Raw genomic sequence first — 144,179 nt, forward strand, 5'->3', positions numbered from 1 at the left:
CTAAATAAAATTGCTTCATTAGGGCAAAGCTAAAGCAGAAGTGGCTGATTGATCTCTGCATTTCAAGTCAACAGGCTAAGGGCAAGATGTGTTTCATCCTTCAAAATCAGATGTCCCCTATTTCTGAAGTTTTTGGCTCTATCAAAAGGAGAATATAATTTTTCAATAATTAAGGCTAATTCACTTTAAGCTGGGGGAGGAGATCAGAAAAACAATGCTTTTTGAAATCAGGGTGAACTTGGTTCCTATCCAAAGCTACCCCATAGTACTGAAAGCTTATGGGAGAGTTTGGCACTCCATCTGCAGAAGAAATAAGTGTTACACCAAAGCACTAAAACTTTCTGGGAAGTTTATGTACAGGACTCATTTTAAAGAGTAAGTTAAAAGACAACTCACAGAACCTTATATATTGGGCTAAGCTGCATCTTAATTTTACAGCATGACAGTCTTCAATCAGATTCTACTCAAGCCTTAGGTCATTTTAAGCCAAAGAGTGGGTTTTGGCTCTTTTCAAGTACTGAACTTCGTTTTATACTGTTTAAATAGAAAAAAAAAATTGTATCATGTACAACACATTTTCCATTCACTTGTGTTATATTTGTGTTTAACACTCTTCGGACTGCTGCCCCTCATCTAAAAGTCCCTGAACTTAACTCTAACAGTCCAACATATTACAATCATCTGTCATCAGGCAACTGCTAAACAACTATCTTGACCTAGCTTTCCCCCAGCTGACACCTCAGATATCTTCCTTCAGCCATATGGAAGCCAAAAGGTGGGAGCACCCTGAATAGTCCACCTAGACCGTACAAGGAACTTGTAACTAGCTTGTTCTTTCTAAAATCTGGGATTTTAGAATCATAGAATCACCAAGGTTGGACAAAAACTTCAAGAACATCTACTTCAACTGTTCACCTACGACCAATCTTTCCTCACTTAACCCATGTCCCTTACTACAATGTCTAAACGTTTCCTGAACACCTTCAGTGACTGTGATTCAACCACCTCTCTAAGCAACCTGTTCCAGTGCCTGATAATTCTTTTGGAGAAGTTGTTTTTCCTGTTATCCAACCTCAACCTCTCCTGGTACAACTTGAGGCCATGTGCAGGCCATAGCAGAAGAAGTTGACACCCACCGTAACACAACTTCCTTTCAGGGAGTTGTAGACAGCTATAAGGCTGTAGACAGCTATAAGCTATAACCCTGAGACTCCTCCAAATTAAACAATCCCACTTCCCTCTGCTGCTCCTCATAAGACATGTGTGCCAGATCCCTTATTAGCTTCACTTTCATCCAGGAGATACATTCCAGGACCTTAATATCTGTCTTGTGGAGATAGGCCCAAAACTGAACTCCAGCTGAGGGGGATGAACACCACCCTGCTTCTGCTGGCAACGCTACTTATAATACAAGACAGGATGCCATTGGTTTTCTTGTCCAGCTTGGCAAACTGCTGGCTCATGTTCACCTGAGTGCTGACCAACACTCCTGGATCCATTTCACAGAATCACAGAATCACCCGGGTTGGAAGGGACCTCAAGGATCATGTAGTTCCAACCCCCCTGCCTAGCAGGGCCACCAAACGTACACATTCAGATCAGGTTGCCCAGGACCCCGTCCAACCTGGCCTTGAACACGTCCAAGGACGGGGCATCCACAACCTCCCTGGGCAGCCCGTTCCAGGGCCTAACCACTCTCCTTGTAAAGAACTTCCTCCTAACATCCAACCTAAATCTTCCCTCCTTCAACTTGGCTCCATTTCCCCTAGTCCTGCTATTGTCAGCCCTTTTGAAGAGTTTACTCCCCTCCTGGGTGTAGGTTCCCTTCAGGTATTGATAGGCTGCAATGAGGATTTCTTCCACACAGTCTTTCAGTCCTCTGCCCCAAGCCTTTAGCATTGCCTGGGGTTGTTGTGGCCAAAGTCCAGTATCTGACACTTGATCTTGTTGAACTTCCTACCCTCATAGAGATTGACAGTTCCTCCCAGCTGGGTATCATCTGCAAACTTACTGAGGGTGCACTCAATCCCCTCATCCAGGTCATCAATAAGGACATTAAATAAGATGGGCCCCAGTACCAACCCCTGGGGAATATCACTCCTTCGTGACCACCAGCTGGATTTAACTCCACTCTGACACCATTCTCTGAGTCCAGCCCTCCAGCAAATTCTTTACCTGTGTTGAAAATTTCCAAATAATTTTTTTAGGATGGTATCTCTGATAAAAGCAGATTTTATTCACGATTGCAATGGCAGGCGTCCAGCAAGCCAGAGAGCACGCTTATGGACACAATGACAGCTTTTTGTACCTTGTTTCCTCCCCTTACCTCTCTCCCTCCCATTTCCCTATTGGCTGGGAACTCCAGGTTCACAATCTTATTCAAGGTTTACATCTGTTAATTACTTGTTAATCCGTGTGTTATCTGGTGTCAGTCAGTAACACTCTTCTTGTTTCCAAGACGTCTCAGTGCTCTTCTTGTTGTACTGATAGGGTGATTTTCTTTGAAGACTTTGTTAAACAAAGAGCACCGAGGGGAGAAGGGGGGGTGCCAGGCCTTCCTCAATACCTTCATCAGGCACTCCCTAAGGCGTGTCATGTCTTGTCCTTTTAATTTCTGCAGGACATTCTTGCACTGTGTGTAATATATACTTTCATGCTGGATATACATTAGTTGTTGCTAGCTTATATATGTATGTTGTTAATTAACTTCTCAAATTCTTTATTACTAGGGTCTTGTCTGTCCAGCACCAAATATTAGTATGGCTCAGAGGCATTTCAGAAAGCTGGACAGACAGGAGCTTCAGTTTTGGTGCCTGTAAACCTACTCCGTCTATCTAACCCCAATGATTATATATTACTTCTCCTATATATTGAGCACGCATTCCTGGGGAAGGTTCATCTAGAGGAGAAGTGATGAAAATTATTGAACACTCTTGAAAAGAACTATGGTAGCAGAGACCATAAAATAAAAATTCTTATCTTGTTCTAATGCAGAAACAACATTCGATTCCCACTCCTGTACCTTTTCAGGTAACAAGCTGCCAGCTTCCTCAGGAGAATACAATGCCAAAGACTTTGCTAAAGTCTAGGTAGGCTACATCAACAACCTTTTCCTCATCTACCGTTGTGTGGCAGATCACTTGATCACAGAAAGAGATCAGGCTTGTCAAGTACTGTCGCTCACATGCAGACACACAACTCTTTCTTGTTTGTTTCACTGTTCCATGGATAACAAGAACAATCTTGAAAGGAATCCTATTTGAAACTACCCTATTACAGTTACATATTACACTGCTTCTCCTCCAACAGGAAGTCAGCTAGCACAAAATGTAGTCCTCTATTTTGTCTTTCTGATATCACTCTACTGTCAAAACAAAAATATGACGCTATTTCCCGAATTTCTTCTGAGTTGGCCTCTATTACTATTACTACACACCTTGTCTAGACACGTGATATGCAAGGAGCCTGCCCCAACTTGGTCTTCGCTGTACAAGCACAACTACTCATCATTTCTCAGAAACTGAAACATCATTTGGAGTATAACACAGGGCTCCAACCTTGTACACAGACAGTGCTAAATCACTGTCTGTATCTGGTTGAACTGAAGCAGAAAGTCACACCCAAAACTTCAAGGGTTAAAGAGAAAGCTTTCACCTTGCCTAAAAGTAAGACAAGAGCTGTTTGCAATACAGAAGAATGAGTAAATGACCTTGATGGGCAGTCTGTCTCCAATTTTCTCACTGGACTGGACATTCTTTCCAGCCGGCTCAGGGATCTGCCATTGCTGATGAGTCTAGGATGGGAAAGCATGATGTAATTCTCTTTCTGTGCGATGTAACAGCATTCTTTGGTGGACAATGCCTACCACTCAGGGATCAAAAGCATGTTCTGCTAGCTCTGGATGAGCCTGATCTGGATGGATTTCCAAAGTAATGCCTTCAAGGCATCTCTCTTTTGTTCCTGGAAGTCAACCATTAAGAATTGTCTTGACTCAGCCCAGGATCAGAAGCAATCTTTTATTCTCTCCCTCATCTACTCCAACCACTTTTTAAGCTAAGGGCTCTTTATCTTGGTACATGAAAATATTAAAAGATTGCAGGTTTTGCATGTAAGTATAGGGTCTGTATATAGCAAGAGATAAACACAACATGAAAGAAAAGTGTAAAGATCCAGACCAGATACTTGGACAACAAAACTTCTCCTTACTGTGGGTTTGTTTTTTTTTTTTGCATGTATGTGTGTGTTGTTGCTTTTTTTGTTTGTTTTGTATAATTCTTCTTACTGTGTTTTTTCTTTCATACATACTTTGTCCTAATGCTCTTGCAAAATTCTTTAGTCACCTTTGCAGAAAAAATATCCTTAAATTGTAGCCTGCATCCCAGGGTCTGCTCAGAGACCCCCTAAGAAACTTCAAGAGATACAGCCAGTATTTGACAAAATTATGAACTGTGAAATTAATACAGACATGACTAAAGTTATGAATGCTTCTTTCTTGTTTTCCCATTTTCAAGCAAGATGTACATGCTTTCACATTCATATTGCAGTATTTTCTCTCAAATGACAATGGTTGGGAATTCGGACCTCATCCATCACACTTACCAATGCCAAACTTAGAGAACCCAAACGTGTACTTGAAATAATTTTTACAGATCGATTTTAGTTTTTGTACACTACCTATACCTGTATCTCCCAGTCATGTTCTACACATGTTAATTTTTAGTAGCTCTGGTCATTCATTAAACTTTGTCTTACAAAACAAAAACGTTACAGACGGCTAGGGCCTACGCATGCGCACTACGAACGGCAGCCCTAGCGGGCGGGAGCGCACTTCCTGCGTTGCTGTCGCAGTTCAGGCACCACAGTGCGCCTGTGCGACAGCGTGGAGGGAGCGGGGGAGGGCACGGCGGCGGAGGGCGGAGCTAGGCCCTGTGTTTTGAACGACTCTATGCGGTTGGCTCACTATTTGGCAGGAAGGTGAGGAGGCCTCTTTACTGGCGGCTGAGCTTGCGTAGGGAGAGGGGGGATCCAAATGTGGCAGAGGCGAGCAGGAGGCAGCGGTGGCGACGGTGGAGGGGTGCAAACAAGACAAGGGGAGCGGCCGTCCACGCTGCCGCCGCGGAGGAGCTGAGCGGCCCGGCGAAGCAGGGAGCGCTGCGGCGGTAGCGCTGGCATCCCTGGGCCGCCCGCCTGGCACCCCGGGCGCCCGTCCCGGCGGCAGGTGAGCGAGCGGGAGGGAAGGGGGGTGGGGGGGAACGCGGCCCGTCGCGCCGCCCTTGGCCGGGCCCGGCCCAGTACCGGGCAGCGCCGGAGGGAGTCGCTGTGGGGGGACCGCCGCCACCGCTTCCAGCCTTGCATTGCCTTCCTACCCTCCCTCCCCCGGGCCAGCGCTATGTGCGCGCCCGGGGCACCCACACCCTGCCCCCAACGCGCGCCCGGCACCCCTTCCGCTCCGCCTGCCCGGAAGCCAAGGGGAGTGGGCGGCTGCTTGCCCTGGGCTATAGCCCTGTAGCGCCCTGCCGGCTCCCGGCGGCCCCCACCCTTCCTGGCTCCGGGGAAAAGCCGTTTTCCCCGCCGCGGTTTCGGTACCCCCTTCCCTCTGTGGCTGTTGTATCGCGGGCTGGGGCCCGCTCTGGGGCACCCAGCGGCTAGCGGGGGCGGGGAGCAGCGCCGCCGGGGCGAGGGGTGTGCGCTCGTTGGGGCCGGACTGGCAGCGGCGGACTGGAGGCTGTGGTTGCGGGAGGCGGCGCGCCGGCGCTTTGGTGTGCTCTGGGCTGGCGGCCACCGTGAGACACCCGGACGTGTGCGTGAGCGCAAGGGTGTGCACTGCGCCCGGCGGTGCGCGGTCCTTTGTCTCTTGCCGCTGCTGCCGCTTCCCCCTCCTCCCACCCACTCTTCTCTCGCTCTCCTGTGCGCTTCTCCCCTTCCTCCACCCCTCTCTCTTCATCCCTGCTTTGCCCCCTTTCCCAGACTCCAAGCGCTGCCGCAGCTGCAGGTTTGTAAATACTCGACCAACACACACACATACAACATGGCTGACGTTCGCCCTGCTCCTCCGCCGGGCTCTCCGCCTTCTCCCTCTGCCTCCGCCGCTTAAGCCTCTCCTCCATGTAGGCTTTGTTTCTTCCCCCTCCCTCCTCAGCACCCTTCAAAAAAAAAAAAAAAAAAAAAAAAAAAAGGAAAAACAGTTCACCCTCCTTGGTTACACGCATGGTGGGATTTCAAGGGTAAGGATCCTTGCTTTGGGTGCTTTCTCCGTTCGTTTTGCAGTTTACAACAAAATGAAACCTAAAATCAGAGCGGGTTTGGGAACCTGGCAACGCTGGGGGAGGGCAGGAGGAAAGGGGAAAGCTGGATGAGTCCTGCAGAGAGGCTTGTTTGGAATGTGCGTATCGTTTTCTCTTTTTTTTGGGTGGGGGGAGGCTGATGCACCACATTGCTGGCAGAGATGGAATACTGTGTTACTCTTGTAGAATGATCAGGGGCTCTTAATTTCAGGGTGTAGTTCAGTTTAATGAACAACTTGGCACAGTCACGTTTGAAAGACCTGAACTAGTTGAGTCAGAACAGGCACTGTGTAGGTAAAAGCAGTACCACAAGCTTTTTGTGGTATTGCATTCTGTGTTTCATCTTGTCAGTTTCTCAAACAGCTGGCAAATCTTGGAATACAAACAAGAATTAACACTTACCAGGCCTTTGTGTTGGTAATTTTATGTCACAGATTAATTTTCCCTTCTGAGGAAGATGGCAAACTGAAGTACTTTGTCCTTGTTGAAAGGAACACTGCTTTCCAGCTTCCTTTTTTGTTGAAAAGGTGTGGCTTAAGGAGCTCCTCAAATAAAACGAGACAGCATATTTCTGACCTCTTCTACCACCAGAGGAGCGTTCAGTTTAGTACCCCTGACCTGAGTTATTGAGAGCACCTCCTTCTGGCTTCGTTGAAAATTGCTTATTTTATTGCTTTCTTGCAGGCTGAAACAAAAATAAAGTTATTTGTTGGACTTGTCCAAAATGACCTGCTGCAGAACCGATTTATATGTCAATTTTAATTGTAGGTGTGAATGCTGAAGGTGCAGGGATACTTGCCTCTGCTTTGAAGGTGTGTTACTGTAACTCACAGTAAATATTTAATTCTTTAAATATAATATTTAAAGACATGGGCTTTATTCCAAGCCTACAGGCATGGATAGCCACAGCTTCTCTTAATACATGAGCTTGCTTTAAGTAACAAATGCCATAGGTCTGTAATCTTTGTCTACTTTGCTTTGGAAGTTTCTAGTAGATGAGCACTGGGACAGCATAGTCATATGATACGTAAGTAGTTACTTAATTTTAGTACTGAAGTGTAGTATCACCTATAAATTCTTCCTAATTTTGTAACATTTTTTTCATTTTTTTTTTTTTTTTCCTGTGCTCATGAACAAGTGTTAACTGGGCACAAGGAGAAAATAAATGATGGTAGTGAGTTTACAGCAATGTAAAACTTGGCTGGAGTCATCCAGGTTAGAAGACAATTTCAGAATGTGTGTCTACTTCATGGCTCCTGAGCCAACTGTGCTACTCAGATGGAGAAGCCCCAGCAAAACCTTGTAACATTGTATATCACTAGGTTCCGCAGCAATTACAATTTGTTTACATTCAGCAACCTGTCCAAGAAGGCAATGCTGGTAATGCCACTAGAATAGTTTACTTGTAGGTAATATGTCGTTCTTTATTATAGCCACTAAATTTTGCAGTCACGCTGTTCTGCTAATGTGTGAAATGTTTCTAAAACATTTGAGATATGCAGCTCCTGCCCCTAGAATAGGTTTTTGCCTACTTAAGCTGGTCCTTAGGGGACTGAATAAAATGGTCAAAATGTGCACAATAAAAATACACTGCATACAACGCATCTGTTAAGACAATGGTTAGTCTGAAAAGTGTGTATTACTCTGTGATGTTTTAGTTTTGTTTCTAGAAATTATTCCGTGAACTTCATTTCCACTTTGTTGAAATTGGTTGTTTGACACATAGATGCTAAATCTTAGTAAAATCTTCTTTTCTGAAACTGTTCTCTTTCTCATATTAGGAAATAAGCCTGAGAGAGAAGCCTTTGTGATCAGTTTGTTGGTTATGTTGGAAATAAATTGATTTATTTTTGCAAAGTAGCATTTCTCAGTGAATTGTTTTAAGTCATGACTCAAGGTAGTTCTGAATATCTGAAATTACCAGTTAAATTTCAGTTTCTGAAGGTAACACATACCTTTAGTTTATCTCATGCTTCAATATTTTCAGTGTATTATTTTGATTTATGTAGCATTCTTATGTTGACTTCTTGTCCTTTACCTTCATTGCTTACAGTTGCCAAACTGTGCTCTGAAGAAAAGACCAGTCTTTGTGACATGCCTTCATTTTGTTTTGCCCAACTTACTTTCAGGTCAGACTTGACTTGCTAATCATATGGATCATATGGGCATATGAATATGTTTTTATAAGTTACTCCAGAACTGATGTGACAAATAGTTTGTTGGGTTTTTTTTTGTTTTTTTGTTTTTTAAGTGTTTGTTAACTGAAGTTAACTAAAGGATAGAATCATTGTAATGGAAAGTTATTTTCTATAATCAGACAGCTTCTTTTTTGTAAGAGATATGAGAGGTTTTTATTAGTTTTTCTCTTTTTCCTTGTGTGGCTACTCTTCAGAATTTCATAGTTTTATTATGGGGGGCAGATGCTGATCTTTATTGTTTTTTTCTGATGTATAATCAATGAGTGTATGGATGTTATAATTAAGAAATATACAAGAAAGGATAAACAGGTTATCACGCTAAAGAAGAGCAGATGGAAAGCTTACCCTTGTCCTGAGCTTGCCAAGAAAACTCCAAGAGAAGTGACCTCCCAAAAGAGATCGTTCTCTAGTTGCCAGTTAACTCTTAAATGGGGTCTGGGAGAGGTGGAGCAAGGCTCCAGCCCCTTCGGGTAGTACAGGTGAAGGCAATTCCTTCACCTCCCAGGGCTGACTCTTTGCTCACCTCAGATGGTCAATCAGAGGTTCAAGCCATGATTCAGCAGTTCTCATACACCGGGCAAATACTTTGTGCATGGCAGGATGCTTGCTATGCAGATGCTATTTATGTATTGGCATACTGCATGACTTAAAAAAGTGGGAAATCTGACTTTACTTCCACCAGGCTTTACACTACTTCCCATTCCCCCTCATCCACATCTTTATAACATGGATAAGTGTTTAGTTCCTTGAAGCAGTGTAGTCAACTAATTTGTATGTATGTGTGTACCGTTGATTCTATTGGCAAAGAGGCCTCATATAATTAGAATACTTTTCAAATGAGGGTAAAGTTATTTAATTCAAACAATTCTTTCATGATATGGTAGTAATTAACTTCCCCTTATACTGTAAAATGTGAATTTGCTGAAGGATCTAGGAGGTGAATATGTTGAATTGCTGTGTATGCATCTGCAGATGCACTAACATCTTTTTTGCTTTGATTTTGTAGAACTGCTAAATCCAAGTTATGTGAGGTCTTGTTTGACCTACATATTTGCAAACTGTATTATAATTCCACAAGATGTTGTTATAAATTATAGTCATTAACTATGGTGAATAAATACTACTTGCTTATATATTCTAATATTTGCAATTATTGAAAAGTATTGGAGATGATGTTGAGGTATATTATGTATGTTATGTATACATTTAATTTTTGAGATCTGTCTTCAATATAAGAGTTACTGAAAGTACTGTAAACAATTACAGGCATATATTTATGGCTTTTTGGTAAAGGTTAGTTCCTGGGATTTTCCTAACCATTTGGTTATTGTGATTTTTGTTGTTGTTCCCATTATTTTTGAATGCTCTGAGCTTATTCAAGTTACACATTTACAAATTCTGGTGAGAGTAGTGTGCGTTTTAGAAGTAGTTGTATGGATTTCAGTGATTTAGAATGACAATTGAGCTTTAAATCTTTAATTTTATATGGTGGTTTGAACAACAAATTTGTGTCATTTCACTTGTTCCTGTGTTGTGTTTTCAATTCTGCATTTGGTGTTATGTAGCTGGCTTATGGTAACTTTTTTTTTTTGTCACTATATTGATTAATACCTCATGATTATTGATTTGGTTAAATCCCTTGCCATCTTTGATGGCATGTGGTAACAAAGCCAAAAAAAAAAAAAAAAGGTACTAACATGCTTACTTCCCAGATTTTTTTGTTTGGCTTTGTGCCATACCATTGGGGAACTAGTTTAGTAAATCTAAGACTGCTTGTATCTGTAAATTTGAAAATGATTGCAGATTAAAGTGCTCTGATAAAATGTTTTGCTAAAATATATAAAATGTATGTAAAGGTGAACAGTGAATTTTTCTTTTGTTTAACGGTCTTCCTAGTGCTTCAGAGCTGGTCTTTGCATCCTAAGTTTCCAACTTAGACAAAGTGACAGTTCCCCTCTGAATGTGTACCTGACTTGGTTTCAGCTGGGACAGAGTAAATCTTCATAGTGTCTGGTATTGTGCTGATTTTTGGCTTTTGGAGGAAAACAGTGTTGATACACTGAAGTTTTACTTGTTGCTGAGCAGGGCTGTGCAGAGTCAAGTACATGCTAATTTCTGAGCTTCTTGTACTCCTCTTCCAAGCTAGGGGCCTAGGGGGCACAAGGAGCAGCAAGGGGACAGAACTCTATATGTAGATGCAGACATTTTTGTATTTTTATATATGAATGTACACATACACGTAGGCACATATAAATAATGACAATAATTTATATATGTATGTCTTCCTTAACTTTCTTAACTTTTTCTCTAAATCTACAAATTCTACTTCATTTTATTTTCCCAATTCTTGATCCCACTGAGATGGAGGAAAGTGAGCAAAAGGCTGTGTGGTGTTAAGCTGCTTGTTGGGTTGAATCGTAACAGTACCTTTCAACAGGGCTTTTAATTGTTTTTTGTTTTTTTTTTTTTTTATTTTTCAATCCTTTACATTGCTTGTCTTTTTTTTTTTTTTTTTTTTTCCTTCTCCTAATTTCCTGTTAGAACAATGAATGAATACAGGGAATATTTGTAATTTAAATCTGTTTTAAGATCACTCTGCTAATTGGTTTGTAAAGTATAACATTGACAATTTCACATCTAACACTGGTGCTAAATTGATGCTGCTCTGTTCAGGTGTGGTTGATTATTGTGGAAAGTAGTAATGTAGGGCCTTTTTTGTAGCATTCACTGACTTGTTCTGAAGCATAGGAAACTGTTCTAGCTGATCTAACAGTGCTGAAGTCTACAAAATTTGACCCTCATACCAAATTCTACAAGTGCACCGTTGAACTGTGTATTTAAGTGCTACATTCATACTTTTCTTTAATACCTCTGGTACTGGCAACTCCATTACATTCCTGGGCAGCGTGTTTGATGCCTGGTTGATAACCAACCATTCAGTGAAGTATTCTTAATGATATCCAAACAAGATACATATAGAAACATTTCTTTAGAGGAGCTCTGACCAACCATCATATTATGTTCTGGGTGGGAGCTTTTTGTGTTGATCTGGAACACTGCAGTGTTCTTCCCAAAGGGAAATTTCACTTAAACAATGCATTCTTAAAAGCTACTGTCAGGAATTATTCACAAAAAAGCTTTCTGTAAAGTGATTAGGAATGTACTTTTGGGATGGGAGTGGAATTTACGGTCTGAGTGTGTCCTCTCTAGTAGTGTCTAAAATCCATAAAATTACTTCATATGCCGTGTTTTGCTCATAAGTGATAACTATCAGGTTAAGATATGATTTCACAATTCACAAGCTTGGAAAAGACCGCTGAAATAATCTAATCCAATTTTCAACACGTCACCACCATGCCCACTAAACCTTTATTAAAACCCTCCAGGAACAGTGACTGTACGACACTGACTGGGCAGCTTGTTACAATGCCTCACCACTGGTTCTGAAGTTTGACCTAATATCCAGTCAAGTTAGCTCAGTTGTTCTCAATCTGTAATCCAGGAATTACTAGAAATGATGATGCAATCTAGGGAATATACCTATTTACATTTAATTTGACGTGCTTAAAAAAAAAAATCAAATTACTTTTTTCTTCTTGAACTTTTTGTACTAATTTACATGTAAAAATAGATTTGATTAGGTCATGATCTCATACCCTCACTGGGTAAAATCTGAAAGATGTATCAGATTTGTCTGGTATTTCAAATTATTTATTTCTGTTTCAGAACTTATTCTGCTAACTTTGTGTATGTTTCCCCCATACAAAATTCTTCCCTAATAGCACTGAAGAAAGTTAGCTGAATTATATTTGCAGTTGAAACAATTAAATATGGAAGTTTCTAGCTTTCTAGACTTGAATGTTGTGAGCTGAGGTAGAAGAGAGAATGTTCTGGAATACTTCCGTGGTGATGTTTCCCTGAGTTTGAGATAAGCATTGTCAAATACCTTGACAAACATAGCACCTGCTTTAATTGCTTTGGTCTCCAATATTCAACAGTATGCACTTTTCAGCTACCACTGATGAGTACTGTATCTGTTCCTGTATCTTACGGTCATTGGTCTTCAGCTTATATGTGCTGGTCTTCGGAAAAGTGTTTAAGAGTATGTGATCTTTTTTTTTCTTCTCTTTCTTTTTCTTCCTATGAATGGTACTAACAAACTACAGAGCTGTATCTAGGAGGGTGTAGCTCATTCTCAGGAGACAGTTCAGTCTGGATGACTCTGGATGTTTACTTGCCCATCATGTTCCTGTATTTTTTTATGTTTTGAGCAATGATGTGAATTGCAAAGTGGAATAAGAGTTGGGGCAAATACAGAGATAAATTTACTACTCTTCCTTTTCAAAACCTTTTTGACTGCAGAAGGCTTTATTAATGGACTTTGCAATTTTTTGTTCTGTAACTGCTTTTGGAAGGTTTTTGTCTTCCTCTTGAAAGATGACCCAAAATTTTGTTAATGATCAGTTCCATCAGTGGAACTGCAGTTTTGAGAGATCTGATCAGTTAAAAGACATTACTATGACAAAAGTATTTATAAAAAAATAGCAGAAAATTCTGTCTGTCATGTGTCTTGATTACTTCGTAAGAATCTGACTTTTGAGTGCTTTTAGAGTTAAAGTATACATCAGTACCTGATATAACAAGAACCAATGTTAGATGCTCCTGCTTGATACCATTAAGTGTAGCATTCACAAATGTGGGTGTCTGAGTCATTGTCTTTCCTGCTGAAGGGAGGAGGAAAAAGCTTCACTTGGAGAAATCTCTTGGTCTCTTGACTGTTGGACACCTGGACTCCATCTTCTATACCTTCATTTTAAACTTTTTTTTACTTCTAAAAATAAAAGCATATTATTTGGGATGCTAGCCATAAAGGAGTGAAAAAAACTTCTGTTTTATATGCTGTCCTTATAGCTCAAGTCCTGACTTAAGTGATTATTGGCTTGCATGGAAAGGATGGTGAGACAGTTTTGTTTCATGCAGCTGAGACGTGTGGTTATGTCAACAAATAATACATGCATTGCTGAATGTATGTGGATTAATTTGAAGGGTTTTTTAATGTTTTATTTTTCCCCTTATGGATAAAACTTAGTTGAAGGAGGGAAAGTAGGGAGAGAGACTGCTGCATGTAAACATAGTTTTCAGTCATAATTAGGCCTCTGAACACATGTCAGGATATTTGGGTGGAGCTTGCACAAGGTTAGATACAGAGCATCAACATGAAAGGCAGGAGTGATCTTGTGTGCACTCTGTTTATAGATTGGACAAATAGAAATCTATTGATAGAAGATTAGCATGCTTTTATGGGAATGGATACTCTGCCTTCTGAGGTGCTATTTTCATTGTAAGATGCGTATCTTTTTCCCTTTCCGAATTTCTTTTTCCCTGTATGTGAGAGATGGTTTGTGAACCCCCTCCCCTCCCTTTTTTTTTTTTCTTGGCACAAAACTTGCTTTGTGAGGCCTTTTGATGATAAGGCTTGAACTAGCAGCTGAGACTTATCTAGGAGGTGAGTGGTGAGCGTCAGTGTGCCACAATACTTCTGCTTATGATTGTAAAGATAAGCAGAAGGGAGACAAACGGTCTTTTGGGGGGCGCTGCTTGAAGGAGCTGACCACTGCAAAAGGCAGTAATGCTTGAGCTCTGGTAAATGGAGAACCACTCCCTGCTCACTTATCTGGATGGCCAGGAGTGTACAGCTAACAAGAAGGAAAACCAAACCAACAACAACAAAAAAACCCACTGAGATTGGAGGGATAAGAGGCCCCAGCTAAATTAAGTAGTTGGGGAAATTCCCTTAGGGGGGAAAAAAAAAAAAAAAAAAAACCTCCTGGGAAGGAATCCCCCAGGGCCTGCTTGCTACTGTGCTGTGAAGCTTTTGGGCTTTCTCCCATTCCCTGTGGTGACTGGACCAATGGATGCACTATGAGCAGTGCTGGATCCACGGTGGTGACTCTCTCTTGCATCCTGCAAAGACACCTTGCTTTTATTTCCTATCTGTTTCAGCCTATCTTCCCTTCTCATGTTTCCCTAAGCAACTAGGATTTGCAGTAAACTGATTGGGCCAATGTTTGACCTGTAGTGTCTTAATCTCACCGTCAGATATACAGATATCAAAGAATCTCCTCTCCCTCCACTAATTGGAACGAGATACCTTCTCTATGAGTAGACTCAACCTTGATTAAATACTAAAAAAAAATAGTTTCTCTCTCTGCATCTGTACTTCCAAAAGAAAGAAGAGTGTGCTTTTTGTTGTCGTTGTTATCATTAACTGTAGTGATTAAAAATCCCAAGAAATAAGTCTTAGTTAAATGTTTGCTAGTTGATCTTTCTATCTGACCTGGAACAGCTTTCTGCAGAGATAGCAAAACTAGAAGGGAGAGAAAACCTTTATCTAACTGTTGTTGTTGCTAAAAGTTCTTACCCTGGAGTCCTGTCTTGTTGAATGCACTTTCTTACTTCTTTTTCATTTTTGCAATACATTATTTTCATGTGTAATAAAATAATTTGAACACAAGATTTTTGACCAGAGCTTACTATCTTAGTCCAATGAATACATGTTATCTGTGAGAAAACACCACTGATTTCAAAGTAGCTTTCATCCTTAGAGGCTTGACTTTTTGCCCTCATTTTTTTTCTCTTTTCCCTCTCAACTTCTACATGTGGAGGGTGTGTTTTCATTTTCCACCAAAAAATCAGAAAGACCTGTATGTAAGCAAAATACCATATAATGCTGAGATCTCAGGGTGCTCCTCTTTTACTTAAACAAAGCAGTATAACCTGCAGGTGAATTAAGTTCTTACCATTCCCTTTCACATTAATCCAGTGTTGATGGAGTATGTAAACAGTATTTTTTTCTCTACAGCCTTGCAGCTCTCCTATAAGTAGAATCATAGAATTGCTCAGGTTGGAAAAGAACTTAAAGAGCATCAAGTCCAACAGCAACCTAACCATACTACCCTAACTCTTAACAACTGTCTGCTAAATCATGTCCCTAAGCACCACATCCAAAAGGTTTTTAAACACATCCAGGGATGGTGACTCAACCATCTCTGTGGGGAGCCTATTCCAGTGTTTAACAGCCCTTTCTGTAAAGTTTTTCTGGATATCCAACCTGAACTTACCTGGGCGCAACTTGAGGCCATTTCCCCTTGTCCTGTCATCACTGGGAAGAGAACCAACCCTGCTCTCCAGGAAAAAAACATCTTGAGAGCTCTGCTGAGAAGGACTGGTTGGATGGGAATGTGGGCAGCCTGATATGGTGCTTGATCCCAGTGTTTGGCAGCTAGGTAATTTTTAAGGTCCCTCTCAAATGAAAGCATTCTGTGATTCTCTATGATGTATAATTACTTGGCTTATTATACTTCGTGATGTTGTTGGGTTGTTCTGGCATTGAATTCCATAGACTGATAATGTGCCACTGCTTATCTTAGGCAAAGAGTGATTTCTTTGTGAGTTAAATGAAAGTTTTTTTAGTTCTTTGTGAACTGCAGAAGTTGAATGTGAATTCGTAGTAATCAACAATTCCTGAAGACTGTTGTGTCTGAGGGCTGGAAACAAAGTATGTTCTTGATTGTGGAAGTTCATGAATAAAGTTGTTGAAGCCTTAGGAAATAGTGTTCCAAGTATGTCATGAAAATAATTACTCCAGGTGACTAATGTAAAAAATTCTGAAGATTTGCTCAGAAAAATTAGGTTTACTTTCAACTTGGTGTCGTAGTGGCTTTTCTTAGTCAAGTACTTCTTTGAGAATTCAGGCATACTGGATTTGTAAGCTCTGAATTCTTTGCTCAAGAAAATTCTTTTCACTTATAGTCTACAGAGTACTGATGAAAATGGTCTGTGAAATGCAAGTCTATTATTTTTTTCCTTCCTCTTTCTGTAAAAATATTGAACTTGCATTTCTTCAATAGCAGCTATATGTAGCAGCATCTGCTAGTTTGATGTGTAGAGAGCACTGGCTGCTGGACCCTGAAAAACGTCATTGAAAGATCAAACAGCATCCTGAAGAGATGTCAACTCAAGAATTTGATTTACATACTTTGCTACCCTTAATTCAGTTTTACTTCTCGGTTACCTCCTAACAGCCGGATTGATGTGCCTTGGTCTTGCTCTTCAGAATTTTTGGGCGTCCTTGTGCCTTCATTTCTCACACAACAGCAATTAAAACTTACGTCAGCAGCCTTTGTTTTGTGCCTCCTCATCACCTAAAAGGAGGCAGTTAAGCAGAAAACAGAGAAGTTTCTCACTTATTTGGTTGATGTTTCCTTGCCTAATTTCCAGAGGTCTGTCTTTGTAATTATTAATAAAGCATTAAACTGTCTTACGAATATATTAACTGAGCTATGTTGATTACATCTTTAAAAGAATGAGTAAAAACAAAACACTTGCAGTAGTACTTAAAGCTGCATTTACCTCAGAATGGTAGCAAACACAATGATTCACAGCACTATGTTATGACAAAGTATCCCAAGCAGTGGTTGTTTTATGTGTGTGCTGGTTTCAGGGAGGAGAAGAATGGCTGCCTATTAGAGATGGGAATCTAAGACAATTCATATTTGCTACAGTGCAGAAGTTTGCAACTGCAGGCAATTACAATGACCTGTAACAACTTGTAACCCTGATGTCTGTACATGTTCTTTCCCTATGGTTGAACACAAGACAATTTGAAGTAGGCTGAACGCTTATGAGTTATTTAAGATTACCACTGGATTTTGGATTCAGGATTTGCCTTTGAATAAAGTTATGCAGGGAAGATACTCTGGAATTTTAATAAATACTACCTCCTTTCAAAATATTTGTAAAAGAATGATCTTCTAGGACTTTGCATTTATTAAATCATCAGTCACTGGAACATATATGTGAGGTTCTGTCAGCAAGTAGGTTCACGTTGCTGTTTAGAGGACTTTCTGGTCTGATGACTCTGTTGTGCTTCAGAGGCATGTTGTGTAAAGCTTCAGGAAAAATCGTAGCAGTGGGATGCACAGAGAAGACGTATCTTAGTATTACTGGGAGATATACGAGGGAGGGATATATTTTGCTATTCTTAAAGCAAGGTGACTGAACTAGCAGTTTTTGGAGTAGAAGAGTGCTGAAATCGAGCTGTTGAATTTCTGTCCTCATAATTCTACTTTTGTTAGTAAATGATACTATTCCAGAACAACAGAAGTTTTTCTGAGTCAAACTGCTTGAGGAAAGAGTGAAGAGCTCTAAAATAACTCTTTAAAAATGGTGTTCTATACTTATATCTTCAGAGTCTATACTTATATCTTCAGAGTATTGCAAGTGTGCATAGTATTGCAGTAATGAGCAAAATGATTTTTTGGAAAATTAGTTTAGTTGTGCCAAAAAATGCATATAAGTAAATGTTATGATTTTTCTTCCCACCTGTTGAGGGGGAAATAGATTAATAGTAAGGTTTTTTTTAAATTTAAAAATCTGTGCATGGATTCACATGGAAATTAAAAGTTTATGTTAATGAATACATTTTTTATTTATGCTGTTGCAAGCTCATTTGACTTTAGCCTCTTCTTTCTGATACATTTAGAGATATATCAGGTATTGTGTATCTGTACTTCCATTGCAACTGCAAAATTTTAGTGTACATGAATAAATATATCCGTATTTGACAGAGTCTGCATACCATGCAAATTCTCTTGAGTTCAGAGAAATTATTTTTCTTAAGCTGTTTGAACAGAATTTGACAAGATGTAAATTTGACTTGCTTAGAAGGCTGCAATTATTGTATTCTGTCAGGACTGGACTTTTTACATATTAGTAGAATTAATCATTAAGACTTATAGCGGAAGTGTATGGGAACTGCTGAGTCACGGCCTGAACCTCTGATTGATCACCTGAGGTGAGCCATGAGTCAGCCAGAGGAGCACAGGTGAAGGCAATTCACCTGTGCTGCCGGAAGGGGTGCAGCCAGGCTCCACCTCTCCTAGACCTATTTAAGAGCTGCCTACCAGAGGGGAAGGATCTCTTCTGGAGATCACCCCTCTTAGTGTCTTCTAGTGAGCTCAGCCGAAGGTAAGCTCTTCCACTAATTCTCTTTTGTGATCGTTGTTTACTTTGCCTAATTCTCTTGATTATATTGTAATTATAACATCTTGATATCTATTGATTATACAATTATATTGTAATTATAACATCTTGATTATACAGGAAGCAATAAAATTCACAAACTTGTTAGTTAAGTCATAATTTCTTGTGTGCTGGGAAATTAAAGGAATAAGAAAGATAATTGTTTTCTAAGTGGTTTGGTTTTTTTTTTTCTTTTTTTCTTTTTTTTTAAGTTACTAAAGCAGAAACATTTGCTCCAACACTACTAGCAGAAAGAATAATTAAGTACTTATTTAATACTTCTTGCAGAAATAAAGTGATATTGAATTGCAGTTTGCCTTTTGTACCGCATTAGGAGTGTTCCTCAGCATTATGGTCTTGGGTTGTTGGACAAGGACAATCACCTTCCTCTCCCTGCTGGCTCCCCTGGCTGCAAGCAGACACTGCTGGCTCATGTTACAACTTTAATCTACCAGAATCCTTAAGTCCTTTTCAGCAGAGCTGCTCTCAAGACTGGGAGAAGAGCTCTCTCAAAAGACTGAGAGTTCTTCTCCAGGTCTGTGTACATATGTGGGATTCCTGCTCTCTGAGGTGGTAACAGGAATGGATTTTCTGTCTGCTGTTGGCAGTCTTAATTAGTTCACTAATTTTTAATTGTAAAATAACTTTTAACTCTTACACTGAGAATGTTGATGTTCTCATTCTGTATACCTGAAGACTGTCATTAGCTTAGTGTATGCAAACTGTCTATCTGCCCTACGGGATAGTAAAATTTTAACTTTCTCTGTTTTGTTAAAGGCTTTCATGGTTGTAAAGCTGTTCCACCTTTCAAACCTGTGAGGTAGTGATGTCAACTAAGTCACTAGTATAGTTTTTTCTCATGAACAGTTACATATGCATGAGTGCATATACTTAAAATGCCAGTTCTTGTTTTCACTAGCTCCCATCCTGAGTGCAGTTAATAATGAGGAAAATGAAAGCTTTTCAGTTCATATTCATAAAAGAAAAAGGCTATTGTGGTTAGGGCTAATGAAGTGTTACCTGAAAGAATTCTGCCTCGTAACAAAATTACTTTTTTGAAGAATTTGGTAAAACTATTCAAACAACAGGGAATTCTGAAAAATGCTTCCTAAACCTTTTCTTTTGTTTTTAAAGTTGTGACTAGTGGCTTTCACTGAATTTTATGTATTGTAACGAAACATTTGCTGGGATGACTGAACATTTTTTCTTACAAATAATATTTTGAAACCATTGTCTTAGATATATGAAACTATTTTTGCATGTCCTATGTTGTGCATGGCTTAAACCAATTAAATACTTAACTGAAAGTGATTTGTAACTTGACCTGTCAAACATCAGGTTAAGTTTTTGGACAAATATGGTTCCTTAATTAAGAGTCAGTACTGGACTCTTACAGTGTGTGTGGATTAAGACCTGCTAGAGAATTTTCATTAAAGAAGTAGCTGGCTTATCTAATTTTGCTTATAGACTGTTTAAGAATGTAGATAACCTTGTGAGTTATAAATGTTACTTGATTGGTTGGAAGGTGTAAGTAGACTCATTTCAAAAGTTTGAATCGATTTGTGGAATCAAACTCTCTAACCCATGTAAGGTTATAAGAGCAGATACGTTTTTATTTCAGTGCTGCGCCACACGCTGGGTACAAGGGGGATGGCTCCTCCTAGCTGGCACACCAGAGGATGGGCTCTCTATACATTTATAAGCCAAGCCCATACATATTCTGCAGTATTTCTCAAGACCTACTGACACATTCATTACTTTTCCAGGAATTCATTTACATACTGTCCCTCCCCCTAGTGCATGCGCAGTAGCTTCCTCTGGTGGTCATTGGATGAAGGCTCGACGTCTTCCTCCCTACCTGGCGGTTGTCCCTGGATGAAGTCGGTAGTCTTCCTCGTCATGTCCTTCGGACCTTTGTTTGAGTTTTGAGCTCTTCTCCCACCCTGTGTGCCTCTGCAATTTCTTATCCTGTTTTCTCCCCTTTCCATTGTTCTCTCATTAGCCCCTTTCTGCTGACTTCCTTTTGGGAATTTGTTTGGGCTAGCATATGTTAAACTAAGCAACTCCTGAGTTAGCAAAAGTTAAACTAAGCGATGCTATTTGCGAATTCCTTTTGAGTTAGCAATACCAAGCGGTGCTGTGGACCCCGTACATCTTGTATTCTTCAGCTTGCTATCTCAGAACAAATTGCTTTCTCTAGTAAATGATGGAAACACCAGTATATTGGTGCCCAGTTAGGAATTAACAATTGTTTCTTTTTATTGCATTTTAGGGTTAATGTGGCTTGTGGGATGATACCATGGTTGGGAAATGCTAAATAAGCTGTTCAATAATTTAGTAGTGCTAGGGGTAGTATGGTGCTGTCTGTCCACGATTCTGTGTATGCTGGAAACGACTTTGTATTTAAATCTGGATGACATTGTTTGCAATTGCTCTTCTCTATCCAAGATGGACTGTTAAAATTTGTCTTTTGTTCTGGATGTGTTCTTTAAGCTAATTAAACTTATAAGAAAATTTCAATCAAAATTGTTTGTCTTCATGATCATGATATAACAAGAGAAAATGAGAGAAGGGTGTTGGTTATTTTTCTTAAAAACCTGTAGACTGCTTTTTAACTTTTGAAACAAGTATACATGAGTGTATTTAATGTACAAAGTTTGATAAAGATGTGTGTTTTTTACTAGTGGAAAAATTAGTGAACTGCTAATGAAAAACGTTAACTCTGAGCAATTAGGTACTGAGTAATTCCTGTTCATGCATATTTAGCAGTTGACCTGCTAGGGTTTATCAGAGGACTTTCTAAGTCCTTGTGTATGTTCTCTTTCTATCCAGCACTGTGTGGGGTGAGTATGATTGCAACCATAATCTGGGAGTGTGGTATTTGTTTTACTTCTGAAGACCAGAGAGACTTTGTCTGTTCTGTTCTCTGCTTTATGCTTTTTTTTTTTTCTTTCTTTCTTTTTTTAACTTATGGTTTTATTACTGACTGAAATTGTGAGTTTCTTAGTGGTGATGGCTAAGGTATTTGTGACAAGTAGCCCTCAGGAAACAGAAACCACAGGGAAGCATATGTTGCAGCTAGTTTTGCAAGTTGTCTTAGAGAAAGGACTGCTGTAATTTCAATAGGTTATTGGTACAGGGAATGATGTAAAAAAAAAATATATATATATAGTCAGTGAGAACTTGAGTAAATGTAAGGAAGACTGGAAGCTATGAGGGGAAGAGTAATGGATGAATCTAAGGCAGTTGCTAGTGCACTGACATTTCTAAAACCACATTTGGAAAGGAGTGGAAAACTTGTTTTACTTGCATCCAGTATGCTGGGAGTGACAGCTTTAGAAACTGATAAAAAAAAAAAAATTGTTTTGACCAGTAAAGAGTCCAATGCAGTCTAGAAGTGTAACTGATGTGTACTGAAACATGTGCAAAGCCAGATAAACTAGGTGGTGACAATGGCAGAGATTACTTAACTCATATCTCGATAAAAGTGCTTTAATTTATGTATACAGTATTAACAGTGTCATGGTTTATGGGCTTGTCTGCCCGGTTCTGTGACTAGTCGGGCGGAAGGATTCCTGAAGTGCACCCTTAAGGTTTATTTCACATTTAACACAGTCATTAGGTGTTAATGTGGGTGGAACGAGGAGTGTCGGCGGCAATCTTAAAAGTGCCTGTAGACGCCATTTCAGAGCAAACCCTGAGCAGATCATTCTTATAGCAGAGCCTCGTGATGAGGGACCGTTCGTAGAAGGTCCAAATCGCAGCAGAAAAAAACGCGTCTAAGCTCCAAGAAGCTGAGGGAGAGCGAGGCACCCTCCACCCTCGGCAGCGCGGCGGCTCTGACGTATGTGGGCGGGGTGAGGAGTGTTGGTGGCAATTCCTCCCTGTGCGAGTAAAGGCGGTGCCTAGCGAGCTCAGCGAGCTGGGTACGTGGCGAACAGGGCGGGCAAATACGGCACGGCAGGGCAGTTTGCACAGGCAGGGCAGGGTACCTTGCCATGGTAGAGGGATCTTAACATTTAGCACTTAGCACGTAACAGGTCTCTTAACAGGTCACTGGACACACCGAGGTGCAACCATGGTCACCGCACGGCGGTGAGCTGCTGCTAAAGGGGACGTGGAGACCCAGACTGAAAGCATGAACAGCCATGCCGCAGTTCAGGTCTCAGGCTGCAGAGAATGCCTGACCTGTCACTGCTACAGGAGGGCAGCCGAGATACCAGCTGAGTGCGGTGTGAGCAGGTGGATGATCTGCTCAGCCTGGTGGTAGAGCTAAAGAAGGAAGTAGAAAGCCTGAGGAGCATCCGGGATCATGGGAAGGGGATTATTGGTGGAAATGGCTGAAAGGATCAGGAGCACAAGTTGTGTTTTGCTCTGACCTCTCAGTTGGTGACTGGGATCTGCACAAAAGAAGGTGGGAGGCCATGCTAAATAAATGGCTTTGTGAATGGTGTCACAGTCAGGGCTTTGGGTACTATGGCTTTGGACGCAGGCTTGAGAAAGGGACGATGGTGACGGCAGACAGGAACCAACTAACTAAAAGGGCCTCAAATATTCTTGGGAGCAAGCTGGCTAGGTTGGTTAGAAGGGCTTTAAACTAGATATGATGGGGCAAGGCGATGTACTGGAGGACAAACAAGCGCCTGGGAATGCTATCACCTTGGGAGGCAGTAGGGAAAAACCCCAGACTTGTCCTGGAAGTAGTAAGGAGGGCTCCAAGAAGCCTCAAGAAATGCCTCTTTACCAATGCGCACAGCATGGGAAATAAACAGAAACTGTGGCATAATTGGGAAAGTATGACCTAATTGCTTGCTGTCACAGAAACATGGTGGGATGAATCTCATGATTGGAATACCTCAATTGAGGACTGCAGGCTTCTCAGAAGGGATAGATAGGTATCCTCCATGTGGATAGATTGCGAAGAGCTGTGTCTGAGGAATGGCCATGATCAGGTCGAGAGCTTGTGGGTAAAAATCAAAGATCAATCCAGTAAGGGGCAGCTAGTGATTGGAACCTGCTACAGGCCACCTGATCAGGAGGAGGCTGTTGACGATGCCTTCTTGCTTCAGCTGGAGGAGGTGTTGTGCTCACAGGCTCTTGTCCTGATGGAGGATTTCAACCACCTGGATATCTGCTGGGATAGCAGAATAGCAGGTGGCAGACAATCCAGGAGATTCCTAGAATCTGTCGAGGACAACTTCCTGGTCCAGGTAATAGATGGACCAACCTGAGGTGAAACCTTACTGGACCAGGTGCTCACCAATGCAGAGGAGAGCATTAGAGAGGTTAAGATTGGAGGCAGCCTGGGCTGTAGTGACCATGCCCTGGTGGAGTTTGTGATCTTGAAGAATGAGGGCATGAGAACAAGCAGAGCTAGGACCCCATGCTTTAGTAGAGCAAACTTCTGGCTGCTCAAGGAACTGCTGAGTGGGATCCCCTGGGAAACTGTCCTTAAGGGCATGGGCACAGAACAAAGTTGGCAGCTCTTTAAGGACAGCCTTCTGAGAGTGCAATGGCTCCCCATCTCCCAGCAGAAAAAGCCAAACAGGGGAGGCAGGCAACCATCATGGCTGTGCAAGGACCCGCAGCTTAAACTGAGAGAAAAGAGGCAAATGTACAGAAAATGGAAGCAGGGTTATGTATCCCGAGAGGAATACAGGGCTGTCGTCCATGTGTGTAGAGATAGGATTAGGAAAGCCAAGGCGCAGATGGAGCTGAACTTGGTGAGGGATGTGAAAGATAACAAGAAGGGGTTCTACAGGTGCGTAGGCAGGAGGAGACAGGCCAAGGAGAGTGTTCACCCTCTGATGAAAGGTAATGGGGAGCTGGCTTCCTCAGACATAGAGAAAGCAGAGGTGCTGGATGAGTACTTTGCCTCAGTCTTCACGGGTGGCCAGGCTTCCCATTTCTGCCAGGGCCCTGAGCCTTTACGTGAGGGTGCGGGGAATGGTTTCTGTCCCACTGTAATGGGGGAAAAGTCCGAGTCCTCCTCTTGAAATTGAATGTGTATAAGTCCATGGGGCAGGATGATATCCATCCTAGGGTTCTGAAAGAGGTGGCTGATGTGGTTGCCGAACCGCTCTCTGTCATATTTGAAAAATCATAGCTGTCTGGTGAAGTCCCCAGTGACTGGAAAAAGGGAGACATTACTCCTCTTTTTAAGAAAGGGAGAAAGGAAGACCTGGGGAACTACAGGCCTGTGAGCCTCACCTCTGTGTCCGGGGACATCATGGAGCAGATCCTCCTAGAAGCTATGTTAAGGCACATACGAGACAAACAGGTGATTCGAGACAGCCAGCATGGCTTCATTAAGGACAGATTGTGCCTGACCAATCAGGTGGCCTTCTATGATGGAGTGATGGCTTTGGTGGATGGCGGAAGGATGGTGGAAGTCATCTACCATTATCTGCCTGGACTTCTGCAAAGCCTTTGGCATGGTTCCTTATCACATCCTTCTCTCTAAATTGGAGAGTCATGGATTTGAAGGATGGACTGTTTGATGGGAATTGGCTGGCTGGATGCATCCAAAGGGTTGTGATCAATGGTTCTGCGTTAGGGTGGAGGCTCGTCACAAGCTGTGTCCTATGGGGTCGGTCTGCACCTTCGAGTGCACCCTCAGCAAGTTCACAGATGATGCCAAGCTGCGTGGTGCAGTCGATACATTTGAGGGAAAGGAAGCCATCCAGAGGGACCTGGACAGGCTGGAGAAGTGGATCCATGAGAACCTAATGAGGTACAACAAGGCCAAGTGCAAGGTATTGCATTTGAGTCAGGGCAATCCCAGGTTTTATACGAACTGGGGGAAGATCTCCTTGAGAGCAGCACTGAGGAGGAGGACTTGGGGGTCCTGGTGGATTAGTAGCTGGACATGAGCCGGCAGTGTGCATTTGCAGCCCAGAAGACCATCTTTGTTCTGGGCTGCATTAAAAAAGGACTGGCTGGCAGGGAGAGGGATGTGATTGTCCCCTTCTACTCAGCTCTTGTGACACCCCACCTGGAGTACTGCATCCAGGCCTGGGGACCCCAGTACAGGAGGGACACAGAGCTCTTGGACTGGGTCCAGAGGAGGGCCACTAAGATGATTAGAGGGCTGGAGCATCTGTCACATGAGGAAAGGTTGAGAGAACTGTGATTGTTTAGCTTGTCGAAGAGAAGGCTCTGGGTAGACTTCATTGCAGCCTTCCGATACTTGAAGGAAGTGTATAAATAGGAGGAACAGCTGTTTACCAGGGTGGATAGTGATAGGACGAGGGGGAATGGTTTTAAATTGAGACGACAGATTTTTGTTAGATATTAGGAGGAAGTTTTTCACACAGAAGTTGGTGATGCACTGGAACAGGTTGCCTAAGGAGGTTGTGGATGCCCCATCCCTGGAGGCATTCAAAGCCAGGCTGGATGTGGCTCTGGGCAGCCTGGTCTGGTGGTTGATGACCCTGTGCATAGAAGGAGGGTTGAAACTCGATGGTCACTATGGTCCTTTCTAACCCAGGCCATTCTGTTGTTGTCCATGTACTGAAAATTGTGGGAACTGAGAAGAGCAGAGCTCTAGAGAACATGGCAAGTCTTAGTGTTTGTTTGTTTGTTTGTTTTATATTGGACTGGAGTTTGTAATTACCTGGCAAGTTGGGCTTAGTGTGTTACAGGAGTTTTATTAGGCAGATGTAACTAGTCACTGGTGGGGTTCTGCAGGCTCCATTTTAGGGCCTGTCTCCTTTTATATTTTTATAAATGATTTGAATGTAAGACTTGAATGCTCAAATACTACTGAAAGTGTACAGTAGTGTATTTGGAGGAGCTTTTCACTCACTTTAGGGCATGGAGGCCTTAGAGAAAACTGAACAAATCAGAGGGCCACATTAACATCTACAGGAGTGTCAGATTCTGTGTCCTTTTGGCAGAGCTGGTTATGTGTACACATTGAGGGTGAGAGGCCAGAGAGCAGCTACAGAAAGGAATCTGGAGGTTTTCTTTTCTTGATAGCAAGTTGAATCTGAATCAGCATTGTGCCTTGGCAGCCAAAATGTCCAAGCATACCCTGAGGTGCATCAGGTCCAACAGTGCCCCTTAGCAAGGAAAATGGTTGTCTTGCTCTGCTCTGTGCTTTGTGATCTCACCTTGAGTGCTGAGTTCAGATGGTGGTCTCACAGTATCAGAACATGAAACTATTAGAGAGGGCAGTAAAGATGGCAATAGATCTGGAGAGCAAGAGATATGAAAAGCAGCTGAAGTTTCTTGGTTTATTCATTACAGAGGAGTGGAGGCCTTGCAGCAACCTGGAGCTTCTTGTGGAATGATTGCTAGAGGTGACTTGGAATTTAAACTTAAGTTGAAGGTATAGCTATATTCATTCATCAAGGAAAGGTACAAAAACATAGTGCAGCTGGTATGCAAGGAATCCATTCCTTGCAGAAGTTCCCTAGGCAACCTTAGATGTTGGCAGCATCATAGAGCTTGATGTGCTAACTGTAAGAGAAACAGCAGGAGGGTGGAGTGAAGGCATTGCAGCCAGGCTCTGTGACACCACCTTGTCACTTTGTACTGATAGACTGTTATTTTTTGACAGAATACCATCTTTTGGGTGAACTCTGTTCACTACAATCTCATACAGCTAAAACACACCTCCATCCCAAAAAGCTACCTGTTCATACGGTTTCACCACTTCTCATTTAAGTTGCGCCCTGAGGTCTTCTGTCTATACCTTTGAAGCAAAGCAAGAAAATTTTGCAGTAGTCGTAACAAAGGTGTGTATCAGTACAGTCGCTCAAGCTCCACCTGAAATATTAGAAATAGTAAAAAAAAAAATTGCTTGAGAGAGTAGATGGCAGGGAAATACCATTGGATGTCAGGCACAGTCTACTTTAACTTATGAGATCAGTTGACAGGCTGATCCTCTTTCACCCCTATAGGAACACCTTGGGTTAAGATTCAAACACTTGGTTATATCGAGAGTTTCCCTGGAAAACTTGGAAATCTCTGTATTGTTCTATAACTTCATGTGCTTGTGTCCAGGATGTGTTTTTCTCATGTCTTTGCATGTGCTTTGCAGACAGTGAACTGGTAAGCCAACAAATCTGTAGTTTATTTAAGCAACAGATAGATACTATTCATTAATCTAGGCATGACAGTTTTTATTGAATGTGACCAAATTCCTTAAGTATGTCTGTGGGAGTTCAGTGAATGCTAGTAATCTGAAAATGTATTGTTAGTACACCTGTAGTTGTCGTAGCCAATATATTGAATACAACCAGACTGTTAACTCTGAATTGGGCATCATTCAGAATGAAAGTCTAGAACCCCTAGCCCTTCCTGTACCTAAGGACAAGCTGGAATGCAAAGGCATTTGTTTTCTGCCAAATTACCTTGTACTTGAACTCACTCAGGAGCAGAGGGACAGGAGCTCTCTGCTCTCTGGTGACAGTGACAGGACAGTGACATAGAATGGCATGAGAGAGCCAGAACTGTTTAGTCTGGGGAAGAGGAAGCTCAGGAGAGACCTTACTGCCCTCTACAATTGCCTGAAAGGAGATTGTGGTGAGGTGGGAGTAGGCCTCTTCTTCTAGCAATAGGACAAGAGGGAATGGTTTCAAGTTGTGCCTGGGAGATTCAGGCTGAGTATTAGGAAAAACTTCTCAGAGTGGTCAGGTGCTGCCCAGCCGGTGGAGTCCTCATCCCTGGTGGTGTTCAAGAAATGTGCAGGTGCAGTATCAAGGAATAGACAGCATTGATGGTAGGTGGACAGCTGAGCAAGATGATCTCAGTGATCTTTTCCAACCTTGCTGATTCTATGTTTCTATGATTATGGCTAATCTTTATCCAGTTGCTTATGCTAGAATGTTTTAAAAGAATTAATAAATAGAAACTATATTGTGCTGTCTCCTGCATTCTGCATTCTCCACAAACTTGAAGTGCAGAACTTTGCTGAAAGGTAAAAACACCTGTACTTAGCTCCAGAATAATTACAGATTTTTTGTCTGTGTTGATAGTAGAGCGTATTTTATTATGTTAGCTTTTAAGAAAGTTGTCTTTGTACAGTACATTGCTTTCTTGAAGCATCTTTCCTAAAGCAAAGAAAAAAGCAGTGTTTCTTTCCCTTTGTACAGAAAGTGCAGTATTTACAGCCCTGTTCTTAACAAAAGCCATTCTTATTGGCAAGAAGTGGTTGTTTACATTTCATGTTCTTTCAGTCTTCTATTGAATCATCAGCTACGTCAGTATAGCATTATAGACAGAAAATTTATTTTTTAAATATGTATTTTGTTTTTATATATGTGAATGTGCAGATGTATGCCAGTATTATTTGTTTCTGTACAATTCTAGACAAATAACAATGCACATACGAATATAGGAAAAACTGTAGACGCTGCTGTCAAAAAGTAATACTTGATTTAGTTTGTGAACTGATTAAAAAAAAAATCCATTATTGAAATGTATTGCTCTTCATGACTGTAAGCTGAAAATCACCTTTGTGTTCACCAGGTTTATGTACCTATTATCTTTCCTGTTAGATGTTATCACTCCTCCAGAATCCTGGTGATAAGGGAGTAAAGTTCCTAACAAAAGAGAAGCTGATGAGCCTGCAGATTACTTCAAGAAAGCCTTAGAATTTGCATGGCTGAATTCTCACAACACAGAAAAGTTAAGATGATGTTATTAGTTTTTGTGTTTTTGAAAGTAACATAAACTAGAAGTAGGCGTGTTTTTATCCCCCCAATTATACAGGGGATATTTTAACATTAATATCCTCTTTTGGAGAGGAAAGATTGCATGGGATTAATCATTCCTGCTCCAATGCTAGAGTTCAAGTCTAAGTAAGATACCTGCCTCATCCAACTAATTAGTGCTGAAGTCGTGTTTAGTTCACATGTGGTATATACTAGCAGCTCAGATTTGAATTACAGAGATTAAAATGTTGTGGAACCAAGAAATTCCTTCAACCAGCATGTGCCATTTTAGAGTGAGTCCTTGTCCCTGCATGTCTTCTGACATGTTGCTGCCACTGCTGAGCAGACTATCAGTGCAAACCAATTGGGAGCTGCAAGCAAGAGGAATGTTTTCAGTGCTGAACTGAAATGTTAAGAGTCCACTAGGTGGTACCAGAAGGCCTTCTCCCTTACAGCTCTTAGAACTGGAACAGACTCTGGAAGCCGGAAGACTTTAGGTGATATGAGAGATGTATGTTCTGAATCTACAATTGTGTATCCTGAGTTAAAGAAGGATCATGTTGTATCGCGCTCTCTGTCTCTTTTTAAGCATTTCCCCTTTGACTGAATAGGTGCATCAGCAAATTTACTGATGCTGTTTCCTTCTGTGTCATGGTGATTAAAGGTTAGGTAATACTGCTCAGGGCTGAAGCTTTCAAAGTTGCATTTATTAGCATTAATTATCACTGCAATATTTTGGTGCTGCATAGTACCCCTCTTCTGTGGTGGTAGCATAGTCTTGCTTTCACAAGAATGCAATAAACAGGTTTTGTGCTGTGTATTGCAGTGAAGTGTGTATCATTTGGTGGAAAAGCTAAGATGAACATCAACTGAAAGTTAGCTAGAAAATTATTTAAAGTATTTATTTTTACAGAGCTGAAAACTTGTAATGTTTTCATTTCTATAAGTAAGTAAGTATTTATAGAGGGCTGTTAAATGCCTGCAAGCATAGTCTAAGTGCATCCTGTTTTTTCCTCCTTTCACTTTTTTGCTGGAAAAGTACTTCTTTTAACATAACTCTGTTTTTAAAGTTGATTCATCTTCTTCCCCACTCTGATAGGATGATTTTACTGTCCTTTTAAAACTGCGTGACTTGTATAGTTTGTGCGGCTTCCTGGTTTTAATCCTAACGCTTAACATTTCTTGTGTGAAACATACTGCAATAACTAAAGCAGTATCAGACAACGTGTCTAATTTCCATATTGTTTTTTACAGGTGTGCTCTTATCTAGGAAAGTCAGGAGTGGATGGGATCAGAGGGAAGCAAAAAATGAGTTGCAGCTGATTACAAGTCAGAAGAATGCTATTTTTTTTTTTTAATCTGCAGCTGAATTGTTGGTGACCTTTACTGTCAGGTGTTTGGGGAAAGCAGTATTTAATAGGTAGGCAGTGACACTTCTCTAATAAAAGTTACCAGCAATGTGTAAAAGTGTAGTATAGTTTGTTTTAGATGTTGAAGTCTGCATTCAGTAGAGCTATTTGTCTTTCCTTGCTATGTGGTTGTAATAAAGGGCTTTTCATTTTATGAAATTTTTCTTCTCCTTGATTTTTCCATATTAATGGCCTTAAATATTTAGATGATGGTATTAACTATGTTTTGCCATTCATCATATTAACAATCTAAAAATGCATTGTTTTTTTTTAAATCAGATGAGACTGAGAAGTTTCATATGCTTTAGAATTCAAGATGTTCTCAAAGTGCATTTGTTTGTCCTAAGAAAGCCTGACTTTATCCCTCCTTCCCTGTGGTGAAGACATTGAAACTGAAATGTAAATTGAATTCAGAATAGTAACTCTAGAAAAACTTGTTTCTGTGTTTTCCAAGCAGAAATCTTATATAAGTCTAAGTGAAAGTTACTCTGATTTTAGAAAACTTCTTGTACTGCTGAATCAGCTCTTCACTACTCAGTACTTCAGTAGTCTTGAGCCTTTAGTTTAGCAGAGCGGACTGAAATAATGCTAATAAATGGATTTTGACTATAAGAGGATTAGGAATTCCTTTTCTTTTCAAAAGAAAATTAATATGTATGATGTGGTAGTGACTGGGGCTAAGTCTTTTCATTAACATGTCAAAGGTTTTCTGGTGCTTTAGTTACCTTTGTAAATATAGCCTCTTAACAACTGATTAAATTAAAATATGTTGTACATAATATTTTTGCCATTGACTAAGAATCTGAGGGAAAAATAAGCACAATATGTAATACATTTTAGTGGAATAGTAGATTGATTCTGTATGTACGGTATGTAAAAACGTGTTTACATGTAAAAGTTTACATGCAGTGCTTGTGATGTCAGTTTGGTAATATATCTGAGCATGTCTGTGAATTCAGAATTTGTTTTCATGATCAAGAATGCTTCTGTTCTAAAATATTTTAATCTCCAATACAGTGGTTTTTTAGTGTAGTAAGGAAAAATTATACTGCATTTTAGAAAAGTGATTAAAAAAATTGCTTTGTATTCTTTGGCATTGTTGTGTATACAGTGGTAGATTACAGAAGAGATGAAATGTGGAAAAAAGACAGTCCTTTAAAGAATTTTGAGTTTTAACTTCAGAAATTTGTACAGGTTCACGACTGAATGTCTGCTGTAGATCTTTTCTTCCAAACGCAGATTTTTCCAAAAACTGCGAGTTGACAAACTAAGAACACCAAAAATGAGCATGTAGTCTTATCTCTGTCTTGTTCATTATTCCAGGGAGCACCCCCTGTATTGTTCTAATATGCCTAGAATTTAAGGAATGTTAGTCATGGAAGAACTGGCAAATGCTGTTAGATACAGGTGGATCTTTCTGCGTAACACTTGCATCATACCTCGAGGCATGTCTGTTCTCTTGTTTTTCAGTAAGACATAAACAAGATACACATTGCCTCTTAGGTCACTGGTTTTCTGGTCACTGGTACTCTGTTTTTAACCAGTGTGTCAGAATTCATAGCAAATTCCAAAATTGAAGTAAAAGGGAAAAGGCCAGCTTCTGATGAACAGATTATAGAGAGTGTTACAGAAATGATGTTTCTTAAGAAAATAGGGCTAAAAGGATGGGTATTGGGTAAGGACCCAGAAAGAAACCAGAGGATCTTGTCTTTAAATACCTGGCTTCTTGGCTGGTGCCATCACCAGAATTTGGGTTTCTTTTGACAACCAGTTAGTCTACATGGTACCAGGTTTGTAGGCAGCAGATTGGGTTTGCCTTTCTCAGAGAAGAAGAAGGAACCTAAGGGGAAAGGTAGTGAGACTCATTAGGAGGGCTTTAAACTAGGTGTGAAGGAGATGGGAAAGGATAGTGAGCCTTCCCATTATAAGGTGTGGGAGAGAGTGCTGGCAGGGGCCTTGGACGACCTGCTGCCATAAGAGGTGCTGGCACATACAAAACTCTGTCATGATGAGGCAGTGACTGCTGGGACAACAGGAGAAGACACTGGGAAAAATCAAAGGGAAATGCCTAAAAGGAGTTATGGAGTTATCCTCTTGGGAAGTGGCAAGACCAGCTGCCCACCTGGAGTGCCTCTATACCAATGCATGCAGCTTGGGAAGCTAACAGGAGAAACTGGAAGCTACCGTGCTACCAGAAAACCACAATATATTTGTCATCACCAAAACCTGGTGGAGTGGTTCCCGTGACTGGAGTGTGGCTGTCAAAGGCTACAAGCTTTTAGAATGGATGGATGGGGAAGGAGAAGAGGGGGTGTTGCTATCTACATCAGGAAGGGAATAGTATGTGAAGGGCTGTCCCTAAAGAACAATTGAAAGCAAGTCAAAAGCCTAAGAGTGAGAGTCCAAGACAGCAAAGGGAGCCTTGTGATCAGCAGGGCCTATTGATAAGACCTTCTACCTCCAACTGCAGGAGGCACCTCCAGGAAAGGGGAAACAGGGGACTCCAAAATACTTGAAAACAACAGCAATAATCTGAGGTGGAACAAATCAATACAGTATTAGCAAAAAAAAATACAATGAGAGAGAGAGTCTGTCTGAATGGTAGATAGACCTCACCACAGTGCTGAGGTGAGAAGTGCAGTCCAGTGGAGTGACTGAAGAAAAGCAGGCGGCAAAGCGAGTCAGGTGACCTTGCACAAAGTTATATCTCCTTGCTGACCTCAAAGCCTCCTGTGGAAATGTAGTTCTTCTCCATCGGACAAACATTTGGCAGATACCAAACCCCACCCCCAGTGCATTACATGATGTTATGGTGTGGAATACTGATAGCCAAAAATCATAAAACCATGACAATAGCTATCATTTAAAAGGGTGAAAAATTACTCCGGGAACTACCCAGAACTGTCAGTCTCACATTTGTGTCAGGGAAAATTACGGAACAGATCATTTTGGAAACTATGCTAAGGCATGTGGAAGGCAGGGAAATGATGCATGAGAACCAGCATGGCCTCACTAAGAGCTGTTTGACCAACCTACTGGCCTTCTATGATGGTGTTGCTGCATTAGTGAACAAGGGAACAGTCCTTGTCTACTAATGCAGTGATGCACTAATGCACTGATGTCATCTATCTCAATTTCAGTAAGGTCTTTGACACTGTACCCCACAACATCCTTCTCTCCAAATAGGAGCAGTATGGATTTGATGGGTGGTCTGTTCAATGGATGAACAACTGGTTGCAGGATTGAGTCCAGAGAATGGTGATCAATGGCTCAATGTCTGGGTGGAGATCAGTGATGAGTGTGTCCCCCAGGGACACCTTGATGCTGGGGCCAATACACTCTAATATATTCATCAGTGACATGTGCAGTGGGGTCAGGTGCAGCCTGAGCAAATTTGCTGATGACCCCAAGCTGTGGGATGTGGTTGAAACACTAGAGGAATTGGATGTCATCCAGAGGGACCTAGACAGGCTTGAGCAGTCCAGGCCCAGGTCAATCTCATGAGGTTCAACAAATCTAAGCGTAAAGTCTTGCACCAGGTTTAAGGCAACCCCAATTACCAATACAAGCTGGGAGATGAAAGGATTGAGTGCAGCCTTGAAAGACTTTGGAGTACTGGTGGATGAAAGCTAACCATGAGTCAGCAGTGTGCCTTTGCAGCCCAGAAAGCCAAGTGTATCCTGGCTACATCAAAAGAAGCATGGCCAACAGGCCAGAGGAGATGATCTTGCCTCTCTGCTATGTGCTGGTTAGAAATCAGCTGTAGTTCTACATCCAAATGTGAAGTTCTCGGTGTGGGAGGGACATAGAGTTGTTGAAACACGTGCAGTGAAGAGCTGCAAAAATGGGCCATGGAATGGAACACTTCTATGAGAATAGACTGAGAAAGCTGCAATGTGCAAGGTGGTAGCAGCCTTTCAGTGCTGAGCGAGGAGCTACAGAAAGAAAGGAACAGACTCTTGAGCAGTATCTGTAGTGATAGAACAAGGGGAAATGGTTTCAAATTCAAGGACTGTAGGTTTAGGTTAGATTTTTTAAAGGAAAAAATATTTTACAATGAGGTGGTGAGGCATTGGAATAGGTTGCCCAGTGGTGATCTTGGTGCCTTTCCCTGAAGATTTTCATGGTGAGGGTGTATTAGGCCCTGGGCAACCTGATCTCACTGTGGTGTCCGTGTCTATTGCAGGGGAGTTGGACGAGATGACCCTCAGAAGTCCCTTCCAACTCTAAGGATTCTGTGATGGTTCATCCTAACCTAAGTGTTAACCAGGTGCCTCCTAAACACCAACACAAGGAGTCAACAACCTTAGGAATCTCGTTCCAGTGTTTCATCACACTTACACAGAAAAATAGTTTTTAAAACCCCAAGTTTTTCCTGATTTCTAGTCTGAACCTGGTAGAACTTTATGCCATTACCGCATCCTGCCATCAATGACAAGTAGAAGAGATGATTGCTTCCCTCTAGGCTTCCCTTCCTTACAAAGGACAAGGAGGATGCCTCTGAGCCTCCCCTTTCCAGATTGGGTAACCCAAGTGTCCTCAGAATCTCCCTGTAGGATGTGCCTTCCAGCCCTTTTATCAACCCTTCTCTGGAAACTTATAAGTACTTTATCATCCTTGTTATTTTATAGAGTTCAGAACTGCACGCACAGTATTCAAGGTGAGGCTGCACTAATGCTGACTGTAGTGGGAAACTCACCTCTTTTGACTAATGGCTGTGCTGTGTTTAATGTATCCCAAAATGTGGTTTGTCCTTTGGCTGCCTGGGCACACTCCTGGCTCATGGTGAGCCTGCCTGTCACCAGCACCCACAGGTCCCTTTCTGTTGAGCTGCTCTTCCTACCACTCATTTCAGTCTGTTTTTGGCATAATCCCATCCTAGGTGCAGAACTCAGCATTTTCCTGCATTGAACTTCATTTTGTTGCTGATTTATCAGTGTTCCCATCTACTTAGATCCCTCTTCAGAGCCTCTTGTTATTCCAGGAAGTCAATACTGCCTGCCAATATAGTATTGTCAGGCAATTTGTCATAAGGCTGTCTTCAACTTTTCTTTTTGGATAACTGATAGGAGTGTTGAAAATAGCTCCAAAGTTGTGCATGGGGGAACGATGCTAGCAACTGTTTGTCAGCCACTTGTAGCCCCATTGACAGCAAGCCTTACAGGCAATTCATCACATTTTGTCCAAAAGGATACTGTGGAAAACAGTGTTGAAAGCCTAGTCTAAGATAAAGTCGAGGAAAACTGCATCTACCACCTTGCTTTCACCTACTAACTGGGTTATCTTATTGTTTGTTTAACTCAGCAAATAGCTAAGCACCCTCTCAGCTGTTTGCTCAGTCTTGTGGGATGGTTGAATGAACCAGGGCAGTGGTGGGGAAGTAGGGCTCGTCGGTTGAAATAAAACTATTTACTAGGAAAAGAGAAATAATAGCAATGATAATATGTGCAGAAGTAATACATATACAAGTAATATTTATGTATATTTGCAGAACAAATGATGCAAGGTATAGTTGCTCACCACCTGCCCAGCCATTCCAAGCAGCAGCTGCCCCTCTTTGCAAAAGCCTCCACAGTTTTATAGTTTTTCCACATGATGCCATATGGTATGGAATATACTTTTGGCCTGCTAAGGTCAGTTATCCTGGTTCCGACCCCTCCAATCTTTCTGTGCCCTGTCAGCCCCCTCACTGATATGTGTATATAATCAATGAATATATAGATGTTATAATTATGAAATAAACAAGAGAGTTTCACTAAGCAGTTATTATAGCAAAAAAGAGAATAAATAAGAGTGCTTACCCTTGTCCTAGGCTCACTGTAAAACTCCAAAGGACAAATCTCCAGAAGGAGATCCTTTCCTACAGTCGTCATCTCTTAAATGGGTCTAGGAGAGGTAGAGCCAGGCTCCACCCCTTCCTGCAGCACAGGTGAATTGCCTTCATCTCTGCTCCCAGGGCTGAATCATTGCTTGCCTCAGGTGATCAATTAGAGGTTCAGGCCGTGATTCAGCAGTTCCCTTATACATGTGACAGTATGTGAAGATGAAATGTCCTTGGGTCTGTGTAGCATTACTCAGTAACAATTAAAAAATTGTAAAATATCTGTGTATTATCAATATTGTTTTACTTCTGAAGCCAGAGTACAGCATTATACTATGCTCTGTCGTAGTTGAAACTAGGACAGTCATCAAATTAGCGAGACAGGCTTTTCCTTTCAAGAACCCGTGTCTGGTGATTGCTGTATCCTTTAAGTGCAGTTTTTTTCAGGCAGTGAATTTATAGTAACAGGCCAGTAATTTCAAGGCTTTTTGCTGTGCCCTTCTTCTAAATTGGAATAATGTTGCCTTTTTGACCAACAGTTCTTCAAATTTCTAGGTAATAAAAAGGTTTCTTTAACTTCTAAATGGAACTTCTAGAAGTCCTTAGTTATCTCCTTGATTATCTAGATGAATGTGATGACTAAATACTTTAGGAATCAGATGAATTTAGGTATAGAAAATCACCAAGAACTTCTGCAGGTCTTTACAAACCAGTGACTCATTCAGCCATGAATGCTTATTTCAAGTTAAGTTTCAAATCAAACAACTTAGTGCTTTGCCTATTTTGTTTTTTAGAGTGTGTCTTCTGCTTTTGAAGAAGAACAAATTCATGATTGAATAGTGGATTAAGTAGCAATTTCTCTTTGAAGAGTGAGATCTCCTGAAAGCTGAGAAGAACTGGATTTTCACCCTAGTCCAGCAGCTTTGCTGCTCACTTAAACACAGATGAATGAAGACCCCATTTGGAAAATCACCAGGTCAGCGATCCAGAGCTGATGCGGGTAAGCCTCCTTTTCAGTTTTATGGATTTAGTTTGCTTGTTTGCTTTCAGTAGGTAAAAAATATTCTTGCTTTTATAAATAGTTTTTATGTTTCAGTGTCTTTATACAGGCGTTACTACTTGTATCTTAAAAGAGTGTTTACTCATGTTACAGAAGCTGACAAAAAGACTCAAGCAGATTTAATTTAACAATACAGACGTGCATATAAGTTTATAATGTAAAAAATATTAATGGAGCTGTAAATTAAACACCTCCTTAAAAGGAGGAAAAAAATGAGTTTGTTGTAGACCTTCACTGACATTTTCACAGGAGACTTTTTCTTCTGTTTATCCCTGAAGTGCTGAAACAAATAGAAAGAAATGTATACCCCTTGTATTTATAGTTTGATGTACCTTCATCAGAAATTGTAGAAGAGCATCTGTTAAGCGCTACAAAAAAGTTTGTCTATAGACTGCTGCTACTGTCTTATCTAAACTGAAAATTAGTCATAAGTATTTTATAATCACGTAAGTGCAAAATGTGAGTAAGCATGCTTTATGACCATTTGGGCTTATTTGAAGTTTTGCAGTTTGATAGACTGCAATCAATTGCAGTCTAGCGTACTCTGAAGTGAGGATTATCAGCAATGGTGCAGTAAAAGCATGAAGTGGTGAAGAGTTGTTCTGTGTTTTTCTATGTGGCCCTTTAGAATCAAAACCAGTTCAGTCTTTTTTTTTTTTTTTTAACTGTTGAAGTAATGCAAATCATTCTATATAATTAGACCTTTTTTTTTTTTTTTTTCCGTGAAATTACTTAATGTTTTCAGAGAGAAGTAGAATTGCCATTTTTATTGTGTAGTGAAATTAAACTCATGACTGGCCAGCACAGTAAAAGACTTTGTAGATGCATGATGTGGGACATTACCTAAAATCAACCATTCTGAATCACTGCTTTTCTGAAAATGTCAATAAATCAAATGAATACAATTGGGTAAAATTGGGAAAGGGAGTCATCTTTAAAAATACCCATTTTGCTGCTTTCAAGTACTTGCCGAATTCATTCAGAACTGAAGCACCCAATGAAGGAAAATTCCTTTGAAACCTTTTGGTAACTTATTGTTTTTACATGTCACTAGCTTCCACTAATGTTAATTTGCTGTCTGTCATTTGAAACATATACTAATTTCAAATGTGACTTCTGCAAGTAGTTTTAATAAATCATCTCAAAGGAATGTTGCTTTTCATAGGAATGATCAATTGCAAAGGCAATATATATTGTATATATATATATGTTTGTGTATATAAAGTACTCCTTATTTGCATCAGCATTTTAAGTTTAAAGACATACTGTCATCCAAAATCCAGGAAGAAAACTCTCCAACTCCAGTGCAGTGTTAGAAAGTGGCATTCCGTTATTTATTATGATACGCAAGCACAACTTCTCAAGCTCTGCATTTGAACAGTTGAGACATACATATGCAGTACACTGGCATACATTTTCATTCTTTTTCAAGGACTCATAATATGCTAATGTCCCTTAGAGTATGCTCAGTGGTATCTCAAGTGGTCAAATGCTCACCCACTTCTTCCCATTTTTCACTTTATCACTAAATCTTTGACTTACTTTCGTCCACTTTTCCCCACTTCGGAAGATTTCCATTGCTTATTAGGCCATGATGAGCCGCTTTTTAAAAGCAATACATGTGGAGCCTGAGGAAAATGTCCTTGCCTTGTTTTGAGACAGATGATATCAAGTATACTATTGTGACTCCATTGCTTCATGCAAGGCAAAATCATTAAGGCAAAAGATGAAATTATTCTATTATTTTCTTACTGCAGAGTTATTGATGAAAACAAGACTATTCATCATGAAAGCTGAAATGGAAAATTTTAGAACTATCACTTATGGATTCCTTTCACTAATACATTGGTTCTTAAATTAGTGTACTAATTCCTATTGCTAATCAAACCAACCTATATTGGTAGCAATATGATATATATATAGATGTAAGTATAGATGTAATCAAAATCACATTCATTTACAAAAGAGAAACTGTACTTACAACAAAACTTGTCAGGCTTTTTGCAGTTTTGAATAGGAAATAAGAATCATGTTTCTTGCCACTGAAGTTTTCTCTGTCTTACTTTACAATAGTTTTATGTAGTTTAATTTTTTCCTTTGATCTTGGGGAGAAAGTGAAATGCACAGAACTTAGTATGTAAAAAAAACAGAAGGATTTTAGTAGTTTGAATTAATTTTTTAAATTCCTCTAGGGAAAAGAAAACTGGAACAGCATTTCAAAATGTAATTTGTTCTAATGGATTTTACCGCTTCAAAGGAGTAATGTTTGTAACCCTTCAAAGACTCTCTCATTTTAGTTTCTTGAAAAAGTTTTATCTTGACAAGGGTGTGATGGTATTTTTTGAGTAAGGGATGGGCGGGCAACACAGTGTCACAGAGTTATCCCTAGATCTGTGTCCATGATGGCACAAGCCTGGAAGGAGACAAAAGAGAGAGGAAAAAAAAAAGTATTAACTTTTTGGGGTGGGACGAGGCCCTGTGACTAATGAGGCAAGGCATCTGAGGGCTGTGCACTCTGGGAGAGGAGGAGAGGGGGGAGGGTAGGAACATAGCAGATAAGTCTAAAAAAAAAAAGCAACAGCAACAATCTGAGGAGGAACAGTAATTTACTAAGTCCAACAAAATCAAAGGAAATGAGAGAGAAAAGAGTGTCCAAATACGAGGTCTTATGCTAGCAGACTGCAGGGGAAGCACGTGCTTTTCTTCCCAGCAAGCTGAGTGAGCAAGAGGTGGCTGGTGTACTGCCAGGAGTTCCACCTTCCTTCCTCTGTGTGAGAAGTCTTCCAAGAATGCCACGCTGCTCCTCCTTTCCCTTGCGAGAACCAAAAATGCCCCCAAAAAGGGCCACAGAATCAAAACAATTAACTCTGTAACTCTCATTGTTTTACATGATGTTATGATGTGATATACCAACAACAAAAATAGAAAGAACACAACATACAGGCACTTGTTGGTGCATCACCAATCTTGTGTGTGACAGGAGTTGTTCAGTGTATATTTTCCTATTTTTATTAATGGTGCTTGTTTCACATAATCACAGAATGGTCCAGGTTGGAAGGGACCTCAAGGATCATGATTCTGCAGCCTTCCTTGCCACAGGCAAGGCCATCAACCTCCCCATTTAATACTAGACCAGGCTGCCCCAGCTCCATCCAGTCTGGCCTTTAATGTCTCCAGGGACGGAGCATCCACAGCCTTTCTGGGCAGACTCACCACTCTCTGTAAAGAACTTCCTCCTGACATCCAACCTAAATCTTCCCTCCCTCGACTTAAAACCATTTCCCTTGTCCTGCTGATACGCACCCTTTCAAAGAGTTGACTCCCCTCCTATTTGTTGACTCCCTTTAGGTACTAAAAGGCTGCAATGAGGTCAGCCCGCAGCCTTCTTTTCTCCAGGCTAAACAAGCCCACCTCCCTCAGTCTGTCTTCGCAGGGGGGTTTCTCCAATCCTCTGATTATCTTATCTTTGTGGCCCTCCTCTGGACCCTCTCCAACAGCTCTCTGTCTTTCTTGTACTATGGGCTCTAGACCTGGACACAGTACTCCAGATGGGGCCTCACAAGAGCAGAGTAGAGAGGACAATCACCTCCCTGTCTCTGCTGGCCACCCCTCTTCTGATGGAGCCCAGGATAACATTTGCTTTCTGAGCTGCACACTGCTGGCTTATGTTTTGTTTTTCATCCATCAGGACCCCCATGTCCTTCTCTGCAGGACCTCTCTCAAGGACTGCTCCTTCCAGTCTGTATGGATGCCTAGGATTCCTCTGGCCCAGGTGCAAAACCTTTCACTTTGCTGTGTTGAACCTCATCAGGTTCACCCAGGCCCACCTTTCAAGCCTTCTGAATGGCCACCACATTCCTTCCACCATATCAACTGCACCACTCAGCTTGGTGTCATCAGAAAGGTTGTTGAGAGTGCTCTCAATTCCATCATCGATGTCATTGATAAAGATGTTAAAGAGCACTGGTCCCAAGACAGACGCCCTGGGGAATGCTGGCCTTCACCTGGACATAGAACCATTGATGACCTCCCTGTGTCTGCAGCCTTTCAACTGATTTCTTATCCATCGAGTGTCCACCCATGAAATCCATGTCCCTCCAATTTGGAGATAAGAATGTGGTGGGGACTATGTCGAAGGACTTGCTCAAGTCCAAGTAAATGACATCAGTCTCCTTTCCATCATAGAAGGCCACTAGATTGGTTAAGCATGGTCTTCCCCTGGTGAAGCCGTGCTGGCTGTCTCAGATCATACGCTCATTCCTCATGTGATCAAGCATGTCATCCAGGAGGATCTGTTCCATAATCTTCCCAGGCTCAGAGGTGAGACTGATCAGCCTGTAGTTCTCTGGGTCCTCCTTGCTCCTTTTCTTGTTAATAAGAGTGATGTGACCCTTCCTCCAGTCATCCAGGGCCTTACCTGACAGCCACGACCTTCCAAATAATGATGGAGAGCAGCTTGGCAATCACCTCAGCCAGCTCCTTCAGATCCCTGGGATGCACGCCATCTGGCCTCATAGATTTGTACACATTCAGGCTCATGAGGCAGTCTCGGAACTTGCTCTGCCCTTACAGTGGGAGGGGATTTACCACCCCAGTCCCACCTAGAGTTTTAGGAATGCAGGGTTGATAGACGTGAGAAATACTAGAATCCTGGCTGCCAGTGAAGACTGAGGCAGAGCTCATTCAGTACCTCAGCCTTCTCTTTGTCCATTGAAGCCAGTTCTCCTTTTACAATTACCAAAGGAGGTACACTTGTTTTGACCTGTCTCTTCTGGCCAGTGTGCCTGTAGAATGTCTTCCTATTGTTTTTCACATCACTCACCGAGTTCAGTTCCACCTGCACCTTGGCTTTCCTGATCCCACTTCTGCAAGTCCAGACGGCATCCCTGTATTCTTCCCAGGTGACAAACCCTTGTTTGCAGAGCTTTCTTTGCCCTCAGCGTGCCCAGCAGGGCCTTGCTGAGCCATAGCAGTTTCCTACCTCCTCTGCCCGCTTTCTTATTCAGAGGGATGGAGAGCTCTTGTGCTCTCAGAAGGCATCCTTGAAGAGTAGCCAGCTCTCCTCAACATCTTTGTCTCTAAGGACGGCATCCCAGGGAATCTTGGCCAACAATTCCTTGAACAACTTATTGTTTGCTCTTCCAAAGTTCAGGGTCCTGACGCCACACTTTGCCAGGCCCGCATTCATCAAGATCACGAATTCACTGCAGCCCAGGCTGCCTCCAACCTTAATGCCTTTAATGGTCTCCTCTGCATTGGTGAGCACCAAGTCCAGCAACACTGCACCTCTGGGTCAGTTTGTCCAATACTTGGACCCGAAAGTTATCATTAATGCATTCCAGGAGCCTGCTGGATGTCTTGTAGCTCGTCATGTGGTCTTTCCAGGAGATATATGGATGGTTGAAGTACTCCACCAGGACAAGAGCCTGTGGGCATGATGCCTCCTGCATCTGAAGGAAGAAAGCCTCGTCAGCAGTTTCTCCTTGATTGGGTGGCCTGTAGTATACTCCTATCACCAGCTGGCATTTATTAGTCCTGTCTCTAATTCTAATCTGGAGGCTAAGAACCTGTTCCTGACTTTCTCAGAGGGAGCTCCTCACAGTCTATCCACTCTTTGATATGGAGGGCAACTCCCCGACCCTTCCTACCTTGTCTATCCCTTCTAAAGAGCCGATATCCCTCAGTGGTGACATTCCAGTTACAGGAGGCATCTCACCATGTTTCTGTGATAGCAATAAGGTCATAACTTTCCAAACGCATCATGGTTTCCAACTTGTCCTGCTTATTTTCCAGGCTGTGTGTGTTAGTATAAAGGTACTTCAGTTAGGCTTTCCATCTAACGTCTTTATAGTGGATCCAGGATCTCCTAGAACAACAGCATCCCCAGCATCCCTCTGCCCTCATCCATCCCTTTGCACTCCACCCTCTTTTCCCATCAAGTTTGGTATGAGCCCTTGAACTACCCGTTTAAACCCAGTGGCCCTCGTTTTGTCCCCTTCCCCCTTCATACGTAGTTTAAAGACCTTTCAATGAGTTCTGCCATTTCCTCAGCGAGGATCCTCTTACCTCTCAGAGACAGGCCACTTCCATCTGCAGCCATCATGCCAGGTGCTAAGAAAATTGCCTCATGGTCAAAAAAGAACCAAAATTCTTGTGTTTGCATCAACTTCTAAGCCATTTATTCATGAGGTGGGTTTTTTGGATCCTCTCATTATCCTTCAGTGCTACTGAAGGTATAGAAGAAAAAGCCACCTGCACACCTGTTCCTTTAGCTACCCACCCCAGTCCCATGAAGTCTCGCTTGAGAGTTTTCAGGCTTTTCTCGGTGACTTCTTCACTGCCAGCCTGAACTATCAATAAAGGGTAATAATCAGAAAGGTGAATCAGTTCAGGAAGTTTCATAGAAATCTCCCTGACCCCAGGGAGACAGCACGTCTCCCTGTGGATAGGATCAGGCCGACATATAGGGCCTTCCTCTCAGCAGGAAGTCGCCTACAACAACCACCCTTCTGTCCTTCCGAGTGGAGGCAGTCTTGAGGTGTGGGGTCAGCCACTTCATGCACGGCAACCTCATGGGTGGACCTCCCTCCACACCCTCACTCACTTCTCCCTCAAGTTCCAGGGCCTCAAACCTATTGCGCAGTGACACATGGGGAGCCAAGAATGGGTGATGTCCACTTCGCTGAGCCAGTATCTGTTTCCACCCCTCCTCCTCATAAATTGCCTTGATGGCAGGGCAGCAGATCCACCTGTCTGGTGAATATCACCCTGGTGTCTTTTTGGGAGAGAGTTATGCTGCTTTTGCCTGTGCCCCACACCCTCCAGTTCTTCACTAGGGGGGAAGGACAGGGGGCTAGGTGGAGAGGACCGGGGGTTCGCTGCAGCAGGAACACCATCTGCCTGCCAGTTCTCCTCTACCACATGTTTGCAAGGTGGCATGGGGTGACGTGCTCCATGCGGAACCTCAGCTGTGTGCCGAGATCTCAGAGCTGATAGGTACTGGCACCAGCAATTGTTTGTGGAACATACTGGCTTTTTGTGCCATCTCTGACCTTTTGTACAAGTACCAAATAAAGAAATATTCTTCCACACGATGCTGTTACGCAGATAGGAATGTGTATATCTTGTTCAAGCAGTGTTAATGGTTGTATGGTCTAGTGTAGTGTACATAGTCTTTAGCTGAGTAACTTATTTTTGAAGGTTACAAACTTCATTTACTTCATTAAATAGCATCTATTTATTTTAGCTATTATTTTTTAAAAGTAAGTAGCTTTAAAAACCTTTCTTAACAGGAAAAACAGCAGTCTGAGAATTTTTCATAGAATCATTGAATGGCCTAGGTTGAAAAGGACCTTAATAATCATCTAGTTTCAACCCCCCTGTCGTGGGCAGGATCACCAGCCACCAGACCAGGCTGCCCAGAGCCACATCCAGCCTGGTATTGAATGCCTCCAGGGATGGGGCATCCACAACATCCTTGAGCAACCTGTTCCAGTGCGCCACCACAATCTGTGTGAAAAACTTCCTCCTAATGCTTAACCTATGCCTCCCCTATCTTAGTGTAAAATTACTTCTTCTTGTCCTATTGCTATCAACTCATGTAAGCAGTAGTTCCCCCTCCTGTTTATATGCTCCCTTCAAGTACTGGAAGGCCACAATGAGGTCTTCCCAGAGCTAAACAAGCCCAGTTCCCTCAACCTTTCTTCATAGGAGAGGTGTTCCAGCCCTCTGATCATCTTAGCAGCCCTCCTCTGGACCCATTCCAAAAACTTTTCGTCTTTCTTGGGCTGGGGGGGTCCAGGCCTGGATACAGTATCCAGATGGGGCCTTACAAGAGCCCAGTAGAGAGGGACAATCACATCCCTCTCCCTTCTGGGCACCCCTTTTCTAATGCAGCCTGGAATACTGCTGACCTTCTGGGCTGCAAATGCACACTGCTGGCTCATGTCCAGTTTCTTATCCACCAGGACCCCCAAGTGCTTCTCTACAGAGCTATTCTCAAGGAGTTCTTCTATGTAAATAACTGAGATGGCACAGCTCAAGCACAACACCTTACACTTGGCCTTGTTGAACCTCATTAGGTTTTCATGGACCCACTTCTCCAGCCTGTCCACGTCCCTCTGGATGGCTTTCCTTCCCTACAGTGTATTGACCACACCACTCAGCTTGGTGTTGTCTGCAGATTTGCTGAGAGTGCGCTCAATTCCATCACCTTATGTGATTGATGAAGATGTTGAAGAGCACTAGTCCCAAGGCCAGCCCTTGGGGGACAACACTTGTGACTGGGCTCCACCCAGAATGACTGATTACAGTCCTGTGGCTGTGACCAGCCAAGTTCTTAATCCATCAAACAGTCCATCTTTCAAATCCATACCTCTCCAATTTAGAGAGAAGGATGTGATGATGGACCATGTCAAGGGCATTGTAGAAGTCCAGGTAGACGGCATCCACCACCCTTCTCCTATCCACTGATTCTGTCATTCCAACATAGAAGGCCACCAGATTGGTCAGGCAAGATCTGTCCTTAGTGAAATCATGCTGGCTGTCTCAAATTACCTTTCTGTCTCATGTGTGCCTTAATATGGTAACAAGGAGGATCTGCCCCATGATAACCACCAGTGAAGACTGAGGCAAGATTGAGGACCTCAGCTTTTCCCAGGTCTAAGGAAGCCAGTTCTTTGTTCTCATTTACCAGAGGGGGGTACAGTCTCCTTGACCTGTCTCCTCCTGCCTACTTACCTGTAAAACCCATTCTTGTTATTTTTCACAACCTCTGCCAAATTCTACTTGGCTTTCCTAATCCTATCTCTACACATGCAGACAACATCCGTGTATTCTTCCCAAGCTACACAACCCTGCTTCCACTTCCTGTACATTTCTCACTTTTCCTTCAGTTTAAGCTGCATGTCCTTGCACAGCCATGTCGGTGGCCCACTGTCTCTACTTGTTTTCTTCTGCTGGGGGATGGTGAGCTGTTGTGCTTGCAGAAGGGTGTCCTTAAAGAGCTGCCAGTTCTGTTCTATTCCTACACCCTCAAAGACAGTTTCCCAAGGGATCCCATCCAGCAGTTCCTTGAGCAGCCAGAAGTTTGCTCTCCTGAAGTTCAGGGTCCTGACTCTGCTTTTTGCCAGGCCTGCATTCCTCAAGATCACAAATTCCACCAGGGATGGTTACTACAGCCCAGGCTGCCTCCAATCTTAATCTCTCTAATGCTCTCCTGTGCATTGGTGATTACCAGGTCCTTACTGGCTTCACCTCAGGTTGGTCTGTCTAATACCTGGACCAGGAAGTTGTCCTCAGCAAACTCTGGGAATCTCTTGGATTGTCTGCCACTGTGCTGCTATCCCAGCTGATATCCAGGTGTTTGATATCCCCCATCAGGACAAGAGCTTGTGAGTGTGACGCTTGCTGCAGTTGAAGCAAGAAGGCCTTGTCAGCATGCTCCTCCTGATCAGGTGGCCTGTAGTAGACCCCAAACGCCAGATGTCCTTGCTTGGACCAATCCCTGATTTTAACTGATAAGCTCTCAACCTTGTTATGGCTGTTACTCAGACACAGCTCTTCACAATCTATCCACTTCCTATTATAGAATTTTTGTCTTGCTACTGTTTTACCTAGGTGTATCCTTGCTTTCCTGTGGCTGAAAGATAATCAGGCAAGGAAATTTGTAAATTTTAACTATTAACAATACTGCAGTTGTTAAAGTAAGTTGTCTTCTACATGTGTGGGGACCCAGCCCCCCATCCCTGGGTATGTTCAGTCCAGGGAAGAGGAGGCTGACGGGAAACCTCACTGCAGCCTACAGCCTCCTCATGAGAGGTGTGGAGGGGCAGTGTTCTCTGGTGGCCAGCAGAAGGAAAAGGCATGGAGCTGCCACAGGGAAAGTTCAGGCTGGATATCAAGAAAAACTTCTTTGCAGACGAAGTTGTTTTATTCCCACTCAGTGAGTTGTGAAGAAGATGAATGTTTGAAATTCCTCAAATAGTGATACTGTATGTTTGACAAGGGTTGCCAGAGCAACCTAGTCAGGTAGTGATTCAACGGAACCATACCAGACAAATTACTGAGCTTTCTAACAACTACTTTGAGGCAAAATTAGGTAATTTTCTACAGTAGTAGGCAACAGTTACTGAAGAAAAATGACTAAGAGGAGATTAAGGGAAAGACCAACAGAGAGGGAGAAATTTCACCACTTAACATGGACCCAGGATTGTCTTGAGTCTTGATCTGTGAGTGGTGGATCAAAGGTAAATGTGCACATTCAACGTTATATACTGCATTAGTTAGACTGCCTTTGGAGTGGCAACTCACTTGAGTCTAGAGGATTCAGGAATTTTCAACAAGGGTCTCTGGAGTTCATGTACTCCCTCCTGTTAATATTGATGTTTTTCCCTCAGCTGATGGTCTTCAGCCTTAAGCAGAAGTAAGGATAACCCCTCTATCTCTGTCTTTGCAGAATGAGGGTCCATAAATCTTTAAAGATTTTGACTCTAGTCATTTAGACCCTATTCTATATTCTCTCAGGGTGAGGATGTAACTAAGGGTGAATCACCGTTGAGCTTGATAAACTCCATGGTAGGCCTTGTAGGTATGAAACTCTGGGAGTCAGCAAACTAGAACAAAGAACAAACTGTGATTAAAGAATAACAGGATGTTCTCTTTATGCTCTTCTGCTGATATGTACAGTTAATGTCATATTTAGGGAAATTGAGAAGCCTATTGTCTTACTGTTGTTGCTTGGTAGAATCTTAAGCCAATGAGCTGTTATTGGTATATTACTGCTTTCTAATGAAGAATATATAAGAAGTATGTTGATCACAGTAAAGAGGTTCATTCCTATACAATGATAATTCTGAAAGCTCGAACTGGGTAGCGCGACAGTAGTTCTCTAGTCAACAGATTCCTCCTTAATCTCAGACAAGGGTGATCATGCACAAGAACAGGCTCCCCAGGGAAGTGGACCACGCTCACCAGAGTTCAGGAAGCATCTGGACAGTACTCTCAGACATATGGTCTGATTTTTAGGTGTCAAGCCAGGATTTGGATTTCATGATTCTTATAGACTCCTTTCAACTCATGGTGATTCTGCTGAGCTGTTTTAGCCAAAACCATTATCAGTCAGTAATTTAAAACATGAAACATGTTAATGTTCTGATGATGCAGATCTTTTACTTTATGAGAAAACTTTTATTTTTTTTAAGATTTATAATTTTAGTAAAATACCCCCATACTTCTAATAAAATAAATTTTGTTTAATTAAGTATAAATTAAACATAGTCATCTCACATACAGAAGCAACTTTAGTTGCAGTCAGTTCCCAAGTTCTTCAGCGTTTGTAATCAAACTTTTGGTTATCTTTTGAAATTATTATTTTCTCATTAAGAGTTCATACAAACGTGCTTAAAGTACAGTTCTAATTGTATAATCTCCTAAAAGTCTATATTGCTATATTTACTTTAGTATTTACCCTTAAAGCTTGTTTTTGTAACCCAAACCTTTTAGATGTCATTAGAACTGGAAACACAAATCTGAGGATTTGATTCAAGCCTGAATGCTATAAACATAAGATACAGTATTAATTCTGCCATTTGTTACTTTATATATCCTCTTTATTTTTCTACTTGAAAAAGCAAAAATGAGAATATTATGGAGACTGATGGTTAGGAGTACTTTTAGTGCTTGACTCTCTTATATGATACTGCTATGACTTAGCATGACTTACCATACCCAAAGCTATGCTTGGAACATGTACATACTGTTAAATATAGAAAAACTGGTTTGTTTAGACTTGTAAAGAAACTTAATTAAATGTCTTTCTATGGGTGTTTATTTAAGCATTAATAGTCAAAATTCTGAGCGTGTTTATACACATGGCTGTTTACAGATGCTAGTAAAACATGTCCAATTAGTTACACATTAGTTCATTGCTCTGACAAGGTTCTTTTGAACTCACTGCCCTCAACAAGGTTTTGGTTTATGCCCGCTTTATCCCTCTGAATGTATTTGATGTTAGATGGGATTTTCATTTAGCAGAGCAGTACATTGGTATACTGAAATAACAGCACAATCATAATATAGCAGTTGCACTGTGATGGTGGCTGTGATGGTACATTTCTCCTGGCAATTAGTCACCTCGCTGCCTTTTGTTATCAGCTGTATAAAGCTCTCCCTGTGGCAGGCCAAAAGCTTCTTGACACTGTGCTGCCAAGGAAATTTGAGGGCTCCCTGGCATGACCCTACAGACTTGGGTCTGTCAAACCTGTCTGAGATAGCAGATTTTATCAGGGCAGTTTGCAACTTTTGAACATTCCCAACCACCATTAACCATCTGATATTTCTCATCCTCCGTGCTCTCTTCCACTACCCTTAACCATAGCTGATAAGCAGTTGTCTGGCCCAGAAGACAGGATGAGGTCTATTTCAGTGTTGGGCTTTATAGGAGCATACTTTTTTCTAATACTAAACTGTGAGCTGTGAACTGTGAACTCCTCATCATAGTATTAGACATTTTTATTTATTCAGAAGGAATATATGAGCTGAAGCCGGCTTAGGAGACCTGCTCTCTTCATGCCTCCTTTTTTTTTTTGCTTTTTTTTCTTATGTTCTTCAGGCTGAATCACATCTATACTACCTCCATGTTGGTCTGATTAATTCAGCAAGACATTCATTTGCATTTTTTTTGATTTGCATAAGAACAGGCAGTTAAACAGTTAGTTGATTCACTTAACTGTTGTAGATAGCTGGTCATCTCAACTGTTGTGGCCATTTTTCTAGAACATAGACCAGGTCCCTGTTAAGTGAAGTTCAGCTTTCTCTTTAACTACTGTAGTCATATCACACTTCAAGCTTATTCCTTATTTCTGTAAAGCCTTCTCCCATTGCAGGAGTACATTGATAATTCACAACATGACGTTTTTGGATTGTGTACATTTTAGTGCTCATAGAGAAATTCTTATGTATAAGTTTTTTTAACACAGATTTTTGTGACGTTGTACACAGTCTTTATTTTTCAGTAATTCCATCATCATTTATATTGTAGGTCATGCAGGAGTCTCTGCCAGCATGATGAAGAAAAGAACTTCCCACAAGTAAGTTGTTAATATTTTTACAAAAATGCAGCTGTCTGTAACTGGAAGGACTGTTTTACAAATATATCTGCATTGTTCCAATCACTTAGCTTCTGCAAAATTTAGGAAATAGCATTCCTTTTTTTGTGTAGAGTCAGACTTCAGTTCTTTCTGGAGGGTGGTAGGAAAGAATAAGCCACTAAGGGAGTTTTAAGCATCATTTTTGAATGTTATTCTGAAATTATCTTATGACTACAATTTACAATTTCTCTGGGATTCAGAGAGAAGCAGTTGCAAGCCAGAAACCAGTCACATGTACTCAGGGACCTCTGTTAATCTGGCAAAATGTTCATCTGTTGCTAACAATTCTAAAGCATACTTACTGGTAGACAAGTATGGAAATAACCTTAGAAATATTTTATCTTCCATTCACTAGAACTGTAGTTTTGAAAAGGATTTTTCACTTTTCTGAAATAAAGGACATCTTTAGTATGTCTGTTAGAAGGCTGCTGTTGATATGTGTAGGATATCTTCTTGTGCATTCTCATGACATGCATTATTTCCTGTACAAGATCTTTAATTAGCTACTGAATGTTGCTGAGTAGCTGTGAGAAAACAGTTAATACTCTGGTCATTATTGATCGGTGAGATGTATCTGACTGCATCTCTGATGGAGAAATCTAGGCTGCTTTAGCCTGAAATTTATTAAAAAGTTACTACTTCCATTTTAAGTCTAAAGTCCTGTTATAGTGGTTTATGACATGCATCAATCCAAAGCAGTTTGCCTACCAAGTGTGTTTTCAGTGACTTAACTTTTTTGAATGAATAATAATTGTTTCCCAGAGACAAAATTTTATGTAAAATTACTCTAATCCCTTCCACCAACTCATCATTATCCATTCTTATCTATCTTCATAGAAGGCAAAGACATAAGTTTATTTGTCTAGAGGCAGGTAGAGTTGGTTAAAACTTAATTTCTCTTGTTCTTTTTCAACCGCTCAGAGAAAGGAGTGTATGATGGGAAGACTATCAGAGGTGGGTTGCCTTTTGTACTTGAGGGTGGCTAGATTTGTCTTTACTGTTGTGTTGATATACAGTTTTTAAATACCTAAATAGGTTGTGCATTTGTTAGCATAAAGGCTATATAATACAATTTTGAGGAATTTAACTATCCAGCTTAGTTTTATGTTAAGTTAGCCTAGTTCAATTGTTTCTTGATCATTTAGTGAAGGTTTTATGTACCAAACGAAGATACGTGCTGTTCACTGACTTATCTGAGAATAAGAGAGACTAGCGGAGAATTGTTTACATGTATAATTTACAGTAAGAAGGTGAGATATGGGTGATTCTGTAACAATGCGTGCTTATAATACTCTGAGCTGTTATAGTAGACAGTAAGTTAGTAATGCATACTTTGTTGTTGATTTAGTTATCATGACTTTTATATTCCTCATTTAATATAAAACAAGAGGAACCAGCCTTGGTATGTTAAGGCCGCAGGGGAGACTTCATGCATGCTACAGAATTTTTGTGGCAGAGGGCAGAGCCAAGAGTATGTAAAAGAGCATGAGTCAAGGAAGTGATCATATGAGCAGTGTGGATTACTCTTCTGAAGTTATCACTAAGTGGTAGTCAACTGTTGAGCCTTTTGGAAAGGATTCAGCCATGATTATAGTTCAGCATAAAGGCAGATCTTCCAGATGATGTCAGTGGGTAGTGACCATTGCTGTGAATACGAATCTGACCTCATTAGCATCAGATCAGTCAGTAGCCTCTCAGATCTCATTCTTTCTCCACTCTTGGTACTTAAGAAAAGAGTATAAGAAATGATGTACGTATCAATCCTTTCTTCTCCCGCATTTCTTGTAGTTTGCAATTTGAGGATCTCAAGGTGCAGGCTGTACCTGCAGTTTAACTATCAGTGAACCTAGCCTTTTGAATTTCTGATCCCTCTTTAAACCAACTTGTAATCTTGGCTTCTGCAGCATCATAAGATTTTGCAACTGAATAGTGAGTTTTGAGTGAGTGCAGAAAGCTCTTCGTCTAACGTGCCTCATAGTCTGAATATTGTGAATAGTAGTTAATAAGAGTTTCATTGTCATTCTGCTATTGGTGGTAGTCTGTAGTAAGATTGTAATAAGTTTCGGGTCCTATTTTTAATACTTCTTCATACTGTGAAAGCCTAAAATTATTTGGACCACCGCTGTTGTGCTGCACTTACACCGCTTACACAATTGCAGAGTTTTCTTGCCAGTTCTTTTGCAGCTGTGCTTTTTTTTTTTTTTCTTTTCCCCTCCGAATGTTAGGAGTGTGGCTTTCTTTCATCCTTTGCTGTTTCTTTCCCTAGTTCTAACTCATTTCTCTGAGAGCTGGAAAAAATTTATTTTTTTTCAAAACTTAATTAAATGGACAACTACATAGACTATTGGAAATTGCTATGCTCCTTTTATAAATACCAGTTTGTCTTGTAAGTCCTGAAATAATGGTTCTCAGCTGCCAGTTGTAAGTAGTTATGCAGTACACTGTTTGTCCTGATAGCATATGCAAAATGAAAGTTTGTATGAGGACCATCTAAGCATAATTTGAAGAAGTAGGAAGATTTCTTTCTGCGTGTGTAGTCTCACAAAGCTGGTTTTGATAATGAAGCCTTTTCATAACTAGGTTTTCTCTACCAGCTTAATGCCTTCAAGGTACGGAAGAGGATCTGAAACGCACTGAGGATATGTCTGATGTGTTGAGAACTATTTCTAGGACTTGCTGGTTTTTTGTTTGTTTGACTCCATGAGTTGTATGTATCTAGAAAATTGATTGAGAATTAATTAATTTTCTTAATCTGAGAATCTGAGTGAAATTTTAGAAGAGAATTCTAATAGAGGTAAACACTTTGGGTCTTCTGGATATAGCATCTCAGAGGTTATGTATATTTTTATTACTTGGTGTATTACAGAAACAGCATACTATTAAGGTATTACTTGGGTTCATTACTTTTTGTCTTGGATGAAAATAAATTGGTAGCTGTTGCTTAAAAAGCTATACATTTGTTCTTACCACACATTCATATGTAAGAAAATATAAATTTTCCTTGGAAATTTACTAATTTAAAGATCTAATTTTTTACATTAAAAATACTGCAAATGAGTGAATGGCAGTTCAGTGGTAGAACAGCCTTCAAAAACAGCTTGATCTGGATGGTTTTTGACTACATTTGTTATGTTTTTTGCCCTCTCCAAGGCATTTTAAAAGGTAGTTACTAGTTTGAACTCACTTTTCCAGTATTTTTTCATCATATTATTTAGAATGATTGTGAAGCTTTTCACTTAATTGTTTCACTTTAAACATTTCAGGGTGCTTTACAGGTAGAAAAATTGGTATTGAAAAGTATCTGTAAACTTTTCAAAAATCAGACAACTAGCAGCATATACAAACATTAAAAACTGATGCTATTGTAACTTTCAGGGTTTTTTTAACTTTATTCTGTCTTAAATAGAACTAAGATTCATTAGAACTAAGTAAATGTAAAACTCATTTCTGTTGTCTCATCTGAGTCATAATAAAGTATTACTGAAACCATTGTAATTTTTTTTAAAAAAGAAACACTTGACCAAGAGTTTGAAAATGCGTTTTAGTGTCAGCATAAAATTAAAACCAACTGCAAGAAAGAGCCTTGTAGCTGATGGTTTATAATAACTTATACTCTCAGAAGTTAAGACTGCAAACACTGTAGCCTTATTTTGCTGAAAAAGTCAAATCACAGAAGGGGAATTTTGTTAAATTCAACTATTGAAGTATCTGCTAAGATCTTTTTCTGAAGGTGGAACAAGCTGATGAAATAGTAAGTTGATGAAATAATCATACGTCTCGTTTTTTATAGAATTTTGATTACATCTTCAGTATTATGCATTCTAGTTTCATATAGTGAATGCCTTATTCTGTAGGACTGAGATTTCACTGTTGTCTTCTTTGTATCTTTATCATACATACAGTGCTCTGTGAGCTCTCATCAGCTTTCTCTTCAGTTACTGCTGTTTTTAAGAAAAAAAATTTGTTTTGTTTGCAACCTATTTTCATTCTTTAGATGTTACTTTTAAGAATATTATTTCATGTTTGCCATATAAATGAAGTATATAACAGGTAGTAAATAATCAAAACAATTATTTTTGTTTTAGTTGAGATTCACCATTATTTTGATGTGTCACCCCTCTAAATAAACATTTTAAGAATTAAAATGTATATTGTAAAATGCTAAAATATACATAGTACTAATTTCCTATCCCCAGTATACTGTCATAATGTTCGTTTGTTTCTTCCATTTGTATTCAAATGGTCAGTTGGTGATTTTAATAACTTGCATGAAGCATTCAGTGCTTTGTCAGACAGCTTACGTGATTGCTGATCAGAACAACTGCTCAGACCAGAAGGAATTTTCATGCAACTTCCATGAAAACAAGAAGGGCAGAAAAATGCTAGTGCACTAAGAAGTATGCCTTCTATTGCCGTTACCATTACATACAATTTTAATGGTGTTGCAATAAAAAGGAATGCTAGAAGAATATTATTGCTGACATGCCTTTAAAAATACTTTGACTCCAAAATAAGTGAAGAAGGAAGCAAAATATCTTTCAGATGAAAACACACGTTATAGGAGAAAAAATTCCTTAGAAGAATTTTAGTCACCTGCCAGTAATACTTCCATTCATTTCTTCATTCTGGTGTAAGGGACTTATGTTTACTATTCACAAGGGAGAGAAACAAGATAGTAAAGTTCTGTGAGGTAACTGTGCTTTGAGATGTGATCAGGTGAGTTGATAGTCAGCATACTTCTTAAGCAAACTAGTTTTAGGTATACAATTACAAAGCTCTCATTAAAATGTTGTTGGGAGTAATCCACTACTCTTCAGTATGTTTTTGTTGGTTGTTTTTTCTTTTTTTTTTTTTTCCAGCATAGCGTAATAAGCCTTATACTTTTATTTCGCTAAGATACACTGAGCTGCAGACAAAGTATACACTTCTTATCCAGAGTAGAATTTTGAATATGTGCTTATTTAATATTGTGTTTGTATCTGTGTACAGAAAGCACAGAAACAATGTGGGACCAAGCAAACCTATTTCTCAGCCACGAAGAAACATTGTAGGCTGCAGAATACAGCATGGATGGAAAGAAGGGAGTGGACCTGTAACACAGTGGAAGGGCACAGTTCTTGACCAAGTTCCTGTAAATCCCTCTCTTTATCTTATAAAGTATGATGGATTTGATTGTGTATATGGACTAGAGCTGCACAAGGATGAAAGAGTTTCTGCACTTGAAGTCCTTCCAGACAGAGTTGGTAAGTGTTTGTTTTTTTTCCCTAAATACACTCATATGATTTGACACTTATTTTTGAATGTTTCCTGGCATCCCAGGAATGAAAAGATGAAATCTGATTACTTATATTTTATTAATTATTTTTTGTCATATGGCAGGTAATCTTAAACATTGTTTAAATTTTCTGATTTCACAAAGATCTGACAATACTAGAGAATCCAGTAGGGTTTTTTTTGTTTTGTTTTGTTTTGTTTTTTTGTCTTCAAATAGCATACAGTACATTCTGTGGTTAGAGTCTTACCATAGCAAGATTATGAAAAGTTAACTTTGCTTTTTCCACTAAAATTTAAACTCTAGGTGATCTTGGTTATGTTGTGTGTAGTATGTCTGGAAGTGATATTTTTCCTTCTGTACTTTACATAAGTATTTCTAATAACAGCAGGAAACATTTTCAATGACTTCAACTTCCTTAAACTGCTCTCTGTTTGACTTCTTTTTCTAGCTTTCCTGACCTACTCACTGCCCAATATCTAGCTAAAATACAAATAGTTTTCATTGCTGTGGCCTATGCTGGTATTGCATTACAGTGCATTATGAGTATTTGATCTTGAGCAAGGCATTCAAGGCCAGGCTTGATGTGGTTCTGGGCAGCCTGGTCTAGTAGTTGGCGACCTGCACGTAGCAGGGGAGTTGAAACTAGATGATCACTGTGGTGCTTTTCAACCCAGGCTATTCTGTGATGATGTGATTCTATGATTCTACGATAAGAGCAATAAAATGATTTATTGTTTTAACAACACTAGTAAAATTCTGCATTTCTTCACTAAGTAAACTCTCTGAAATGGACAGTGTTTGCTTTGTATATGAATTGACTAACTTCAAATAAAATCTGTTCATGAATCATGAAAAAAAACCTGCTTTTCACAGTGACATATAATTGTGCTGTTGAATGAACTTATGGAATGCTGTCATTGCAGCTTCATCTCGAATTAGTGATGCCCACCTGGCAGACACAATGATTGGCAAAGCTGTGGAACATATGTTTGAGACAGAAGATGGCTCAAAAGATGAATGGAGGGGGATGGTCTTGGCTCGAGCTCCTATTATGAACACATGGTTTTATATTACCTATGAGAAAGATCCTGTCTTGTACATGTACCAACTCTTAGATGATTATAAAGAGGGTGACCTTCGCATTATGCCTGATTCAAGTAAGTAGGCCCATTAACATTTTTTTTTCCTCTGGAAAGTGTCATCTTTTTACATAAGTATTTGCCTGTGGTTTATTAATGGGCATGGGAGTTTGTTTTCATGGACATGACCTTTTATGAATGCAGTTCTGTTAATCTGAGAAGTTCTGGGTGTGGTTTGATTATTCATCTGCTTAAAATCTGCTCACTTACTCTAGATACATTCTGGACATATTTGTAGACTGGGCTAGAACTGACTATGGATGCAATTCCAGATTTGATTATGGAGGATTTGGGTTGTACGGAGCTTGCATTTGGCAATGACACAGTTGAGATCCCCTGTTTAAGGAGTAAAGTAAATCTGTGGATGAACAGTTGGCTGATGTGTTGGGGTCAAGAAGTTGTAGTAAAGGTTGTAAGGGGTTACATTAGACTGTTGGGGTTCCCAAGGGTCAATTTTAGGGCCAGTTCTGTTCAGTATTTTTATAAGTGATCTGGACACAGTCAAAAAAGCATACTAAGTTTGCAGGTGATGTTAAAATAATTCTTAAAACTATTGAAAAATTTCATTTTTAATCAGCAGAGGAGTATGCAGTAAGTAGTGGAAAGCTGTTTTCCACAATTATTCTTAACTTTGCTGAAGATATGTTCTTGCTACTACAGAAGAGGTTCTGTCTGGAGTTTTTATTAGAAACTCAACAAACCAGACGCTTTCCACTATTGTTCTTATATGGAAAGAGGTATCATAGCTCATAGAGGTTGTTTCTGATTTGTGTTTCTGAAGCAGTTTAATTTAGCTGTGGTAGGTCTTCAAAGTGGAAAACCTTTGAGTAGTTTATTGGGAAAAGAAGCACTTAATCTATTGAAAATTCATTTTCTTTCACATGTTGCAGAATGAAGAAAAAACATGGTAGATTAGGGGAATATATTTTTCTTGTTTCTTGAAGTGAAAGTTTTGTGGCTTTTCCTACTAACATAAAGAATTTTCACAGAATAAATATTGTTCAGGAATATAGAATAGAGTAGAATTTGCGCAAGTGTTAAAGCTAAAACTTACCCGGACGATTCTTTTTATTTTCTCAAGCTTAGGTTGTTACTTGTCTTTGTGTATGTGAGGACACAAAAATGTAACTTCTTTTAAGCTTTTATTTTTGTAAGGGAAAAATACTTTACCGGTTTTGATACTAAAACTGTGTAAATACTGCACAATTCTTTCTAATTAAAAGCTTATGTTTTATCAACAAATACTTCACATAAAACTGATTTTGAGAGAATGATAACTATTTGTGATGATGCATTTATGGAGGAACTGTACATTTACAGAGAAACTTCATAAAAGAAATAGAGAAAGAATGTGGGTTTTTTGGTGAGGCTAGCTTCCAGTTCTCCAGTACACTGCTGTTACTGCTTATTGTATTTGTTCTGTAATTTACTTGTCTTTTTGCATCAACGCGTGGCATAGACACTGTCAAAAAATACAAGGCTACTTCTGGGTAGATTTTGCTAGCCAAGCAAATAATATGGTTAGACTTCAGTAATGATACCTATTGCAATGTCAAATCAAAAGCTCTAACAAAGAGGTTACTCATAGTAGACATCTTGGAGGTGTGCTTGTTGCATATACTCAAACATCGCATAATGTGTGTATAGGGGGTAGATGGGGCTGCTGATGAGATCCAGTCTTGTTCCTGCTGGTAGATTAAATTCGGTAATCCACAAACATTTTTGATAACATGTATGTAAACCTTTTTGATTAAAGATTAAACAATCAAAAGTGCTGTTTTTGACTTTGTAAAATTGAACTGTTGTATTATTGGTGGGCTAAAAAAATATGCTACTGTGCATTTCAGAAGTACACTGGTTATTAAATGTTTGTGTAAACAAAACAGCATACTATGTATTTAAAAGTTCTAATAGTTTCTTACTGGTTTTGCAGATGAGTTTGATGTTATTTTCCATACTGAAATTCCATCCATGCCTACCAAAGTACACTGGTTTTGTGTTACAGATGATTCACCTCCTGCAGAACGGGAACCAGGTGAAGTTGTGGACAGCCTGGTAGGCAAACAAGTGGAATATGCCAAAGAAGATGGCTCAAAACGGACTGGCATGGTCATTCATCAAGTTGAAGCCAAACCATCTGTCTATTTCATCAAGTTTGATGATGATTTCCATATTTATGTCTACGATTTGGTGAAGACATCCTAGACATCATTGTGAACTCTGCCAAATTTGTGGAACTATTAAATGTAAAATTTGTAGACACAAAGACTTGACTGCTTTCCAGTTTAATGAAAGCTTAAATGTCCCTGCGAACCCACAATCTCTGCCAGCAAAACTGTTTTGTTCTGAATAATAGGAAAAAAATTATGTGAACATGATACATTTTGTGTAAGAGAACTCCTTTTCTTGGAGGAAGTCAGTATATCTCAACAGGAGGAAGTTAAGAGCAAAAAACACCTGCAAATTCAGGCTGTGTAAATTTGATCCAGTATTGTAGTCCTAATCTAAATTTTTTTCATAGATTTTAACTTTCTTCAACTTTGCACTCACCTCATGCAAGTGTAGTTTGATATTTTGATATACCTTCTTTTATAACATTAAATTTAATTTTTTGGCTACTGGCAGTCCTTGTTTTCAGGGTTGGGACAGAATTGATGTTCATTCAAAACTGAAAGGTTTGAATGATTTGTTCTGCATTAAGGAGTGCCTAACCCAAGTAACACCAATCTGCTGTGTTTCTACACTTTATTTTAAATATAGCTTCTTAAGAATTTGCAGTACATGGAAATACTTGTGCATTTTTAGTAGTCACATGGCTGTAGAATATCAAGTGTTTGACTTGCGCACCTTTCAGTGAAAAGTCTTAAAACTACAAAATATATTTAATCTGTATAACCAGTTAACTAGAAAATGCAAGGTTAATAGCCTGTATTTACAAGTTGTAGGAACCAGTAACATACAAGCAACAAGGCTGCCTTCAGTCCTAAATGTTGTACTTTTTTATTTGTTCATTACACTCTCTTAGCAAAACACAAGTTCTTGGTGCCACAAGTTTAACAGTATATATATATGTATATATATATGCTACTTCAGAAGACTTTAGACTACGCATTGGCAATCAGTAGTCTCTCATCTAATACCAAAATCTAGCAACCTGAATGTGTGGATTAGATGCCTAACAATGGCCATATTTTTACGTGGTAAATACAGTCTCAAGGGGGAGGGTACAGGAATCATTTTTTATGAAGACTTAATTGTAGAGAAGGAAAGGCATTTGTTGCCTTCTGCTCAGTCTGTTGCATTCTGTCATTTGCTTGATTTTGTTGTTGTTGTTGTTTTGCTTTCCTCTTTGATTTTTTTTTTTGTTTGTTTCTAACCATTTTGATTCAAAAAGGCACCTTCCCAACGTAATCTTTTTCTGGCTTTTCTACATTAGGAGTGTCCAGACAAATCTACAGCTTAAATCTGTTGTTGCCTTTTGTGGTGTAGATTGTACTTACTTTGAGATACGCTGTTACTTGAATTTCATTCTGTGAACACTACAGTTCTGCATGCCAGTGGTGTGCTGTCTCATGGAAGCTACAGGCAGTCTCAGTGGTTCAGCCGTCTGCATTAGATTGTGGAAGTACCTAGCAGCCCACAGCAGCAAAATTCTTTCACAGTGGTAATCTTGCAGGATAGTTGCAAATGAAGATTAGGGTTGTTGGTGGGGTGTTTGGTTTTTTTTTTTGTTTTGTTTGTTTGTTTAGGTTTTTTTGTTTTGTTTTTGTTCTTGTAAGTGTGGCAGCTTTTGAAAGCATAGGAATGGCAACAACGACCAGCACAGCAACAAAATTGTCATGTTACACAAAGGCGGAGCTCTGCAAGTTTCAAAGAACTGCTTCATGAAAGTGCAGTTTTGTGAAGACAGCGCTGTTGATGGAACATGCACTCTGAAATCCACCCTCATGCCATTAGTGGAAGGATGCAGGAGATATGCTGTTAATCAGAGATCAGAAGTCTGTGTGATCTCAGATTTGGGTATACCGAAGACTCGGTGGTTTAAGCCCCTTTCTGTCCATTTTTTTGCTTGATTTCATATTTTAGCCTTAAGGCTCGTGCCTCATTATGCTGTTGAATTGTAATAAATACATACCATATAAATATGATACCTTACTTCTTTGTCCATTGCTATTATATTGCATTATGTCCGGTTATTTCACCATGGGCAACCAAAGGCAGGCTATTGTCCTATAGTGAATAGTCTCTCAATGCAGTCCTTAAGCACTAGGTACCTGAGTAAATGTTCCTTGTGTTTTGAACAAAGTGAGCAGATTTGCAATACAGTGTTTTCATCCTGCAGATCTGTTATATGTGTTTTCTATTGACTCTTAAGAGTCCTGCATGTAAATCTCAAAGCTGAGCCTGGCTCCATGAGCCCAAGTTGATATTTCTGGCACAAGAATGAGTGAGTGTATTTATGACACACAAATAACTTAGTACACTGATTTTGGGGCTATACGTCTGAGGAATGTGTTTGTTTTGAAAGATCTGAGGTTTAGATCTACGAGAAAACTTCTAGCATTAGGCTTGCATTTGTGGGTTGTCTGCAAGCCACTTTAATACACCACATATTCTGCCAATTAGAGTACAATCTATAAACTGTAAATTTTATGGTTGTTTTTAGATGTCCCCATTGGCTATTGTGTGGGTATTTCTTTTCATTTTTTCTTCTTTCCTTTTTCTTTTTTTTTTTTTCAGTAGCTTAAACCACCTTTTCGAGACTTGAGACTAATTCCACTCCCTGCCCATCTTCTTTGGGCTTTGTTTTAGGCTCATGTTTCAGATCTGCATGCAGTGCTTGCATTACCCTGGTAACTAAATGTTGGTTCCTTGTTCTAGGGGTTCAACATTACTTTCCAAAATTACATAGGGCCTGTGATGGCACAGGCTATGGATCTTTGTATAAAAGTTACTGGCCTTTCACATTTACCTGCTGTAGTACTGTTGTATATTGTGTGTGTGTGCGTGTGTGATGTCAGGCTGCCATGTAGAACTTTTTAAAAGGAAAAAAAGTTAAATGCAGACCATCATTTTTTGCATGCTTAGAGGGTTAGAACGTTCAATGTAACAAACTAAAGTTGCATGTTAAAAATGTTTAGGTTTTGGTTTTGTTCTGTTTTTATTTTGTGTTCAGTTTTTGTGAGTTTGCTTATTGTGCTGTTTTAATGGTTGTTAGTAGGATTAAATGCACCGGTGAGACAAGCATAGTGCCAACAGAAGGTAATTTTTCCAGTTGTATGTGTCATACAGCATTTAAAAGGACCGTGTATTCTGTTAACAAATAAATAAAGTCACACCTAATCAGTAAATACTGCATTTTTCTTTTGAGTGCCAAACCTTAAACTAAGTTGAAATGAAGTAGGGGAAAACTCCTTTTTATTGAAACAGGTAGATAATTTAATTTTTAAAAAGAATTAAAAATGAAGTCTTTGTCTTCAGAAAATTAATTAGTTACTTATGGGAAAAGAATGACAGTAAAAACAGTTTCTGGTTCCTTGAAAATGCTGTGTTTTTTGTATTTTACATCATTAGTGCAATTTGGATGGTTCTTGGTATGTGTATAGTTCAAAGGTCTTCGTGTTCACATTTTAAAACTAGATAATGACTTCATCTTTAGAGCTTGGTTTCATTATTTTTATTTTATTTTGAACAATGTAGACAGTTCTCTGTTCTCTGCATTTAGAAGTATAAACACTTTAAATCTGTTACTTAATTCTGTAAGTAATTTTTATAATTATGATGTAACTCTATCCTTAAAACATTTAAAATAAACCCTTTATGTGCAACATATGACTGTAAACTCTGTTCTCATGAACAAAACGTAGCGATGTGTTTTCAGATTGTGAAAAAGTAGTTTTTTAAAGTTTTCTAATCAGTACTGAGCAATGTATGCTGATATAATGCCTTACAAAATAGGATTACTTGCAAAGCTAAATCTTTATTTGACAAAGGTGAAGTGCAGTGTTTAAATCATATTCCACCAAATACAGAAAAATTCCCTTTCAGAAGGGGATCACACAGTGCTCTTGTGAAGAGGCATTTATTTCCAGAGCATACAAAGGAGTAATTCAGTGGTGGGAAAATGGAGAAGCATTTGGTAATTGTTAGGTGATAAGTTTGTGTACTTTGACTTACTTTGTTTAATTTTTGTTGTCGTTGGTTTTGTTTTTTTAATTACTAAGAAGATCCAAAGCTGATCAGTCAATTAGTAAATAACATCATGATGCTGCAAATTTTCTTAAGCTATAGGAGCTTTTCACACTACTATATGAAGACTTCATTCTTTTATGTTAGTAAAGATAAATTACCAAAGCAGACCATCCATGTTGTATCTTTACTTTATTCATCCCTTTGAGTGGAAAGTATTGAACAGATACCTTGAAATACATGTTTTGTCACCAAATTTAGAAAGCTCATTAAATGTAGGCTGAAGATCTGTGTGTAGCATACTAGCATGCAGTTCGGATGAATACCCAAGCCTCTTCTATTCACTTAGTTTTCTCCTTTTTATTATATGCTGTTGCATGAAAGACTGGTCCATCCAGTGTATACCTCTGCCAGTTAGGAGGATCTAAGACTGCTTAGCAGAAGCATCACATTCATGGACTAAGTATAAATCTGCATGAGCTGCCTACATTACATTGTGGTATAAAATATATAAATACTTTGACCATCGCCTGAACTTGTTTTGTATTGCAGCTGCTGAACCAACCTCAGTTTTGAAGTATGTTTTCACTGAGGAGAATTTAAACAAAATCTTTTTTAAACAAAGACATTTTAAATTCTCCATGCTATAGTAATGAAAATTCCCCTTAAATTTTGCATGATTAGGAGGCTACTTAGAAGTGTTGGAAATATCCAAATAATTTTGTCAGGACAGTATCTCTGATAAAAGCAGATTTTACTCACAATTGCAATGGTGAGCATCCCGCAAGCAGGAGTGCCTCTATGGAGGCAGTAGTGCAGCTCTTGTACCTTGTCTCCCTCACGCCTTCCCCCTCCCCCGTTTTCCCATTGGCTGGGTATTCCACTCTTACAAAGATTTACAGTTGTTAATTACATTCTGACACTTGCTGATCCATGTGCTGTCCTGTGCCAGTCAGTCACCATCCTGCTTTTGACAAGATGTCTCAGTACTTTCTTATCATGTTGATACGCTGATTCTCTCCAAGGCTTCTTCCATTCTGTGCAGAGGACGCTTCCTATGTTAAACAAAGAGCATCGAGGGAGTGATGCCAGGCCTTCTGGATGCCTCTTCAGGCGCTTCCTTGGGCATGCCATGACTTGTTCTCTGGCTTGATCAATCTCATCAGGATATTCTCGCCTTGTGTATGACAAAATATTACATATATTCATGCTGACTGGACATAAATTGTTGCTAGCTATACAAGTATATTGCTTATTATTTAACTACTCCTCCTTAAATTTTCTATTACTTGGGTCTTGTCTGTCCAGCACCAAATATTAGTAAGGCTCAGAGGTATTTTCAGAAGGCTGGACAGGCAGGAGCTGCAGTCTTTGTGCCTATAACCTACTCCATCTACCTAACTTCTGTGATTATAAATTACTTCACCTACATATTGAGCATGCATTCCTGGGGAAGGTTCATCTAAAGGATAAGTGACGAAAACTACCAGAGAGCCCTGAAAAGAACTGCAGAGACTTGTTCTAATTCAGAAACAATATTTGATTCTCACACAAGCAATTCCAATGTGAGCGCCTTGAAAATTGTAATGACAACGGAATCATTAAGGTTGCAGAAGACCTCTAAGATCATCTACTCCAACTATCCGTCTACCACCACCATTGCCCACTAAACAATGTCCCATAGCACCATGCCTACACATTCCTTGAATACCTGGAGGACCAATGTGTTCAACCACCATTCTGCGTAGCTCATGGTCCACAGCCACTCTTCTATTGAAGTTTTTTCTCATATCCGACCTTAACCTCTCCTGATGCAACTTGAGCCCTCTGTCAACAGTTTACAGGCTGGCTCGGCCCAGTTCTGTGACTAGTGGGGCGGAGGGATTTCACAAAATCTGCGCCTCCAGGGAAAAAGGGAACAGGGGACCCCAAAATAACTAAAAACAGCGGCAACGATCGGAGCAGAAACAAACTAATTTACTAAATATAGTACCGGAATGCAAGATAACACACTGTAATACAATATAATTAGAATTGAAGCTATAATGAGAGAATGTCTGAAAGGTGGTAGGCCTCACCATAGTGCTGAGGTGAGATGCGCAGTCCAGCTGAGCAGCAGGGAGATGAAAAAGAGCAGACAAAGAAGAGCGCATCAGTTGACCTTGCCAGGAGTTGTATCTCCTCTCTGACCGCAAAGCCCCCTGGCAATTTAGTTCTTCGTCTCTTCCAGACTGGTACCCGGAACCGGAGCATTAACAGTTGGAATGTGGAATACCAAAAACCAAAAATCACAAAATCATGACACCCTCTAAATCTGTTGTTAGGTAGGTGGGAGAAAAAGCCAACTTACATCTCACCACAATCTCCTTTCACATAGTTGTAGAGAGCTCCAACTTTCCTGTCTCCCATGGGCATCCTCCAAACTGAACAGTTCCTTCAGATGTTCCTCATGAGACTTGTGCTCTAGACCCCTCACCAGCTTTGTTGCCCCTCCCTGGACACACTCCAGGGCCTCAATATCTTGCTTGTAGTGAGAGGCCCAAAACTGAACACAGAATCCCAGCTGATGCCTCAGCAGAACTAAGTACAGGGGAATGAATGACCTGCTCCTGCTGGCAACACTATTTCCGATACAAGCCCAGATGCCATTGGCCTTGGCTGCTTGGGCACACTTCTGGTTCATGCTCAGTTGAACATCGACCAATACCCAATCAACCCAGGCTGGTTTCTTCTACAAAGTCTTCCTGCCGCTCTGCCCCAAGCATGTAGAATTGTCTGGGGTTCTTGAAACAATAGTGCAGGACCAGGCATTTGGTTTTGTTGAACTTTATCCCACTGGCCTCAGCCCAGTGATCCAGCCTGTCCAGATCCTTCTGTAGAGCCTTCCTACCCTCAGACAGATTGAGACTTCCAGCCAACTTGGTGTCAGCTGCAAACTTACTGAGTGTGCACTCTATCCTCTCATCCAGATCCTCAATAAACATACTGAACAAAACAGGCCCCAGCACCAACCCCTGGGGAGCACCACTCTGATCCTGGTCCTCCAACTAATTCTTTACCTAGCAAAGAGTGTAGCTGTCCAAGATGTGGGCTGCCAGCTTCTCCAGGAAAATACTCTGGGAGATGGTGTCTAAGTCTTTGCTGAAATCTAGGAAGACTACATCAACAACCTTTCCCTTATCTACCAGGTAGGTCACTCAATCATAGAAGGAGATCAGGTTGGTCAAACAGAACCTGCCTTTCATGAGCCCATTCTGGCTAGACCTCATACCCCAGCTGTCCCACACATACTGTATGATCTCACTCAAGATGATCTGATCTGTAACCTTCCTGGCACCAAGGTCAGGCTGACAAGCCTGTGGTTTCCCAAACCCTCACAAAACTTCATGTAGTTGGAGGTCATGTTGGCAAGTCTCCAGTCCTCTCACACCTCTTAGATTGACCAGAACCAGAACTGATTGATGTTGGAAGGTGGCTTTGTAATGACCTCTGCAAGCTTCCTCAGCACCCTCAGGTGGATCTGATTTGGCCCCATCTGGCCGCCTGCTAAGTGGACTAGCAGGACTCTGTCTCAACCTGAGTTGTAGGGGGTTTATTCTGTTCCCTATCCAAACTTTCAGGTGAGGGAGTAGAGTATACCGAAGGATGACTTTTACCCCAAGGATATCTGATTTTTAAAGACAGATGTAAAGAAGGCTCTGAAAACATTAGCCTTTTCCTGATTTTTATTCCCTGCCACATCCAGTGAAGGGTGGACATTCTCTATAGCCCTCCACTTACTGCTAATGTATTTGTAAATAAAGTGTTTTGTTCTTTTTTACTACAGTGACCAGGTCGAATTCAAGCTGGTCTTTTGTCTTTTTAATTCTCTCCCTGCACATGCTAACAACTTCTTTGTACTCTCCCCAAGTCGAGTTGCCGATCCCTTCTTTCACAAAATTTAGATTCTTCTTTTCTGGGAGTCTAGTTCCCTTTCCATCCACACAGGTATTCCTCCCCAAAGGCTCATCATCAATAGGGAGGTAGGTAGGAATCCTAGCTGGAGCTGCAGATGTAATACTGCTGTACACTTGCAGATGTAATACTGCTGTATGCTGGTTCCTTGTCTGTATGAGCAGGCTATATTTTTGGAAAGAAATTACTCCTTGCTTGGTGAGATCGTCAAGGTTAGCTGCTGGATTGCTGCTTCGGCACAGTCCCAGCCAGAACTGCAGTGACTGATTGCGAGGTATGGGGAGGTTTGGGTCAGTTCCTTCATCCAGGGAACCCCGAGATAGCAGCAGAGAGCGGCTGATGTGAAGTGGGTGTTGCCAGGAGAAGTTAGAAACTGTGGCATAATTGGGAAAGTATGACCTAATTGCTATCACAGAAACATGGTGGGATGAATCCCATGATTGGAATACCTCAATTGAGGACTGCAGGCTACTCAGAAGGGATAGACAAGGTAGGAGGGGTGGCAGAGTTGCCCTCTATGTTAGGAAATGGATAGAGTATGAAGAGCTGTGTCTGAGGAATGGCCATGATCAGGTCGAGAGCTTGTGGGTAAAAATCAAAGATCAATCCAGTAAGGGGCAGCTAGTGATTGGAACCTGCTACAGGCCACCTGATCAGGAGGAGGCTGTTGACGATGCCTTCTTGCTTCAGCTGGAGGAGGTGTTGTGCTCACAGGCTCTTGTCCTGATGGAGGATTTCAACCACCTGGATATCTGCTGGGATAGCAGAATAGCAGGTGGCAGACAATCCAGGAGATTCCTAGAATCTGTCGAGGACAACTTCCTGGTCCAGGTAATAGATGGACCAACCTGAGGTGAAACCTTACTGGACCAGGTGCTCACCAATGCAGAGGAGAGCATTAGAGAGGTTAAGATTGGAGGCAGCCTGGGCTGTAGTGACCATGCCCTGGTGGAGTTTGTGATCTTGAAGAATGAGGGCATGAGAACAAGCAGAGCTAGGACCCCATGCTTTAGTAGAGCAAACTTCTGGCTGCTCAAGGAACTGCTGAGTGGGATCCCCTGGGAAACTGTCCTTAAGGGCATGGGCACAGAACAAAGTTGGCAGCTCTTTAAGGACAGCCTTCTGAGAGTGCAATGGCTCCCCATCTCCCAGCAGAAAAAGCCAAACAGGGGAGGCAGGCAACCATCATGGCTGTGCAAGGACCCGCAGCTTAAACTGAGAGAAAAGAGGCAAATGTACAGAAAATGGAAGCAGGGTTATGTATCCCGAGAGGAATACAGGGCTGTCGTCCATGTGTGTAGAGATAGGATTAGGAAAGCCAAGGCGCAGATGGAGCTGAACTTGGTGAGGGATGTGAAAGATAACAAGAAGGGGTTCTACAGGTGCGTAGGCAGGAGGAGACAGGCCAAGGAGAGTGTTCACCCTCTGATGAAAGGTAATGGGGAGCTGGCTTCCTCAGACATAGAGAAAGCAGAGGTGCTGGATGAGTACTTTGCCTCAGTCTTCACGGGTGGCCAGGCTTCCCATTTCTGCCAGGGCCCTGAGCCTTTACGTGAGGGTGCGGGGAATGGTTTCTGTCCCACTGTAATGGGGGAAAAGTCCGAGTCCTCCTCTTGAAATTGAATGTGTATAAGTCCATGGGGCAGGATGATATCCATCCTAGGGTTCTGAAAGAGGTGGCTGATGTGGTTGCCGAACCGCTCTCTGTCATATTTGAAAAATCATAGCTGTCTGGTGAAGTCCCCAGTGACTGGAAAAAGGGAGACATTACTCCTCTTTTTAAGAAAGGGAGAAAGGAAGACCTGAAGAACTACAGGCCTGTGAGCCTCACCTCTGTGTCCGGGGACATCATGGAGCAGATCCTCCTAGAAGCTATGTTAAGGCACATACGAGACAAACAGGTGATTCGAGACAGCCAGCATGGCTTCATTAAGGACAGATTGTGCCTGACCAATCAGGTGGCCTTCTATGATGGAGTGATGGCTTTGGTGGATGGCGGAAGGATGGTGGAAGTCATCTACCATTATCTGCCTGGACTTCTGCAAAGCCTTTGGCATGGTTCCTTATCACATCCTTCTCTCTAAATTGGAGAGTCATGGATTTGAAGGATGGACTGTTTGATGGGAATTGGCTGGCTGGATGCATCCAAAGGGTTGTGATCAATGGTTCTGCGTTAGGGTGGAGGCTCGTCACAAGCTGTGTCCTATGGGGTCGGTCTGCACCTTCGAGTGCACCCTCAGCAAGTTCACAGATGATGCCAAGCTGCGTGGTGCAGTCGATACATTTGAGGGAAAGGAAGCCATCCAGAGGGACCTGGACAGGCTGGAGAAGTGGATCCATGAGAACCTAATGAGGTACAACAAGGCCAAGTGCAAGGTATTGCATTTGAGTCAGGGCAATCCCAGGTTTTATACGAACTGGGGGAAGATCTCCTTGAGAGCAGCACTGAGGAGGAGGACTTGGGGGTCCTGGTGGATTAGTAGCTGGACATGAGCCGGCAATGTGCATTTGCAGCCCAGAAGACCATCTTTGTTCTGGGCTGCATTAAAAAAGGACTGGCTGGCAGGGAGAGGGATGTGATTGTCCCCTTCTACTCAGCTCTTGTGACACCCCACCTGGAGTACTGCATCCAGGCCTGGGGACCCCAGTACAGGAGGGACACAGAGCTCTTGGACTGGGTCCAGAGGAGGGCCACTAAGATGATTAGAGGGCTGGAGCATCTGTCACATGAGGAAAGGTTGAGAGAACTGTGATTGTTTAGCTTGTCGAAGAGAAGGCTCTGGGTAGACTTCATTGCAGCCTTCCGATACTTGAAGGAAGTGTATAAATAGGAGGAACAGCTGTTTACCAGGGTGGATAGTGATAGGACGAGGGGGAATGGTTTTAAATTGAGACGACAGATTTTTGTTAGATATTAGGAGGAAGTTTTTCACACAGAAGTTGGTGATGCACTGGAACAGGTTGCCTAAGGAGGTTGTGGATGCCCCATCCCTGGAGGCATTCAAAGCCAGGCTGGATGTGGCTCTGGGCAGCCTGGTCTGGTGGTTGATGACCCTGTGCATAGAAGGAGGGTTGAAACTCGATGGTCACTATGGTCCTTTCTAACCCAGGCCATTCTGTTGTTGTCCATGTACTGAAAATTGTGGGAACTGAGAAGAGCAGAGCTCTAGAGAACATGGCAAGTCTTAATGTTTGTTTGTTTGTTTGTTTTATATTGGACTGGAGTTTGTAATTACCTGGCAAGTTGGGCTTAGTGTGTTACAGGAGTTTTATTAGGCAGATGTAACTAGTCACTGGTGGGGTTCTGCAGGCTCCATTTTAGGGCCTGTCTCCTTTTATATTTTTATAAATGATTTGAATGTAAGACTTGAATGCTCAAATACTACTGAAAGTGTACAGTAGTGTATTTGGAGGAGCTTTTCACTCACTTTAGGGCATGGAGGCCTTAGAGAAAACTGAACAAATCAGAGGGCCACATTAACATCTACAGGAGTGTCAGATTCTGTGTCCTTTTGGCAGAGCTGGTTATGTGTACACATTGAGGGTGAGAGGCCAGAGAGCAGCTACAGAAAGGAATCTGGAGGTTTTCTTTTCTTGATAGCAAGTTGAATCTGAATCAGCATTGTGCCTTGGCAGCCAAAATGTCCAAGCATACCCTGAGGTGCATCAGGTCCAACAGTGCCCCTTAGCAAGGAAAATGGTTGTCTTGCTCTGCTCTGTGCTTTGTGATCTCACCTTGAGTGCTGAGTTCAGATGGTGGTCTCACAGTATCAGAACATGAAACTATTAGAGAGGGCAGTAAAGATGGCAATAGATCTGGAGAGCAAGAGATATGAAAAGCAGCTGAAGTTTCTTGGTTTATTCATTACAGAGGAGTGGAGGCCTTGCAGCAACCTGGAGCTTCTTGTGGAATGATTGCTAGAGGTGACTTGGAATTTAAACTTAAGTTGAAGGTATAGCTATATTCATTCATCAAGGAAAGGTACAAAAACATAGTGCAGCTGGTATGCAAGGAATCCATTCCTTGCAGAAGTTCCCTAGGCAACCTTAGATGTTGGCAGCATCATAGAGCTTGATGTGCTAACTGTAAGAGAAACAGCAGGAGGGTGGAGTGAAGGCATTGCAGCCAGGCTCTGTGACACCACCTTGTCACTTTGTACTGATAGACTGTTATTTTTTGACAGAATACCATCTTTTGGGTGAACTCTGTTCACTACAATCTCATACAGCTAAAACACACCTCCATCCCAAAAAGCTACCTGTTCATACGGTTTCACCACTTCTCATTTAAGTTGCGCCCTGAGGTCTTCTGTCTATACCTTTGAAGCAAAGCAAGAAAATTTTGCAGTAGTCGTAACAAAGGTGTGTATCAGTACAGTCGCTCAAGCTCCACCTGAAATATTAGAAATAGTAAAAAAAAAAATTGCTTGAGAGAGTAGATGGCAGGGAAATACCATTGGATGTCAGGCACAGTCTACTTTAACTTATGAGATCAGTTGACAGGCTGATCCTCTTTCACCCCTATAGGAACACCTTGGGTTAAGATTCAAACACTTGGTTATATCGAGAGTTTCCCTGGAAAACTTGGAAATCTCTGTATTGTTCTATAACTTCATGTGCTTGTGTCCAGGATGTATTTTTCTCATGTCTTTGCATGTGCTTTGCAGACAGTGAACTGGTAAGCCAACAAATCTGTAGTTTATTTAAGCAACAGATAGATACTATTCATTAATCTAGGCATGACAGTTTTTATTGAATGTGACCAAATTCCTTAAGTATGTCTGTGGGAGTTCAGTGAATGCTAGTAATCTGAAAATGTATTGTTAGTACACCTGTAGTTGTCGTAGCCAATATATTGAATACAACCAGACTGTTAACTCTGAATTGGGCATCATTCAGAATGAAAGTCTAGAACCCCTAGCCCTTCCTGTACCTAAGGACAAGCTGGAATGCAAAGGCATTTGTTTTCTGCCAAATTACCTTGTACTTGAACTCACTCAGGAGCAGAGGGACAGGAGCTCTCTGCTCTCTGGTGACAGTGACAGGACAGTGACATAGAATGGCATGAGAGAGCCAGAACTGTTTAGTCTGGGGAAGAGGAAGCTCAGGAGAGACCTTACTGCCCTCTACAATTGCCTGAAAGGAGATTGTGGTGAGGTGGGAGTAGGCCTCTTCTTCTAGCAATAGGACAAGAGGGAATGGTTTCAAGTTGTGCCTGGGAGATTCAGGCTGAGTATTAGGAAAAACTTCTCAGAGTGGTCAGGTGCTGCCCAGCCGGTGGAGTCCTCATCCCTGGTGGTGTTCAAGAAATGTGCAGGTGCAGTATCAAGGAATAGACAGCATTGATGGTAGGTGGACAGCTGAGCAAGATGATCTCAGTGATCTTTTCCAACCTTGCTGATTCTATGTTTCTATGATTATGGCTAATCTTTATCCAGTTGCTTATGCTAGAATGTTTTAAAAGAATTAATAAATAGAAACTATATTGTGCTGTCTCCTGCATTCTGCATTCTCCACAAACTTGAAGTGCAGAACTTTGCTGAAAGGTAAAAACACCTGTACTTAGCTCCAGAATAATTACAGATTTTTTGTCTGTGTTGATAGTAGAGCGTATTTTATTATGTTAGCTTTTAAGAAAGTTGTCTTTGTACAGTACATTGCTTTCTTGAAGCATTTTTCCTAAAGCAAAGAAAAAAGCAGTGTTTCTTTCCCTTTGTACAGAAAGTGCAGTATTTACAGCCCTGTTCTTAACAAAAGCCATTCTTATTGGCAAGAAGTGGTTGTTTACATTTCATGTTCTTTCAGTCTTCTATTGAATCATCAGCTACGTCAGTATAGCATTATAGACAGAAAATTTATTTTTTAAATATGTATTTTGTTTTTATATATGTGAATGTGCAGGTGTATGCCAGTATTATTTGTTTCTGTACAATTCTAGACAAATAACAATGCACATACGAATATAGGAAAAACTGTAGACGCTGCTGTCAAAAAGTAATACTTGATTTAGTTTGTGAACTGATTAAAAAAAAAATCCATTATTGAAATGTATTGCTCTTCATGACTGTAAGCTGAAAATCACCTTTGTGTTCACCAGGTTTATGTACCTATTATCTTTCCTGTTAGATGTTATCACTCCTCCAGAATCCTGGTGATAAGGGAGTAAAGTTCCTAACAAAAGAGAAGCTGATGAGCCTGCAGATTACTTCAAGAAAGCCTTAGAATTTGCATGGCTGAATTCTCACAACACAGAAAAGTTAAGATGATGTTATTAGTTTTTGTGTTTTTGAAAGTAACATAAACTAGAAGTAGGCGTGTTTTTATCCCCCCAATTATACAGGGGATATTTTAACATTAATATCCTCTTTTGGAGAGGAAAGATTGCATGGGATTAATCATTCCTGCTCCAATGCTAGAGTTCAAGTCTAAGTAAGATACCTGCCTCATCCAACTAATTAGTGCTGAAGTCGTGTTTAGTTCACATGTGGTATATACTAGCAGCTCAGATTTGAATTACAGAGATTAAAATGTTGTGGAACCAAGAAATTCCTTCAACCAGCATGTGCCATTTTAGAGTGAGTCCTTGTCCCTGCATGTCTTCTGACATGTTGCTGCCACTGCTGAGCAGACTATCAGTGCAAACCAATTGGGAGCTGCAAGCAAGAGGAATGTTTTCAGTGCTGAACTGAAATGTTAAGAGTCCACTAGGTGGTACCAGAAGGCCTTCTCCCTTACAGCTCTTAGAACTGGAACAGACTCTGGAAGCCGGAAGACTTTAGGTGATATGAGAGATGTATGTTCTGAATCTACAATTGTGTATCCTGAGTTAAAGAAGGATCATGTTGTATCGCGCTCTCTGTCTCTTTTTAAGCATTTCCCCTTTGACTGAATAGGTGCATCAGCAAATTTACTGATGCTGTTTCCTTCTGTGTCATGGTGATTAAAGGTTAGGTAATACTGCTCAGGGCTGAAGCTTTCAAAGTTGCATTTATTAGCATTAATTATCACTGCAATATTTTGGTGCTGCATAGTACCCCTCTTCTGTGGTGGTAGCATAGTCTTGCTTTCACAAGAATGCAATAAACAGGTTTTGTGCTGTGTATTGCAGTGAAGTGCGTATCATGGGGGAGGGGTGATGGATATACCTGGGCTTCTGCAAAGTCTTTGCTGTGGTCCCTTATCACATCCTTTTCTCTAAATTGAAGAGGTCTTGAGTTGAAGGATGGACTCCTCGTTTGATGGATAACGAATTGGCTGGCTGGACGCAGCCAAAGGGTTGTGATCAGTGGTTCTGTGTTAGAGTGGAGGCTGTCCCACAAGGGTCAGTCCTGGAACCGGTGCTCTTCACCACTTTCTTCAGTGACATGGACAATGGCATTGGGAACACCCTCAGCAAGTTTGGAGATGACACCACATTGAGTGGTGCTGTTGAGGGAAGGGAAGCCATCCAGAGGGACCTGGACAGGCTGGGGTAGTGGGCCCATGAAAACCTAATGAGGTTCAATAAGGCCAAGTACAGTGTACTGCCCTTGGGTCAGGACAATCCCTGGTATTTTTTCAAACTGGGGGAAGATCTCCTTGAGAGCAGCACTGAGGAGAAGGACTTGGGGTTGCTAGTAGATGAGAAGCTGGACGTGAGCTGGCAATGTGCGCTTGCAGCCCAGAAAGCCAACTGTATTCTGGGCTGCATTAAGAAAGTGGTGGCCAGCAGGGAGAGGGAGGTGATTGTCTTCTTCTACTTGGCTCTTGTGAGGCCCCATCTGGAGCACTGCGTCCAAGCCTGGGGCTCCTAGCACAGCAAGGGTGTAGTGCTCTTGGAGTGAGTCCAGAGGAGGGTCACTAAGATGAGCAGAGGACTGGAGCACCTCTTCTATGAGGAAAGGTTGAGGGAACTGCGATTGTTTAGCTCGTAGAAGAGAAGGCTCTGGGGAGACTTCTTTGTGGCCATCCCATAATTAAAGGGATTATATAAACAGGATGGGGAACGGCTGTTTATGAGGGTGGATTGTGATAGGCTGAGGGGGTGTGGTTTAAAACTGAGGCGGGAGATTTTCACGCAGAGGGTGGTGGTGCACTGGAACAGGTTGCTCAGAAAGGTTGTGGATGCCCCATCTCTGGAGGCATTCAAGGCCAGGTTGGATGTGGCTCTGGGCAGCCTGGTCTGGTGGTTGGCAACACTGCACATAACAGGAGGGTTGAAATTCGATGATCATTATGGTCCTTTTTAACCCAGGCCATTCTATGAATCTGTGATAAGATACATATGTACATATATGTTAATATTCATGCTCTAAACAAATGAGCTACTGTTTTCAGTGCAGGCAGACTGCATTGTTTTTAGGAAGGAATAAGCTTTTATAAGACTGTTTTGGAGGAGTTTGGTTTGCTGTGATTTAAGATAATTAAGGACTCAAAAGAGATGTAAGAATGGGGTTAAGAAAATGGCCGTTACACTATTTTTTCCTTAATAATAACAAATATTAACTTTTTGCACAAAGATCAACTTTTTCCATCTTATTTGTGGAGTTGCCTCATTTTTTCTTAAGAATGTTCCAAAATAAGCACAACTTAAAGTACACTTTAGTTCAAGTTGTATCAGTGCAATTTCATGTAACCAGCTGCTGTTAGGGGAAGGAGATCTGAGTTTGGGTATTTTTGTTTGCAGAAACAATATTTGATTCCCACAATATGCTATCAAAATTGTTTTTCTCCTAGAACAAAAATATATCATCATACCAGACATTCTGAAGGAAACAATTCCATCTCAACTGGAACTAAAACTGTGATCCATTTGTTTGTGTTTTCTGGTCTCAGCTAATGAAGCAGCGCAGCAAATTTCACAGGCCTAAGGATCTATATGAATATCCAGTGTGTATTTTAGTTGACAGACAGTATCAGGTAACATTGGATCTTTTTGGTTCAGTAATCTCTTCATGTGCTGGTCTCATGTGCTCACAGGTTAGTGTTGTTGGAATCAAGTGTTATTTCTGCATTAGAATCGGATAATTTTTTTTTATTTCATGGTCTCCACTGCCATAGTTCTTTTGGAGAGTCTTTCTGCTTTACTTGATGATGGTCTCTGATAGGCTGCATCACTTTTCCTGTACATGAGCCTTCCCCCAGAATGCACGCTCAGTATAAAGGTGTATATATGTATATTTTATCATACACAAGGCGAGAGTATCCTGCATGAGATTGATCAAACCAGAAAACAAGTCATGGCGTGCCCAAGGAAGCGCCTGAAAAAGCATCTGGAAGGCCTGGCAGCCTCCCATGCCCCGGCTCTTTTTGTTTAATGAAGACTTTGAAGAAAAGCACTTTATCAATACAGGAAGAGCACTGAGACATCTTGGAAACAGCAGGATGGCTACTGACTGACACCAGATAACACCCCAATTAACAAATGCAAACTTTGATAAGACTGTGAACTAGGAGTACTCAGCCAATGAGGAAACAGGAGGGGGATGGGGATGGGCACAGGGAGAAACAAGGTACAAAAGCTGTCACTGTGTCCTAGTCCTATGAGTGCTCCCGCCATTGCAATTGCAAATAGAATCTGCTTTTATCAGAGATACTATCCTGACAAAAATTATTTGGATATTTCCAACATGTATCACCCCATACCAAATCACCTTGAGATACAAAAGGGGCATTCCCATCCTTCCACATTACCTACCGTATACACCCAGGTCCTTGAGCAAAAGCAATCCCATGCCTTTGCCTGAGGCAGGAATGACCCAGTCTGTCTTCCCCAGCATATTCTTTATGTGTACCTCTGGGACTTTATCCCCTTATGTGGTATGCAGAAGGTTTGATTTGGCAGGAGCAGCTTGATCGGCAGACACCTGAGTTCTGACTAATCAAATAGCTTTTGCTAAATCTACATCCAAAGGTTTGAATGTTCCAGCACTACTGCACTAAATGTAGTCTTTAACAGTCCATTGTGTATCCAAATGGTACTTATCTTTAATCTATACATTCCTTCTGATTATGTCATTTTACAGGCTGCCATTCTTCCTAGCCGGTGTCAAAACATAGGAGGATGCTTGAGCGTTAGTTTTAATCTGACTTCTTCAGGGATTACATTTAGTTTTGCTCAAGCAAAGTTCACACTGATTATGTTTCTCTCTTTCAATTTTTAATTAGGGTGTAATGAAGTACATGTACTGCATATGCAGTGTGGTAATGATTAAATTCAATACAGATCCAACAAGCCTCCAACCTCTTAGAACTCTCCTCTTAGTACAGTCAGTCAGCTTGTGCCTTGTGGCTCCATTCTCTGATTACATGGCTTGTCAATGTTAGTTGTGCAATATAGGTACACATTTCCTATAGAATGCTCAAGAAATAAAAGCACATTGAATCCTTGAGTCTAACACCTTTTCAGTTAAATATTGAGCATCATATATATACTGCAAGTGCTATCTGGACTCTTAAAAGACTACATATTGGAAATGCTAACTGAATCAGATATCCTTTGCTTCTCAGAATATTCCCAACTAATTGAGACAAAGGAGAGAGTGAAGTGTAATAAGAATGTACTTGTATCAAGAAAACACTTGAACCTTCTGGAATCTTCTTGTATTTTAACTTGCGTATAGTTTACAGAGCTATATATAAAATAATATATAAAATAATGCAGACATTAGATTTGCAGTCAGAAGGGTATGGAATTATACTGCCTTGAGGGTAATCACAATATGTAGGAGTTAGCAAGTTTGATCAATTATTGCTTGTTTTTCATTTCTTCCATGTCTCTTTCTCAGTATAATGCCCTCAGTCATTGAAAACATAATTAGATTTATGTGACTGATCTTGATATTCTTGTTAATTCTCATAGGCTTGTCAAAATTTGGATTTATAATTAATTCATTCATAGTTAACTGAGGCTAAATATGAGTAGGAAGTAGGATTTTCCTTGCAATCTAAGTAAAAATAACTTGAAAGTCTTGCTTTCAGATTAAAAGACAGAACTAAACAATGTTACACTAGAATATTATAGTAAATTCAGTATTTAAAAGCCTTTTTTCAGGAAAATTAGAAATGCAATGTTATATGGTGGGAAATTTAATTTTTATTTTAATTACTTTATTCGGTTTTTCCAGGAACTTCTACTAAATAAATACTGTTTGCAACCTTTCTAATAGTGTCATCTTAAGAGCTAATGACACTTCCCTTGAGAAAAGATCACATGTTCTGCATCAAGAGCTCCGTTATTGTCAGGAGATGAGGAAATGGAGTAATCACAGTAATTTTAACATCTCTAATGAGAATACTCCTGGAAAACATTTCTAGACAAAACAGGTTCTAGCCTGCTTAGATAGGTCATAAAATGAAACTTTTTACATTGGTCCATGCTAATGTCACAGAGAATTTTCTTTATGGTCCAAAGACAAGCAGATGCAAGATAAGACTTTCTGCAATATGCTGCATTTTCAGTGAATCTTGATGTCCTGACAGAGACGAACACATCAAGCTTCTTGGGGAAAGGATTTGCTGTTTTTGTTTTTGTTGTTGTTGTTTTTAATGCTCTATAGCTTTTATATTCAATAGATTTATTAAAACTAACATCAACATTATAACCTGGATCACATCAACTAATAATTTTTTTAATGTGCTAACATGCATGTCTATACCTATCTTCTGTACAGACAGGGTGCAACTCTATCCATGAAGCCTTATCTACACAAGCTTTAAAGTTTCTCCTGACTTTCATTGCTTGTATGCTTACATAAAAGGAAATATATCCAACGAAAATTACCTTGGAAGGTAGTACAGTTTACTTCTCAGATACAGGATCGTTGAAGCTATAAGAATTAGCAGAAGAAAAAAAAATTGGTTGCTTTGCTTGCAGACAGGCTTTCGAGTTAAAAACACAGGGAGAAGCAATGAAATGCATTATTTATAGCAATATTCCCTATCAGCTTGGACTACCTTTTATTCTTGTTAACTTCAATACAGGCAGCTGCAACCTGTGCCCCTAGATTTCTCCCTGTGGAGCTGTAGTTACTGACTACAGTAGTAGTCAGTAGTTATTAACTCCCTGAATTACTGCTTGCTGAGAGGACCAGAAGACAGTCTTGATGATGACCTTTCTTTATGGAATACTGCAGTATATGGCTAACCAGCTTTCTAGTGCACAGTGTAAGATAGTTGCATGTTCCTTGGATTATTGCCTCAGTTCATAATTAATTGAGGGGAGGGGAGAGGAGGGAAAGGTCTTTTACTGGTAGGACATATTGGTGGGGATGTTAATAGTGACCCTGTGATAGCCTGAACGTTTATGGGAATATTTTTATGTTTTCCTGTGATTCCCCAGTTCTCCAAAGGCCCTCTCTCTCTGTCCTTTTTCACAGGTAGTCTCAGAAAGGCAGACAGTAGAGCAAAAGCTTTAGCTGAAGGGTCAGTTTAGTTAAACTTACTTTCTGTGTCATTTTAAAAAGCAACTTTCCACAGCTACTTTAATCTTCTCCTTTGAATATCCGGTGGAAGCCTGAAGGAGGACATCAAAAACTGAATTCAAAACTTGGAGAAATGATTTATAAGAGATATGGGGATTACTTTGTTTCAAATGCTACTTCTATTTTGAAAAGACACTTGGATTTGAAGCCAAAAGCAGTCCGTGAAAATGGATGAAAGCTGTATTTGAATAAAAAACATTTTCCAAATGCCCATGCAATAATTCTTTTTTTTTTGTTCAGCGAAGTAACAGAACAGTGATTACAAGTTAGTCAGATATGAGATCATAAGTAAAAAGGTCCTGATTCTGAAGGATTAATTTAAATATACATAAATAATTTGTAAAAGAATAACAATTCTAACCTCTCAATTACGCTTTTTTAAAGGTGCATTAAGTTCTGCACAAGAACAAGCCATCTTTTCATTAGCACTTAATTGGTATTATCCTTGACTCCTGCAATAATAGAAAAAAAGCAGTAAAAACTGACATGTGGTTGCATGCCTCAAATCAAACTGATCCATCTAAACAGTTATAAAAACACACATAGAAATAATATTGCAGTGCTATTTCTGCTCATTTTTTTAAGAGATTCCTTCTCTCATTGTCTCAAGACAAAAAGTGAGAGTAACTGACCAAGTCAAGGGGGGAAAAAAACACTTCAAAGAGACCTCAGAAGGAAGGGTTGAGGGGCCTGTCTTCAGTTTCTTCCTGTAACAGATTAGATCTGAACATTTATGCTGCACATAGCAGGGGAGTTGAAACTTGATGATCATTGTGGTCCTTTTCAACCCAGGCCATTCTATGATTCTATGATTTGACTTCTGATATTGCAGTTCTATAGCAGATGGTTGGGAGACATCTGTGTAAGTCCTTCCCCGAGGACTCTGTTGCCAAACTACATACTTATTATGATTAGTACTGGTTTTCGGTACTTCAGTCATGATGTACTTTGATCACAACTCTGTCTTTTCCCAAAAAAGAATACATTTTTGAGGGTCCGCAGCTGAAAAAGTAGGACCAGCAACTGTGAAGGCCAGTTTTAATGTGTAATGTTTTCTGTAGAAGTAGCTCCGTAATTTGAGCTCTAAGTATCCAAAAGAAATAGCAGCACTTGTATTAGTCAGTTTTGGCTTAAGGTATATTCTCTTCCAACAGAATGCGGTGCAATTATTGAACATGACACAGTGTGCCACGTGTGGTTACCGTCCCCAACCATGTCCCTTTAATCAAACTTTACAAGTTTTCTAAAGCTGACGGGGATGCGACTTTCGCCCTGGTGAAAAGTTGCTTTCAGCTCTTGGGGACGATTCCCCCGCCTTGCAGCACAAGCACTACCCTCCGTCACCCGGCCCCCTGGCGTCCGCCATCCCTCAGCACCTACGGGGGAGGGGCACGGCCACGCCCTCCTGCCGCGGCCATTGGCCAGTTCTGCTGTCTGTATATAGAGCGCAGACGTAAGGGACGGACTCTGTGGTCGTGAAGCTGATGCAGACGGTGAGGGTGTGCGTGTGGGGGGAGCTTTACATGTGTGTCGAGATGCTTCTCCAGACGCCCTGAGTACCCAAGCCCAGTGCAGCCCCCGGAGTGTACGCGTTCACCGCCCCTGTGCCGCACCTTGCTCCGCTGTGTCCCCCCCAGAGGCAGCATGGTGGACGTGTTCAGCGGGCGGCTGCTGGTCAGCAAGGACGGCCGCAGCGTGGACCCTGAGGAGGCACTGCAGAACAAGGTGGTAGGACTCTACTTCTCGGCCGGCTGGTGCTCGCCATGTCGCGACTTCACCCCCGTGCTCTGCGACTTCTATACGGAGCTGCTGGAGGAAAGCCAGCCGCCAGCGCCATTCGAGGTCGTCTTCATCTCCTCTGACCACAGCGCCGAGGAAATGGTGGGCTACATGCGCTCCATGCACGGCAATTGGCTGGCTCTGCCCTTCCACGACCCCTACAAGCAGTGAGTACAGCGGGGGCCGGCTCGCATCCCCCTCTTCGGCATAAGGACTTTCCCATACCTCTGGCTGGCCCTTGTGCAGCCCCGATTGGTGCTATGGCAGCTCCAGGTCGTGCTTCCTGTCCTGCGGGAGTTTGGCCGCGTCAGCCCTCTGCTGCTTCCATCATCCTGTCCTCTGGGCGAGGCTGCTGCTGTCTCTCTATCCAGGGCTTTTCCAGCACAGCTATAGTTCTGGGTTGCCCGATTTGGTCGTGCTCTGGAAAGAAATAAGAGTGAAGGAGTAGCAAAACTCGTTGCTGATGAACTGTAAGGAGAGCAGACTGTTGCCGTAGCTTTGGCTGGGATGGAGTTAATTTTCTTCATAGAGGTTTGCATGATAATGTACTTTGGATTTTTGATGGAAACGGTGATAGGACACAGATGTTTTAAGTTGTTACAGGGCAGTGCTTGTGCGAAGTCAATGACTTTTCTACTTCTGCCCTGACAGCAGGAATGCACAAGGAGCCAGGAGAGCTGACCCATGATAGCCAAATGGGTTTCACATACCGTGTATGGTAGTGAAAACTGGGGTGAGGTAAGAAGGCAGGGCATTCAAAGTGATGGCGTTTGCCTTCCCAGGAAGCGGTTACCTCTGATGACCCTGTTCTCCTGCCTGCTGATGAGATGCAGCAGATGAATTCCTTGTCTTGCTTTGCTGGTGTGCATGGCTTTTGCTTTCCATAGAAAACTGTCTTTTTCTCAACCTATGAATTACTGTATTGCTTATCTTTATGATTCTCTGCCCCACCCCACCAGGAGATAATGAGCAAGTGGCTGTGTGGTGCTGAGTTGCCTGCAGGGTTAAGGCATGTTTATAAACAACTTGAGATACGCAGCTTGGTAAAAAAACAAATTCAGCTGATAAAAAAGGGACAAAAAATTCCTGTGGTAATATATTTTTAAATGGGCATTACTGTAGGCAGTTTGCTCAGCAGAGCAACAAAAGGAGGAGACATGAACATGTTTGAAGAGTAGGGTGAGGGACAATAACAAGGATTGTTATGGTGACAGAAATTAAAGATATATATACGTTTTGACTACCCAGAAATATGATTTGGTTCCTCTGAAGAATTATAGATTAAAGGGGCACACAGAAGGTACTGGAGAGGGGGGGGAGGGCACTGAAATTTCTGAAGGCTGAAAATGTTTTTTAGCTTTGTATTAGGTAAAGCAGTAGATTTAGTTTATTTGTGTAAAGTTGCATATTCATAAAAATGTATTAAATAATGAAAGTAAAGGTACAGGTGGTCCATATCTTGTCCTATAAGAACAGTGATGTTTCAGTCAGTGAAGTCAGGACATAACAAGTTGCTTCTTCAGTGTACTTTGACAAGCTCAAGAGTAAACAGCCTGATCCCAGGGATTAGGTCATCCTTCCTTGGATCATTCCTGGATGTCACTTAATGCTATAAAAAATCTATTTAATGCTGTGTCTTTGTTTTTTCATAGCAATTTCCATGAACTCAGAAATAGATTTAAAAATACTTTTTCATAGCTCTCCAAATGCTTCCCAGGCAGTAATTGTATTCAGTAACTGCTAACACTGGTAGAATTTGGGCCAACTTCCTGAAGAAAATGTAATACCTGAAATCACTCCATCCAGCAAGCTGTTTGGCACAGGTGACTGGAATGTGCTTACAGCTTCAGAGTCAGTGGATTAGGGTTCTATTTTGAACTGTGTCATGACTTGTCCAAGTCATGTGAAATGGAGGAATGGAGGCAACCTGATCAGCTTTCCTCTAGTCTCTAGTGACCTTCAGGTACCTGTAGCGAAATATGGTTTGTGCAGTCAGTGGGGGTTTGTGAGACTAGTTTTCAAAATGTATAATGGAAGTACAAAGTATGGAGAAATAGGAAAATAAAATGATTTTGAAGCTGTTCCTTGCTTACAACAAAGAGTTGTGTGAAAATGCTTAAGAAGCTTTGAATTAGCTGGCAGTTCGGCTTCAGAGATATTTATGAATCACTGTAAACATTTTACAAGTGCATCTGACTTATTCTGGCCATTTATTTCTGTTCTAAGTAAGAACACAATTTTAAATTCAACTTATATCAAGTTGGTATTCTAACATTTTGTGTATTTATCAAGCTTCACTCATTAACCTTATAAAAATTCCATTGTAAGTCATTCAAGTTGATTTCTCTCTTGTGTTCTCTCAAAGCCAACAATGAAGTTAGTGTTCTAGCTGGTGACTTTAGTGCGTAATTTCACTGCTGAAAGAAAATACACGTGGCTGTGGGTTACAGCATATACTACTAGAGGCAGCGTAGCAAGATGGAAGTACTTTTGCTTGAAAAAAACTGGACAAGTGAAAGCTGTTAAAACTGAAGGGCTGTTAAATATCCCTTTAACCTAGTGAATGAGTGTCTTGCATATGTTTCCATTATGATATTAACTTCGTCATGTGTTGTCTGTCTGTTAAGAACCCTTTTATGTATAGATCTTAAATTGTCATATAAAATTATTCACTTATGTTAACTCCGGTAAGCGGCAAGCACCACTTGCTGCTTGCTTGCTTAACTGCCTTTCCACCTCCACAGTGGAGGCTAGAGGGATTAATTTGAGAGGAAGGAACTTGCTGAAGTAGGGTTGAAATAAGGACAGCTTAAAAGATGAAGCAGAACTGCATCCACAAACAAAGCAAAATAAGGAATTCAGTTACTACATCCTATCAGCAGGCAGATGTTGAACCATTTGTAGAGAAGCAAGAATTTATTACACGTGATGAGAAGATGACAATGCCAGTGAAATCTAAATGTCCCCCCACTTTCTCCTTCTTTCTCCCAGCTTTTATTGCTGACTCTGTTATGTGGTTTGGGAGATTCCTCTGATTAGTTATGATTCACTGTCTCAGCCATATCTTTTATGAAACTCTCACCCACTCTCAGCTTCCTCACTGGCAGGACAGTATGACAGACACAGACTTGACTGTGTAAGTACTGCTTAGCGATAGGTAAAACAATGGTGTGTTATTACCAATACTGTTCTAGCCCCAGATGCAAATCTTAGCACTGTATGGGTTTCTATGAAGGTGTATGGGAACTGCTGAGTCACGGCCTGAACCTCTGATTGATCACCTGAGGTGAGCCATGAGTCAGCCAGAGGAGCACAGGTGAAGGCAATTCACCTGTGCTGCCGGAAGGGGTGCAGCCAGGCTCCACCCCTCCTAGACCTATTTAAGAGCTGCCTACCAGAGGGGAAGGATCTCTTCTGGAGATCACCCCTCTTGGTGTCTTCTAGTGAGCTCAGCCGAAGGTAAGCTCTTCCACTAATTCTCTTTTGTGATCGTTGTTTACTTTGCCTAATTCTCTTGATTATATTGTAATTATAACATCTTGATATCTATTGATTATACAATTATATTGTAATTATAGCATCTTGATTATACAGAAGGAAATAAGCTCTACCATAGTCTAAAATCAGTGCATTATACTGTAAAACCTTTGTACCCTCGGAAACATTCCTCAATAAGATTCTCCTAAAAATCAAAGGCCTAACAAATTTCAGTGACTTCCAGGATCCTTAAATAATCTTTCTCATGTATTTCGTATGTGAATGAAAGTTGTCATCTTGTGTTATGTTGGCATCTTGCATGGCCAAAAAGTAACATTTTCAAAGATTTTGCTAAAATATTCTTTAACTATGAAAAGGCTACTCATCTAGTTTTCCCCAGCTATCCTTTTTTATAGCTTTCTCTTCTGCAGCAATTTGGATTTTAGATTTCTCTTCTCAGCGAGAAACAGTACATACCTGTAGGCTTCACCTGGGAATATCTTCTTTCAGCTGATACTTAAAAATGTCATTACTTATCACTTCAATGTATTGCAAGAAAATTGAGTTTTCCTTTGAGGCACAGGATGTTTACAACTAGTGATTAAACTGTCATTGTTAGTTCGTCTGATGTTCTTTGTACAGCTGAGTCACAGCGTCTGAGATCCCCATAGGTGATCTAACAGGCTTTAAAATGCTTTTGTGAACACCTCTAACACATCCATGGTGATGAAGAAGTGATATCTGCAGATCCATTCTTGAGCGTTCTTCTAGTCATACAACCACCTACACACAAATGTAAGCAGAATCTGTGTGCATGCTTCAGTCTGGTTTGATGCAAGCAACCTTCTGTCCAGGGCTGCATAAACAAGATATTGTACAGGGGTACATATTTCTTAGGAAAGCAAACTGTTATTTCCAGTCTCGGTGGCAAATTACTTTCAGTTTCCACAGTTCTGCCGGTGCTACAATTGAGTTAGGCGTCATAAACTATTTGATTGTCCGCTGAAGCAATACAGTGCATCTTCCATCTTGTTTACTTTACCACTGATATGAGATGATAACATTTTACATTCTCTTTACATGAATTTGCTTTGGATCGTTGTTTTTTTTCATTTTTTCCTTCATTTTAGGAGACTTGAAAACTGTCTCTGGATTTCCTTGGTAGCTGGTTTTAATTCAGAGTTGTCTGAACAAGCCTATGATGCTAGATCTTATTATTGTTTCTCTGCTAAAAATTGCTGCTAATTAGCTGGCAAAGCAGCTGTTTAAGGTTTTTCTTGCAAAAAAAAAAAAAATGAGAAGGAAAGACATACTTTAGGAATGCTTTCTCTGGTCCTGTATTTCACGTAGGATTTTAAAGGCTTCTCCTTGTTTCAGTGAGAACAGATGATGTCTAATATGCTAATGCCTATGCTAATGAGCATGTTATCCAAGACAGCCAGCACAGCTTCACCAGGGGAAGGTCATGCTTAACCAATCTAGTGGCCTTCTGTGATGGAGTGACGGCATTGGTGGACAAGGAGAGGCAACCAGTGTCATTTACCTGGACTGGAGCAAGGCCTTTGACACGGTCCCCCACCACATCCTTATCTCTGAATAGGAGGGATGTGGATTTGATGGGTGGGCCACTCAATGGATAAGAAATTGTTTAACAGGCTGCAGACACAGGGAGGTCATCAATGGTTCTATGTCCAGATGAAGGCCAGCATCCCGCAGGGCATCTGTCTTGGGACTGGTGCTGCTTAACATCATTATCAGTGGCATCGATGATGGAATCGAGTGCACCCTCAGCAACTTTTCTGATGACACCAAGCTGAGTGGTGCGGTTGACATGGTGGAAGGAAGGGATGCCATTCAGAGGGATCTCAACAGGCTTGAAAGGTGGGCCTGGGTGAACCTGATGAGGTTTGACACGGCAAAGTGCAAGGTTTTGCGTTTGGGCCAGAGGAATCCCAGGCATCCATGCAGATTGGAAGGAGCAGTCCTTGAGAGCAGCCTTGCAGAGAAGGACCTGGGGGTCGTGATAGATGAAAAGCTTAACATGAGCTAAAAGTGTGCTCTTGCAGCTCGAAAAGCAGATGATATCCTGGGCTCCATCAGAAGAGGGGTGGCCAGCAGGGACAGGGACGTGATTGTCCTGCTCTGCTCTGCTCTTGTGAGGGCCCACCTGGAGTACTGTCCAGGTGTGGAGTCCCCAGCGCAAGAAAGACAGGGAGCTGTTGGAGAGGGTCCAGAGGAGAGCCAGAAAGATGATCAGGGGGCTGGAGCACCTCCCCTATGAGGACAGGCTGAGGGAGCTGGGCTTGTTCAGCCTGGAGAAAAGAAGGCTGCGGGGTGACCTCATTGCAGCCTTTCGGTACCTAAAGGGAGCCTACAAACAGGAGGGGAATCAACTCTTTGAAAGGGTTGATAACTGCAGGATGAGGGAAAATGGTTATAAGTTGAGGGAGGGAAGATTTAGTTGGATGTCAGGGGGAAGTTCTTTACAGAGAGAGTGGTGAGGTGCTGGAACAGGTTGCCCAGAGAGGTTGTGGATGCCCCATCCCTGGAGGTGTTCAAGGCCACATTGGATGGGGCCCTGAGCAAACTGGCCTAGTGTTAAATGGGGAAGTTGGTGGCCCTGCGTGTGGTAGGGGACTTGTAGATTCATGGTCCTTGAAGTCCCTTCCAACTTGGGCGGCTCTGGGATGATGGATGGGCTCTGGGATGATGGATGGGCTCTGGGATGATGGATGGGCTCTGGGATGATGGATGGGCTCTGGGATGATGGATGGGCTCTGGGATGATGGATGGGCTCTGGGATTGTGTTCCAGTATTGCTTGCTGTGTCGCCACTGTCTGGCTTTTCTGGTGCTCAGTTTCGGCCCACTTTGGAAAAGAGTGCAAAACAGTCATTTTCTGTAAAGCAGATAGATGTTGATAGTTCAGGCAAGCAGTTATGAAGTTGCTCAGGGATGCCTGCGATTTATCAGAAGACATTAGGGCCATTGGTTGAGGGAGTGGGAGTGCATGTAGTATTTTTTCTCTCCCTTCTGGGATGTGGTGAAAGACAGAGTGGGCTGGGAAAACTGAGAATAAGTGACTGAAAGACTGGTGCTGCATCAGAAGCTTTGGGATCTTTGACTGTGGGGAGGTTTACTTGGCGCTTGGCCTGATGGCTGTGGATTGGTCTCACATGTCTTCAGGTTGAAAGGGGATCCTGCTCCAGGAGAATGGAAGTCAGTGGGAAAGAGAAGGGCTAGGCCAAGGGATGTTGTTCTAGGATAGTGCAGGGAAAAATCTCTGGATTGTCATGTAGGATCTTGTGAGAACTCCTCAGAAGAATATGTTGCAAATTCCACACCTGAAATTTTCTTGCATCCCTTTAGGGATACTTGGACCTGCTGCTTCCCTAATGTTTCTGTATAGTAATGCACACAGCATGAGAAATAAACAGGAAGAGTTAGAAATCTTTGTGTGGTTGCAAGGCCATGGATCTCATTGCAGTCATGGAGATGCTCTGGGACAGTTCACGTGACTGGAATGCTGTCATGGAGGGCTATGTGCTTTTTAGGAAAGACAGGCTGGCTAGGTGAGGTGGTGGAGTTATTCTTTATGTGAGAGAGCAGCTAGAATGTATTGAACTCCACCTGGGGGTGGGTTATGTAGCAGTGGTGAGCTTGTGGCTGAGAATTAAGGGGCAGGCTAGTATGGGTTACACTGTTGTGTGTGAGTATTATAGGCCCCCTGATCAGAAGAAGGAAATTGATGAGATCTTCGCGAGGCTACTTCCAGCTGCTCGTAGATCCCAGGCGCTAGTTCTTATGGGAGACTTCAGTTATCCAGATATTTGTTGGATAAGCAACATGGCCAGGCACGTGTGGTTCAGACAGTTCCTGCACTGTTGAATAGAACTTTCTGATACAGGTGGTGGAGGAACAGATGAGAGGTGGGGGTGTTACAGGATGTTGTTCTTACTAATAAGGATGGGCTTGATAAGGAAGTGAAGGTCAGGGGCACCTTGGATGTAGTGATCAAGAGATGATAGAGTTCAGCATCTTGAGTGGAAGAAGCAAACCAAACAGATTGAAAAGACTCCCCCATGGGAATCATGGACCCTGGAGGTAAGTGAGAGAGTCTAGGGAATGGAAGGCTTCCCTTTCCTGAGGGAGGAGATGGTGTCAGAGTGTCTAGGCAACATCAATGTACGTAAATCCCTGGGCACTGATGGTATGCATCCACATGGCCTGAACGAGCTGGCAGAGGTGATTGCTGAACTATCTTTGAGAGGTCTTAGAGAATGTGAGAGGTGCCTGAAGACTGGAGGATAGCCAGTGTCACTCCAGTCTTCAAAAAGGGCAAGAAGGAGGATCCAGGAAAGTACAAGCCTGTCAACTTCACCTCTGTCTGTGGAAACATGATGGTGTAGCTTGTTCTGGACATCAGCTCAAAGCAGTTGGAGGAGAAGAAGGTTATCAGGAGTAGTCAGCATGGGAGGTCATACTTGACCAACGTGGTAGTCTTCTACAGTGTCATCGCTGGCTGGGTGGATGGGAGGAGAAAGCAGTGGATGCAGTCTACCTGGATTTCAGCAAGGTGTTTGATAATGTCTCCCACAACATCTTTATAATGAAGCTGAGGAAGTGTGGGATAGATAAGTGGATGGTGGGGTGGATTGAGAACTGTCTAACTGGCCAAGCTCAGAGGATTGTGATTGGTGGTGCAGAGTCCAGTTGGAGGCCTGTGTTCCCCAAGGGTTGGTTCTGGCTCCAGTCTTGTTCAGCGTCTTCATCAGTGACCTTGATGAGGGAATGCTGTGATAAGAATCTGGGAGGAATGGCTGACACACCAGGAAGCTGTGCTGCCATTCAGCGAGATCTGGAAAGGCTGGAGAGCTGGGCAAGGTGGGCCCAGATGAGCTTTAACAAAAGCAAGTGTAGAGGAATAAAGCATGCATCTGTACAGGCTGGAGGATGATTTGCTGGAGAGGAGCTCTGCAGAGAGGGACCTGGATGAATGGTGGATGAAAGGTTGGCCATGAGCCACATATATTAAAAAAAGAAAAAAAAGCCATGGCCAGCAGGTGAACGGAAGTTACAGAAATGATTCTCCCTCTCTGTTCTGCCTTGGTGAGGCCTCACCTGGAGTACTGTGTCCAGTTCTGGTCTCTTCGGTGCAAAACAGACAGGGGTGTCCTGGAAAGAGTTCAGCAGAGAGCCACAAAGATAAAGGGTCTGGAGTACCTCTCTTATGTGGAAAGGCTGAGCATCCTGGGTCAGTTCAGCCATGAGAAAAGAAGACTTGGGGGGAGGGGGGGGGTCTGATCAATGTCTAAAAATATCTAGGTTGTGAGAGGCAAAGGGATGAGGCCATACTCTTTTCAGTGGTGTGTGGTGATTGAACAAGGGGAAGTGGCCACAAAGTGGGGTATAGGAAGTTCTGCACAAATGCATGTGAGAACTTCTTCACAGTAAGGGTGATAGAACACTGGAACAGGCTGGCCAAAGAGGTTGTGGAGTCTCCTCTGGAGATGTTCAAGACTCACCTGGATGTCTGTCTGTGCAGCCTGGTCTAGGAAGCTTGCTTTGACAGGGGAGTTGGACTAGATGATCTCTTGAGGTCCCTTCCATCCCCTACAATTCTGTGATTGTGTGTCTTTCTGTCTTTCAGAAGTCGTCTCTAGTTTTTCTTGAGTTATTTACTCTATCAGTATGGAGCATTGCTGCTGTATGGCTTTTTAATTTTTTCACCTGCAGTTAATTGTTTTGTTGACTGCAAGTTACTTGTAATCTGTCCAGATTTTTCCATATCCTGATTTCAAGAAATGATCACTGTTGGTAATATGTGGCCTTTCTTGCCAGTTTTTCTTCTGTTGAGATTTCAGCTTGTGTTATTGAAGGAATTTAATGTGTTTTTCCGTTTTGTTTTTTTTTTCTGCTTCAAGTATTATGTACCATGCTCCTTTACAAATTTGATTTATTACAACATCTCTATTCTGGAGTAAATAGCTAATGCTAATTTAGGTAAGGTATTTTATCCTAGCCAGCAAAAAGAGACAACTAGTTCTGGCTAATAAAAATAGAGTGGAAGGATATGTCACACTATAATTGACCTCTTTATAGTCCATAAGATTCAATTTCAACTTCTCTGGAGGCTACAGACAGTGATGAAGAGCAGCGATGGGAAGGTTTCTTCATCTTTCCTTGCTCCCTTAGCTAAAGTTTCACCAGGTAATTGCTCAGTTCTGGTTGGGCCTTCTCTATCTCTCCACACTACCCAGTACTATGCCTCAAACTCTGAAGAGTCTGGATGGTCATTGCTTCTGCTCTGACATGTGTAATTAACCAGCGTACCTTTCACAAGAAATTAGGTGTTTTCCTAGAATGATCCCTAATGTTGTCTTTAACTTTTTTCTCTCAGCGATCTGAAGAAGAAATACAACATAACAGCAATTCCTAAACTGGTGATTGTGAAACAAAGTGGAGAAGTCATTACTGACAAAGGAAGAAAACAGATCAGAGACAAAGGGCTATCCTGTTTTCGGAACTGGCTTGAGGGCGCGGATATATTTCAGAATTTTTCTAGCTAAATAGAAGTTGACAAGCAAGACAGGTCATCATGGAGATTTTGTAGAACTTTTGAACAATTTTTGTGATCTTCAGAACAAGAAGAGTAAGGCTGCATTATTTAATTTTGTTTGAAAAAAATTTGTTTTTGACTTGAAGATTATTTATTCCATTAAGTCATAAAATACAGTGTCTGTTTTATTTGTATTGTTTTCTCTACTGTAGTTGGTACAAACGTAAGCGTTCCTAATAACACTGAAGGTACTTCAGGAAGTTAAGCTATTTTAGACAGTAAAGAAGCACTGTGAAATCTATGCAATTATCTTATTCTGCAAAATCTGTAAAAAATATATCCACAAAGCTATTTTTGTTGTCAATCTTTTCTAATGATAAACACGTTTTATCAACAAAGTTGTTTGCTTTAATAAATATTTGAAGTATACAAATGTGGTGTCTTACCTGTTTTAATCAGTCTAATCTATAAATGACATGATTAAAATACACCTGTTCAGTGTTCAAGCACTGATAACATACTTTTTGTGGGGGGTGGTTATGTAAGTTGTTGGGTTTTCTTTATCTCTGGAATTTTAAATTCGGCACTTCTTCTTGGTAACATAATCTTCAGCAGTACAAACTACAAAGCCACTTATGTTAGTCTGCCTGCTATTTGGGTTTGTAGTCTCTTGACCTGTTCCGGAACGTATAAAGCTTCCAGAACTTCATCTGCTCTCATGTGGAGTGTGATACTTCCTCTTTGCTTCCCCACCCTTTGCTTCCTAAGAGCCTGTGTCCACTGTTGCAACACTCAAGTTGTGTAAGCTGTTCACCACATTGCTGTAATCCCAAAGAGGTCAAGCTCTGTAATTGCACACACACTTTCCACGTAAAGCTGTTCTATATGTACTTCATTGTTTCAGTTTTGATAGTATTGCACATCAGTATTTGCAATATCAGAATTATGATTCTCTGGCATTAAATTATGTCCAATGTAGAGGAAATACAGGGTATTAGAAAATTGCGTATTGTCAGCACTTTGTAGGTTAGGAACAGATCTCACTGAGACACAGTAAAGACTTGTTACTGTTTAGACTGTGTCCATTGGAAACCAAGCTTATCAGTTTACTGACACCTGACTTCATTGAAGTGTTCCCATAGCTTCTGTAAAATTCATTAGCAGCTTTCAACAATCTACTATTCACTGCTACTGACAAAATATAATGAATATCAAACACTTTTTCTCAACAAGGTGAGATAACATGTATCTTACTGTTATGTATATCTGTATATCAATAGACTTAGCGTGGTCATACTGATGGAAGCTGCACACTTGTCATGGTTTTGTGGTTCATTAGCAGTATCATAACATCATGTAGTGCACTGGGAGATAAAGGGTTAATGCTGCTGTCTTGGAAGAGAAGAATGAGCCATGATTCCCAGAAGACTTTGCCTTTTCATCCTGTCCCAGGGAGGAGGGAAAGATAAAACTGACTGGAAGTCTTGAGAGACTGCCTTTTTTTTTTTTTTTTTTTTTTTTTTTGCTCCTTGGCAAATGAGAATAAGAATTTGGGTTTTCAGAAACTCACTCCCTTTTACTTGATATTTATTAGCTTCAATCTCAATTGACTTGTATTTTGTTACTGTAATTACTAGAGTAAGTTGCTGCTGGGTTTGTTTGGTTTTTTTTCTTTCATTCCTTTCCTTTCTTTGCCCTTTTGAGCTGATCCCCTGTCATGGATGCAGATCTAGAGATAAAACCATGACAATTCTGTTGATCCTTCATTGAACTGGCAAGATATAGGTTTCTATTAGTAAATCATTTTATGAAACACTACGTGTTGAGATTGAGCCCACAATGTTGAATTGATGGAGAAACATTTTGTTAGGGAAAATGGCAAGCATTGTGAGTTGGTTCTTTGTAAATTGATCCATACCGTGATTTTTATTGACTGCAGTGACTAGCTGTGGGTAAATGCTGTGGTCTCTTACATTACCACTGATTATACCATTTGGTGTGTTCAGGCAAAGCGTAATGTCAGGGATGATATGTAGGCGTTATCACAGCAGATGAAACTGACGTCTTTGTTCTAATTCTATTTCTATAATTCTCCATCTTGTACAGCCTTACTATCTGCTTGGTGTTCTTTCTGAAGAGCTGCTGTTGTCAACCTTAAAAAAGAATCATAGAATCATAGAATCACCAAGGTTGGAAAAGACCTAAAAGATCACCCAGTCCAACCGTTCACCTATTCCCAATAGCTCCTACTAAACCATGTGCCTCAACACAACATCCAGTCTTTCCTTGAACACCCCCAGGGTCGGTGACTTCACCACCTCCCTGGGCAGTCCATTCCAGTGCCTGACCACCCTTTCTGAAAAGTAATACTTCCTCATGTCCAGCCTGAATCTCCCCTGCCGTAGCTTGAAACCATTTCCCCTGGTCCTATCACTGATGACACGAGAATCTACAAATATATATGTAGTTATGGTCCCATTCAATAAATATTAAAAGATTGCTTACCAGTGCTGTGCATTGTGATAGAATATTTATCTGCTCAAGGTCTAAGCATCCCACGCATAATTCTTTCCACTAATAAACTCAAATACTAGTCTTCTAGCATTTTCTCTATTGGCATTATAGACATGAATTCATTTTTAATTCTTCTGGGTTTTAATTTCTTTCATAACATCACAGCAATTAATTTAGCCTTAATCACCAAAGTTACCTATTTACTGAATAACCCTTTAGGGGTGTTTTTCTATTGCAAATGCTGAACACTTGGCTTTCACAGAGGTATAATACGTATATATACATCTTCAAATTAGAAAGCTGGTTTATGCTGTACCAAATTAATTTTTCTTGATCTCATCTTTTTCTTGCAGTGTTGTTACTGTAAATACTGTTGGTTAAAATGTCAACCAACATCTTAAACATAGAAGATATAAAACTATGCTCTGTGGGCAGTTTCCTGTACATTAATAGAGACACTCAAAACAAAAACTGAAACAATGAAAATGAGGGAGTACTATGCTCAACTGTATTTGTATTCATCTTGCTGCCATGTGAATTTAGCTATGTGCTTATGTGGTTTGCAGAAAATTGCTCTAAGCAAGCACTAAGTAAACAAAAATGTTGTTGATGATATATTATTACTTGAATGCCGTTTGACAGCATCTCTCCTGCCACGCTGCTAGCTGGCTTGAAGAAGAGTCAGCGTTGTAGAGGGTGGAAGGGATCCCTAGAGATCATCCAGTCTAACCCTCTGCCGAAGCAGGCTCCCTTGGTCAGGCTGCACAGGTAGGTGTCCACGCAGGTCTTGAATATCTCCAATTCAAACTAAGGTAGAACTACTGAGTTTGTCTAACATCTATATTCAGAATATATTCATATTCTCTATATAGAAACAGAGTCACACATGCATACCTGAAGGTTATAATTGAATTCTTTAGGATCACCAAATTAGTTATGCTTGCCTGTGAGTATAATCCACTTAAGTTCTAACAACTACTTATTTTCAGTTTGTGTGAAATAGTAGTAGTGAACCAAGTAGAAAATGCCAAGTTCACCCTTTTCTGTGCACTAGAGTAAAATGCAGTTCATTGATCAAGCTTTTCACTTTTGTTAAGTAATATATCATTTAGCTGTTAATGCAAATAATAGTTTCTCATTGGATCTAGACACTAAAAGCTTGACTAACCTATTCAATTTATAAAAAAAATAATGAAAATAACAAAGAAAGTAACCATTAGATTATAAATGGTGTGTTTATTTTACTTCATTTCACAAAACATTGCATTTTACTTTCAGATCTTATGGATTTTATGTTTAAGACAGGGTTCGTATGTCTTGACTAAAAGGGAAGTGTTGTTTTTTTTTTTGTTAAGTTCCAACTGATGATCCTTTACATAGGGTTCAAATGTGCCTACTATGTGACCTGTATTTTTTTGGCAGCTGGAGGCAATTCCTATGGCTGACAATCACATTTCTTTACCTGGGAACATCATGAAGCAGATCCTCCTGCATGACATGCTTGATCACATGAGGAATGTGATCCAAGAGCCAGCACAGCTTCACCAGGGGAAGGTCATGCTTAACCAATCTAGTGGCCTTCTGTGATGGAGTGACGGCACTGGTGGACAAGGAGAGGCAACCAGTGTCATTTACCTGGACTGGAGCAAGGCCTTTGACACGGTCCCCCACCACATCCTTATCTCTGAATAGGAGGGATGTGGATTTGATGGGTGGGCCACTCAATGGATAAGAAATTGTTTAACAGGCTGCAGACACAGGGAGGTCATCAATGGTTCTATGTCCAGATGAAGGCCAGCATCCCGCAGGGCATCTGTCTTGGGACTGGTGCTGCTTAACATCATTATCAGTGGCATCGATGATGGAATCGAGTGCACCCTCAGCAACTTTTCTGATGACACCAAGCTGAGTGGTGCGGTTGACATGGTGGAAGGAAGGGATGCCATTCAGAGGGATCTCAACAGGCTTGAAAGGTGGGCCTGGGTGAACCTGATGAGGTTTGACACGGCAAAGTGCAAGGTTTTGCGTTTGGGCCAGAGGAATCCCAGGCATCCATGCAGATTGGAAGGAGCAGTCCTTGAGAGCAGCCTTGCAGAGAAGGACCTGGGGGTCGTGATAGATGAAAAGCTTAACATGAGCTAAAAGTGTGCTCTTGCAGCTCGAAAAGCAGATGATATCCTGGGCTCCATCAGAAGAGGGGTGGCCAGCAGGGACAGGGACGTGATTGTCCTGCTCTGCTCTGCTCTTGTGAGGGCCCACCTGGAGTACTGTCCAGGTGTGGAGTCCCCAGCGCAAGAAAGACAGGGAGCTGTTGGAGAGGGTCCAGAGGAGAGCCAGAAAGATGATCAGGGGGCTGGAGCACCTCCCCTATGAGGACAGGCTGAGGGAGCTGGGCTTGTTCAGCCTGGAGAAAAGAAGGCTGCGGGGTGACCTCATTGCAGCCTTTCGGTACCTAAAGGGAGCCTACAAACAGGAGGGGAATCAACTCTTTGAAAGGGTTGATAACTGCAGGATGAGGGAAAATGGTTATAAGTTGAGGGAGGGAAGATTTAGTTGGATGTCAGGGGGAAGTTCTTTACAGAGAGAGTGGTGAGGTGCTGGAACAGGTTGCCCAGAGAGGTTGTGGATGCCCCATCCCTGGAGGTGTTCAAGGCCACATTGGATGGGGCCCTGAGCAAACTGGCCTAGTGTTAAATGGGGAAGTTGGTGGCCCTGCGTGTGGTAGGGGACTTGTAGATTCATGGTCCTTGAGGTCCCTTCCAACTTGAGCCATTCTGTGATTCCGTGATTCTCTGATTCTCTGTGATTCTGTGCCTGCATATTGTTTATGTGGACAACCTGCACTTTTGCATTGCTATGCACTAAGTAGAAATGGTCAGCTGGGCTGCTGTAGGCTGTAGTAACAGCCAAAGAAAATCAGTGGAAGGAACAATGGTAAAAAGCAGAGTATTTTTTTATATAACTGCATAGTGAATAGCAGAGCATTGTTCTAACTATGGATTCACAAAAATGATTCACAAATGGAAGCAAGTGGATTCATGAATGGAAACAAGGAAGTGCAAGAAAAAAGCAAATGTTGGGGCAGGTTTTTAAGTTCTTTCCTCAGCCTTCAGTTCAACAACATGATCTGTCTGGTAGAAAAAAAGATCTCTGTTACGAGAAAAAATGCAGCACTGCTTTTTCAGTTAAGTCCAGTAGAGAAGTCTTTGTTTTCAAACATTGGAAGCTGCAAAACTGTAAACAAGCCAGGGAAATAGTTGTCTGAAAGTTGTCTTTAGCAATAGAAAAATGAGCATTATTTTGCAGCTAAAGCATTCTGTTTTCTTAAAGCTTTGTGCCAAATTGTGCCACTACCCGTACTTACGGAAAGCAAAGCTTTTCTGACACCTCCTGCTTAAATTCCAAAAAGTCAGAAGGATTGTGAGGCCCCATTTTCATGGTCTGTATTCATACTGAAAATCAAGGTCAAGTGAGCTTTCAAGGTTTCTGGATAAAGGCAGAACTACTATTTTTTTTTCTGCATGACTGTTTATATTTGTTTTGATTTTCTTCTGTTGTAGATGAATCTGTTAAACCAAGACATTTTTTCTCAAACACATAATTAAACCAAGAGGTAGTGGGCACTTTCTGCCATTTGATCTGTGGCTATTTTCTTTTTTATTTCATAAGTTGCTTTCCTTGAAGTCTGCTGAAGACTTAACTCTAAACTGAAGGGCTTATTTGATGGTAAAAACATTTTACCAGTTTGTGCATGTTTCGTCCGTCCAGATTTCACCAGCATTGAAACATCACTCAACCCAACAATCTTGGGAAGCAGCTGATACGATCTGTATTCATTTTACTGATATGGATACGTCAATGTAATACAAGTGTCTAGAAATGTTGCCTGCAAAATGCTTGGCAGTGTCAGGGTCAGAACACAAGTTGTGATATAATTTGATTCCTAAACCAGTTGTACAGCTGTGTACTCACTGCAACATTATAGTAAATTATCCATAGATGATAAAGGCATTGCCCTTATATAGGTTTCCATTAGAGAAATTAATAGTAAAGGAGTGTGAAAAGTCATGTTCTCTTGGGCTGAAAATTTGGAAAGCACCACCTTTTGCTATGAATCTGAAATACAACATTGCCAAAAGACCCACAACTGCAATTGCTAAACAAGTTTGTGCCTTCATATGTCTGTATTTTTCTCTAAAGAGATGCATGAACAAAAATCTAATATAATAGCAAGATATGTTAAGCATATTTTCATGCATTACACCGGACTTTTATATAGCTTTATAAAAAAGAAAAAGTTAGGAGGGAGAGAATATTTACCTACGTAAAGCAATGTAGCTGCAGCAGCACGCTCATGACATCTTGAAGACATGGACATTGGAAAGACGCAGAGACCCTGCTGTCAGAGACCTGACTGTTCCAAAGAGATGGGAGCACCAGCAAGTCACCTTGATGACACAGCTCCATGTACTTGTGCTGGGGCTACTGCAACAACTTTACAGGATGCATTGTCTGCTCCTGCTCTGAATCTTGACTAGCTAGAATTTCGGTAGGAGCAGCTTGTGTCTGTAGCTTTGTCTTGCTGAAAGCTCCTGCTTTCAGCCAGAGTGGCTGTGTGGGACTGGGAGCAGCAGTGTTGGGTCTCATAGAGCAGCAGGGGCCTGGCTGCTGAACACTGGGTCTGATTGGAATGGGTAGAATAGAGAAGACAGTTCATGGTGAGAAATTTAGGGTGACACTGCAAAGGTTGTCCTGGGAGAAACTGAATTTTGGTCTGGCAGCAATATAATTCTGATCTGGGACAGAGCAGCAATGTCAGAACACAAGAGGTTAGAGCACAGCAACAGAGGCTTTGTTTTACATGGAGGTCTGGAAGCAGTAGGGTTCTTCCTCCTCCTTCCACAGAGGGCTTGAAGGCTAGCTGAACCAAAACTGAAGGTAGCTATTTGTAAAATAAATCTATGTGATGGGATGTGATAGCCTCAAGTGATGCCAGGAGGGTTCAGGTTGGGTATTAGGAAAGATTTATTCTCTAAAAGAATGGTGATGCATTGGAAAGTGCTTCCCAGGGAGGTGGTGGGTTCCTGTCTCCAGAGATGTTAAGAAACATGCAGATGTGGCACTGAGTGATGTGTTTAGTGGGCATGGTGGAGTGGTGATGGGCTGACAGTAGGACTAGATGAACCAAGAGGTCTTTTGCAACCTAATGATTCTATGGTTCTGTATTTCCCTTTACTCATAACTTCTACAGAATTGGCATTACTATTTTATACAATTAGAGTCATTTTATACAATTAGAGACTTTATTAACCTTGATTTACCTCTCTTTAAATGTTGTGTACCTGCAAAACCCAAAATAATAAAAGCAGCCATTGTTTAGAAGCGCTTTCTTTATCCTCCACTCCAGTGCTCTGAAAGACACGCCATCTAAATGTGGCTTATTTTTTGTGCATTGAACTTTCTGACAGTCCTTTTATCTCCCACCATACTATTTCAGCAGTCAGCTGGATCTTCAAAGCACCTGTTCTCTAGACAAGATGATGCTTGCTCTTTCTCCATTTATTCTTCCTTCCAAGTACATTGAAATGGAGACAGACTGAACAAGAACTTTCATGGACTAAGGTTTTACTAAGTGCTGCACACCCTACCATTCAAAGATATATGTACATATACTTACATGTTTATATAAACACATACACAGATCAGATATCATAACATATATCAGGGGGAAAAGTGAGAGAAATAATTTTAAAAGCAGAACATCATAAATTTAATGTATTCTTAGGTCATTTTGCTGTGGTTGTTGACAGGTGCTCTTCATAATGGATGACAGAGCAGGGGATATTCTTCTAGTGATGAGAAGGGAATAATGTTTGTTTAATGAGTATTACTCCAGCAGTCATACTCAACATAAAACATCTGTGTTTGCCATTTGACAGTATGCCATCGTATAAGCCATGTGTCTTTTTTCCCAAAGATATTCTGAGATTAGAAAGATTGGAGAATGTGTGCTTCAGTTACTGCAGCAATGCAGACTTCAGTACCATTTCAGGGCAGAAGGATCAGCAGTCATGTTTAAGGCAAAATCATGCTAGCCTGTCTCAAACCTTTTTGTCCTCTGGCTATCCTCTGCTAAGGGATTTTACCCCTCCTCCTCCCTCCCCTTTTTACCAGCTGACTCATTCTTCTTCAGTCAGGTTCTCTGAGATCTAGACAAAAACCAAAATCAGTTCTCTTCATAGTGTGTACCTTCTCAGGACAGACTCTTTTTAAATTCCACAGCCATCATGGCAGGCTAGTCACCACCTTTATACTATAGACTTTCAGTACTGTTGTACTTAAAGTACTGAACAGTACTGAACAGTTTACATGTTTTCTCAGAAGAATCTCAGTTATGCTGCATCTCTTCACGATGCACTGCATCAACTCTCTCACGAGCTGCGATCTGAACTGCTCAGGCTGAGCATTATTAACAGAAACAAAGGGTGTTCTGAAAGCAAATCAGACCTACTTGACTGTCACAAGCCTAGTTCTGTGTCTTAGCTCCTAGGCTAAATTACTGAGATTGATGCTTCTTCCTGCCTTCCAACAATAAAAAGAATCTGGATCTGAAATACCTGGCACTTACAGAGCTCTGGCACAGCCTCATAGAGTTACTCCTTGTCAGCACACAGAGATTTCCACTCAAAAGGAAGTCCTGGCTCTGCAAAATACAGTTCTCTACTCTGAACGATCTGAGTACACAAAATGAAAATTCCGAGAGGCTGCAGGGAGAGACTAGCAGAAGCAACGAGGCCACGCCCACACTAGGACTGGAGCTGACGTTTTTCATTTCATCGATTACCCACGAGAGGGCAATGTTATTCCTGTATTCCACTGCTGAGGAGAAGGAAACATGGAGCGTTGGACAGTTTGCATATTGCCCCTTCTCTGGCAACTCCACACTGTGAGCTCTTCTTGCCTAAATAGATCGACTTAACAACATCCTTATCAGCTATCAGTAATTTGAACATCATCATCGACTGTCATTGACCATTTGTCGATGATGGAACTGGCACACCAGCAACTGATCGCTGCTGATAGCTGGCAGTAGTTGCATACGGCAAAGGTTCATTGATGTTACTTGAGCCTCTAGTATGTGTGAGCCCTGTTGAAATCTTGTGAGATGCTTTCTTAGTATTAGAGGTTAGCAGCCTCAGACTTTAGTGCTGGCTTGCAATCTTTAATTATCAGAACATGGTAAATTAATGCCATTCCAGTCAGTATTTGAGACTTGTGGGGGCTATTGTGGGAAGGTGGAGCAGAGGAAAATGATTAGCACTGCTCAGTGTCCTGGTGACAGCCACCAGTGCATTGGCACACACTTATGTAAATTGTCCTTTACGCCAGCCTCGAGCTTATTTAATCTGCAATGAGAGCTCTTCTTATGTAACAGTTAACAATACGTGTTTGCTCAACTGAGCAAACACTGGGCACTGTGAGCAAACACTGGACACTGATGAGTCTGTCAGTGCCTTCTCTCTCTACAGTGCAGGTCCACCTGTCTCGAGGGTGCAGCCTTCACAGGCAGTTTTTCCTTGTTTCAGACTCTATATGCAGAGAGGGCAAGCTAACAGCATCCACACCAGTGCTGCTGGCTGTTTCACAGCTTGGCATGTAATCAATGCAAGTACAGTGTCACAACATCCACACTACAGATCTTCCACACACACGGCTTACCAAAGGGAGTCTGTGTCACATCCAGACTTTGGCAGCAGGGCTCTAGGTCCTCCCTTCTGACACAGCCTTTTTTTTCTAGTTGTTGAACTGTTCTGCTTATTAAAAATGATCATTTGACTGCCAACACACCTGAGTGCAGCTCAGTTTCATGTCAGTTTCATATTTTGTCTAGATACAGACTTAAAAAAACAGAAGAAAGTAGCAGTACAATGAGTACAGTGAAGAGCCTTGCTTAAAGTGAAGAAGCTAAATATGAGCTAAACCTCTCTTCCTTTAGTTTAAAACCATTCTCCTTGTTCTATCACTATCTACCTGTGATAAAGTTGATTTCCCTCGTGTTTCTAAACTCCCTTTAAATATTGGTCCACAGTGAGGTCCCCCTGCAGTCTTCTCTTTTCCAGGCTAAACAAACCCAAATCCTTCAGGCTAGGAGAGGTGCTCCAGGCCTTAGATCTTCTTCATTGCCCTCCTATGTTCTCTTTCTAGAAGTTCTACATCTTTTCTGTGTTGGAAGCCTCACTCCAGCTGGAGCCTCATGAGGACAGAGCGGAGGAGAACAATCACCACCCTGACCCTGCTAACCACTCCTCCTCTGATGGAACCCAGGATGTCATTGAACTCTGGTGCACACTGCTGGCTCATGTTAAGTTTTCTATCTGTCAGGACCTCTAAGTCCTTATCAGTAGGGTACTGTTGCATTCTTCTCCCAGTTTGTAATCTGGGATTACCTCAACCCAAGAGCAAAACCTTGCAGTTTGCATTGTTGGACTTCATTAGGTGCATAAGGACCTGCATGTTGAGTTTATCAACATCCCTCTGGATGGCATTCCTTCTTTCTGCTGTATCAACCACACCATTCAGCTTGGTGTCTTCTGCAAATTTACTAAGAGTGCACTAAATCTCATAATCTATGTCATTTATAAAGAAGTTAATCAGGAAAGGTAAATATTGAATAAACAAATCAAGTGATTTTGACAGAATATCTTCAAACCCAGTGCTATTTTTATGGTTACGCATTCCCAAATACTTTGAATTTTATTTGTATATTTTAATTACATTAATATTTGTCTGAGGATAAGCAGCAAAAATCCTGTGCATAGAAAGAATCCTATGGATGATAGTTTTTTTCTTAAACATATTTGTAATGAAAGATAAAAAAAAGGTAAAAGGGCTTTACTGACCATTCTGCTTAGTGATAGGCTGCTGGTTATCACTGATGCAGTAGTCCCTACAAGCATTGCCAAGTGGCATCATTCAAAACGAGCATGCAAGATGTTTAAAACAAGTAGTGCAGCCTGTCCTTGCCTCTTATTCTAAAGCTAGAGGATCTTCCCACCCTGGGCACATAGCCATCACTTAGCAACAACTGAGCATTGCTGCATTATGAACCCTATCTGGGCTTTAACAAGGGCATGAGGAGGGAGCAGTGCAGTGCTAACTCAAGTGATGGCAAAGAATTGTGTTCATTTTGATACAGTGGCTAAACACAGTCCTGTGAGCATCAACAAATAAGCAACGATGCTTTCCACTGTGATGAAGGAATATCAGTCGACTTAAATACATGATCTGCAAATTTTCAAATTGAATGTATAGAGTTGCAGTCACATATTTGACCCCAAAATGTGAACGTCTTTCTACTGCACTTTTATAAGACCTGTCATAGCAGAGATATATTCTTTGCTTCATAGTCATGCCTTATAAATGTCATCAACTTTTGGCAGTATGCATATTTGTGAACAGTTGTTGTCAAGATTGAAGCACAGGATGAGTAAAATTTTGTCAGAAATCTCTGATGAACACCTTGAGAACTCAATAAGAATTGCAAGCACTGCCATCCAATCAGTCTGATGCATTGGTTTCACAAAAAAGACATTGAATAACCAACTAATTTTATGTGCTGGGTGTTCTCTTCTTTATGTTTTCATTAAAAAATGTTAAAATTGCAATGTTTTTTTATTTGTATATATTAACTACTACTACGATATTATATATGCCTTCTGTTTTATTACATCAACCCACAACGTCAGAGGCAGATTGGTGATATGGCAGTAGAGGCAGCAGCAGTAGAGGCTGAACATTCCCACAAATATTCCACTACATTTTATTGCTGTGTGACAGATGACAGTAGAAGAGCAGTCTGACAGAATGGAATCTGACATGGAGCGAAGAAAAGGCGTGGAACTGAATTCCTCCATGTGGAAAAAATTGCATTTGTCAATATTCATCAACACTTGCTGAACATTTATGGAGACAAAACAGTGGATGTGAACACAGTGAGGTGGTGGGTGATGCATCTCAGCAACAACACTGTCATAGCAGCTGTAGAACAGTGAGTCACTTTCACTGGTGCAAATTTTTAGGAGTGCAGCATGCAGTCTCTACATAATGGCCACTGAAAATGGCTAATGGTGATTACTGCGTTAAAAAAAGTGTTTCCTAGTTGAGAATTCACTCTATCAAATAGTGTTATTGTTCTCTTTGTATGGATTATAGTTACCAATAGAAATGAATTGTAGAAATAAACAGCAGTCAATATTTTTGGAGTTTCTTACATATATGCAGCCCAAAACAATTCCTCTTCACTCAGTGCAGACCAGGCAGGCCAAAAGGTTGGACAATCATAGTTTAAAGCCTTGTTCTAGTGCTACAACTCATTATTTTCCTATGTTGATAAACAGAAGAATGATGACTTGAAAGAGGAACAAGTATGCTCCTTGCCAGCTACAAGCCCTGTCTGTTTCCTGGTGCAGCTCCTGGAGTACTACCGACCTTCCTATTTCTCTCATGCACCACCCACTTCCCCTCATTATAACCCATGGGTGTTTCTTCACTGGTGTATATGTTCATGGTGCTCTTTATCGGCCATATCCTGATCAGTGACTACTTCAGGATTTATGCAGAAGTTATGTGAAAGCAGAGCAATAGACTTCAACTTCCCCTAGATCTGTCACTCTGCAGTGGAAATATTCCTTCTCTGCTGAGCTCCTGAGATAGAAGAGGTGGAAGCTGTGCTCCTCCAGTGGTCAACTACAGCACAGTTCTGGAGTAGGTTAAGCATGAGTGTAAATTAAAAATTTCCAAACACTTACTTATAGTAATAAGGAAATGTTTACATCTTCCCAAGTTCTGTTTTGGGGACTGAGTTTCCATTGTTTTTTGGAGGCTTGCCTCTATTATGGACAGAGGCAATTCTTCCACTCCCCACCTGGAGAAAATTCCTCTCAATGAAGTGCAGCACAACAATTTCCTTACAGATATAGTAAGGACTAGACAAGCCACAGGTGACAGCAGCCAACAACTGAGGCTGGGTCCTGGAGACAGAAAGGCCCAGCAGAATTAGCCGTGGTAAAAGAGTTATGGGCTCTTGCAGTGCTTTGGGGAGCACGTGGATTTTTGTTGTAGTGCAGATGGGTTAGCGTGCTGGAGTACCATTCTGCAAGGGGTCAAACAATTCTTAAATGCTATCACTGTTTAGGGGATGATAGTTTTTTGCTGCTTGCTTTGTGTACTAAGGATGAGTTTGCTGCATAGAGCTTGTAGCGGTTAATGCAAAGCAAACAATCATCTAATTTCATTACTAGCCTATGGGTTTTGGAACAGATGAATTATACTTAATTAAACTCATCAGTTGTTTAAGCCTTCAAGATCTTAAGGTGACTGAGAATAGCTTAATTACGTAAACTGCCTGAAAGATGAAGTCTCAGTGTTCTCACAGAGAATTGTTATTTTTATCATCTGAGCTGCATGATCTTTCTAGAAATGCAGCATTAATACAAGAAAGCAGTGTCATGACCTTTATTATAGTAACAAACTGCTTGTCCTTTCCTGGGGAGAGAAAGCATTGAGAGAAAGCATTGTACATTCTGCAGACTGTGTGGCATTCTCAGGGAACAATGATTGGTCTTGGGAAAAGTTGGTGAAGGTTAAAAGCCATGATTGAAGAGGGGCACAGACAAGAGACTCTTCTACCTCCTATTTTGTGATGCAGAGGTAGAAATGAGCCTTGAGACTGTCTTGAGACTGAACAGGCAACAAAAGCAGCTGTCTCCCAAGGGAAAGCTGTGTGAGTATGAGCTAGTGGTCAGAGAAAGATGCTGAAAATCAAACTGGTACGCTGATTTATTTTCTTTCCAGTTTCTGAAACTCATTTGCTTATATGATCTTGCTCCAGCTGCTGTTTGCTGTGAGATAAATGGATGTTGTTTTTTTCACCTTGAAAGTTATTTGAAATCAGAGGACACTAAAATCTAAAATTTTTCTTAGAAACAAAGATGACCTGCTCCGTCCAGGAAAGTTACAGTAGAAATAGTCCTTTATTTTTTGCTTAACATAATAGTAGTAACATTTTATAGTTTCTTTTGTTTCCCAGATTTTGATCTTTTTTTTTCTTTCCTCTCATCCTACTCAGACCTTTTTTTAAAACTTATGGTATAGCACTGGCGCAACATCGGGCTTTAAAAGCAAAGTGCAAAACCACAAAATGAAACAAAGCCCCAAACAGCCACCCTTTTCCAAATGCATGCAACAAGCCACCCATGGGCTGTAGAGGAGTAATGAGTGGTGGCACTCTTTCTGGACAGCAAGCAAACTTCTCTGTGATTCCACACAGGGGCTTGGATCCACTGAAGCTGCTTTCCTCAGGGGAGGATTCTCAGTCCAGCCACCACCACCACCATGTGTGACCTCAACACTTGTAAAATGGGGCATCTCCATTGTAAAGTATTTTCTATTGGGAGGAAGTCAATGATTTGTGTAACCACAGAGAAAGGACAAAGAATCTGGCCTTCTCCATCCTCCCATCTCACAAAAGGTACACTGAAGGCTGTGAGCAATGCAAGCTGCAGAACTGCCTGGGACTTGGCATTTTTTTAAGAAAGCTTTTGTTATAACCACTGATAGCACTGTTGGATATTTTTTATACCCATACCAATGCGTTACAAAGATGCACACAGACAAAGATATATTTACTTCTAATAGATGCAAAATAAGTAAGTTATTTTCTTACGTACAGCAGCAAAATTGTTTGCAACTCTGCTGAAGTAAAAAAATTTTATTTTCCAAACTTCAGGCAGTAGGTAGTTCTTGTTATTGTAACCTTTGAGTGAGATAAAGGGATGATCTGCAGAAATAAGGCTGCATGGGCATGATAATTTCACAACAGAGAAATGTGGTCATTATATCTTTCAGCATTCCTACTGCCTCTGTATTTTCTGTCTTGTCAAAATCTGAGTGGGGTGTTTTTCTTTTCCTTCTCTGCTGCACACTCTCTTTTTACTCTCTGACTTCATTCCCACAACAGTGTCCATGTTCATTCAGTTATCCTTTTCACAGACCTAGTATCATTGTCTTTTCAGAAAACAAAACTAAATCACTCAAATTCTCTCAAAAATATTGCATTTCAATGGGCATTAATTGCACAAACTCCCAGAAAATTCTCTAAAGGCTGCTAAAAAGAATGGAGTCAAATTATCACTCCTGCTCATGCTGAGAACCAAAAAGATGCTAACATGGAGGAGCCTGATTTCTCTGGATAATGAAAGATAGATAATGCAGACATCTCCAGCATGGCCATGGCCTAACTTGTTTCTGTTCATAAGATCTGTAGGGCTCCCCGCCTGCTTAAAGCACTGATATTGTCACTGCTATTCATGTGACTTTTGTTCAAAACTATTATTTCCTTCTTCATTTCTTAATCTCAGCAAAGATATGAGTGTGCACCAGTTACCCTTTGCAAAGAAAACTGTGGCTCACGTTAGGTGCTGTCTACATTTACACATTCTCTCTCTCTAGTTGGGCAAAGGGTGGGAAGTTCTTTTGCCTTGCTGGGAATTCTGTATGAGCAGCTCTTTCCCTCCAGGTTGCTTTACGGTAACTCTTTCCCCCGACAGTCTCTCACTGCAGAGTGTAGCCTACTCTGCACTATAAGAGACAGTGGGGACAGAAACATGAGGACAGCTTGCCCTTCGAAGTGCCAGAAGGACTGCAAAGACAGCATTCTGGCTGAAAGAGTGCGTTTTCAGCCTGTCTCCATACCTCCAATGGAGGCCAGGTGCTGCTGACATCAAAAAAGAGGTCAGGAGTGGGTAGGATGCTATTTACTGCTGTTTCTCAAGGAAGAACTAAGTAATAACCTCAATTGCAATGCTTGATATCATAACCGTCATTCTTTTCTTGTCAAGGCATTTTAATTGAATGCTAATTGTTTTCTGGGGGGGTGGGGGGAGGTTGTTCTTTTTTTTTTCTTTTTCTTTTTTTTCTTTTTTTCTTTTTTTTTCTTTTTTCCTTTTTTTCTTCTTTTTTTCTTTTTTTTTTTCTTTTTTTTCTATTTTTCCTTTTCTTCTTTTTTTTTTCTTTTTTTGTGGCATGTCTATTTTCTATAGCTAGATGGCAAAATACGGGCCATATTCATAAGGAAGTTGTTCCAACAACAAATAGTACTGCATATATGTCAAGCCACAGTCTGCTGGAATGCTTTTAGCAAAGTCAGAAGACTTCATTCAGTCGTTTCATTTTTCATGAATATTACCTAAAAATAATTGGGTAAGCAACAAAGAAGGAGCTATTAGAAAGAAGAATAAGCTCTTAGAAAGAATACAGCTATTCACACAGTGAATTGGTTTTTTTATACTCTGGATTAAAAAATAACCCAAAAATAACAAATAAACATTTAAAAATAACAATTTTATACTGTAGCATAAAAGATGGCAGCAGCTGTAGGCATGAGAATGGGGTATTCCTGGATAATTAATGCATCATTTCAATTATAGGCAAGCCTTGTGTTGTTGCTCTGTTTAAAAAATGATCATAAACAATGTGCACAAGATTTATCTGAATGAAAATTGAGTATACTTCTGCATGTTCTATGTGATGAACTGATTATTCATAGCAGTAGCACATGATAATAAAAGGAGCAACGGAATAGTTAGTAAAGTTAGTAAATTTCTTCTTTATAAGTGTAAATTTGTCAAATATGTAGTTTGTATACTGGGCATATTCTTCATACCATGACTCTTGAGTCAGATTGATCTCAGGAATAACAGAAAGGCAAGAGTTAGTATAGCTACAGAATTGACTAAAATGAATAGAATTACGTGCAGGATCTGGTTTTAAATTCTGACTAGTCCAGTGCCACCACTGGGCTGAACATGTCTTTGCTGAATGGCAGAGGGGGATCTCAAAGCGTCCTGGGGCACTAAACTTCTAAACAGCTGTTGAGGATGATGACAAAACGTTAGTGATGTTTCCACAGTTTGGCATAATAATGAAGCAGTACTCTGGAAGGAAAATAAAAGGGCGTACCCTACTGTGAGTGGGAATAGTTAAACCACACACAAGTGTTCTGAATCCATCCAGGCTGCATTCAGATAAAGCAGGATGGGAGTGTACAGTGTCTTCCCCCAAGCACAAACCAGCTCCAAAAAACCTTGGTGCCAAAACAAGAAGTGCCTTAACTTTTGCCCATTATTTGCACTGTAGTTTCCTTCCACTAGAAAACATGGAATTTCACTTGAAGAACAAGTCTCTGCAAGCAGGAACTCCCAACATAAGCATCCAAGGCAGGCAAACAGCTGCCCCCATGTCTACCCCATGAACCAGTTATGGGCTCCCCATGGCAAAGCTCTTGGCAGGATGGCATCAGCTGCCTCAGTGGGGTGGGAGCTACTTTGTGTCTCCTTGTCCATCCTCTTTATCTTTCCTCCCTACTTCTCTGCAGACTTGTGGATTATTTTCCATTGCATGGCTAGAATTGTACCTATTTTCCTGTTGTCACTTTTTTTCTCCTTCCATTGGGCTGTGTCCAAAACCCATTTAAATTAAGGGAATTGATAGGTTCTTTCATGTCTAAGATCATGAGTCTGTGACATTAGAAGTAAATTGCTCTCTGAAATACTATTGAAAAAACTAGGCCACCATTTTTATGACTGTTTTATAGTTAAGGCTTTGATCTTGGTGTTCCAAAGTGTCTTGGAACATATTTGTTGTGAAAAGGAATTTGAGAACAAGCTTCAAGATTGAAATTTTTTTTTTTTTTTTTTTTTTTTTTTTCTGTTTGTATATTTGCAAATCCATTTTCAGTTTACATAAATACAATACCTGGGAATTTTCAAATGGAATGTATAGAGTCAGACATTCAACTCAAAAATCTGACCATGTCTCTTTACTTTTATAAGCTCTTTCTTATCAGAGAAAAATATCCCTCTTTTCATAATTACAGCTTATTTATGTCATCACTGCTTGGCAATATGTACATTTGTGAACAACTATTTTCAGAAATGAAGTACAGAAGAAGTAAAATGTCATAAAAAAATCTCTGATGAACACCTCAAGGCCTCACTGAGAATTGCAGCCATTGCTATTGAACCAGGGTGATGTGTTAATTTCAGAAAAACGAGGTCAAATATCCCACTAGTTCAGAGTTGTTGCTGCACTCTGGTTTAATATAAAATATAAAATATAAAAATAAGTTTTATTACTTATATGCATGAACTATATATTTTCTGAGCTTAAAAGTAATGTCTGCCATTTTATTACCTTGGTCCACAATGTCAAGAGATGGTACGGCAGTAGATGTGGAACCTTCCCACACATACTCTATTACATGTTGTTGCAGTGTGATGGATGGCAACAGAGGGGCAGTCTGGCAAAATGGAATCTGACTTGGAAATCTAAATGAAGCAAAGGTGTGTCATTGATTTCCTCCATGTGGAATAAAATGGCACCCACTGACATTCATTAACACTTGTTGAACATCAATGGTGACCAAACAGTGAATGTGGGCACAGTGAGGCGGTGGCAGTGTGTTGCAGCAGTGGTGACAGCAATAGTGGGTCTCCTCCACTTGTGCAGATTCTTACAAGCAGGCTCTTGTTCATTGTGCGTGAAAATGTATAGGTAATGGTAGTGACTATGTTGAAAAAGTGTTTTGTAGCTGAAAATCTGCGCTATCAAATAGTGTTACTGTGCCCTTTTATCTGTTGTAGTTTCTATGAAAATAAATAGGAGACATTACTTTCAAAGCAAAAGTGTATGCAGCCCAAGACTGCTGCATACACTGCCACCTTTGACTGCCACCTTTGTGGCAAGTGAGGCATTGACTCCATAGCTGGTGCAAAATGAAGACCTTTTACAAACATAGGTGCTTCCAACTTTTTTATCCCCCCTGTAAGAACCCTTTGGTTACGCGTACCAGCCAGGCACCTCATGCATCTTTACATATAACACAAGAAGCTGCCAAGCTTGTTTATTCATTTGCAATGTCTTTTGTTCTTAATGTCTTTGTTTGTCCCACACTCTTCACTTAGGCAGGCCAAAAAGTTGGACACCAATGATTTAGGAGATTCTACGAATGATTTCATGCCATGTGGAAAGTTCCGCACCTGGTGTGCTTTGCTATACCAGAAACATTCAGTTGACAAGTGATGCTCATTTAAAACAAAACAAAGCAAAAACCAGTTCAGCATCTAAAGCATCTGCTCTGCCCAGGGTGTGTACACAAATAAAATCAAAGCAACATCATTCTTCTTCCCATAACTCAAGCAAGCTTTCTTCTGTTTTCACTCCATTTTATGATGCTCTTCCTAAATGCAGTACATCCCTGAAACCCCACACCTTTCCAAGTAATGATCTCTGGAATTTCTTGCAATCACGTTGCTCATTTTGTCTCGTAAGAGCAGCAATTAAAGCACAGAAGACCTGCTGATTTCCAAACTGTGAGATGAGCATGAGCTCACTTAACCCAGGCCATCTCCTTTTTCCCCAAACGTCGTGTATTTTTAGGCTGGAGAAGGAGTATACCACTTTAAAAGCTGGAAGATGGAGCTGACCCTTTGCTAAAAGGCTTTGTCAGAGACTTCCAAAGTGAAGGACCTTCAGTAATAAATAAAAGTAATACAAGCCTTGCCCACTTACGACATGCTGGAGAGGTGGGGAAGTGACGGGGAAGAGAATTACCAAATAACAAATGTGCTGGCTCCACTGGGTGAATGTGTCAGTTTTATAAGAAATGACAGATTTAACAGTGGCTTTTTGTGTCACAATAAAAACCCCTTTTTGGATCGACACTGTTTAGCATTGTAAAGACAAATGTTAAATGACATTTAGCATTGTAAAGAGCTACTGAATTTGCCTTTACACATTTATGAGTAGGCCTGACTAGTTCTTGAGTTCCATGTTCACAGGAGAGGATGCTGTGGAGCATTGTGACTCTTTATTTAACAGATTGAGAAACATTTCTGTTTAAAAAGCTTCATAAGCCTGCTACTGATAACCAGTAAGAACTAGTCCTTGATTCGATAGTCAGCAAAGCATCCCACAAAGGGAACTTTCAATCCTAAATAAGGTGAAAAGACTGGAGAGTTTAACTAAAGAGGACCAAGAGGACCACTAATACAAAAAGATGGAAAGCAGAACCCCATGTTAATGATTTTGGGGGTAGTGTTGAATGTATTTGTACTGTGCAGGAAAATCTTTACTTGTGTAACATAAGTCATGTATATAAGACGAGGATCTTTTCTGCCAGGTGTGTGCATTTAGGTGAAGTGATTCCCTGTGCATTCAGCACTGCCATAAAGAATGCCTGCTTCTTAATACACATTGGTCTTAAGGAGTTTTCTTTCAAACTGGAGTTTGTCTGGTAACTAGGGCAATATCACTGAGCTCAGAACATTAACCATGTACAAGTCAGAAGTTGCGACCTGAATCACTTGTACTGTATTTATGAAATGTGGTATTAACCTGGACACCCAGATTTCTCTCTGTTTTCAGTTACAAGCAATTTTTATCCACATTTCTGAATCAAAAAACAAAAACAAACCAAAAAACCTGAAAAATACTTACAAATAACTTTTTTCGCAAATATTTTTTTTTCTCATTTTTCTCTTTTTGCTTCATTTATCAAACTCATGAGCAATTATAGCTGACTCGTATACATTAAGTGGCACAGTCATCAATGAAACACTTAAAAATGTTTTCTACATTGGTGTACTACTATTCAGGGAGAGGAGAAAGACAATAACTGTGTCAGTCTGCAGTGCTGAGAAATACAAAGGAGAAAAAGATTCAAGATATGCACGGATCTAACCCAGCTCAAAGATGGTACCTTTTCCTGATATTGTCACTGACTACTGCTGACACATTGTACAGTATGTAATTATCTAACTGATGAACTTAAAACGTTATCTAGGAAGCAATGATGAAAAATATCTGGGAGGCTTTTTTATCACAAATGAAATGATGTTTCTAGTGAATAGTTTGCATGATGTCATAAAGAAGGGGGAGGAAGGATGGAGATAAAATAAGAGAGATCTTCATTTTCTGCTTAGCAGAGTTCTTTTTAGTAGAATGAGATCAAGTGGAATCAAAACAAAATATATTGAGTCTTGATTTACCGTTCTGTTATATCAGACAATTAGGTATTTCATCCTTTTATATCAATTTGGATTACAAAAGGTACTTTCGCTATTGTTTTTCAAAGGGAAAACATTTTTTTTTTTTAATCAAATCAATGGATTAACCTTACAAGTAATTATCAGAGTCAATATAAATTGGAGATTTATTTTAATCAATATATTGTAAAAGCCTACTAAACATTTCAAAGCTGGACTGTTTGATGGATTAAGAACTGGTTGGCTAGTCGCAGTCGCAGGGTTGTAATCAATGGTTCTGTATCTGGGTGGAGGCCAGTCACAAGTGGTGTCCCCAGGGTTCAGTCTTGGAATTGGTGCTCTTCAACGTCTTTATCAGTGACACAAACGATGGAATCAAGTGCTCCGTGTGAAACTCATGAGGTTCAACAAGGCCAAGTGCAACGTGTTGCGCTTGGGCTGGGGCGATCTATATAGACAGGGGGAAGAACTCCTTGAGACCAGCCCATGGAGAAGGACTTGGGGGTCCTGGTGGATGAGAAGCTGGACATGAACCAGCAGTGTGCAGTCTGGAAGCGTGACTATATCCTAGGCTGCATTAAAAGAGGGGTGGCCAGCAGGGAGAGGGAGGTACTTGTCCCCCTCTACCCAGCTCTTGTGGGCCTCATCTGATACACTGCGTCCAGGCCTGGGGCCCCCAGCCCAAGAAGGATGCAGAGCTCTTGGAATGGGTCCAGAGGAGGGCCAATAAGATGATCAGAGGGCTGGAGCACCTGTCCTATGGAGTAAGGTTGAGGGCTTGTTTAGCTTGGACAAGAGAAGACTCCAGGGAGACCTCATTGTGGTCTTCCAGTACTTGAAGGTAATGTATAAACAAGAGGGGGTATGACTGTTTATGTGGGTGAATAGTGATAGGACAAGGGGGAATGGTTTTAAACTGAGACAAGGGAGACTGAAGTTAAACACCGGGGGAAGTGTTTCACTCTAAGTGAAAATGTGTGATGATGCACTGATGCACCGCAGTGTGGTGATGCACTGGAACAGGTTGCTCAGATAGGTTGTGGATGCCCCATCCCTGGAGACATTCAAGGCCAGGCTGGATGTGGCTCTGTGCAGCCTGGTCTATGGTTGGTGACCCTGCCCATGGCAGTGGGTTTGAAACAGATGATCTTTGAGGTCCTTTTCAGCCGGGCCATTCTATGATTCTTTGATTCTGTGATTCTATGATTCTATGACTAAAATGTTTCTGATGACATAGCTGTATGAATAACTAAACAATATTAAAGAGATAATTTGCCTCCTTTTAATGGATTTTTTACCGAATACACTTCGCTGTCTTTTAAGTGAAGAGCAAATGATTTCTGAGCCATGCAACTCGTTTTGAAGTTAATGCGTCAGCACTACTCCAGCTGTTGTCATCAAGTGAAATCCCACTCCCTGAAGTCAAGCTCTGCATTTTGCCACTGGTCTCAACACAGCTAGTGGGGTTTGTTGTTGACTGATTAGGATCTGGACAGGCAAGTGGGGAAGCTGTAATGTTTTGGTTCCTCGTGCTCAGGTACACACAGTTTTCTGAATTCTTGCATACAGATTTTCAGCGAAGACACTCACCACTTATTTTCTATTCCTACCCAAAATAATTAACAAGTTACTGAATTTTATCTATTCTGCTTCACTTCAATAGGGTGATATGGGTTGTTATTTGCACTTCAGTTCCTTTCAGTATTTGTTATTCTGAAGAACTTGTAAAAAAACTATTTTAAAATTCAGTCACTGTCAGTGGAAAAAATGACACAATTTCTTTGACAGTGTAAAATTCTACTGTTTCTTCTGGTTATGGTTAACTCTGCTGACATCAGTAAGATCACGTTACTGTTGGGTATTGGAAGCTTCAAGAAGCTTCCAATAACTTTTTTGTTTTATGATCCAGAAAAAGAAATCAGAAATATAATGTAGAAATCAGAAAAATAATGTAAATTGTTGGTTTAATTGTGAGTGCAGTGTTTAAAACACTGTGACTAGCCTAATAGGTCCTAATTTAGGAAAACTTTTGTTAATTTGGAAAAATCAGATTTGTTTTTGTTTTTGCTGGAAAATGTTGACTTTGTATCCAGAAGGCTGATGCTTTTGGAATAAAGTCAAAAGATTTTCAACAGAGAGGCTGAAAATTTTGATAAAACATTAAGAATTAAAAAGTTTTTAATTTTACCATTTATGAAAAATCACTCAGGTCACTTCAGCAAGTAATGGGTTGAATTTATTTACAAGAAGCTGTACATTTTGGAAAGGTTATATATTGAAAATTTAGTTAGGAAAATTATATATTGACAGATATAGAAGTATATAGAAGTATATAGAAGTATATAGAAGTATATAGGTATAAAAATCTATATATTCAAACATTAATTAAAAACTGTGCATATCTAATAGATAATACAGACAATCTCTAAGGGAAAATTTGAAGTATGAGTTTAGGCAATTAGAGAAAACAAAAACCTGTTAGATTAGAGAAGCAAAGAGTCTTGTTTTCTTTCCTTGACAAAGGGCATGAGAGGTTGATATATGTGACATTCATATATGCCCTATAATCATGTCAAAACAATCAAACAGAATACCACAATAAAGAACAATCACCACTAAACAAAAAACACAGTCTAGCCTATAGAGATCCCACGACATCCTCAGATTGCATAATCACATTATTACAGAATGATTGATATTGGAAAGGACGTCTAGAGGTCACCTGGTCCAAATCCCCTGCTCAAGCAGAGACATCCAGAGCAGGTTGCCCAGAACCATGTCCAAGTAACTTTTGAAGCTATCCAAGGAAAGGTCCATGGAGGGAGATTTCATCACTTCTCTGGGTAGCTTGTGCCAGTGCTCACATTAAAGAAGTCCTTCATTATGTTCAGATGGAATCTCTTGTCTTTCAGTTTGTGCCCATTGTCTCTTGGGCACCATTGAAAAGAACCTGTGTTCTTTGCACTCTTCTTTTAGATATTTATACACACTAATGAGATACCCAAGAAGTCTGCTCTTTGGTCTGAAAAGTCTCAGCTCTCTCAGCCTCTCCTAATAGGAGATGTTTTTTAGGTCCTTCATCATTTTGGTAGCCCTCTACTGGACTCACTGTAGTGTGTTCAGTTCTCTGTTTTACTGATGGCATCAGAACAAGACATAGCACTTCTGCTGTGACCTCACCAATGCTGAGTAGAAATTGTCTTCCTCAGCCTTCCAACAAATTTTGTTGAATATAGCCATTAGTTTTAATAGCAAGGGCACATTGCAGTCTCGTATTCAGCATGGTGTTCATGTGAAAAACAATAAGAAAACCTTCTACAGCTACATTGGCCAGAAGAGACAGGCCAAAACGGGCGTACCTACTTTGGTAAATTTAAAAGGAGAACTGGCTTCAACAGATGAAGAGAAAGCTGAGGTGCTGAATGAGTTCTTCACCTCGGTCTTCACTGGTGGCCAGGATTCTAGTCTTTTTCACATCCCTGAGCCCTGCATCCCCAAACCTCTATGTGGGGACCAAGGAGGTAAATCCCTCCCCACTGTAAGGGCAGAGCAAGTCCGAGAGTGCCTCCTTAGATTGAACGAATACAAGTCTATGGGGCCGAATGGCGTGCATCCCAGGGTCCTGAAGGAGCTGGCTGAGGTGGTTGCCGAGCCGCTCTCCATCATATTTGAGAAGTCGTGGCTGTCAGGTGAGGTCCTGGATGACTGGAGGAAGGGTCACGTCACTCCCATATACAAGAAGGGGAGCAGGGAGGACCCGGGGAACTACAGGCCGGTGAGTCTCACCTCCGTGCCTGGGAAGATCATGGAACAGATCCTCCTAGACAACATGCTCGATCACATAAAGAATGAGCATGTGATCCGAGACAGCCAGCACGGCTTCACCAAAGGAAGGTCATGCCTAACTAATCTTGTGGCCTTCTATGATGGAGTGACGGCATTGGTGGACGAAGGGAAGGCGACCGATGTCATTTACCTGGACCTGAGCAAGGCCTTTGACATGGTCCCCCACCACATCCTCATCTCCAAATTGGAGGGAAGTGGATTTGATGGGTGGACGACCCGATGGATAAGCAATTGGTTGAAAGGCCGCAGACAGAGGGTGGTGGTCAATGGCTCTATGTCCAGGTGGAGGCCGGTAACAAGTGGTGTCCCCCAAGGATCTGTCTTGGGACCGGTGCTCTTTAACCTCTTTATTAATGACATCGATGAGGGAATTGAGTGCACCCTCAGCAAGTTTGCTGACGACACCAAGCTGAGTGGTGCGGTTGATACGGTGGAAGGAAGGGATGCCATTCAGAGGGACCTCAACAGGCTGGAGGGCTGGGCTCGGGTGAACCTAATGAGGTTCAACACAGCAAAGTGCAAGGTTTTGCATTTGGGCCGGAAGAACCCCAGGCACCCATACAGGCTGGGAGGAGTGGTCCTTGAGAGCAGCTCGGCAGAGAAGGACCTGGGGGTCCTGATGGACGAGAGACTTAACATGAGCCAGCAGTGCGCTCTGGCAGCTCGAAAGGCAAATGGGATCCTGGGCTCCATCAGGAGAGGGGTGGTCAGCAGGGACAGGGAGGTGATTGTCCCTCTCTACTCGGCTCTTGTGAGGCCCCATCTGGAGTACTGTGTCCAGGTGTGGAGCCCTCAGTACAAGAAAGACATAGAGATTTTGGAAAGGGTCCAGAGGAGGGCGACTAAGATGATCAGGGGGCTGGAGCACCTCCCCTATGAGGACAGGCTGAGGGAGTTGGGCTTGTTCAGCCTGGAGAAGAGAAGGCTGCAGGGTGACCTCATTGCAGCCTATCAATACCTGAAGGGAACCTACACCCAGGAGGGGATTAAACTCTTCAAAAGGGCTGACAACAGCAGGACTAGGGGAAATGGATCCAAGTTGAAGGAGGGAAGATTTAGGTTGGATGTTAGGGGGAAGTTCTTCACAAGGAGAGTAGCTAGGCCCTGGAACGGGCTGCCCAGGGAGGTTGTGGATGCCCCGTCCTTGGACGTGTTCAAGGCCAGGTTGGACGGAGTCCTGGGCAACCTGATCTAAATGTGTATGTTTGGTGGCCCTGCTAGGCAGGGGGGTTGGAACTACATGATCCTTGAGGTCCCTTCCAACCCGGGTGATTCTGTGATTCTGTGAACCCCTAGCTTCTTCTCTGCAGAATTCTGTCCCAGCTGAATGACCACCAGTATCTACTGGTGCCTGGTATTGCTACTTCCCCAAGTGCAGGACCTTGCACCTTTCCTTGTTAAACTTCATGAGATTCTTGCTTGCTTACCTCTTCAGCCTTTTGGTGTTCCTCTAATGGCTTCATAACCCTCTGCAGTATTAGCCACTCCCACCAGTTATGTCATGTGTGAATTAACTGAGGGGTTCACTCAGCCTTCTCATCTAGATCATTAACAAGATGTTAAAAAGCACTGGATTCAGTATTGTGTACTCTGCCTCCAAAACTGGATTTCAGATTAACCCACCTGAAAGGAGGATAGAAACTGCTTAGCTTATCTTAGCTGCCAGAAAAAGTAAGCTTAAGGAAAAAGAAAAATGCAAGAACAGCTCTTTCAAAATTTTCTTCATGATTGGAAAAAGGCGAAGTTTTCAGAAGATCAAGCAGCTACATCTGGGGAAATTTCTGTTTACCAAGCCTTAAAATGACCTCACTTCTGTCTACATCTAGCCTACTGCTCAATCAACATTGCTCAGAGAGGAAAGTTGACTGGAGAATCCCTTTCCCTCTTCATGCTAGGCTAAATGCAGTGTCCATGTATATGACATGCTTGTGTGATACAATCTGGCATCAGAAACTTGATATAATTTTTCACACTTTGGTAATCTGTCAGTCAAAGAAGTGACTTAGATTTTAAACTTAGCTGAAATGAAGACAAAACTAAAGTTTATTCTCAAAAGACCCATCAGATAATTAGGTTACATTTTTTATCACTAGTTAAGAAGCAGAGAGGTGATCAAAATTAGCATGATCAAGCTGCTTCGTAACTATTTTTTAGTATTGATAAGTTTTTTACATGAAATTTTGTAGCTATAGTGACAGTATAAAATTTTGGAGCATCTGTAGTCCTGCAAAGCTTTCAGGCAGAATGTGCCCTCCAAATTGTTCCTACTACCAGTACTTGTGTATGACTAGAAACAATGTTGACAGCATTAGCAAGGGATTAGTATGGTCTCTGACCACAACTTCAAAGATGACTTTCATTAAGCGTGCTCAGAGCCCTTTCTGGCAGTGAGACTTTGCAGAAATTCAGTAAATAAAATGACCTGAAGCTGGGCTGTTAAACATGCATTTCCATTTTATGGAAAAATTGGATTTTGTTGTCATAAACAGTGTAACCAAGGTAAAGGTTTCTGTATGTCATAGATATGCCAGAAAAATTTGCATGTTAAACTTAAAACATGACGTGCAACCAGGCTTGGTATCAGCCCTTGCTTGAACAAGAATTTTGAAAAGAGATTAGCAGCAACCATTGTTGAAACTTCAACTAGCATAAACTGGAAGTGACATGTAGCTGAAAGGAACTTCAGAGTTTACTGTGAACACAATGAGGCTGGCTATAGCTGTTCAAACAGCTCTCTGCATAGCCAGGAGCCAGAAGCATGCACACACTTATCTACTAGAGCATTTTTAATGCTTAGGATAAAATAGTGGTGCAATTGATACTGCGAGTCCTCAAAGCAAAATAAAAAAATGTTTGTAATTTTCAGTGGTTGATTTCAAGCAGCCATAAAAGTAAATGGAAAGAAAATTTACTGGGAACAGACTTTAAGTTTTAAAACATAACTGTGACAAGAAAGAGGAAACAAAACAAAACAAAACAGTCTCCAAAGCAGTTCTACAATTGGTGGTTGGCAGTGAGACATAAATATGCCCCTGAAGAAACACATGATATGTTTTGCACAAACAACTTTAAAATAGAAGAATTTCAGGCACATAGATTTTACATGTCTGCTACATAGTCTGGTACTATAAATCCAAGAATCTATGTGATAGTCCACAGATACAATATTTGGTCTTGCTAAGAGGTATTCACAGGTCACTGCAACCTGAAGTAGAGCAATGAAATGAAGATGACTGTAAGACTGGAAAGCATATCAGTATGTAGATGTTGGAACTGAACTAATATTTTCTTTGGAGTGCCAAACATTTAAGACACTTATTAAATAAACTTGTACTCCAGGAGGAGAAAAATACACCTATCTGATAAATCTCACAGTTTCTTGACAGTACTGATACCTGCTATGTACTCATTGTATCTTTGATGTTGCTTTCATTTTTGATTGCACTGATATGAATATGAATATATGTGTTACTTACTCTGGCTAAACCAAAGCTCATCTCAGGTTACTGTCTTAGTAGAATACTGTACTATAAAAATCGGTGAAAATCCCCATGTTTCTTAACTTCAGTATGTGTCTCATTCTAGAAGGGAATATAGATGTTATAAAATCACAGAATCACACAATTGTAGGGGTTGGAAGGGACCTCTAGAGGTCATCGAGACCAATCCCCCTGCCAAAGCAGGTTCCCTACACCAGGTCACACAGGTAGGCATCCAGGCAGGTCTTGAACATCTCCAGAGAAGGAGACTCCGCCACCTCCCTGGGCAGCCTGTTCCAGTGCTCCGTCACCTCACTGTAAAGAAGTTCTTGCGCACATTTGTGCGGAACTTCCTATGCTGCAGTTTCTGTCCATTTCCCCTTGTCCTGTCTCCACTCACCACTGAAAAGAGGCCGGCCTCGCCATTCTGCCCCCCACACCTCAGATATTTATAGACCTGGATCAGATCCTCTCTCAGTCATCTTTTCTCAAGGCCAAACAGACCCAGTTCACTCAGCCTTTGTTCATAGCAGAGATGCTCCAGGCCCTTCACCATCTTTGTGGCCCTCCGCTGGACTCTTTCCAAGAGATCCCTGTCTTTTTGTACTGGGGAGCCCAGAACTGGACGCAGTACTCCAGATGAGGCCTTACCAGGGCAGAGTAGAGGGGGAGGATCACCTCCCTCAACCTGCTGGCCACGCTCTTTTTAATGCACCCCAGGATGCCATTAGCCCTCTTGGCCACAAGAGCACACTGCTGGCTTATGGCCAACCTGTTGTCCACCAGGACACCCAGGTCCCTCTCCGCAGAGCTCCCCTCCAGCAGCCCATCCCCCAACCTGTACTGGTGCATGCAATTATTCCTCCCCAGATGCAAGACTCTACACTTGCTTTTGTTAAACCTCATCTGGTTTTTTTCTGCCCAGCTCTCCAGCCTGTCCAGGTCTTGCTGAATGGCAGCACAGCCTTCAGGCATGTCAGCCAATCCTCCCAACTTTGTATCATCAGCAAACTTGCTGAGGGTGGCCACTATCCCCTCATCAAGGTCATTGATGATCATGTTGAACAAGACTGGACCCAGCACCGACCCCTGAGGAACACCGCTAGTTACAGGCCTACATTAGACTAGTTAGACAGATAGATTAAATGCTACGTCCATTTATTCAAAAAACAAAACCTCAGGAAAGAAAGTACAGTCTGGACACATCAAAGAAGTCACTGAAATCAAGGGTCTCTAACAGCATGTAACAGTAGCAAATAGTTAGCCATGGTCTGATACAAAGACAGTTGAAGTCAACAGACAAACTCATATTGATTTCACAGGACTTTGATAGAACTAAAGTTCTTTTATATTTTTCCCTCTTAATATATATGTGATATTGCTTTCCTACTCCACTTATCAGTTAAAAGTGACAAAAATCTAGGTATTTGAAGTCTTTGCTGGTTTTGTCTTAGGTTCAAAAAGTTTGCCCTTGTTATCTCTGGAAATTTACCTCTAGAAATTTCCATTGTTGTAGCTAGAGTATAGTATTAAAGTTGAATTCAGTTGGGATAGAAAAAGGGAAAAATGTATGGTTGCTAATGAAGCATTAGTATATCGCTGCTACTCATATTCCAGTCTTACTTGCATTTACTAAAGCGCAAAAATAGCAAGGGAAGTGATCCAAATAAACCAGCTTTACATTTCCAGGAATACTGGTTTACTCTTCGAGCTCTGGCACTTCTGAAATAGAAGCTAAGCACAACTAGGAATAATTTTTCATTAAAACTAATTCAAGGCAAGTTATTTAATGTGGTATAAATGAAGGTTTTGAAAATAAATATCTATTTTGATATTAGCAATTCAGAGGGAAGGATTTCCCTCATAAGAATTATCAGTGTTAAAAAGCATATAGACAGTATAAGTCTGGCGTGCAGTGTCTTTTAGTAGAGAAGTAGGATGGAGCCCTTCCAAAGGTGTATCACCACCAAGAAGATTTCCAAAGACATCTCCTGTCCAGTGGGCACTTTGTTCTAGGCATTATTTTGAGGTATCACCTATAGTGACAGTGGTTACTTTTTGACTTGTTTATCAGGTAAAAGATGCTTAGCTGGCAGTAAGCATCAACAAATGCACTAGGGATTTTTGTAGGAAAAATAATAACGACTGTTTTCCTATCACTATTGCTAACAAGATTGCAAGCCAACAGCACAATATTGTAACAACAGAGTAAGTCTCCCAGAAATGTTCATGGAAGACTTTACTCCAGAAGAAAGCACTCCCACTCCCTGTATACTGGGATGTTCCAGAGTTAGATTTTGAAGCTTGAACTAGTTGCTGTGGCTCCTTTTACAGTCAGTTAAATGTGACAATCTCCAAAGAGTAGTTCAGCTCTTTCCAAAACAGATAGTTAAAGTAAGTCAAGTAAATCAAACCTTTTTTTTCTTTTTTTTTTAAACTACAAAGGAAGTGAAGGTGAGTAATGCCAATGTTCCCAGTCTCTTCATTTAGATGAAACAAATCCTTACTAAGTGCTACAGAATTCAAAATGCTTTAATACACTTGGAACATGGAGTAATAAGGTCTGCAGAGCTGACATGGTTGAAAAGATCTCTGCAACTTTTGTAGCAGATTGGATTTCAGTTTACAGTTTGAGTAAATAGACTTCTCTGGCCTCCAGTGTGACTGTGAACAGACCAAGATGAGGAAGTTTTCCATACCTTTAACCACTTTTCCTTGCATTGGTATTTGAGTTAATGACAGACGATACTTGTGTCATCTGATGATTAAGGAAGAGGAGCATATCCCTTATGAGAAAAAGCTGAGGGAGCTGAGTTTCTTTAGCTTAGAGGAGACTGAGAGGTAACCTCAGTAATGTTTATAAATATGTACAGGGTGAGTGTCATGAGGATCAAGCCAGGCTTTTCTCAATGACATCCAGTGATAGCACAAGGGGCAATAGGCGCAAGCTGGAATACAGGATGCTCCACATAAATATGAGAAAAATCTTTTTCACAGTAAGGGTAACAGAACACTGAAACAGACCACACAGAGAAGCTGTGGGATCTCCTTCTCTGGAGACATTTCAGAAGCTGCTTGGATGCATTCCTGTGTGACCTAATTTAGGTGTTACTGCTCTGGAAGGGCAATTTCAAAGTCCTTTCCAATCCCTGACATTCTGTTATTCTGTAATTGCATTTCCACTCTCAACAGAAAGTCTCTGCAAGCCCTGTCTGCTTGCAAGCACACTGACCAATCCATGGGAACTACTGATGGCTTTCTTTCTTGTTTTTCATGTAGAAGTAGGTACAAAATTGTGACCTGTGAGCAGTTACTGCAGCTTCCTTTCCAGTATACCTATTTAGGCTGTGGTTTTCTCTCCTTTGATTGTAGCTCATCCACTGTTCAGGCAGTTTCTTTGCTGACATGCTTCAAATAACGTCTCATTCTCCTGCCTGTAGCCCAAGGCAATTGCTTCAGTCCTGGGATAAAGAAAGCAGAGGTTCTCCTTTAGCCCATGGAATAGGTTAGTAATGATCACATTTTTCTCGAAATACAGCACTGTTTGTACGTTAACCCTCAAGCCATAAATTAGGGCTGGATAGTGCAAAGAACGACACCACAAAGAGAAACAAAGCGGGGTGGCCTTTCTGCAACATTCTCAGGGCACTGGATCTGCCGTCTCGGGGTCTTTCATTCAGGTCCTGCAAGGTTTCATACAGTCTTTTTGTCCACCCCTGCAGGGACTGGGAGTCTGTCTTCAGGGCAGCCTTAAGAATACCGTTATAATGTTCAATGAGGCTTGCACCCGTTGGATTATATGGCAGGTGGAATCGCCATTCGATGTTATTTTCTTCTGCCCAGCACTGTATCACTGCACCAGTAAAATGAGTCCCTTGGTCGCTCTCGATAACTTGAGGTGTCCTGTAGGCAGACATCAGTTTAGTGAGTGCCTTGATGTATATGCCTGGTTTGCTTTCTGTACTGGATAGGCCTGCAGTAGCCCACTTGCAGTGTCAACACAGGTCAGGGCATGTCTCGCCCCCTCAGTCTGAGGAAGGGGCCCAATGTAATTGACCTCCCATTGCTGGAGAGAATTGTGTCCTCCAGCAAGATGGACTACTGTTTCAGGAAATGATCTTGGTCTCATCTTAGAGCAAGCATCGCAATCCCAGCATGCCTGGATGATGCCAGGTTGCCATCAAACCAAATGGTCTTGGTGGAAGGATGGTACGCTATTGCTCTCCCCTTGCTCAAGTTGCCCTTGCTGGACCCATCTGTGTACCAGGCATCTTCAGGGATAAGATATTTTCCCTCCTGAATAGGAGGTGCAACCAGTATTTCTTTTGGTGCATCACTGTGATACATCACAGGGCCTAGGATCTTCTGAAGTTCTTCTTTCAAGGGTGATGAAGACAGACTCCTTTGGCTGAGGTAGGCAACCCATCGTGCCACTGTTTGTGCTTGGGCCACCCCTGTTTTAGGAAGGTGGGTCAGATCTTTCACCCACCCCTGAATCTGCAGAGTGGTCTTAATTAAAACTTCAGCTGTTTGAGTTATTGGCTCTACTGCCTGTAATGCAGAGTAGGCAGCCAATAACTCTTTTTCAATCATACTGTATCTTTCTTCTGCTCCATGCCAGACCTGAGACCAAAAATGAATGGGGCTCCAAACAGAACTCTGGCGTTGCCGCAAGCCATCTTGAGTAATGTGAACATCCAACTTGACTGGGAGGGTAGGATCAAATATACTCAATGCCTGGGCTTGTTTAACTGCAAGTTTTGCTTGTTGGAGAGCATCCTGTTCTGTTTTCTCCCAGTCCCATAGCTGCCCCTTTTTTGTGAATCTCTACAGTGGCCTTAGCAGCTGCTCTAGGTGAGGCATAAAGGAATGCCAGTAACCCAGTATACCTAGAAACTCTTGCAGCTGCTTCGATGTTGTAGGGACTGGGAACGCCTGAACCTTATCTATGACAGCACTGGTAGTACTTTGGTCTTTCCTGACCAAACCACGCCCAGGAATTTTATGGCCAAGCCCGGACCTTGCACCTTTTGGGGATTATTCATGCCATGAACTGAGCCAAAGTTAAGTCTTTTGTTAAGGTGGCTCAGGCATTGTAGCCGGAGAAGCCGGGGCTTCTTTTTTCTATTGGGAACAATGAAATCCTCTAGGTTCCATGTCATTGTCGTATTCTAATTCTTACCCTTGGTTTCTTAGGTTAATTTTGGAAGGATGTGATTGGGCTGGCGTTCTATTTTCACAAATTGGACCCCAGCTCAAATAAGATCGTTAAACTCTTGTTTTCATGAGACCCTTATGGGCCTTGCCCATAAATAGGAGAATGATTTGTCCATGATATAAAGATTTTCCATTCTGTGCATGTGTGTATGTATCCTTGTATGATTTGAGAAACTGGAGTGGCAACTGAAGTGACACTCTTCAGGACACATGGATCAGGACTTCCACAGTCACACTGAGCCGTGACACAGTGTGTCCTCTTTTCTTCAGCTCATGAGCTGTTTGTACATGCTGACCTACTTGTGAACAACTGTTTAAAAACACAACATAGAAACACATTACCAAATGTGCACACACACACACACAGAAAAAAAAAAAAAAAGCTAGCAGGACTGTGACTTCTAAGACTCAAAGAACACAGAGTCTCTTCAGATTTATTTGGCAGGACAGCCAAAACTACTTCAAAGCTGTGTCCATGTGTCACAGCAGGAGTTGTCCTTTCCAAGATTAACAGGGTTATTATTACTGTGTAGCTAGAAAGCTACTTCTGAAGGAAACAACCCCAATGTTTTGGCTCATTTTACTTATTATCACAATTGTAATTATATGCATGGTAGCATTGCAAGTAATTATGCTTCATTCTTCTTTCTATATGAATATGTACGGATTTTCCAGAAACAGTGCCCTGGTTTTATGCAAGAGTATAATTTCTTTGTACGGAATGTGGCTTGTTTGTTCTGTCTGGTCTACCTGTCTCATTGCCACCCTTCTTCTACATCAGAACATTGCAATTACTGAGTCTTGAGTCAAGTCTCTCCAATACAGGCCAAACAGTGCAATTTATGTGATGCCTTGGTCTCTTTTTCAACATGTATTTTGGTGATACTCGTTTTTCTTTCTTTCTTTCTTTCTTTCTTTCTTTCTTTCTTTCTTTCTTTCTTTCTTTCTTTCTTTCTTTCTTTCTTTCTTTCTTTCTTTCTTTCTTTCTTTCTTTCTTTCTTTCTTTCTTTCTTTCTTTCTTTCTTTCTTTCTTTCTTTCTTTCTTTCTTTCTTTCTTCCTTTCTTTCTTCCTTTCTTTCTTCCTTTCTTTCTTTCTTCCTTTCTTCCTTTCTTCCTTTCTTCCTTTCTTCCTTTCTTCCTTTCTTCCTTTCTTCCTTTCTTCCTTTCTTCCTTTCCTTTCTTCCTTTCTTCCTTTCTTCCTTTCTTCCTTTCTTCCTTTCTTCCTTTCTTCCTTTCTTCCTTTCTTCCTTTCTTCCTTTCTTCCTTTCTTTCCTTTCTTCTTTCTTTCTTTCTTTCTTTCTTTCTTTCTTTCTTTCTTTCTTTCTTTCTTCTTTCTTTCTTTCTTTCTTTCTTTCTTTCTTTCTTTCTTTCTTTCTTTCTTTCTTTCTTTCTTTCTTTCTTTCTTTCTTTCTTTCTTTCTTTCTTTCTTTCTTTCTTTCTCTTTCTCTCTCTCTCTCTCTCTCTCTCTCTCTCTCTCTCTCTCTCTCTCTCTCCCCTTCCTTCCTTCCTTCCTTCCTTCCTTCCTTCCTTCCTTCCTTCCTTCCTTCCTTCCTTCCTTCCTTCCTTCCTTCCTTCCTTCCTTCCTTCCTTCCTTCCTTCCTTCCTTCCTTCCTTCCTTCCTTCCTTCCTTCCTTCCTTCCTTCCTTCCTTCCTTCCTTCCTTCCTTCCTTTTTACGGTTTAAATTAAAATAAATATGCCAAACATTTTCAATGCCTTCTCTGCCAGGAGTTTACAGGCTTTCAAATTGTCCCTTGAATAAACTGCTCCCTGATGTGACTTAGAAATTCTGCTGTTCTTCTGCATGCAAAAAGAAGGAAATTCAACATCATGTGAGTCATTCCAGCTCCGTGGCAAGTGACAACTCCCTGTAGAATCAGTCGAACAGCCAGAATCTGTGTCCCTAGCAGACGTAAAATCTGAGGAAGAATTATATCTGTTTTGACCAGAGCATTATATTATCTGGAATATAGGCAACATTTCTTGTTCGCAAAAATGCAAATACAGTGCCAGTGCCAGTGAGTGTACAAGGTGTATCTTCATAGAAGCTAAACAACTCTTAACTGACTTGTCTTTGAACTACTTTCCAGAAGTACGAGTGGAGCAAGTACAGCACATCCTTCTGGTACTACATGCACTCCTATTGAATACTCTGCAAAGGTCAGTGAAAAATAGTCCACCCCAAGGAATATCAAGGTTCTCAGAGAGTGATAGCAAAGTGTAGGTTGCTAGACTGAACTGACTGAGAAGAATTATGCTTATCAGCACTAGGATCTTATCTCATAGACCTTGTGAGAAGAGTGCCATACATATTAGTATAATCATATTTGTACAGGATCACATCACAGGATCAAAACATGCTCTGCAACTGAAAGTTGTTCATTTTCAGTATTTGTTTAAAGGCCATGTTGTTTATTCAGACAGATGAAGACCTCGGAGCTAAACCTTTCAGTCTCAGATTCAAAACAGATGGGAATAAGGAGAGTAAAACTGGCTTCATGTCATTGTTTTCTTCCAATCTGGCTCTTCTAATACGTGCAGCTCATTTCTAAGCTAGTGCATGCTCACATTTGGGATCAAGATCTGCTGTGGCCAGATCACAAATGTCTTTTCATACAATACAAGGCCATCAAGAAAAATAAAATACATATAATTCTCTTTTTGAAAATTCTGTGAAACACTCATACATTTCCATTTTCATGAGACATAATAATTGACAGTGTTCATGAGTGGTAGAGTAATACATTAGGGAAGTAATAACAAAAATGACACTTCCAGCATTTTTTTTTTTTAATTTTATTTTTTTTTTCCAGCATGTCATTTTATCCATATCTCTTTACTAGAAGGCCAAAAGTGAGGTTTTAGGAACAATGTTAAACACAGAGAGTGACCTGGTACTTCATCCAAGCCTGAAAAACCATTTTCTGGTTTATGGTCCATGATTAGCGAATGTGTCTGACTTTCAGGACAGAAAAGAGTCGAACTGTCAAGCAGTAGGCTTGAAAATAGAAACCTTTATTTGTTGTTGTTGTTTGTTTTAAATAATTACCATATGTACTATTATTTTGTCTCTGTCTGTATCTATGTTAGCTCAGAACAGAGAAGAATAAAGTCAAGGAGAAAACTGCATGTTGTTTTCTTTTACCTAAAGGAGGTACAGAGAAGGATGAACTCTTTCTGGAGGTACACACACAGGCTTAAGGAGCCACAAGATTCATCAAGGGAAATATCTACTGGATATTATAATATATTATAATATAGTTTTTCAGTGAATGAGTTACTACAGGCAAATGCTGTTGCCTCTGAGTATAAAGAAACCCAAGGATGTAAACATCTTTATAGGTTTAAATAATGTCATTGTCATTTGGATTGGAAGAACAAAAGTGCCCTGCAATGAAATACTTGCATGTGATTGCTTGTGTGATCACCTTCAGCATTAGAATAAGGCTTTTGGTTTTTGGATACTCTCATTTTATTTGATATATTCGTTTCAATTCCAATTATTTTGTATTATATTTTGTTATTTTGCATTCCGATATTTTATTTAGTAAATTAACTTTCCTCCTCAGATCATTGCCAGTTTCGTTTTCAGGCCCATCTCTCTACCATCTATCTCTTCTCCCCTTTTCCCTTTTACTCCTTTCTTAGATCTGGGTCCGTGGGTACCCCTTCCCCATCAGTCATGGAACCAGACTAAACCATTAACCGCTGACACCATATCATTATGTAGACTTAATGAATGAACTGGGAACCAGTCTGTACTCACACTTCCATTTCAAAGGTACATTGGATGTGTTATTTAGGATTTGTCCTAAATATATTATTTAAGTATTCTTCCTGAACATGAATAGCTTGAGTTCTTAAATTGGTGGGATGACAAATACTCAGAAGGTGAAACTGAGGCCAAGTTTTGGGGCATGATAGTGTGGGAATCAAGTGTTGTTTCTGCATTAGAATTGTATAATATTACTTTTATTTTATGATTTCCGCTATCATAGTTCTTTTTGGGAGTCCTTCTACTTAACTTGGGGAAGATCTCTGATAAGTTTACATCACTTATCGTATAGACGAACCTTCCCAGGAAGGCACACTCTGTATATAGGTGTATATATGTATATTTTGTCACACACACTGCAAGAGTATCCTGCAGGAGAGCAAACCAGAGAACAAGCCATGGCATGCCTGAGGAAGCGCCTGACATTGGGAAGGCCTGTCTTCGTTCCCCCGTGCTCTTTGTTTAACGATGATGACTTTAAAGAAAATCACCATATCAATAGGACAAGGAGAGCACCGAGACATCTTGGATGATTACTGACTGGCACCAGATAACAAATAAATTAACAAGTAAATAGCAAATGTAAACCTTCTGATAAGATTGTGAACCTGGAGTATCCAGCCATTGGGGAATCAGGGGAGGGGGAAGGCAAGGGGGAGAAAACAGGGTATAAAGGCTGTCATGTTGTGTCCATAGGTGCGCTCCTGCTTGCCGGATGCCCGCCATTGCAATTGCGAATAAATTCTGCTTTTATCAGAGATACTGTCCTGACAAGATGACTTCGATATTTCCAACAATAGCATGAAGTCAGGTCTGGTTGCCAGGCTTGGGTAGGCAGATAGGGGCTTCCAAGGTTATTATTTTCATGAGCTATCTTGATAGGATGGCTTGTTGCAAAAATTCTCTGCACACTCAGTGGAACGAGAGAATGCCTGACGAAGATAACCAAAACACTACTCTATTTTAAGAAGTGCTCTTCAGTATTTTCTTTTTCAGTAATTCTAAAGTTAGAAGAATCATATAAAGGTCTATATATATCAATAAACACACTCATGTCCAGAGGAGTAGAGCGGCACCAGCAAACTTGTAAGACTCCTGGAGTACTGCAAACTGCAATACTGCTGTCTGATTGTCAATCTTTCTCTTTGTAACTCCAGTTTTCAGGATCGAGCCTCTGAATCAGGAGCAGTTCTGCTGCATTTTTGTCTCAATTCATCAATGAACTTTAAAGCATGCCCTTCACAACAGTTGTGTTTTGTGACTTGAACAATGCTGCAGCTAAGCCGAGATGTGCTTAATTGTGCACTTAAGTGAGCATTTAACAAGCATAAATGCAACAAACAAACAAACAAAACATTATGATACTACCAAATGAAAATCAAGCCCATTATCTCTAGCACAATCTTTCAATTCTTTCTGTAATAGAATTGTGCCATAAAAATTCCTTTTCAGCTGATTTTGAGATGTGAAAACTGTTTATCCTCTTTTATAGCACAAGTCTTTCTTGGCTGCTGTAAGTTGGGAAAGCCAACTTACGTAGAAAAACGGAAATACTTAACACCCACTGTTATCAGCAGTCTTGTATGTAAAGGAAAATTCTATCTTTTATGCTGATTATTGTACGATGAAGAAGTGTTCCATAGTGAAATACAGATAGAATGTCTGAAAGAAAAATAAATATTGATTGAACTTATGTTTTTATAGTTCCTGTCTTAGTTTGTGACTTCTTTAGTTTATGACTCAGAGTATGAGAAGACAAAACTTTGCATGAATGCTGCTTTCATGTCCAGCACCTGCTCAATAATTTTATTCCTGCTTTATTGTCATTAGTCCTGGGGTGGAATTAAAATCATTGTGAGCAAGAGGAAATCTGTTCAAACCTGGCATAATGTTGTGTGTCTAACCAGACGGCCTTGTGGCCATTTCCATCTTTGAAGAAAGGAAAGAATTCCATGTGGTAATTAGAGGAATTAACCATCTTCCTTATTTCACACTTGGGAAGATTTTTTTTTTTTTTTTTGTGCACACTGTGATGAACACTTGATTGGTACATCAAGGAATTACTCAAACCAGACAGTTTATGTCCTGCACTGATCTTGCCTGTGCATGTCTTCTAGCTGTGTACTCAGTGCTTTAGTGAAAATTACTCCTACTGTTCAATGGGTGAAATCAGAATGAGGTCTTCTGAATATTACTTACTGTATTCTCCAGGAATAAGTAATTTTAAACTGATTGTTGATCATGCAAATAACAGAGCAGAGTACACTTCTCTTGGCCACGTGGTTACTACTTCAACAAACTAATGGAAACTGAATCAGGAAAGAAATGGAAAAAATGTGCAGAAATTTGGACTAATGCCTCAATTTTTCAGCAGCCAAAAGGCTTTTTTATTCTATCTTTCAGATCACTAGTTTTTGAGCCTGTGAGGCATATGATTCAGCTATATTGAACAATCAATCCCACTTTCCCCTTTTACTTAACATCCTAATTTATAAAACCACTTGGTACATATAAGCAGTACAAATGTATGGGCTTCACGTTTCAGAGAAACCTGAGGTAAATTTCAAGCTTGGCAGTAGTGTCAGAAATACCTGCAGGTAGGCAAGCCTTGTACCACATAAGTAAAGACAAATGATTGAATTATTTTGTCTGAAATATTCAATAAACATGCCCACTGAAGAGCATCAGCTGTGTCTATAGTGACTGGTGTGAAACAAAGAAACATCTGATAAAGATATGTTCTGGACAGATAGGAAAGCTTACAGCCAAGAATAAGAGTCAATAATGTTATACGTATGTATATAGTGTAAAATGGAATGGTTAATGTTCCGATACATCTGACAACCCCTGCAGTGCAACATTCTAGACACAAAAGTACAAGGTGATCACATTCTAAATCAGACTAGTTGGAAAAGAAGATCCCATCCAGACAAAAATAGTAGCATTTCTACCTGAGTAGAAGAAGCAGTGTACTTGGTCACCACTTAGAATGAAAACTTCTAAAGCTGCCTCTTCACTCTGTAAAACTTGTGACAAGAGAAAGGAAAAAAAAAAAAAAAAAAAAAAAAAAAAAAAGATGATACATAACTAGAACTAGATACATAGATAACTCAGCTTTTAAAGAACAAGAAATTAATGCTCTTCTCTAAAAAACGTATCAGTGGAAATGTAAATTATCTACTCACAGTTAGTAACTGCTTTATCTGAAGAAACAAGAAAACGGACACAAATACAGAATTTCATAATTCTTGTAATGCTTCAAGTTTTGTTAACCTTGTATTTGATCTTTCCCACCAGCTCTACAACCACTGAACTGGAAGTAGCAAGGAAGAATCAAATCTGTGGAAGGAAAGTAAAAACCATTTTATTTCTACAGTTTTGCTAGTAAGTGTTTAGTCTGGCTAAAATCCAGCCTGACACTTTGTCAGATGATATGCATCAAAATATTTTTGTAGCTCAGTTATGCTGAAATTGATGAGCCAAAATAAACGGCCTGCATTTAGGACAGTACAATTTTCTAAGTAAGCTTTCTATCACGGTTGCACTAATGACACAGCAAAGATGGAGCACCAGGAAAAAAAAAAAAAAAGGGAACCACAGACTTCTAGAGAATTTGAGGATGGTTAGTCTGTGAGATACTGTATGGGCTTGTACACAGCAAAGAGATAAAAAGAATGATTCCTTCAAAATCAAATCTCAGGTGATTTCATCTCTGCTTTACCTCTTAGGAGTTGGGGCAAAATATTTAAGAGCTAAGGATGATATGGATGTAAAGCTCTTGGGGGCTGCTCAGTCTGTTTTAAATATTTCTACAAGCCTACCTCACCATAGAAAGCCAAAAGTTGAGACGCTTCTACTACCACCTGCTACTTTCAGAAACTATTAGTCAAATATGGATGGTGTCTTCATACTCAGCATAGTTTGCCAACAGTTGCACCTTTAGGAATGATAGGAAGAAATGTCAAGACATCATGTCTGACTAAAACATTTCATCTGTAAAATCTGAAAAGAGAGGAAATAATCCAAATCTTAATTTCTGCAGTCATCTATATGAATGATAACTGCTCTATCTGGGTCTGAATCCAATCCAATTAATCCTCAGAGAGTTGTTGCTGCTCCCTTTCTCACAAATCTTAGGGGAATAATGTTCATGAATTAAACAAAATTGACAAAACTAAGGACACAGGAAAGTGATAGCCTTTTACCTGAAAGGCAGAGTGGAACAACCACTGACTACCCAGTTACCACCTACCTTGTTTTTTGAAAAAGGAAGAAATCCTATAGGAGTCACTTTGCCATGGAAAGTCCTCCTCTGTTTTTACAAACGCAATTGCTGCATGCTCACACATAGACATCTTTGGAAATGTGCTACTTCCCTGAGAACCACTGAGATCATCAGCATAATGAAATAGCATATGGTAAACTCTTAACCCCAAGGGGTATGCAGATTGGAATTTGCACAGTATTTTTAATCATACATGATTCTTCCCATGGAAACAAGTTGGGTTTAGGAGAAAGATAGTTTTGAACTAAAATTTTGTAACAGAGGCTGTTCTGAAAAACACATTCTTTTCAGGAAATTAATATTGCCTCCTCCAGCATGTGTTTGTGAAGCCCTTGACTATAGAAGAGAACAGGTTCTCATCTTTTTGGAAACAGTGGTGCAAGATCAATAAATTCAACAAATGTATTCCAGAGGAGGCGGCAGTTGTCTGATGAAGCTTTATTAGAAAATTGTTGGTACTACCTTCATAAATTGGATTTTCTTTTTTTTCTTTTTTTTTTTCCTTTTTGACTGATAGATCTGTGATTTTTGGCATAGCCTGAACTGACCTTGAGTCTCAAGAGCTGAGCACAGCCATCAGCAGGCAGGCACTCCTTATGACCCTTAGAAGGAGCATGGCTCTGCATGGGCATCTACCAGAGCCTTAGGCCTGGGGAAGAGGAGGTCAGCCAACATTTTCCAAGGCATGGCTGCTAAATTCAAAGTTTTCAGGCATGTGGAGGTGGACAGCACCTTTCCAGATATGGGTAGTAATTAAAAGACAATGATTGAGTACAAATTGATATTTCTCAATGTTTGTCATCTGGGAAAGCTCAAGCATGTTTTTCACTGAGGTAGATACATAGCATGGATTTTGTTGTTGTTTTTTAAAAAATTATTATTGTTATTTACTACAAATGGTTCGTATTGTCTAACACAGAAAGTACTATTACAAGATATGTAGGTATGTTTCACTCGTTTTGAATATCAAATCTGTTCAATATCCAATTTAACTAGAGCACAGCAGAAGAGTTCCTTTATTTGGTTCCTAAATATTCAAGAAAGAAAAAAATTAATTGGCCGACTGTAGGAAGTTAAAATTTATATTTTATTTTAAAACATACATAAAAGTTTTGTATGTGTGTTCATACCAGTAAAGCACAAATATGTTCACACGTTTACAGGCTGTATTTTTTATAAGCAAAATTAACTTTCTCCATTTAGTCATCATCTAAACTAATAGTTGCTGGATTACATTGTTGAGGTAGAAGATGCAGAGCAGAGAAAGTGCAGACACTAGCTAGATAGGCTGGCAGTTTGCATTGATGGAACACTGCTACTAGGGAATTATAGGATCCCACTTGTACAGTGTACACTTATCAGTTGGATTAAGGATGTCATTTAATTTGTATTTTCGAGTTAAGTGGGAACCTTAACTTTTACATGGCTTTTAAAATACCACGTTACCACTGTATAAAGAGGTGGATTAAGATTTTGCAACGGAATAGGAGACATTCTTTCACAAGACACTTCAGTGTAATTTATGGTTATTTAACATACTTTCTGAGGACAAAATTGAGTATACAACTTTTCTAAGTATGTACTAGTCATTCCAAGATAAAAAGTAGTTGGAAACCTAGCTTTATGGCAAAATATTTTAATATAGTTACCAGACAAAATGGAAAGAGCAAATAGAAAACACATGCTTGTTTGCAAAAATAGCATTGGTACAGAGTAACAATATAAAAGCACATCCATAAGATCCTTAATGTTTGTAAGCTGCATCTGGCAACATGGAAGGCTAATGAGATTTCAAACTGCAGTATATCAAATTTATGAGGTGTAGATGGACATGTTGCTTATCTTCTTGTGAAATAATTGGCAATAAAGGAACTTCAAAATATTCCTGAGCTGATCTGAAACTTGAAATTACACCTGGGCTAGATTTCATGTCAATAGGGTTGTTTTTTTTTCATTTTATTTTTTTCTTCAGAATAGATTAATTATTACCAATTTCCATGCTTCCACACAGCTAGTGTCTAGTGCCAGTGTATCTTCAGCAGTATAAATGTGCCACTCTGGTGAGGTGGTGTTTGTGGAAGGAAGCTCATACGAACTCTAAGAACTTTTCTGAAGGGAGTAGAATTATAGTACACTACAAAAGCAGATTCTGCAAAATATTGTAGTTGTGACATTTTCTTTCTCATTGTAAATGAAGATAAAAACACTGTTTTGTTTTTCACATAAGTTTTTAAAATATTATTTTGATTTTGTCATGCAGGTTTTGGTTTACTTCATTATGTGAGCAGATCAATTTTTATTTTACTTCAGGAATGTGTCATTCTTGGTATATGACAGATGTTAGCCTGTCTTATGAGAATAAAGTCATTTGCCGTAATCATTTATTTTTTCTTTTCATAAAATCCACAACATTTGGACACAGGTTACAGGAAAGCTCATAATCAAATCTGGGACTTTAACTGGATTCAATTCCTTCTTCTTTCACATATTTATTTCTGATCATTTTCAAGCTAGTTTATTTCCATCCTGCAAAAAGTGAGAACATCCTTTTTCTAGAAAGGATTCCAATGAGGCTGGTCTAAAAAGGATTCCAATGAGGCTATAGTGTGTAAGAGCCCAAAGAAAGACATTAAGAAAATTATTTTTTTAGGAAATATAATAGTCCTTTATTCAGAATGATTTCCACTAGTAAATAACCAAAAGCCTAGAATCTTCATATAGCAATAACTCAGTGAAATTGTATGTATGTGTTTTACGAGGTGTTCAAGGTACTCCAGCCCATTTCATAACCTTACAGGGCTAGATACTGGAGGAACAAATAATAACCTTCAAGATCTATTCTATTCTAAGACATAGTTTATATTTTTGCCAAATGGACAAAACATACTAGAAGTGAGAAATCCAGATTTAAACATAACTCATGTAATTTGGGTCACTCAAGCAAGTTTTGTGGGCTTAAGGCAAATTACGCCTTAATGCAGAGACAGAGAGGAAGCCATGTTTAAAACTGTTCAATCTAATTCAGGGTAATGGAGGACAAAAACTGCTTAAACATTATCATGTGATTGTTAGCATAAGTTATGACTACATTTACGAATTGTATGAAATCTGAGGGCTCAAAATTTTTGTTATGGAACAGTTCTGCCAGCAAAACAGTGTATGTCCTTATACTGATGACATATGATATAAACTCCATTTTTGCATGGTTTTTATCTGGGATTAGAATATAAAATTTAAAAGAGGAAAATACATAAAATTTCACATGAACTTATCTTTTATTTTCTCCTCAGTGTGAGGTCATACATATCATAATGTTCCTGGAAATCTCAACAATTTCTGCACAGTCTCAGCAGGCACTTCCACAGTTATTTTTTCTACATGAAAGCATTTTACTTCTCTTGATGCAATTACATAGTTCTTATTTTTATGTCTGCATAGCATGCTTAGATATTGAGTTCCCTCTAAATTGACCAAAGACAGTGTAAATTATACAGACTCTTGTACAATTAAAGCCTCTGGGAAGTGCTAGGAAAGCACTTTAGAGTGTCCCGGGAGAGAGGAAAGCTCTAGATGTAAGGTACAGCAATTCAGGAGCCTGGGGAGTTCTCCATTGCACATGCAAATATCAACTCTGCAACAGCTTATAGCACAAAGTCTGGCAAGTACTTTTCCTGAAAATGGCAAAAGATGCATTTTTGACACAGTGGATGCATTCTCTAATTTTTCTTCGACAAACAGTGAAACTACTTTTACAGATTTTTTTGTTAAAAACGCCTAGATATTATTGAACATGAGCTGGGAAACTGATATGAGGTAATTCAGCTAGACAGTACAAGGGTAAAAGAGCTAAGAGCACAGAAAACAAGCCCATGCAGTGTAACCAGGTGTCATGACTATATTTCAGCTCTTATTTCCTCTATCTTATCTGATTCTTTAAAATGTGAAGGGAATTGCCATGCATGCATGAAATCCAATTGCTCACTGCTGATCTATCTCTCTCAGCATCATTCCTGGCACAACTATAGAAAATGTCTTCAATCCTTCCTACATTTTTCTTTCTGTGAGTTTTTTCCTCCTGTACTCTGGCAAATGTCTGTTCTGTTAACACTGAGCAGCACTAGCTTGAGCAGCCCTGAAGCTGAGCACTTGTCGGTTTTAATTTGGGGTGTTATCACAACAAAATCCAGACATGCTCCACCAGGAATGTATGTGCTGCACACTCAATTAAGCTCAGCTCTTTGTTCGCAATAAAATACCTCACAGTTTAAAAATGATAATAGTGAGATATCAAAACAAGGATTGGGACCTCTCAGGCCAACATCCAGCCAAATTTAATGTGAACTTTTGACAGCATGCAGGCAGGGCTGGTGAAAACCAAAGAAGTGACTATCATGAAAGGGATGGAGCCAGAGCTGTCCAGCAATGTTGATTGCAATGCTTAGGAATCTGCTGCATCTGGGTGCACACCTAGATTTCTATGTTTCTGGGCATACCACTCGCCCGTGGGCCTGCAGTCCTTGCCACTCCCCAGCCCTACCCTGAGACAAAGCAATGCTTCATGTTGATGGTCTGATGCCACAGTGTGTCTTGGAAAGGTGTTATGAGTTGAATCTATAAATACTGTAAATACTTTGACTGAGTGATAAATCCTAGAGTGATCACTTTTCTTTTTCCTGCTGAAATGCAACTGTTACAAGGGAAACCGGAATGTTGCTGATAATTGCCTTCTTAAGTAAGGTGAACCTTCATTTTGAATGCAGATGCAAATGTCTCTGTCAATTTAGGGTAGGCACTTACATTAAACACACCAGGAAAAATATCAGAGTACATAGGTGAAAAGGCAGAGAAGATAGTACATTTATCTATAAATAGATTTGCCATTTGCAAAACTTGAAAGAAACAGAAAAAAAACCCTGAAATACAAGATGTGAAGTATGGAACCAAATTGCTAAAGCACAATCTGAACTGGTACCCGAAAAAAGGGCTAGTACAATTTTTGCCATTTGGTGACTCTTTAGCAGCACAACAGGATTCTTATGATCTGATTTATTTTTTTTAATGAGAACAGGGCTCTTCTCCTCAAATAGTACACAAAGTAGATAAAAACTGCATTGGCTTAATGAAAGACAATAATTAAACTCAACAACAGACAAAACAGCAAAATGAGGTTACTCAGGCGTGGACCCAGTGAGAAGCTTAAACTCTCTAATGGGCTAAAACCTCATTATGATTGTGAGGTTAGCAAAGAGCTCAGCCACCACTCCTCATAGTGGCAGGGATTTTAATCATAGTGGAAACCTTCTCAGCATTTGATGAATGGCATAAATGAGCTCTGATACTTTAAGAAGACTCTGTGAAAAGAATAGTTGCTAACCGACATCACCGAACTGAAGAAGGACTCCAGCGAGCAAAGCCTTGACACATATTTTGTAATGATGCGTCCAGTGAGGAAAAAGGAATCCCAGGAGCTGCTTTCTAGGGCTGCTCTGCCTGGCATTAAGTACCTTTCCTTCTTGCTGAAGGTGTCCCAGGCCACCAGCTGTGGAGGTCCCTGCCACAAGCACCAGGATATGTGCAAATAGACTGACTTCTGCTGCTACTTCTTTTGGCTGTGGCAGTGCAGAACCTTTTCCTGTAAAATATCTTCACTCGAGGTTTTCAGAGGCCTGCATTTCTTTGCATTTCTTTCCTCAATGTGGACGACAAAGGTTAAGAAATAGTTTAATTAAACTCAATTTCAGTTTTGTAGGGTTTTTATTTTTTGAAGTCCAAACTAAATCTTTTTACAGCACTTCTTCACCTGAAAAAATGAGAAGTATTTGCTAGGGCACTGACTTCCCTGGTTTGAGGGGGAATGCTGAGCACGTGGTATTCTTCAGATGTGGTATTGTAGATCCTATCAAATCTTGGGCCCTTGACTTTGAGAAATTTGGCCACAATGTGACTATTAAAATGCTGTACATTTGCATTACGGATATATACATATATATATATATATATATATATATATATATATATATATATATATATATATATGTTGGATAAGAACGAGTTATTTCTGAATACAACTCACAAATGTTGATTGGGGATGTTGTGATGTTATGTCCATGTTACGATACATACAGCAAAGGATCTTGATTTTCTTTCTTCTTTATCCTTTTTCCTCTATAACACTGATTTGGTTGTGGTGGTGTTGCAACAGAAAGATAAGATCTGTCGGAGAACATAGATTTTTACAAGATCAACAAGTACAGCTGGCAGTTTTGACACTGATGTGTATAATGTACCGTTCAACTGTCATGATGATTTTTAAAAGGTGCTATCTCACAATGCAAACCTTGTCTCTGCAAATGTATTTTCAATTTAAGTTATGACCACCAATAAAATTACACTTTAAGTATATTCTAGAGACAGACTGCCCTCATAAATGTCTTTGCACAAAACTGAATTAGTTATACCTTGTTAAAGCTAACTTTGCTTTCTCAATTTGTTTTTCAAATTAGAATATTTTATCTTCAGCCAAAGGAAGACTACCTAACTTTACAGTTCTTTTATCTATCTTTAACGATTAGAGCGTACCTTTTGACTGAAGATCATGTTTCTCTTTTCTACTGATCACTCAGAAGCTGAAAAAACATAAATTTCTGAAAAGAGGATAAGCTTCAAGCCCAGGCAACTGGATGTATCTTAATTCAGCAAACTAGAAAGAGGAAGTAAAATATTGTGTTGCTGTCTCTACCATGTTTCTTTCTTCTTTTATAGGAAGCTTAAATTACTTATGTTAAAGGTATTATCAGTGAAAAATGTTTCATGACTTTTTTGATAGTAATTTATTGGAACACCACGTTTGCCTGTTTTGGTTCCTAAAGAAGGTTAACTTATCCATTCAAACTCTCACTTTACTGCACACCCATTCTATGTGACTGTGACTGTAGAAACAGGAGCAGAGAGCTAAAGTCAGGAGAAGAGGGAGAAGGTCCAAAATTAAAGATGATTTCTTTAAAGGCGAGATGCAAGATTACTAAAGGCAAAACAGAAATGTCACTACAGGATATGTTCATGAAATGCAACTTGTGTGGCTTTATTTGCTTCTCTCTTACAACAAATTATAAGAGATTTCAGTAGATAGCTAAACCCACCAGACATCTGGACATTATGGCAATTAAAATCTTTACTTCATGAAATTTACTTTTACCGTCATGATATATTACGCTTACGTGGGATCTCCTGTTTGTTATACTTCACTGCTGCCTTCTAGTTAAAAACACATTTTAAAACACATTTAAAAGGCAACAACATTTCAATTACATGTCTAGGAGTAAGGAAAATTAGTCTTTAAATGTTTTCTGTTATTCAAATACTAATGAAATAGAACTGCTATGATGTGTTTATAGTAACTTTTAACAGTGTTCTTCATAGATTTTCCCAAAGTTACACTAGCAGGTATACTGTTTGCAAAGAGACCCAACATTCTGGTTTCAAAGCCGACAATTTTCAAAGTCAGGTTGGATGGAGCTTTGAGTAAGATGGTCTAGTTGAAGGTATTCCTTACCATGGCAGATGAGCTGAAAAAGGTGATCTTTAAGGTTCTTCCATCTCAAACAATTTGGTGACTTCAAGATTCTGTGATTCTTTGATTCTACAATTCCATAATTCTATAATTCCAGCTACACCACAGCTGGATTTCTAGGAAGCACAGTTTTAAAGTATTGATACATTAATTACATCCTATTCACTTGTTTGAGGGAGGGAAATCTGTTTCCTGAAGTACTCTTTCAACAATCCCAATTCTGTTGCACTTCTGAATTAGTGGCTATATGAAAGTTAGGGAGCTATACTTCTATTTGACATTATCAGTGCCAACTACATGGACTGAGATAGCATCAATTCTTGCACTCAATAGCTTCTTTAAGAAAAGATAGATAACAGAGAACTTATTTGTGTGAGATCAGCCTTGCTTTATTTTTTCTGCATCCACATCAGGTGGAGAAAAGTCAAGGATGAGAACATCCGAAATACAGTGCCTTCACAGCCATCACCTAAACATGTAAGCCTCTCTCTGCAGCTAGCTCCTGCACTGAGAGACGAGGAGGATACATCCATGCATAAACTGCCCTGAAAACATCCTTCTAATCAGTGTATCTAACAAGGCATGCAAAAGTCCTCACTTTTCTACTGATTTTTAAGCTTTGTCTCTGGTTAGTAATTAAGCAACAACTCTCATGAAGAGAAAACATAAGAGTTTCAGTGGGTGAAAAAAAAAGGAGCCAGCACTGATGGAAGAGCTCTCCTGAGAATTTTGCAAGGAGGCATGACTGGCTAGAGTGCAGCTATCTTGTCTGTGAACCAGTCCAGAGCACAGGCATTTGTTTAGGTTGTACTAAGAGTTCTGAGGTACATCTCTGAGAATGACAGTGACCTTCAGAAGGTTTCATATTCTGATAAACTGCTGCTGAACAGTCTACTGATGTGTATACAGTTCATTCTATGGAACAGTGGAATGTAGCTGTCCTGATGAATACCAAATACCTTGCTGGTTTTCAGCAGTGGTCTTGTTTCCTGCATCAGTTCTGTCAGAGGGTGAGACATTGTGCAGCAGAGACTCGAGGCAACACTGGCAAATGCTAGGACGTACCAAAAGACAAACAGATTTTCTGAATGTACCTCAGTCTTGCAATGGAAAATTACTAACTCCAATGCAACTCTTGAAAATCATAAACCCATGATTTAACTTGTAAGCTGCCACAAATACAAAGATGTCCTCCAGTTCCAGGAGCTCCCAGGAGAGACTCTGTCTCCTCCAAAACTTGGAAATTTTTTTCTGACTTATGTTCTGAATGTGTAGTTTTAGTTTTTGTTGGAAATAATCCAAATAATTTTTGTCAGGACGGTATCTCTGATAAAAGCAGAATTTATTCGCGATTGCAATGGCGGGCGTCCTGCAAGTAGGAGCGCGCCTATGGACACAACATGACAGCCTTTATACCCTGTTTTCTCCCCTTTGCCTCCCCCTCCCCTGTTTCCCCAATGGCTGGGTACTCCAGGTTCACAATCTTATCAGAAGAATTTACATTTGCTATTTACTTGTTAATTTATTTGTTATCTGGTGCCAGTCAGTAATCATCCAAGATGTCTCGGTGCTCTCCTTGTCCTATTGATATGGTGATTTTCTTTAAAGTCATCATCGTTAAACAAAGAGCACTGGGGGATGATGTCAGGCCTTCCCAATGTTTCTTCAGGCTCTTCCTCGGGCATGTCATGGCTTGTTCTCATGAAGGATATTCTTGCAGTGTATGTGGCAAAATATACATATATACACCTATATACAGAGTATGCGTTCCTGGGAAGGTTCGTCTATACGATAAGTGATGTAAACTTATCAGAGATCTTCCCCAAGTTAAGTAGAGGGACTCCCAAAAAGAACTATGAGAGTGGAGATCATAAAATAAAAATAATAATATACAATTCTAATGCAGAAACAACACTTGATTCTCACAGTTTTGTATCCAGTTTTATCCATTGTTTTAGTGACCCTTTAACATATATTTAACTATACTTCTTCCTTATAATTTTGCACTTTATTCAAATATGTTCACTGTGTAAGTACCCTGTCTATGCGAGCATTACAAGAAAATATGATGAATTTCTTGTGATGCGTACGTTAAGCCGTTTCCTAATTCCTGTATTATATCTCTTTTCTAAAAATTCCTCCAAAGCCATTGTATTTCGTCTCAGCTGACTTCATGAGAAACTGTGAGGTTCTCATATTTGCTGTTGGAAAGTGCAGAAGCTCATTTGAATCATAGAATCATAGAATCGCAAGGTTGGAAATGACCTGTAAGATCACCATCTCCTCATCATCATTGCCACCACAAGCACTAACCCATACCATGCAACACGTCATCCAGATGCCTCTTGAACACTGCCAGGGACGGTGACTCCACCACCTCTCTGCGCAGCCATTCCAGTGCCTGACCACTCTCTGAGAGAAACAGTTCTTCCTTATGTCCAACCTAAACCTCCTCTGATACCACTTGCGGCCATTACCCTGTGTCCTGCTTGTTGCCTGGGAGAAGAGGCCAAATAAATCTGAATGATTTGAATAAATTTGAGTGATTTACGTAATTACGAAAAAGTACAAGCCACGGCTCCTCGTCATGCCCATAATTAAATCCAAATGCATGTAATGAATTCGAATTTCAGATTAAAAGTTTTGCAAGCATATAAACTGAAGTAATACCAAACTTCCTTTAAAAAAAGCCAATGTTAAAATTAAAAGCAGGGGAAATTGCAGAGGTGATTGCAGAGGTGCAGCTCTCTGTACAGTCCCATGCAGCTGTGATGGTTTTCTGCAATCTGTCTCACTTGCCTCTGTGAAATGTCAGGCTTTGATCAGCTGTAGTGTGGCCGTTTTGGAACTGTCAGTGTAAAGTGGTGGAGCATAAAGCTGTTGATGTGTCTGTATCC

The 144,179-nt window shown here is 40.6% G+C and overlaps 2 protein-coding genes across 6 annotated transcripts; both read left to right on the plus strand.

Moving 5' to 3' along the window:
• Positions 1-4,872: 4,872 nt before the first annotated feature.
• Positions 4,873-62,908, plus strand: SPIN1 (spindlin 1). 4 transcript variants are annotated; one of them, XM_052701230.1, is made up of 6 exons: positions 4,873-4,974; positions 37,251-37,456; positions 50,556-50,604; positions 55,654-55,907; positions 56,863-57,096; positions 59,084-62,908. In XM_052701230.1, exons 2-6 carry the CDS (start codon positions 37,405-37,407, stop codon positions 59,281-59,283), a joined length of 789 nt encoding a protein of 262 aa, XP_052557190.1. In that variant the 5' UTR covers positions 4,873-4,974; positions 37,251-37,404; the 3' UTR covers positions 59,284-62,908. The 4 variants fall into 4 exon arrangements, with proteins under 4 accessions (XP_052557190.1, XP_052557187.1, XP_052557189.1 ...); XM_052701227.1 differs by having other exon boundaries at positions 4,927-5,218; XM_052701229.1 differs by lacking the exon at positions 4,873-4,974 and adding an exon at positions 5,826-6,224.
• Positions 62,909-81,124: 18,216 nt separating this feature from the next.
• NXNL2 (nucleoredoxin like 2) lies at positions 81,125-91,912 on the plus strand. Of its 2 annotated transcripts, XR_008210619.1 has the most exons (3): positions 81,125-81,628; positions 82,113-82,199; positions 91,337-91,435. XR_008210619.1 is itself a non-coding variant. In XM_052701250.1 (2 exons), the coding sequence occupies exons 1-2, from the start codon at positions 81,327-81,329 to the stop codon at positions 91,503-91,505; spliced, it is 471 nt and encodes a 156-aa protein (XP_052557210.1). In that variant the 5' UTR covers positions 81,125-81,326; the 3' UTR covers positions 91,506-91,912. The 2 variants fall into 2 exon arrangements, 1 of the variants encoding a protein (XP_052557210.1); XM_052701250.1 differs by lacking the exon at positions 82,113-82,199 and having other exon boundaries at positions 91,337-91,912.
• The last annotated feature ends 52,267 nt before the right edge of the window (positions 91,913-144,179 follow it).

This window comes from Tympanuchus pallidicinctus, unplaced genomic scaffold (assembly GCF_026119805.1).
Source record: "Tympanuchus pallidicinctus isolate F22 unplaced genomic scaffold, pur_lepc_1.0 scaffold4, whole genome shotgun sequence".
NCBI classification, from domain to species: domain Eukaryota; kingdom Metazoa; phylum Chordata; class Aves; order Galliformes; family Phasianidae; genus Tympanuchus; species Tympanuchus pallidicinctus.

What these genes read in the sequence shown, in the direction of transcription:
- SPIN1 (XM_052701230.1), top strand. Translation starts at nt 37,405, where the DNA reads ATGAAGACCCCATTTGGAAAATCACCAGGTCAGCGATCCAGAGCTGAT. An exon ending in GCGATCCAGAGCTGATGCGG is followed by an intron (nt 37,457 to 50,555) that starts GTAAGCCTCCTT and finishes TTTATATTGTAG; the next exon opens with GTCATGCAGGAGTCTCTGCC. An exon ending in AGTCCTTCCAGACAGAGTTG is followed by an intron (nt 55,908 to 56,862) that starts GTAAGTGTTTGT and finishes CTGTCATTGCAG; the next exon opens with CTTCATCTCGAATTAGTGAT.
- NXNL2 (XM_052701250.1), top strand. Translation starts at nt 81,327, where the DNA reads ATGGTGGACGTGTTCAGCGGGCGGCTGCTGGTCAGCAAGGACGGCCGC. An exon ending in TTCCACGACCCCTACAAGCA is followed by an intron (nt 81,629 to 91,336) that starts GTGAGTACAGCG and finishes TTTTTCTCTCAG; the next exon opens with CGATCTGAAGAAGAAATACA.